Consider the following 144,179-nt stretch of genomic DNA (forward strand, 5'->3'; position numbering starts at 1 on the left):
ATCATGGAATGTTAAGATCTCTCCAAAGCAATAGTGTATTGGATCTTGAAGGATAGCATAGCATAAGTTCCTTTTAAACACTATTAGAAAGAATCTTTTGCTAGTTATTTTCTTATATTCATCCTTGCCCAAAAAAAACCATGGATTAGTTGCTCTCAAATTTCATTTTGGCATGTGAAACATATCATCTCCATGTTGAGTGCATGTGGATGTGCTAGAGCAAAAACACCAAAAATGAACAAAGAAATATCAAAGTTCAACATGAGAAAACCCAACAAAGAAAGTCAATGCTGTATATTGGATAGAACTTCAAGTTAACATGAAGTAATTTAACAAAGGTACTTCGACCATCCAAATAGCATGCCCTTACAACCAATGCTAACAAGAATGAAAACTTTAGAAAACATTATTCTTCTTTAAAAACTTGACCAATGGGAGTAGAAAAGCAGCGCACACCCCCCCCCCCCCCCGCCCCCCTTATACTTTTGCAAAAAAAAAAAAAACCTTAGCATGGTTTGTTTTATTGGATTGATGTTACAATCCATAGGGTATGAGGGTGCAAATTGCAATGATGTGGCTCAACATCCAGAAGATTCCAATTACTAGGATTGAGACTCAGGGACAGGAAGGGCAGAACATTCAAAATAGAGCACATTCGATCAACGTGTGGGATTGCGGGAAAGGTTCGATACATTGTCACTATGATGGCAAACTATTTTATATATATATATATATAGAGAGAGAGAGAGAGAGAGAGAGAGATGTGTACGTATGTATATGTACATGAGTGCGCGTGGCCTTATCTGGGCATTGCGAGTTGTAACACGTGTGAATGATCGATCGTGCAAGTGTGTGAATGAACGTGACTAGATCTAAGTCGAGAGCGACACCCGCGCGCAACGTGGCCTTCTAAATAATATTAAGGTCCCCAACTTCCAACTTCCAACGCCCAATTGTCCGAATGTCACCCCCCCGCGTATCAAATCATTGTATCCGTCTCCGTCTTACCATCACACTTGACTAGACTATACTACTATCTTGAATTACATGTATCCCATAAGATTCTCTACCCTTCTCTTCTCACCATTCATCCACCTTGCATTGCCTACTTTGAGATTGTCCATTATTCCTTCTTGATTATTATTTTTTCGTGCAAACATTAACATGTATTAAGGGAAAAATAGTCACAGCCATGACTTTTTTTTACTGGAACCAAAGGCACACTTGACTTGAATTGACCATTGTCCACTATTCCAACTTGTAAGGCACACTAGACTCCTATGGGGTTTCAAAGGCCTCCGAGGGAGGTCAGTGTAGCTCACTTAATGCCTTTCCAACCCACACAAGTCACTCTCACATACACAATTACTTTAATGAGCATGACATAAACTTCTCTTATTTCAGTGCTATGTATAAATTTTGAAGCAACTATACATGCATCAAGTTGCATTAAAGATTCTAATCTTGATGTATACATAAGTGGTAGGTATGAATCGTGTACAACCAAAACAAAATATGCAAACTTAGAACCAAGAGACCCTGAAGGGGACTTGAACCCAAGAATACCTAAAAGAGGTGTCTAGGAGCCTATTTATAAAGACAAATAATATTTATATATATAGCATATATTCTATCCGAAGATGCATGCTATCAAACTACATACATTTGTTTGTGACATTTGAAGTGTGTTAAGAAAATTTGCTCAAAACCAAGACTTGTCTACATCTCTTTAACACTCAATTATAATATGTTTAGAGCTATACAATATATTCATGTGTGAAAACACTACATTGTTATATCTAATCATCAAATCCGTGTATAGAAGATTTTGCTACGAATAAAATGCATAAAGTGCATGCATGTAAAAATAATACACATTAAAAAGATATTGTGCTTGTGTGGCTATTTGTCCACCAGTCGTTTCTCTTAATTATTCCGTCACCATCACTATCACCTCACATGTTGAATTCTTTATACTATGAAACCACTATTGCCCCTTAGATCATGGCTTCCAACTCCTTCAATACTAGTAGCAACAAAAGCACACTCCATTACCATATACATGCATTTCTCCTCTATTTCAAATGGTCCCATGTTTGGTAAATCTCATTGCCATATGTATCTATGATATGGTCTACCCTAAGTGTAAGCTATAACAACTAGTTTGAGGGCTGCTCCAACTTTCTAGCCCTACCACATTGCAATCAATGACATGTATCCCTCTATATGTAGCTCATAGTTTAGTCCACTCTTTGCATGTCATACCTTCAATAGCAAGATGGAAGATACTTGGGTAGCTTCTCTCTCATACACCACAACCAATGTTTGCAACATAGAAAGGCTTCAATATCATCATGATCTCACATACAACACACACACAAGGGGAAAGAGAAAGAGAGAGACATTACATCATTGGTGACAAAGAGAATGCATTTTAATGAGCATCTCATGGGCCTTATGTTTGCCTTATAGTATGGCATTTGTTAGTGTGCTTTAGTTCATGTTTATGGGTACCCAATTATCTTATTTATGGGGTCACCTATGTGGTTGAGGAATATAATATACATATAAGCCTCATCTCCCCTCTTATTTGTTAAGATCAATGCTTGGAGAGTTGGGGGAGGAGAGTCAAAATTCTATGGAGCTTCCACTATGGCATTGCTCTTATGTTGTTGTCTCTTTGCTCATGCTAGATATGTTCATGGAGATCTTGTGTTCTCATCTTTCTTACCATGTTCAACTTGATTCCATTTTGCACTTTTATGCATTTTCACAAAGATCTTAGCTAGTTCAATCCATATCAATATTCAAAAAATGATAGCATGTTGAGGTTGAAGGTAGAGAAACTTTGTGTACTAAAATCACAAGTCCCCTTACGATATCTTAGAACTCACTTTGAAGATCTAAGTTGCCATAGAAGTAGACATTAGATGCCTCTTGAAGACGATATTTAATGAGAAGACCTTGTATGGAGCACATTTATGAAAGAATAGAAACACAATATATTTTCATCAATCTCTAGATATTTGTAAACCAAGACAAGCATGAGTAGTCTCCTAGAGCCACCATTTCAAAAGCAAAAGCTAGACGACTTATAACTTCTTGAACAAACCCAATATTGTACCTGATGTGTCATCAATGCATAAAGCTACAATGAAAAATCCATGTGTTAACTATAAATATTGTGATCAACTTCACCTCAATGAAATTCATTTCTTTGGAGAAATCCATCAATTTTGAGATATCAAGCTTAAGATACATGTTTTAGTCTATAAAGAGAGTAATGTAAGCAGTAAACAATGGGCTCTTTATTAGGTATAAAGAAATACATGTTAATGTCCATAAAGAGAACAATACAAGTGATAAACAATACATAACAACTCCTTTTGATTGCTACATATAGATGTCTTCTTGAATATATCTATTTAGAAAAAATATTTTGGCATACATTTGATGGACTTTTAGATTTAAGAAGAAGAATCCTAATAGTTGTTCAATGAACAATTGGAAAATATATATATTGATAATCAACACACAGAATGTATGAATATTCTTTTGCAACAACTTGTGCTGTGAACTCATTAAGTGTTTTATTAACTTTGATTTTGGTTTTGTAAGACCATTTATATTGAAGAGTTGTACATCTTGGGGGAAATGCTTCTCGTATCCCATGTGCCTCATATTGCAACATAAATGATATAATATTCAAAAATTATTGGATGTGGTTTGTCAACATTACATGATCAAGAAATTGTAGGTGAAGTAATCCATGAATTATCATTGGGTGTAACAATTTTTGTAGCCACCTTATTAGCTTTGATTTTGGCTTTGTAAGACCATTTATATTGAAGAGTTGTACATCTTGGGGGCAATGCTTCTTGTTTCATGTGTGCCTCATACTGCAATATAAATAATATAATATTAAAAAATTATTGGATGTGGTTTGTCAACATTATGTGATCAATAAATTGTAGGTGAAGTAATCAATGAATTTTCATTGGGTGTAACAATTTTTGTAGCCACCCTTCATCTGCTTTGAGAATTCCTTTAGAGTTAGGAACCAACTCTTTTTTATCTAGAAAAATACATTGATTTTCTTCTACAATGTATGTTATATGTTTGATATCATGAAAAAATTTAACCATAGAAGGATTGTCATAATTTGAGGAATATGATTGTTTAGAATCATGAAAAAAGGGAATATAAAATAAAAGAATTATTTGAGAATATATTGAATTGGCCGTATTCTGTAGCATTAGGAAAAAAATGAACTCACAAATGGGCCTTTTAGCCCCCCCTCTCTCCTCCTTAAAACAAGGAAAAGAGGAGAGAAGAATAGTAAAATAATCCTCCTCTCTCTCCACTTTTGCAATCTCGTTTTGCCTTTTTTATATTATCTACAAAGATATACTCAGATTCCTTCTCTCTCCTCATTGGAGAAGTCTTTTTCAACCAAATTTTATATTAAAAAATGAGTTAGTTACGGGAGTGTGGTGCTTCGTTTTCAATGCAAAATGATTAGATACGAGGTAATTGATTTTTTAATCGAGAACAAGGAAAATGAAATTTCGAAAGTTCCTTTTAAGATATTTTGGGGATTTTTTATATCCTAGCTTTTGGTCAAAAAACAAACCAACTGGTCAAATTTCGTGTTTTTTGGAGATGTTTTTGGAGGTAAAATAGAAATATCTAAAATACGAAAAGTCTTGGACATCCCTACCCTCTGAGCTATTTCCCCCCATATCTATACTCTCTCATGGCTCTATTGTGACCTCTTCTCTGTGTTTATGCAACCTTCATTAACAGGGCAAATTACTTACACCCTCCTTTCCCTTGGCACCTTTGTGTGCCTCTCTGTGCATCTCCACTCTACCTCTTGTGACAACCAAGTAGGCTCCCCGTTTCTATTTATAGTAAAATGAATACAGGAAAGAAGGAGTTGCATATTGAGATAGAGATTGAATATGCCCCATTATCCAAAAGAACCGAGCGTACCAGTGTCAACCCTCATGTTTTGCAGAGTTACAGGCAAATGGGATTGAAACATGTGGATTTATGGGTTGATGGGAAAATCTACCCAATTGACCCCTTAAACAATAGACCTCCAACTTTCTCAGGAATCACAAATTTGCTGAAGTATGTGTGCGAGGGTGAAAATGGATTACTTGGTTATACTAGGCGGCTCAATGATCAGGCATTCAAAGTATTTACAACTTGTCAGGCAGCCATAAAAAATTGCCATGATGTGATCCTGCACATCAACTTCATACACAACTGTTCATAGTGGTACAACTGAATGACAATGTAATTCAACAAAACAATCAAATTATTTCAATGCAGGATACTATCCATGACATTGATATCTCATATGAGGAGGCAAAGGCACAATTGGAAGACTTGAGAAAGATCAACAGCAAGCTAACACAAGAGCGCAAACGAAAGAAGAAGCCAATCAATGAGTTAATTGTGAATAGTAGCCAGTGGAAGCAACATATCAAAGCATGTAAGGTAGCTCAGAAAGAGAACCTAGGTGAGGGTGAGGTTGGATCGTGTATTAGTAGATTGCTGAAGGCAAGTACACTGGAAAACGCTTTGAGCAATCGTAAGTTTAATACTGTGAAGGAAAAGGTGATTGAGTGCACATTAAAAGATGTGTCAAATGAGTTCTCAGCTGTGGATGCACAATCTATTTGTGACAAGGCCGGCATTAGCACAACGACTTACTCAAAGATATTCAAAGGTGTGAAGGTTGGGTTTGGTCGTGTGCTGAAGAGAAATAGAATCATGCCTCTTCCTCAATCTTCAAAGTTAATGGAGGCCCGATGGCAACTTAATACAAAGGTTTTGGAGTTGATAGGAGATCCCATGCATGTTCAATGTGTGGAAACACTAAAGGTTGGGACCAAAAATGCATATGAGGTGAAGTTCACCGAACTCAATAATTAGTACTTAGATTTGAACAAGGTGCAGTCGACAATGGTAATGTACTACAATATGTCTGTTGAGGAATGTAATGGTAAATTGCAGTTTGTTATAAAATTAGATGAAAGTGAGGTCGTCAAAGGAGTAAAGCTTGAAAGAGTTAGTGTAACTTTGATGAATAGAGCTTTACAATTCGACAAGAACAACCTAAGGAACTTTAGTGTTCAATCTGAGCGCCATGTATGGTGGCTCGTTGCATTTGAAGTTCCTAAGGAAACATTTGAGGTGTTGCAGTTATTCTTTATGCACACAAGCATTCCAAGCATCATCGATCGTCAGGAACATGGTGAGATGCTCTCAGTGGAATCTCCAATTGTGCAAATACAAAGAATCCATTCCTATATTGCTTGACAGAGAGGGTGGAAGGAAAGGACAGAAATAAGAATTGGCGAAACGTAACAAGTGCTGCACCGACGCACAATAGAGAAGATCCCACTTGGAAGCCCATCTTCAACATTCCCTTGGATCGTATTCACATTTGTTCATTGCATGCTTTTTTCAGAATCATGGAGAAACTTATATATGAATACATTTGCTTTGCTTATAGAATGCAACCAGAAAAAGAAGCCATTGCAACGTGTAGGAATGTGGAGCGAGTGCTATCAGAAATTGGGCTACACAAGCATCAAGTGACGATTGAAAAAGATGAGAAGAGATCAGAAAAATCTGGTAACTTGCCAAAAAAGCCTTGCTTTGGAGGAGCAAAGGCTAGGAAGTTTCTCTCAGTACCCATCAATGAGGAAGGGAATGCCATGGTTCATAGGCTGTAGGACTACGATGGGTGGAAAATTTTACATTTTGCAGTTCCTGATCGAAGTAATGGAGGAAAAACAAGATTGGCCAAAGCTAAGGTTTGGATAAGTCTTAACAAATTGGCTCCCTTACTTGGCAAGATGGTGTTTAACAATGAAGATAAGCAAGAATTTATCAATGATGTGCATAGCTTCTATGAAAACATGTTGGAAGCATGGGGCAAAAGCTTTATCACACATTACATGGTGTGTACTAAGTTAATATTTTAAAATTTTATGAATTGTATAAACTATTGAGCATAGTTTTACTCATGTGTGATATGTGTCTTTGTAGCATATCCTTGAGGCACATGGGCCATACTTTGCAGAAAAGGAAAGCATTGGAGTTTGGTCCACACAAGGGATGGAAAATTCACATTGGATAGCGCGTGGTGCATATCAAAGAAAAATTGATCATGGTGGAGGGGTGAATGGTAGCAATCCAATGATCCAATTGCTATCTTGGTGGTATACGATTATAGTAGCGGATGAAGCTAAACTCTCGCAAAAGAGAGCAAATGAAAGTGCTGATGAATTGGCTATAGACATGATGGAATCATGTCATGTCACTAAAAGAGTGTGTCATGAAGCCTCAATGCCAAAAAAACCATGCCAAGTGGCTAGAAACAAGGCTTCGACAAGGCAGCAAATGGGTTTGAAAAGAGCTAAGATAGTAAGATGAATAATGTGAGTCAGTGTGAATGCAATTCCTAGTTTAAGAGAGAAAGAGAGAGTGTGCATCTATGTGAATGAGTCTCACAGTTTAGGGTTATATAAAAGAGGGTTTCACTTTCTATCTTATTCATTGAGTTCTTACATCTCTTGTGCAGGAAAGATGGCTAGGTCTAAGGCAGTTGCAAATAAGCTTCTGCTCAGAGCCCCATATCGTGTTCAGCCCCTTGGAGCATCTACTAGCTCAGATGCACCCCCTTCTCAACTTAATCCACCTTTCTCAAGTCGCCATCACAAAGCAGGAGGTGGTTTTTGGTACAAGGTTAGGATAGACCTGATCCCTTCCCAAAAGAATGTCTTCATGCTCTACAGTGTGCTGCAGAGGCCTTTTTAGTTGACTCGATGACTGATGCTCAAAGTTGTGCAATACATGTGAAGCGCAACACTGTAACTCCCAAGGACTTCCAACTTGTAAGAAATCTTCAAGCAGTGAAGGATGCATTCGTTCCAATGGAATGAACACAGTTTGCAATGTTATCTAATTTGGCATAGTGTTATCCTTGTGCATTGGACATATGACTATGTCCTGGTACAAAACTATTGTATGCGCCCTTAAAATATAAATTAAAATTTTACACTTGTCCTTCGCTTTCAACTTTGACTGTGCATTTTCAATTCTTACTTACAGTTTTTGTTAGCACTGTCAATTTCAATAGGAATAACATGCAAAAATTTGCCATTTCTTGTTGTAGACTTTACTCCTAATGCCTCTGTATAGTTTATGTGGTGCGAAGTTTCTAAGGGCCAGTAGTCGCGATGTTGATTTCTCAATTATCAATCCATCCATAATTTTGGTGTGGGATAATTTTTAAAATACTAAACTGTATCGGAATGTGACGAAACTTCACACGTGCACTCGTTGGGTAGCCAAGAGCCCAAATTATTTTTCTTTTGAAAAAAAAGTACCTGCAAACCCGTGGGGGAGGGGGGGGAGGGGCGAATTTTGGAGGGGGGGCATCACGTCATGGTGTGTGTGTTGAGGGAAGGGGGATGTCATGTTATGTTGGGGAGGGGGAGGGGGGTGCATCGCGCCGTGTCGTGTCATTGGGGGGATGTCATGTTATGTTAGGGAGGGGGAGGGGGGCGCGTCACGTCGTGTCATGTCATGGGGGGAGGGGGGATGCCATGTTATGTTGGAAAAATGGGAAAGGGAGCGTGTCGTGTCGTGATGTGTTTGGGAGGGGGCATATCCTATCGTGATGTGTTTGGGAGAGGGGTCATTTTACGTTGGGGAAAGGGGGAGGGGACACGTCGTGTCATGCTACATTGGGGGGTCATGTTATGTCACGCGTGTCGTGTCGTCTTGGAGGGGGGTGTCGTGTTATGTTGGGAAAAGAGGGAAGGGGGGGGCGTTGTATCGTTTCGTGCTGTGTTTGGGGGGGGTCATGTTATGTTGGGAAAAGATGGAGGGGGCACGTCCCATTGTGTCATGCCGTGCTCTGTTTGGAAGGGGGGTCATGTTATGTCATGGCACCCAACCTCCTCCCACCATGACATGGCACCAATCAACCCCCCCAAAAAAAACCCACTTCACCCAAGTCTCCCCCCCTCCCCTCCCCAAAAAAAACCCTACTCCAACCAAGTCCTCCCCCTCTCCCCCACGTCATGGCAACCCCTTGAAAAAACCTCACTCCATCCATCCCACCCCACCTCACCTCAAAAAACCCCGCTCAACCCACCTCACCCCCCCACGATATGGCACACCCTCATCTCCCCCCCCCCACCTCTCAAAAAACCCCCAACCCCACCTCACCTCACCTCAAAAGACCCTGCTCAACCCACCCCATCTCACCTCCCCCCCCTTCCCCCATCTCACCTCACCCCACCCCACCCCACCTCGCCTCACCCCCCATGACATGGCGCACCTTCCCCCCCTAAGAAAACCCCGCTCCACCCAACCCCCCGCTCCCCCCCCATGACATAGCACAACCCCACCCCACCTCACCCCCCCATGACACGGCGCACCCTCCCCCCCTCCCCCCCCCCCCCCCCCCCCCCAAAAAAAAAAACCCCTCCACTCCACTCCACTCCACCCTACCCTCCCCCCCCCCTTCCCCACCTCACCTCACCTCACCTCACACCACCCCACCCCACCTCACCTCACCCCCCCACAACATGGCACACCTTCCCCCCTAAGAAAACCCCGCTCCACCCAACCCCCCCCCCCCCACGACATGGCACAACTACACCCTTCCCCCAAAAAAAACCTTGCTCCATCCATTCCACCCCACCTCACCTCAAAATCCCTCGCTCAACCCACCTCACCCCCCCACCACACATCACACCCTCATCCCCCTCCCTTCCCCGCCTCTCAAAGAACCCCCCACCCCACCCCCCCATGACATGGCGTACCTTCCTCCCCTAAGAAAACCCTGCCGCATCCTAACCCCCCGCCCCCCCACGACACGGAAAAATCCCCTCCCCCCCCCCCCCCACAACATGGCACAATCCCACCGCATCTCACCCCGCGATGGCATGGCACACCCTCATCCCCCCCGCCTCTCAAAAAACCCCCCACCCCATCCTATCTCACCTCACCTCAAAAACCCTGCTCAACCTACCCTACCTCACCCCCCCAAAAAACTTCACTCCACCCTAAACCCCCCCCCCCCCCCCCCCACCTCACCTCACCTCACCTCACCTCACCTCACACCACCCCACCCCACCCCACCCCACCTCACCTCACCCCCCTACAACATGGTGCACCTTCCCCCTAAGAAAACCCCGCTCCACCCAACCCCCCGCCTCCCCCCCCCAAAAAAAACCCCCACTCTACCCAAGTCCGTCCTCCCAAAAAAAAGACCCACTCCACCCAAGTCCATTCCCCCCACCCCCCCCAAAAAAAAGCCACTCCACCCAAGGCCCCCTTCCCCCCCCCCCCCCCCCCCCCCCCCTTGCCTCTCAAGAAACCCCCCTACCTCACCCCACCTCACCTCAAAAAACCCCGCTCAACCCACCCCGCCTAACCCCCCCAAAAAACCCCACTCCACCCTAACCCCCCCCTCCCCACCTCACACCACCCCACTCCACCTCACCTCACCCCCCCACGACATGGCGCACCTTCCCCCCCAAGAAAACCCTGCTCCACCCAACCCCCCCTTTTCTTTGCTTCCTCCATTTTCACATCCCCAACCTCTGTCTCTTCTCCGTCTTGCCCTCTTTGCATGGCATGGACCAAGCAAGCATGTCGTCGTTTTGGCCCCGAGAAGACATCACGCTAAGGCCCGCCACCTAGAGCACAAGGTGGAGGCTCCTCAAGTGCAGCAACAGGTGCTCCCCATAGAGCACAAGGACCACCACAGAAGAAGAGAAGATGGAAAAACCATGCACTGTCGCTGTTCGAGAGATAAGGAGAATCCAACGCGGATACGAGCTTCTCATCCCAAAAAGTTCTTTTCATAAAGTTGTTCGAGAAGTCATGCAAGACTTGGAGCTGAAAGGGATGGGAAGATTTTGGGCACGAGTGCGGGATGGCCCATCAGCAGAAAGGTGGACTGCTGCAGCCATGGAGGCCCTACAAACCGCTACAGAGGGATTTCTCATCAACTTGTTCGATGATACACAGCTTGCAGTCATCCATGCAAAGCGTGTTACAATCACAAACAAAGATATGAACTTTATGATTCGGCTTCGACACGGCAAGGGGACCCTGCCATAGTTTACTAGATTAATGATGCAAGGTTTGTAATGGGTGTTACAGCGTCATAACATCTTGGAAGCCCAAAAAATTTTATACTCTGCCACATTGGAATATTTATTTATATATACATAATATCTCACGCGATGTCTAATGAATTCAAATAATTGAGTTAAGTTGTTTTGTTTTGTTTCTTGAAACGCATGACTCTTAATTTTTGTTTAACGTACGAACGCATCAAAAGTAGTAATACACGTTGAATTATGTTAATATATGCGGATACGTCATTCACGCACCACACATTATTGTCACACTTACACAATCGTAAGTGCAGTACTGCGCGTTGAATTATGTTAGCATATGTGAATGCGTCATTCACATACCACGCATTATCGTCACACTTATACGAACCACACATTTATTTAATAAATATTTATTTGTAGGGACAAAGTAAAGTATCTTATATTCATCAAGAAAAATACATGTGATGGTTGTTAGTGATGGTAGATACAAAAAGTTGATAGCCAATAAGAACTCTCAAATGTTCCTTGGCTTTTTCTTTGGTGGAGAGGAGGGGCCAGCTTCCGTTGAAAATATGAGTTCATTCTTTGCTTCAAAAATGATGCGCTCCCCCTTCAACTCTTTCTCCAGGAGAAGCGGATCCAACACTTTAGCGAGGTTGCCTAATGTCGCAAGCACACACATAGCTCCACCCCACGTTTGATCAAAAAATTAAAGAAGCTTTGACTGCTTGATTAGCACCACCTTCTCTAAGCTAGATGTCACAAGTATCGCTCGAAAAGGTCCAAACTTGGTCAAAGCTCAAATTTTCATAATTATTTATTACCCTCCTGGTGAGCACTTCTTATGGAAAACCACCAAATTTGTAACAAGGTTACCGATATACTCCTTAAGAGTTGAATCCTTGCATCGGTCCGCATGTCGAGCTCCTCCTTGCCTTGATGCAAAGTCATCTATATACAATATGTCCTTAATGACAAAGTCAAATCAAACAATATATTTAGCGACTAACCTAGAGTTATCAAAAAGTGATGAAACTTGATGGTAGGGTGTGTCGGGTCCCCCCGAGTCCACCGGTGAAATCTTTGCCAAAAATGATACCTGTAGGTGCCCTATCCGAAGTCTGGCGTCTGGGGCCACTTTTTGGAAATGATGTTGCAACTGCCCTATTCGAAGTTTGGCGTTTGGGGTCACTTTTTGGCCTAGAAAGTGGCCCCAGATACCAGACTTCGGACAAGGTAGTTGCAGGCATCATTTTTGGCAAAGATTTCACCGGTGGACTCTGGGGGACCCGACGCACCTTATCATTAAGTTTCATTGCATAAAAATATATGGTAGTTAGAAATCTCACCCTCTTCAGATCATCTTGTATCTTCATTTCCTCGTGTGTCAGGGAGGCACCTCTTTGGGCAGAGGGATCTACAAACTCCTTGGTAGGAAGTTGGGGCCTTGGTCCGAACAAATCATGCTGTAGTGCTTCAAATTCAGCATCGGGCACAAGGTAATCTTCTTCAACCAAAGTTATATGCTCCTATGCTGCTATGATCGCACTCACGGTATCTAAGCTTGTGCCATCATATCTTCCAATCTCTGCCATTGTTGGATGCATATTCGTGTAATCATAATCAATCAGGTCTTCCATTGAATCCCTAACTAGGATAGAAAACAACTCTTCTTCCTTCATTTCCAAGTATTGCAGTACATCTGATAGAAGTAAGTATTGTACACCATCTATTTCAATGAGTGTCAAGGAGGCAAGGTTGGGTTTGTTGACTTGTGGCTGTTCTGAAGAAGATGACACCATGAGAGCCAACGCTTGCTCTGTCACCACTCGATGTTCCTCTTCAACATTTATGAGCTCTTCAATCGGTTCTTCTCTCGTGTATGTGATAGAAACAACTTGTGGAGTTGTATCTTCATCGCTCTCCTCCTCTAGGGGTGTATCCAATGTAAGGAGGTAAATTTCCAATGCGCAATCACACTCCACGAGATCCAAAGGTGATGTACCTAGTGCACTTCCCATGGGAACAGTGCATACTCTATGCGAAGGATCCACATGGGCCAGACACCTACTCACCACTTTTTGGTGATTCTTTCTTGCTTGAAATACCATGAGTTGTTCTAGAGGCACCCAAGTCATGTCGGATCCCTCGATGGAGTATGTGCACGTAGCAATGGTGCTCACAAAGTCTTCCAAAACCTCAAGGGGGGGATCCAGCGATGAGAGCACGCTTTCAAGGTTGAAGTTCTAAGAGAAAACCTGGAATATCTCGTCACCCTGGTTGGCAAAGATAGTCTCGTGGATCCACTCATCAAAGTGTGCGCAAGCATCCATCATAGCAGGTTGGAGGGATGTTGTGGATATAAAGAGATGAAGAGAGAAAGTGTGAAATGAAACAATGAAACAAGAACTAAACTAGGTCTACCTTAAAAACCTTAAGTTTTAAACCATTAAGAGTTATTCGCATACGATATTTAGTTATGGCTTTACTTACATCTTTGTAAAGTTTACATGCATATGTAAATGTGTTGATGTGGAAAGTGTGTAATAAGTGTATGATTTTGCATAAATATCATAATTTTTAAATATTGCAAGTCTGTAAGCGACAATATTCTATTGGCCAAAAAAATCCAAAAATTTACAAGTGTTGGATATTACAACTTGTGGTGTTGGGATTTTTAGGAAGACTCTACAATTTCTAAAATATGTGGAGCCAGACACTTTCCGCTAATAACAGTATCCTCAGCTCGACTTCGAATTTTCCTACCATCTAGTTTAAAATAGAAGCTAGGAGGTGGATTCTGCATTAACATTGTAATTTATTGGCGCATTATACTCAAGGGCCAATCATCCTCCATTTGCAACACTTGGGGCTTGCGGCCCTCACAAATGACAATAACATCCACAGCTGCACTTTCATGCATGTCTTGATCAAGGCACAACCATTTACCTTTGAGCATCCTCCATCTACGATACTTGAACACTAGGCATAAAGTTTGTCGTGCGACAAACTACCTGTAATTGGAAAGGAAAGTTAGCCGATTCATCCCAAAGTAAGATAATAGTCAACTAAGAGAGAAAAATTTTACCTGAAAGCCATGTCCCTTGTTGTGACTCGACACTCCACTGTGTTAGGACTGTGAGTTATTTTTTATATCCAAGTTTTGCCTAGAATCCTTGTTACATAGTCCTTGATGTATTTTTTATGACATACGTGCTTTTGGTACATCTCAAACCCTTACATTCCTTGAACATGTGTGCAAAAATTGCAATCGGTATGAACCAACTTAGATGTACATACTTTGAGCCGGTGCTTGGCTTCATAGAATTCAATATGTTTGTGGAAATTTTTGGCTACACATGTGCAAAATGTCGCTACTACACAATGGCCATTCTATGCTATTGAGATTTGATATGTGCATATACTCAAGGGTTCCATATTCTCAACTCCCCTTGGGTAATATGTACTTGGAGTCATAGAAAAAACAAGGTCCTCTGCAAGTTGCTTAGCTGTACGCCCCTCAAAGAGCAATCTACCAATTTCGAGGTGGTAACACTTAAAAGAACCAGTGAAACTCTCAACATTTTTCCACTCATAGCAATCCAAAGGGTATACTTCTGTAAATACAAGACAAGTTGCTACATAGGTATCATGAAAGTTCTCATTCTCAATGAGTTGCAAATACTTACTGTTTGCAATGTTTCCTTGAAAGGGCATAGTGGGCGCAATGTGTATTTGTTTTTGCATGAATAGATGTTGTACAAACGCCTCTGTTACAAGGTGAGAATCGACTTTCCTTTGTCTGAGAGCTAAAATTTTACCATTCCAGTGTTTTGATACATCTGCAATTGCAGATGCTTTCACCCTGAAAGCTCCCTTCATACTTGAACGCATATGTACCCAAGACGAGCAATGATACGTATCAGTGATCCAATTCCCTTCTTCATCTTATATGTTACGTACTTCTATCGAGAGAATGCTTGTTCTTCTCTCAGGCATTATAGCCTACGCATTAGATGTAAAGAAGTATGTATTAACCCCTAAATAATAAGCCTTTTAAGTCTGTCCAGTAATCACCAATATGTCATACAATTCAACATGGCATTAAGAGATGTTTACACTTTTGTAAACAGACATAAACATCGATATCGAAATGCATGTGGATATATACATCAACACAAAGTATAGATTTAATTTCAAGACGTCACTTTAATCATACCATTTACATGAAATATAATGAAAAGAATAGCACAAGAATACTCAGAGAATTTCGCCAAAATAAATTTTATTATAATGAAGAGGAGTCTGATTTGACTCAATACATTGTATGAAATGTGGATATTATAGAGTAGTTGTTACAAGGATAGCAGCCACATGGCATGCAAATCTTAATAGGCACATTGGATTGACACCTGAGATATTCTAAGACTCAACACATTGTGTGTTATATGGATGATATGATACAAGAGTTTCATGGATCATTGCCAATTGGCATGGAGATCCAAATGGACACATAGGACCAATAAAGCAAAGGATTTTTGAACCATCGACTTCGAGCAGATCCATATCATCCAACACAAAGGAATCACTCACCACATCAAAATAGTTGATGGAGAATTATATGCTTCACCTAAACCTTGTACAATACCTACATGTACAAAAAAACACCTGCATGAATCTCTTTTAACAAAAATACTTGCATGAATCCCTTTTAGCAAAAAATATCTAGATAACTGCATGAATAGAAGCAATACAAAACAGGGACAATTTACCTATAAGCTGATTTGCTGAAGATAAGATTGAATCATTGCTAATCAAAACCCATTGCAAATGATGGACATAAGAAAACATCAATCCCATCAAATATAAAAGTCACTAATTAAATGATTAAATTTTGGCTCCACAAAATATGGTAGATTTACCTGTAAATTGAACTACAGAATCTCTACTCTACCTTGTGTTAAGTGTTGCAACAACAATTGATCCTTAAGTTAGAACTAGTATCAAACCCTATTGTAAAGATAGTAGAATAGGGATAATGCAGAGAGGAAGAAAGAGAGAGTTTGTGTGAGTACGCGGGAGAGAGAAAGAAATGAGCACCTATCCAATCTTGCCCAAATTGATCTCTGCAAAAGACAATTTTGCAAGAATTAGTATTTACATGAAGGTATACTGAAAAAATAGTAGAAAAGAGAAAACATACACAGAGAAAGAGAGAGGGAGAGAGAGATAAGCACTTATGCAATGTCACCCAAAATTATCTCTGCAACAAAACAACAACAAGGGTTAGAACTAACATTGTGTTGTATTGAAAAGATATCAGTAAAAAAAAAAACCAAACAAAGAGAGAGATTAACACCTTTGACTCTTGCTCCAAATAAACTCTGCAAGAAAACAATAATTAGAACCAACATCAAATTTTATTGAAAACACAACATAAAAGAGAAACAACACATAGAGAGAGGGGGAAAGAAAGGAGAGAGAGACAAGCACCTCTGTCTCCTGCCCCAAACAACCTCTGCAATAAAACAACAACAACAATAAGAAACGACATCAAACCCTATTGGGAAAAAATAGCAAACAAGAGAAAATGCAAAGAGAGATGGGCACCTATGTTTTGCCCAAAATTTGGAGCTGCATGGAAAAGAAAGTGCAGAGGTAAGCAGAACGCTCAAAACCCTAATTACTCTCAGCAAGGAGCTTCAATGGAGACAAAAATTCATGAGTATAGAGAAGAGAGGGAAAGTGGTATGTTGCTCAATTTTTGGGTCAAACTAATTTCGTGAGAGGGAAAAAACCCGAAATTGAAAATTCTCCAAAAAAAGGGGAAAATACAAGATGAGAGAAGCCCAACTTTTGTGTATTATTCATTCTCCCTTTTTTTAAATCCCCCACTACCCCTTTTTTAAATAAAAAATCCAAGATTTGGAGAGAGAAGATTCACCCTCCATGGATGTCAACATCTAGCCTTCCTATTGGACAATCCAAAAGGCCCACATCTTAAACTATATTATTTTTAAGGGCCCATTTGTGAGTTCACTTTTTTCCTAATGATATTGTAATTTAGTTCATAATGCTAGTGTGCCATGCATTCATGACATCAAGTCTATTGATGGATACTTTTGAAAACTAATCAATGCAATTTTGGGTGGCAGTCGATGGATAAGTTTGGATTGTGTGGGCCATAGTTGAATCCATGCAGTTATGATTGGCTTTGATCTCTAACAATAAGCACACATGTGTGTGCCCCTCCCTCCCCCCCCCCCCCCCCCCCCCCTCCCCTACACCCACCCACCCACATGTGCATGCATGCACACACAAAGTCCCACTCTCCAGCACATAGTAGTTATTAAGCACTCACCTTTTACACTCACAATTTAATTCACCATCAAAGCTTGTAGGAGCCCATGGGTGGATAGAGCCTCTGCCCATCAATTCTATTATTTAACATAGTTAAAAATATTATGTTATCTCTTATTATGTTTTGTTGTTCCATGTTTTTATTCATGGAATCAAAGCACTGAAGACACTATGAGCAATAGCATTAGTACAAGAAAAACAAGTTTTTGTAGCATAAAAGACTAGGAACAGTGAGTGATAATGATAGTGAAGGAAGTAGCTATGTGTTTGTATTGTTACAAACCTTGTGTGTTCATCCACCTCCCTTTACTAAAGAAAAAATTGATGGGACCAACTATACATTATGTTTGTCGAGATCAATGCCATCCCTAGAGCCAAATGAGCTCCTAAATACAATTTTGGGGACATGCTAAGTTGATTTCAACACCGAATCCTAGAGATCTTAACAACCTAATCCCATATAAGGCAACTCTTCTTAAGCATGGGAATGAAGGAGTGCAAGTGCACTCTACATGGTTCTTACCAATGCACTCACTTTTGTTCTTGTATTTAGCACATGTCCAAAGCTAGCAAGGCTTGCGACATACAAAGAAGTTAGTATGAGATGTGGAGCCAAACTAGGATTCAAAACCTAGAGAATCTACTTATAGTAAAAAAAATCTTTCTAAAAGAGAAGCAACAAACATCCTCATTATCTAGATCAAGAATCTACGTGATTATCTAGCAATGAAAGCAAAGACCATCCAAGAGTTGGCTAGAGATATATTATAGTTTTTCTCCCCAAGTATGTTGGCCTAGTCATAACATTGGATAGTGAAAGAGGTAGAATCCCTCCTTCACTTTCGAGAACTTATGTGCCATGTGGATGGAGAATGAGATCTAGCTAAAGCAACATGATGGAAGCAATGGTGGAGATGTTGCACTCCTAGAAAACACCAAAGCTCAAGGTGAAAAGAAGACTAATGGGAAGAAGATGTTCGAAGGAAAGTTTCGATATTATGAAAATAGTGGTCATTCATGAAAAAATGCAAAAAGAAAGAGAGGGATGAAAACGATGGCAACACAAGGGGACTTAGGCCAATAGTGCAATTCACAATGTAGGTTTATCCTATACACATCAATACTCTATTGTGTGCAAAGTGCTTAGAAAATAATATATTTGTGAGAAGATTTGCATGGTTATTATCCTTATGGATCTTGACAAGCTCAATGCACTTGTCCTCAAGAACCTCCCTAATGAAATGATACTTCACCTCAATGTGGTTATTGTTTACATGAAAGGCATGGTTCCATGATAGTTGAATGACACTCTGACTATCATTGTGCAATGTAAGCACCTCCTCTCTGCAATGTCCAAATCTCCTGGTAGAAAAGTAAGCCATATAGCTTCCTTACAAGCCTTAATGGTTGTAACATACTCTATCTCAATGGTGAATAAAGCCATACATGGTTGCAACAATCAAGAGATCCAAGAGATTGCACCACTTGTGAAAGTGGACAAAACCTATAGTAGACCTCCTAGAGTCTATATTCCCTACAAAATTAGCATCTACATTTTCAAGAATAGATGCATCCTTCCTTCAAAAGCATATGCACATACACTTAGTACCATTCAAGTATCACATGATGCTCTTTACTACTACCTCCCGATACCTCTTGCTAGGATTTGACATATACTTGCTAACAACTCCCACTACATGGGCAATATTTGGATGTATAGCAACCATGGCATACATCAAGCTACCAATTGTGGATGTATAAGGAACCTTGGCCATTTTGGCCTCTACTCCTTTGACTTGGGGTTGTCCTCTTCGCTAAGTTTCAAATATGGAGGCAATGGAATAGAGATAGCCTTTCCCCTCTCCATATTAAAATGCACAAATACATTGCCAATGTATTCCTTCTAATAGAGTATCTTTTTATCTTGATCTTGCATGATGCACATACCAACATTTCCCAAGTCCATGTTAGAGGCTTCATGCTTTTTCTAAAGCATCCACATCCATGATTGGCTTCCTAGAAATCAACATGTCATCCACATAAAGAATCAAGTTCATAAGGCCTCCATCCCAAGTCGTCCAGTGCATAGGTAGTAATCAATCTCACTTCTAGTATACTCTTGAGACTGCATAAAGGCATCAAATTTATGATATCATTTCCTTGGAGCATGTTTCAAACCATATAAGCTCTTATATAGCTTACATACCAACTTCTCTTTGCCTTCCTAAAAGCATGGAAGATAAAGATGAAGTATTGAAGCAATCAAAATGTTTAGAGGAAACCAAGTTATAGATATCATAGATAAACTTACATTAGCACAACTCAAAGCATGACCATCTGAAATTGTTGAGATGAAGGCAACTTGAAAGGAGGAAAATTTGACAGTTTATCGAGGTGGCAAAGTCATCACATAGAAGTAAAAATGCTCGAGCACTTATTAGGGTAAAGGCCAACGGCTTATAGCCAGTGGGTAGATATCCCTTATATGTATGTATATGCACTGTACAGTCATATATAAGTGAATTTAACAAAGAATAAGAGTGCCACTCACCCATATAACTCTCTTGTGTTCTTCTCTCTCTCAACCGTCCTACACTCCAAAGCTTCTACCTTGCGTCCCATCATTACTTCCCTCTCAATTGGTATCAGAGCGACATCCCATATTCTCATACTTGAAGTGAGAAGCATGAGGAGTGAAGCTTTGTCACAAAGGTTGAGGTTTTGAGCTTCTTCTCAAATATTAATGCTTACTATCTGCTCATTGCTGGAGATGTTATTCTTATCATCAAGATCTAGATTAGAGTCAAATAGGTGCTTGAGCCCTTGAGGCTCATTTTGGGGTTGCAATAGCCCAATTTGGGAATGACTTCATAGCCATTTTTGGCTAGGTTTCAAGCAAAACAACTTGGTTTGGATATTACATAGTTTTGATGCATGCAAGCACATGGACTAAAACATAGATACAAATTGTTGTTCATAAGCAAGGGATTTAACCAAGAGGTCTACTTGGATTTAGTATAGGGCTTGCTTAAGCTCAAGCTCTACTTATTTTTAAGTAGGGGTTTGCTTATGTATGCAATAGAGAAACAGAAATAGAGAGACTTGATGACTTATGAGGTCACGATATCCATGAATATTGCTGATCCCAATGCACAAGGAGGCTATTTATGTTGAAAATGGCCTATGTCGATGCATTTTTATCAATCAACATGCTCATATCATTTTTCCATGTTTTTTCATTATTTGAAAACTACATGGCATCCATCTTATCACATAAAACTTTTTGTAAGGTTTAAACATTAATCAAAATTAATTAGTTTACATTAAAGGCTTCCAAATTGCTCCTAACTTTAGATTGCACATAAATTCTGATGAATTTGTCATCTTGGAGAATTTTCCATGTTGATTTAATCACTTTACAAAGATTATGCAAAGTGAAATTGATTTATAAATGCAGTTTGCATGTACTTAATCTCCAATGATTGTTTTATGCTCAAAAAAGTCAAATTACTTAGGAGAGCTTACACAAAATTCATACATCTTTGGAAGTGTTAAAATATCATTTTTATGCTTGTTTGATATTTGGATAGCTATTGCTTAGCTTTATGAGATACTCCTTTTACAACCCTCTCTATTTTAAGCTTTTTTGTGTGTAGATATACGTTTTTCATTGCAAATTCTTCATTGAGTTCAAAGAATGTATTGTTCAATATTAAAAAGCTTGATGATACAAGAGTTTCACATTCGAAAGAGCAAACATACAATGCATTAGTCTAAAAGAAACAAGTAAAGCTAATCAAATGTAGTGAAATTAAGCCTATGGAAATGAATGCAGATGTAGCTTTCCTTTTTGTTCCACCAAGCTTATCAACACTTTCACAAGCGAGTCGTTCAAAACCACATTCTCTACTTCCAAGTTGCGTACTCAATTATGCAAATACTCGTCCCATGGGTTTAACTCTCAATTTCGCTTGGATGATGATGCCAAGACCATTGAGTACTTCTCTAGATACATCTCATAATTAGAGGAAGAGCAAAAGGTCTAACCCTCACCCCTATATGTTACCCTTGCACCATAGGGGAAGGTGCTAAGGGAGGCTTAAAACTATTCACCTTGTCCTTGCAAACAAGACCCTTTCAAGAGCTAACATGATCAGATAAATGGATGAACCAAAAAGAACATGATTGAGAATCTCATGTTTTCATGGTACAAGGGATGCCTTAAAGAACCTCTACAACCAAAACACCCTCGTGGTAATAGGATCATACGTAATCAAATGCATGGGAAAAGAGACAAAGCAAGACAAGCTTCGATGCCTTTAATGAGGGCATAAATACGTACAGCATCAAGCCATCTTCTTGCCAACGAATTTAAAACATTATCAACTACATAGATAATGATGAAGTGGAGGATGGAGAGGCAACACTATGGTTTCAATGCATTTAGTGAAGGCACAAATACTAGTAAAGAGAATACCACCCCTCACGCACAACACCAAGGCTTTGAGAATAGAATCCCATCAACAATGGAAATTGGAGACAAGCATTCTCAACAACAATCCTATTAGTAGACTTTTAAGTGTCAAACAACCCAAATTTACAAGCTTCACAAAGTGAAGTTCATGGACCTTCATCTAGCAATTTCTGGTGATGGCTGAACTAGGTGCCAATAAGACTAAACATTATCAACCACATAGATGAGGAAGGAAGAAGGGCAGAATAGCAAGGCAAGGTTTCAATGCAGCACAAAAGTTAGTAAAGAAAATACCACCCCTCATGCCAACACCAAGGCTTTGAGAATAGAATCCCAAAATCAATGGAAATTGGAGAGAAGCATTTTCAACTGCAATCCTATTAGTATCAAACAATCCATATTCACAAGCTTCACAAAACAAAGTGCAAGCAACCCTCTTCTAGCATCTTCTAGTGATGGCTGCACTAGGTTTGCCATAGGGTCAGGAACTGCATTTATATTGCTTAGCTCTATTTAACAATATTGTACAAGGCTTAAGGAGACAGAAATGGGTAAATAGAAAGGCCACATGATTCATCCACTTTCCTTGAAAATAAAGAATTAGAAAAATAAGATCATCATGTCACTAAAGAATGATCATGTGGACATGCCGGCAAGTTCTAAAACTACTTCTGTCATAGGGGGTCTCAATTCAGGCTGGGGATTCGTACATCTTTCAGCCAAAACGATCATCTGCAAGTGCAGCAAAGCGAAAGCATCAGTAACCCATAAGACAGCTACCAACTTTTCCCACAACATTTGCACCACAGAATCACTCATTCACTGGAGTAACAACATCCAACCTTCCACGCCATCTCCGAAGAATAATTGTTTCCCAGAGCTGGATCCACAAGAGCATGGAGCTGCTCTCTTGCATTAGGCTCCTCCAGAAAATTCCGAAACTGCAATGATGCAAACAAACTGTCAGATGAATTGTGTGCACATGCGCGTGTGTGTGTGTGTGTGTGTGTGTGTGTGTGTGTGTGTGTGTGTGTGTGTGTGTGTCAGAGCACTCTATCAAATGTCTTTAGGCAAGATGATTATTGTAACTATATTATCATAACAGAACTAGAAACAAACACTCCATTGATCGAAACAGCTTGTTGCATACCAGGGATGCAAGGTCACGTTTTCCTTCTGGAGAATCTATCAGAGCCTCCTTGGCAGAAACTATTTGGAACAGGACAACTCCAAATGCATAGACATCCATCTTTACTGAAACTTGTCCATGTCCATATCTGTGATGTCCGAACAATTACAAATATTCAAAAGCGCCAATACTGCTGAAAACTCTATTATGGCAAAGAAGAAGAGCCAGCTACTTACTCTGGCGGCATGTACCCATACGTGCCCATTTGTCTCGATGTTGTATTTTCCCCTGTACTATCTGGGTCTATAAACTTTGTCAAACCGAAATCCCCAACCTGACATCCAACATAAATCAGATGGCTGAAGTAATCAGAACATAAAGCTTCAGTGGCATACCTTAGCATGATAGTTCGTGTCAATGAGAATGTTGCTTGGCTTTATGTCTCGATGAATATAGGTTGGCTTGGTATGTTCATGCATATATTCAATCCCTTTTGCTGCGTCGAGTGCTATTTGAACTCGTTTTTCCCACGAAAGCACTTGAGTTCCTGAAAATTCAAACAACCTTTTTAACCGTTTAGGCCCTGCACAACCCCACAGACTTCATATTTTACTCTAATCCCAAAACTTACATGCCATGTATGCACCAGCACACACATGTTCACACTTTTCTTTTGTGGGAATCTATGCATTGAATATTAATGGGCGAAATGGCTAAAAGATTGAGTATAGCCCTAAAGAACTGATAACATGAGTGAAGCCTATCCAACCCTAAAATGACATCACAGCCGGTGAGAGCTTGCTGTAATGAATTTTGAAGGAAGATATAGCCATTAGTGATAGTAGCGTCAAAGTTGCCATATTGAGGAGGCTCCCAGGGATTCAAACAGTTCAAAACCCACCCCATATTGTGGAGGCTCCCAAGGATTCAAACAGTTCAAAACCCACCCCAGAAAAGAATGGCATCCAGCACACCCACCTACCTCTTTCTCTCCCTTCTTCACTCTCCTTTTCCTCTTTGCCTTTTTTTGCTTTTTAAGTATACCAAAAAGAAAGAAATTCACATAAAGCCCTCCAGCCAACAAGAAAAGCCCATCTAAAACCCATGTGAACAGAAAGGAGAACCCAGAGGCTGGGGCATGTGTTGTGATACTTGTAGGACACCCCGATGTACAAATCATGTATGGAGAGGGGATCTCACTGACAGATTGGACTGATTCAATTGGCAAGTAATTTCGACATACAAAGGTCCACTATAGATACTTATGTTACATTGGGATCATGCACTATTGCTTGAAACAGCAAGACACAGCCAAACCAAAGGCAGCAAGAGCACTCGGATACCAAACCTTGGTTTTGACCAACTATGGAGGAGAGAGAAACAAGAGAATGAGAGTAGATAATGAGTAGACAGTGTGAGCTGAACGCAATAGATTGTACTTGCTGAACTGAAACTAACTGAAACAGTAGGCACTACGCATAGAATTGGTAAATTCTAAAAATAGTGACTAGGCAAGATGTTTTGACACGAGTGTGTCCACTAGTCCACAACATAATGGGGACTGAATATCAAACTCGCCTCCCAGCCATAGAGCCAGATGGGCTCACCCCCAAGCTTGGGAGCTAGCCACACTCCAAGTCACGACCACATCCTGAGGATTGGCATCCCACACCTGTCAGAGTGCAGCAATGCGGAAGCGTAGGACAAAGAGTGAGGGAGAGTGAACATAGAGAGGAGAGAGAGAGTAAAGGAGACAATGTAACGCAGAAAATCTGCAGTGTAGTATGCTGTATAGGAGTGCAGAAATATACACGGGTGCAAAGAAAATGTGTGTGTCTCCGCCTTGAGAACCTCGATCTCCATCAGCCCGTGCACCATCAGCCTCAGCAGACCAACTCTATCAAATGTCAAATCAGAATATCTGAAATTGTGCCACAAACTGACTATAAATAGCCAGGGAAAAATAGTGCCCAACACCAGATCGGCTGCAGTAAATGCAGCTGACTGCATAAAATAATGACAAAAACTGTCCAACTGCATGCTACCACGTGTCTCCATCTCAAAAGTCACCAAAGGCTCCGGAATGTATCGCTACTGAGAGATAAAAATCCCACTCTGAGACTGATAAATCTCGTAACCCAAGAAGAAATGAAGCAGCCCCAAATCCGTCATCTCGAATGGGTGATGTAAAGCTGTCTTGGTCTCTTGCACCTGCTGTGCATGATCCCCCGTTAGAATCAAATCATTAACATACAACACAAACAACACATGACCAGCCTCGAAAGTGTGCACATAAAGCTGCGGATCGGCCTTGGAGCACCGATATTCCAACTTCAACTGAAGAAACGAGTTGATCTTCTCGTTCCATGCATGCGGAGCCTCCTTGAGGCCATACAAGGCCGCCTTCAACCTGTAAACTTTCCCATCTGAGGATCCAAAGCCAGAAGGCTGCTCAACATAGATCTCCTCCTGCAAGTCACCATTAAGAAAGGCCGACTTCACATCCAACTGATAGACCAGCCATCGCCTATGGTCAACCAGGGCAAGAACAATGCGGATAGTCGCCATACGAGCAGTGGGGGCAAAAGTATCAAGGAAGTCAATGCCTGGGCACTGAGCAAAACCTTTAGCAACAAGGCGAGCCTTGTGCTTGTCCAAAGAACCATCGCTAAGGTACTTGGTCTTGAAGACCCACTTGACACCAATCACCTTCTTGTGAGAGGGACAAAGCACAAGAGAGCAAGTGCCATTCCGCTCAATACCCTCCAGCTCGGCTTTCATAGCCTTCCGCCAATGGTCAGACTGCAAAGCTTCCTTCACTAAAGTGGACTCTCGATCTTGCATAACACGGGTCATCAAATAATAGTTAGAGCAAACAAGCTCCGTAAAATGTGTCTAGGTCCTCCGTGACCTCCGCGGTCCATCCTACGATTCCCACTCCTCTCAGGGACCCCCTCGATCCATGAATCTCGGAGTGTGTCACGGGCCCAACGCGGAGGAGGCCGAACCTCTCCCCATCGCTCTCCATCTACTGAAGACTCGAGAGCATCCATTGACAACAACTCCACTGGGGTGGCTAGTGGAAGAGAAGAATCTCCATCAAGGGGCTCTGGCTCCAAAGGAATTGTCTCGAGAGCCCAACTCTCCCCTAGATCTCCAAGGACGGGGGCCGCCTCACCCCCCTCTGTGGCCGGAACTTCCACGAACCGCACATCTCGGCTCGTATAGACATCCCGCTTGACAGGATCAAACAGACAATAACCTTGGGATTGGGAGCTATAGCCAACAATAACCTGTCGTCGGGAAGCTGCCTCAAACTTGTCACGTTGCGTCTTCGGGATGTACACATAGGCGTCACACCCAAAGATCCGGAAATAAGAGAGATCAGGCTTAGACCCAAAGTAAGAATCAAAAGGTGTCATCCTGTCAACGGCCGAAGTGGGAGATCGATTGAGAATGTGAACTGCAGTAGCCATGGCCTCAATTCATAGAAACTAAGGTGTCTGTCTCGGTGCTCCATCATGGTGCGCACCATCTCAATTACACTTCCGTTCTTCCACTCCAAAATACCAATCTCTTGAGGAGTGTTGGTGTTAGAAAACTCCTGGTGAATGCCCCTATCTGCACAAAAATGAGTAAAGTCATTAGACATAAATTCACTGCCCTTGTCTGAACGCAAGATCTTCAGTCGCCAGCCAGATTGGTTCTCCTCAAAGAGAAGCCAATCCTTGAAGTGAGAGAAAGCCTCCGACTTCAATGTCAAAAAATAGGCCCAAGTCATCCTGCTGTAGTCATCTATCAACATGAAGTACAAGCTCCTCTTCAGAGACTCGGTCCTCATCGGGCCACAAAGATCCATAGATACAAGCTCCATAGGTAATGTAGACTACCTTGAAGCTTTGTTGGAAATCGCATCCCGATGCAGTTTCCTACGAATGCAAGAGACATGGCTGATGGCTCACCACTATGTCTAACAAACCTTGGACAAACGATCCTCGCAACGCCTCCTCAAGGTACTCATAGTTCAGGAGGCCAAATCGAGCATGCAATAGCTCGGACTGTGTCTAAGAGGTCAGAAGAAGAGAGGTAAGAGCTGTAGAAGACTTCAATTTGTAGATGCCATTCTCCTCAAACCCAAAAGAGAGAACCTTTGTCAATCCACAATCAAGGACTCGAACAACAGCACTGTCAAACTCCACCAAGAGACCAAGAGAACAAACCTTATGGACCAAAAGCAAATGATACTCCAAGCTTGGCACATGCAACACCTCGGAAGTGTGGGTACCACTACGTCCATCTGGAATCAGCTGCATCTCACCCCGCACAGCAATAGACACAGAAGAGCTATCTCCAATGAGAATCTTCCCACGCAAGGGTTGCAAATGGACAACATCAACAGGAGAAGGAGTCATGTGCCGTGAGGCACCACTGTCCACGATCCACTCTCGAGCCTGGGGAGTTATCATCGCAGCATCAAAAGTCTTCGGTGTAGAGTCCTCAATGACTACTAAGTGTAGAAAAGCAGCTAAGGAGGGTGCAACCACCGCTCCAAAATCCTTCGTATCCTTCTTGATGTCCTTGTCTTTGTCGAGGCAATCCTTCCAATGACCGGTCTTACCACAAATATGGCAAGTTGATTCCTTCTCCTTGTCCTTCTTGGATTTATTGTCCTCCTTCTTTTGTTCATTCCTCTTCTTTTGAGAGGCTTGACTAACCAATGCCTCTAATTTGGAAGCATTCTGGCCCTTCAATTGTTCCTCTTGGTCCAAGACCATAGGAACCAACTCTTCCCATCGAAGAGTCAACTTCTGCCCTGATGCAATAAGAGCGGAATAAAATGTACCGAATCGTGGCGGCAACTGGGACAATAAAGCGAACGCCATGTCTTCCGACAAAATAGGCTTCCCCGCATTTTGAACCTGCATCTGAAGCTGCCGAAGCTTGTTGATGTGTTCTCGAAGCGAAGAAGACTTGTTCACAGACAAGGTTCGCATCTACACCTCCAAAGAAACCCTCTTCATCAAGGTCATCCAATTATACATCTGATCGAGCTCCAACCATATCTCTAGAGCCACCGTCAAGTGCTCAATATGAGCTATCATGGCTGTAGTGCAAGACAGAAAAAGAAAATAGCGAATCTTGGCATTCAATTTGTCCCAATGAGACTAGGCCTTGGTCAACTTGTCCCAATGAGACTAGGCCTTGGTCAACTCCGCATGAGCATTGGAAGAGAGTTTAGACTCATCTCTTACCGAGGGCCTGTTATTCTCCTCCATCACAAGCTCCGCCAAATCATAAGACTCCAAAATGGCCAACATCATCACCCGCCAGATACGGTAATTGTCACCATCAAGCTTCTGATCTGATGGAAGAGCCGGTAGGATAGGCACCTTCCTGTCCATGATCGCCTGGAACTCCAAATCAGTCTCTGTAGACATGTTCACCTGCAATGCCTGCACAAACGCAAAGTCAGCCCCCTCTAACTATGTAAATGCAAACTGTTAGGGCTGTTTCCTCCGCTTCCCAAACCTTCTTTAGCCGCCGGAGGCGATGAAAAGGTATAATCTGCAATGGAAGGTCTAAAACACAGCCTTCCTCCCCTTCGAACAGCAATAACCTGCAGCAAATTCACCAACTAGACTCCTTTCCCGCACGCCCACACTCACTTCAGCCTTGTTCCGATGCACACCCTCCCGCTCACCCTCAAATGCTGAAAACGTAGCCTTGTATCGCGCTGAAATCTCCTCTTCAAGTAGGTTCTTCAATCAGTCCATCCAATTTCACCGCTCTGATACCATGTCAAAATGCAGTGATGCAGAAGCGTAGGACAAAGACTGAGAGAGAGTGAACAGAGAGAGAAGAGAGGGAGAGAAAAGGAGACAATGTAACGCAAAAAATCTGCAGAGTAGTATGTTGTATAAGAGTGCAAAAATATACACGGGTGCAGAGAGAATATCTACGTGTGTCTCGACCTTGAGAACCTCGATCTCCGTCAGCCCGCGCACTGTCAATCTCAGCAGACCAACTCTGTCAGATGTCAGATCAGAAAATCTGAAAGTGTGCCACAAACGGACTATAAATAGCCGAGAAAAAATAGTGCCCAGCACCAGGTTGACTGCAGTAAATGCAGCCGATTGCATAAAATAATGATAAAAGCTGTCCGACTGCACGCTGCCCATGGTACCTGCGCAGACTCCTGACATGGCTTGCTGACATGGCTCCTACGCTGTCCATGCTGCTGACGTGGCACTTTGCAGTCCAGGAAATGACTCTCTAACAACACCACCAACCTACACCATCCCGTTGTATGGATGCATCAGCCAACAAGCCAAGAGTCCAAGAGTAGTAATTACACAATGAATGTGCATGATAGGGCCTTAAGTCCAATAAATAGGACTTAATGCATTCGTACAAAGTGCCCTTAGTGGATTCGTACTAAGCCACATCATGACCATTGTGACCTACGTTACTAGCACCCATCCGGATGTCTAAAGACGTAACACTTTTCCCCTTATAAATGTTTTTTATCCTCAACAATATCCTCAAGAAAAAAGTGAGGAGAACGAGTATTCAATGAAAGTATAAACTCCCAAGTAGCCTCAAAAGCGGTTTTTCCACTTCACCTAGTACTCAGGATAAACGGTCCAACGGGATTTTTTAGTCCTAAGATCAAGAACCAATTCTAGTTGGAGTGAAACATATCAAGAGGTATCCTCCAATCGCAAGACTTCCAATTGGAACAATCAATACACCTTGTCCCATCATTCTTTTAAACAACTAACGAGGAACATAGGGTAAACTCAGATTCCCAAAAATAAATCCAACTTACAAGATATGCTATGTATCTTCTTGGTAACCTGGAAAGGCCTACAATACCTCAAAGATAATTTATAGCAATTGCCAATAGTCATTGAATTAGAGCATCGCCCTACAATTAGACACAAGATCTAATGACGTTCACAAAACTAAATTTGCTCACAAAACCGTGATGGTTCATGCCTAGTAGGTATGCCTTCATCTCGTTTAGGGTGATATGGGACACTGCTAGCAAGAGAGGCCTGCATAAGGGAAGTGTTGCAAGGGATGGGTACAATGACAAGGTACGTTTCTTATTCGGTACTCGTACTCGAGTTTTTAGTGTTGTGGTGATGCTTGTGCACAAGAATTTCAGTAGTTCTCATGATTGGAGTCCGAGAAGCTGGCACTCGAAGGCTATAGCAAACTATCATTGGCAATTAAGTTCTTGTAGCTCGAATAAACATCAATATTTTGATTGACAATAATTTTTGTCAATTTAATATTTAATGTTAGTGCCATCAATAATTTTAATGTAGATGTAGCATTAAATGTTATTATGACTTTAACATTTAATATTTGCATAATGTTAGTATTGATTTTAATATTAACATTGGGTTTAATATTAGGACAAACTTGACTGTCAATGTTATTTTGATGCCGGAGAGAGAGAGAGAGAGAGAGAGAGACTCGAAATCAAAAAGAGAGAGAGAGAGAGGAGAGAGAGAAAGAGCTCGACGATGGCGCGTGTGAAGATCGACGATGGCGTCCTGTCCCTGTGCCGTCAGAGGACGCCCTAAATCGCCTGCGCCGTCATTTTCTGCCCGCGACCGTCATCCTGCACGCAGGCGCCTACTTGTGGAGGCTCAGAATTCGCCATCGACGTCCGTGCCTGCCAGGTCTGCGTCATCCCTCTTTTCTTTGCTTCCGTCGCGTCGTCTACCATGGCCCTCGGGTCGCGACCTGGTCTCCCTCTGTGGTGCGACTCTGCCCTACTGCGCGGAGTCCTGCCTGGCGTCTCCCCTCGGACGCTGCACAGTCGCCTGGATCTGCACCCTCAGCTACTCGCCTGCGTTCACACGCCCTGTTGGTTAGGGGTTAACCTGCTCGCGTCCGGCCAGTTCAGCACAGGAGCCCCGTTGCAGTCCTGTTGCTGCAGCCGGGCGGTCTCCTGATTTTGCAAGCCTGCAGGACCTGCAGAGCGAGCGAGAGAGAGAGAGACGCCCAATTCCGGACCTGCCCCTTCACCTTTGTCGTCGTCCTGTCTCAGCGCAGGTAACAGCTCAAGTGTGACAGAGCAGGGTAAACAAATTTCTTCGTTGCCTTAGCGCGAATCAGTATTTCGTGACAGAAGAGAGAAGCATGGCTGGCCTGGATATGGCTTTTATCAACCAAATGGTGGCAGCCCTTGGTCCGGATTCTGATACAGAGAAACCGGAGGATATGGTTCCTTTCACAGAGGAGACGCCTCCTGCTCCTGACTTTCAGCCTGCGGGCAAACGCTCCAATTATACGCCCGAAGAGACAATGGGTCCTCATGAACGTTCGTATGCTCAGGTCGCCTCTGACTCTGTGGATTCTCAGGACATTGACTGGGAGCATTTGCTAGAACTTGCCAACACTCTGCTTGGCGAGTATGTCTAGCATAATCATGAAGCTTTTTCGGACTCTGGAACTGAAGATGTTCTGGAAGCCACGGTGGACCTGAAAACTGTCTTGCATTCGTTTTCGGTGTTTTATGACCGGGCGGTTATTCTCTTCTTTACTGGCAGGATTCCAATGCTTTCCCATATTCCCCAGTGGCTGCACCATGTACTACAGGCGGAGTGTGTGGAGGAGATTTTTGTTGGGCCCCGAGGCTTCTATGAGGTGCTGTTGAAATCTGAAAAGCATCGGGCTGATCTTCTATCTAAGTTGCCCTTGTTCTTTGATCGCCGTTTGGTCCATGTTGTGCCATGGCGCCCGATGGCAGACTTTCAACACCTGCTTCAACGTGAGTGCTCGGTGTGGGTTGAAGTGGAAAATTGCCCGGCTGTCTATTGGCCTTTGTTGAAGGATGCCATGGCCGCTGTGGGAACTGTGCTGGTCCCCCCGAGCCTAAGGGCCATGAATCACAACTGTTTATGTATGTTATGGGACACTGCTAGGAAAAGGCTTGCTTGGCTTCGTATTAATTGCTCTAGCATGCATCCTTTGCACTTTCGCTTGAAATGGGGCAACTTTGCAGGACACTGCTTTTCGTGTGGAAAATTGGGGCATTTTATGGCCGAATGCCCAAAGAAGCAACCGTCTTCAGATGCTGAGCATGTTGTGTTGCCTATGGACGACATGGTGCTTGATGCTCCATCACAGGATGCTACTCAGCCACCTAAAGTTCTGGATAAAGGTAAACAACCGGTTTCGGGTTTAGATTCCCATGGCACTGACTGGGTAGAGGCACGTCCCAACAAAGGTAAAAAGGTTGATGCTGGCCTGGCGGCTATTGGGCCTAATGTTTCCCAAGATTCCATGCGCACGCATATGCACAGGAAAGAAATGTTGTCTTCCGAGCACGCTACGCGTACTATGGTTTCTTCTGCTCCCCGTAATCACTCTACTAGGACAGTCTATACCGACGGTCCAAAGGGCCCACCTGCTAAGTTGGCTTTTGATTCTCAAGGAAATGTGATTACACCATGGGATCGTCGTTATCCCCGTTCCATCCCCAAGACAATGGATATTCCGTCTACCTCTAAAGCTGGTCATCAAAACTCTTTTGCTGTGTTAGCTGATTTTTTGGATGAGGATGTCCTTGATATTCTAGCAAAAAAGGTTAAATCGAGGCAAATGGGGCTTCGTTCCTGATCTTCTCTTTGACTACACATGAAGCTAGCCACGTGGAATGTGCGAGGCATTTGTTCTCGCCATAAACAACACGCCATAGCACAAGAGTCACAGTGAAGCTGCAAAAGTTGTGGATTGCCATGGGTTTCGCTTGTTTTATGCAGGGACACACGCCGGGCATTATTCTGGTATGCTTATGATTGTACATGAGAAATATCAGCCGGTTCTTATTAAAAATGATGTACATGGCTGCTTTGTGGTGGTTGAAGTTTTATTTGAAGGAGAGATCTTATGGTTGCTGGGTCTATATGCTCCGAATGACCCTTTATCCCGCCGGGATCTTTGGAATACCTTGAAGACCTCCTTGTCACTTGGCAGACGAGGTTTTTTGATGGGAGATTTTAATATGTGTATTGATTCTTCGCAGTCCACTTCAAGGCATTCGGCGATGGACGCTCCGGAAAGTCGGATATGGCATGAGTTTGCTCTTGCTATACTTAAGCAAGACCTATGGTCCTGGCTACACCCTTCTGCTACAGGGTTTACTTTCCACTTGGTGTAGTATGCAACTACATGGTCGCGGTTGGACCGTATGTACATTATGCAGGATGATGATTTTCTTCCTGAGATGCTGGAAATGACAGTCTTGCAGCAATATGCTTTGTCAGACCATTTCCCTCTCCAGCTTGAGATGCTTGCACAACCCATTGCACCTTTTATGAAATCGCTGGATAGACTCCCTTTACGTTTCAACTCCTCTTATTTGAAGCATTCACTCTTTCGAGGGTATATGCAACAAGTGATTGAGAGATTCTTATTGGACTTCACCTTGGAGGGCATTGCTTCCTTTGATCGATTGCTCTCTAATGTGCAACGGATTACTTGGCAGTATGGGATCCACCATGCCTCTCTTTATCGGCGACGTCGACACGCAGCGGAGGACTTACTGGCTTTGGTTTGCTCGCTGCTGGTGGACACTCCAAATGATGAATTTCTGCTGTCACTAGCAATGCGTTTGGCTCACCTTATTAAAGAGTTTCAGTTGAAATCTTATCAGAAGGCCAAATTGCAAAATCTGACTAAGAATTTGCAAGATAGTGCTTGTCAAACTCATAAGTTCTTTCGCGCTCTGCATGCCTCTCCTGCTCGAGAAAATATGACTAGACTCCAGAATTCAAAAGGTCAAATGGTCACTGACCCTCAGACCATTGTTAATATGTGCAAGAATTATTTTCTAGATCTTCTTGGTTCTTCTCAGGCACCTTCTGATCAGGTTGTGCATGCACGTTCGGTCTTCTATGATCTGGTCCGGCATCACGTTCCACTTGATATGCAAACTACTTTGAAGACAGATATCTGTGAGGAGGAGGTTATGGATGTTTTGTTGCACCTGCCTAAGGATAAAAGTCCCGGTTGAGATGGTCTCACCAATGAATTCTTTGAGAGTTCGGCTACCCAACTGGTGCCATTGACGGCTATGGCTCAACAGGTTTGGGAAACAGGGTTCATGCCTTCCTCATGGAAAGAAGGGCTTATTAAATTGCTTCCAAAGGTTCCCTCGCCGTCACTGTTGCAACATTGGAGACCAATCTCTTTGATGGGTTCGATGTATAAAATCTTTTCCAAAGTACTGGCGAATCGGCTCCACAAGCATCTTTCGGCCATTGTGCATCCTCTTCAATATGGTTTCATTAAGGGCTGCAACATTCTGCATAATATCTTAAACGTGCAAATGGCTATTGACTATGCGACGCACTCTAGTCAGGAAGTGGTATTGGTCCAATTGGATCTGTAAAAGGCTTTTGACTATTTAGACTGGTCTTTCATTACAGAACTTATGTCTACCATGGGCTTTGGCACTCGGATGTCCCGCTTGATCTACACCATTAGTGCTGCGGCTTCTTCGCGAGTTATGCTAAATGGTGGTGTTACAGAGCCCTTTGTCCTTGCACGCTCTGTGAGATAGGGTTGTCCTCTGAGTCCCCTCTTCTTTGCCCTGGCGACTCATCCAGTTCTTTCGATGTTATCCTCCATGGCAGCTTCTGCTCAATTGGCCGGATTATCTCTTCCTTTTGCTCAGCACTTCATTAGTCAATCTTTGGCTGATGACAGCTTTATGATTTTACGTGCGGACAAGGACAATATTCGCAAAGCATTAGATGTTTGGACGCTCTTTGGCCAGGCTTCTGGCCTTCGTATCAATACTTCCAAGACTTTCACTTTTTAAGCGTTAATCAACTCTTAACCATTGTCGCGTTTGGCAATAAATATATCGAGTTATTTTACTAATCTCGAGTGGACATAAAGTCATTTACTCATTTCGTCCAATAACCTCCTGCAACTATTTCCATCATGATTCTATGAATTATAATCTCCATTAATCTAACTACAAATCATAGGTAGCAATTAACCGTTTATGCGTATATTAATACGCTCTCTAGATGAAATTGTCATTTCGTGTAAGTGTAAATATGAAAGCTAATATTTTATGTACTTAATTTTTATATGGATGTTGTGCATATACTTTAACAATTAGTTTTTGTACCATTTAATGCAAAAGCTAACATTTTATGGCTGTTGGTAGTGGCGATTCCGACAACCTCGAGCACTCCCATATCTCTAGCAATACCCATTCTTTGACCGGCGGTTGCGGTGAATCTCATGGTCTTTCCGCCTCATTGCTTTGGAGCCATCATTCACGAGCGATTATCGAGAGATAGAGAAGGAGAATGAATTCGGGATGGGAGAGCGTGAGAGAAGATTGTCAAGACAAAGAACGAGACAGGGGGATGTTGAGTTAATTATTTTCCTCCCTAACCCTCTCTCTAATTCCCTCCCTCACAGTCTCTCAGGATCTTCTTCCCTCTCCCTCTCTTTCTAACTCTCTCCCTCTTACAGTCTCTCAAGGGGGAGGGGTATCCTTCTACCTCTCTTTTTTTTTCGTAGTTCCTTCTACCTCTCTCTCTCTCTCTCTCTCTCTCTCTCTCTCTCTCTCTCTCTCATAATGGATGTTATATTTATAAAGTACTAAACGACAAAAGAGTTACAAAAGTCATGGCAAAGACGCAGAGGAAATTGCCATATGCCAGGGAAGTAAGTCCTCCCGAGGGAGTAAGTCAGAATGCCGAATGAGATCTATCCCGTTTTCATGGTTTTAGTTTGTCCAAGCACTTTAAGATAGACCAATTCCCCTTCTTTAAAGGAGATGTCTCTTCGGTAAGGATCTGCATAAGCTCTAGCTCGGTCTTGAGCTTTCTTAATATTTCTTGAGCAAATTTTAACATACTATTCATATCCTCCAAAAAATCCTTTGTTGCCTGAACCTTTTCCTTATGCAGTCCTACTACATTAGGAGCTTTGGGCTGAAACCCATACATTAGCATAAATGCGTCAAGAGTGGTGCAGCAATGGAAGCATAAACAACATGCTGAAATAAATTGCTGAAACACAAGACAAGAGAAAGAATAAACACAAATACAAATGAGAACTCAGATGTATGCCCGGGAATCGGAATCCATATCGAACACGAGACAATAGCATACAACAATGAGTCACTGGCTATGTGGGCACCCTAACACCGGCTCCTCTCTCCTCAGAAGAATCCACAAATGATGGCTAAAGTACACAAGAGGAGGAGGAGCCCTAGCAATATATAGGCATAAAATGGGGGGGAGCATTAAATGCAGTCGGCCAGCATTTATACTGATCGGCCAGCATTAAATGCTCCCTGGCCCTAAAAAGAGCACCAGAAAATGCCAAAAAAAATACTATAAAAAGGTCACAGCCTCTGCAGCACAGACTCACCCTGAGCTGACTAATCTGCTAACACCCTCTCTCAGATCAAGGGGGAGCCGATACAATACAATGGTACAATGATAGGGAATCATAAACTATACAACATAGAACCACCAGAAGAACCATGGATATCCAAGAAGTGAGTGGCTAGCCCACCACCAAGATGCTTCGATATCAATCATAACAGCACCACCTGAAAATAGAGAAGAATCAGAGCAGCTCTCTATGTTATGTCACCTATATCACTCAGGACATACAAGACCAATCTACCAAACATGTCTCTGAACATGTGACCATGGAATCCCAGCCTTCGGCCAAAACCGCCAAAATGTCCCCTCATGTGGGCTCCAGAAGAAAGCCTCCCGCTCTCTGTCAAGTAACCAGCCCATCATGAACCTGGATGGCAATCCTAGCTCCAAGATTTGTATCTGTCAGACTTCGATCGATGCGTCAGGGAAGTCTCTCTCTTGATCCTGTGCATCTGTATAGACATATAGATGAGACACGGCTGCCCCATCTCACTACCCTCACACTACCTCTCTGGCACTGGAGAGTCGTGAGGGATGTTCGTATCACCACCACTAGAAAGTGGCTGAGAAAGGGGCCACTAAGCCCTTCCCGCAATCCGAGGAAGAGGATCCCTTCCGCGCCTTGGACCTTGCCTTGGCTGGAGGATCGAAATCGGAATCTGAGGCAAATCATGACTCGTCGAAGGAGTCTGCATTCCGCTTCGTCTTCTGCTCCTTTTTCTTCCTGGAAGCCGCTAACTCTTTGCAATCCTTCCGTAAATGACCTTTCTTGCCACAGTGGACCTTCAACTTCTTCATCTTTGAACCCCTCTCTGAAGCTGCAAAAGCCTCACCTGAACCTCCATAATGTGACGGAAGCCTCCCTTGTAGCCGTAAAGTAGCCTCATGCTTAAGTAGCATGGAGGACATGTGAAGAAAACTGACAGGAGTCGTAGATTTCTGCGCCCGTAAAGCATTCGCCACTCCATCAAACTCTCGAGGAAGCTTATAGAGTACCGTACCAACAAGATGTGCCTCTGATAGGGCAGACTGCATAGTACGAAGCTGGTCTTGGAGTTAGGTAACACGAAGTAGGAAGCATTGAATCGTATCTTTGGATTCAAACTTCAGTTGTTGGAGTTGTCCATAGAGAGTAACGGCCCGCATGGTGGAAGAAGCCTCGTACATCAACTGTAACTTTGACCATACATCTGAAGTTGTCGTACAGGAGGTGACCGCCAGTAGGACTTCTTTGGAAATACACCGAAGTAACGCCGAATAAGAACGGGCATCATCCGAATCCCATGTAAACACTACCTCCTCATGGTTGTCTTCATCAAAATCAGATGGAACTGGAAAAGGTTGTCGAGGACGTGCCACAGCTCCATTAACCACATACCATAACCGCTTCTGAATAAACCATGCCTTCATCACCGCACTCCACGTGTAATAATCAGGTCCATGGAGCTTGTCATCAGTGGATGTGCGTGGAGGAGCCATCTGGAGAGGATTCAGAAAAGAAGTAGAGAAAAGAAGGGATTGGGAGAGGAAACACAGCCAAACCACGAGCATAGACTACAAAAAGTAAGAGTTCACATGCAATATAACCCAAAATCTGATCAAAATAAGCCAAAATCTGCTACACAAAGTCAAAAAATCAGTCAAAAAACTGTCAAAAACAGCAAAGACGGCCTGATGATGTTAGCGCCCAGCCAGGAGGAGATGCAGAAATACCAAAACGCAGGCTGAAATGAAGGCACAGGCTGTACGGATGCTGACTGCAGCAAAAAACGCAGGCAAAACTGGTCGCCTAATTGGAGCAGCAGCTGCCTGATCAGCAAGAGGAAAAACAGTCCTGAAATCAGCAATAAAACACAGCAGAAACACAAAACCTAAAAACCGATACCATGTCAGAAGTGGTGCAACAATGGAAGCATAAATAACATGCTGAAATAAACTGCTGAAACACAAGACAAGAGAAAGAATAAACACAAATACAGATGAGAACTCAGATGTTTGCCCGGGAAACAGAATCCATATCGAACACGAGACAGCAGCATACAACAGTGAGTCACTGGCTATGTGGGCACCCTGGCACCGGCTCCTCTCTCCTCAGAAGAATCCACAAATGATGGTTGAAGTACACAAGAGGAGGAGGAGCCCTAGCAATATATAGGCATAAAACGGGGGGAGCATTAAATGCAGTTGGCCAGCATTTAATGCTGGTCGGCCAACATTAAATGCTCCCTAGCCCTAAAAAGGGCACCAAAAAATGCCAAAAAAAATACTATAAAAAGGCCACAGCCTCTGCAGCACAAACTCACCCTAAGCTGACTAATCTGCTAACAAAATGGACTATATCCAGTGGAAGAGTGTTCAGCACTATTATATGCAAACTCTGCTATCGGTAAATACTCTTCTCAATTAGTTCGCCTTTTACTTACATATGCTCTCAACATATCTTCAAGGATTTGGTTAACCCTTTCAGTTTGCCCATCAATTTGCGGGTGCTCCGCCGAGCTCATGCTAAGTTTAGTATCCAACTTCCTAAATACAGCACGCCAAAATTGACTATCAAATATTCTATCCCGATCAAAAACTATATTGAAAGTCCATACAATCGGTATATGTTTTCTATGAACAATCTAGCCAATTCTGGTGTTTTAACATCAGTTGAAGTTGTCAACCTATCCACAATCACCCACACAGAGTCGTGCCTCCTCTGTGTCCTGGGTAACCCGACAATAAAGTCCATGGAGATACTCTCCCATTTTCCTGAAGGAATCTCTAATGGGTGGACGTGGCACTTATTACATTTGACCACATAGTCAATGACGTCCTTATTCATTCCAAGCCAATAGAACTGCCTTTTAATAAGACTATAAGTCTTATTAACTCCTGGACGTCCCGCACTAGGGGTATCATGACACTCAAAGAGTATCCGGCGCCTTATTTCTTCATCTTTCAGAACACATACCCTACCCTTGTAGAGTAAATAACCATTCTCAATGGTAAAATTTTTCCACTTGAATCCCATTTGAGCAACCCCTGATGCTCCATTTCCTTGTTAAACATCCTCGGATGTTTCTTCCTCAATGGAGGCCCTTCCATTTGGATCCCTATTATCAATTGCCTCCCATATATTGGAATATGTCGGATCAACCTGGCATTTTCCTTTTAAGGATTCAAGCAAATCGGAAGAGAATTGAGTAAAACTCAATTCATTTATGAGGGGCATTCTCATAATCGAACTCTTGGAGGAGTTCGGCCCATCTGGCTTTACGCCCTTGTAGATCCGATTGGTCATTAAGCCACTTAATGCTGTCATGATCTGACAAGATCAAAAGTTTGGCACTGTACAAATAGTGCCTCCATTTCTTCATTGCATGTACTATTGCATACAGCTCCCTCTCATAAACAGAATAATTCCGTTTTACACGGTCTAATTTCTTGCTTTCAAAAGCAACTGGTCGACCCTCTTGTAATAAGATCGTGCCTACTACCCTATCACTGACATCAGCTTCAACCACGAATGGTTTATTGGGATCCACAATTATTAGTACTAGAGCTGTAGAAATAGCTACCTTAAGTTTTTCAAAACTTTCATTTTGGTTTGTTCCTCGAAAAAAAAGCTCTTCCCTTTCCCTTTAAGTTGGTCCGTCATTGGACAGCTATCTTAGCATAATCTTGAATGAATCTACGATAAAATCCACATAAACCTAGGAAGATCTACAGCTCTTCCAAGTTTCTTGGAGATGGCCATTCAATAATTGCCCTTACTTTTTCTGGATCCATCTTGATTCCCTCTTTCGAGATAATATGCCCCAAATATTTAACCTCTTGTGCGAAGAATTCACATTTAGTTTTCTTCGCATAAAGGGAATGGATTCTTAACAATTGGAATACAAACTATAAGTGTTCCAAATGTTCTTCTCTTGATTTACTAAAGATCAAGATATCATCCAAGAAGACTACTACAAAGCGTCCTAGATAGGGCCATAACACACTATTCATCAGCTTCATAAATATAGCTGGTGCATTTGTGAGGCCAAAAGGCATCACCAAAAAGTCATAATGCCCATATCTAGTACGAAATGCCGCCTTGGGAACATCCTGGGTCTTAATTCTTACTTAGTGATAGCCTAATCTTAAGTCAATCTTGGTAAAGAATTTTGCCCCTTGTAATTGATCAAAAAGATCTTCCATTCTGGGCATAGGAAATTTATTCTTCACCGTTATCTTATTAAGTGCTCTATAATCAACACAAAGTCGCATAAAGCCATATTTTTTCTTCACCAATAAAATGGCGAAGCCCAAGGTGAATTGCTAGGTTGTATAAACCCCTTATCAAGGTAATCCTTGATTTGTCTTTCGACTTCTTGGTATTGTGTTTCACTTAGCTTGTAAGGTGGTTTAAAGACAGAGCGTGTATCCCTATCTATGTCAATTGGGTGATTTACATCACCCCTATCTGATGGAAGGCCACTAGGTAAGTCAGATCGAAACATGTCTTTAAATTCATCTAACAAACCACTTAATTCATTATTTGCATTCAACTCACAAGCATAAAAAATTGTTGCTTTATATTACAAGAAGTAAAAGTGTCCTGTACAAGGAGGGACCATAACATATATACCTCACAAGTTTCCTTATTCATCAACTTCTATATTTCAAGGAAACACATCAAAGGATTATCAGATACTTCATGTTCACCTTGAATCACAAAAGTCTTACCATCCGTTTCAAATTCCAGTGTATTATGATGATAACTACACTTTATGGATGGTTCCAATCCCCATAGCCACTCCCTCCTTAAAGCGATATCCTGGCCTTGCATCATACGAACAATGTATTGATACTCGCTCTTTTTGTTAGGGAAGTTTCAACTTTTTGACAAGTGCATAACTTATGAAATTGTGGGTGGCAGAGTCATCAATCATGACTCTAACCCTCTTCCCACCTATCGATCCATGCACTCTAAGTAAATCATGTGGCCTGAAGGTAGGCTGCCACATGGAAGTTGACATACAACACCTGTGTTGTACATCCTTGTGCAAGACCTCTAAAGATTTATACCTTTCATGCCCCTTTAATTCCAAGGTCTACACTACATGAATTTGTTTCTCTTTTCCCTTGCCCTTCCTTATCCTTTCCTTTATCTTCCCTCTTCTTTCTTTGAGGGCGATTCCAAGCAGCATGGTTAGGGGATAGGCAACTGAAACACAGCCTTTCTTTTTTGGCCTTATCAAAGTCATCTTGACTTAGGTTCGGCATTGCTTTCTTCTGCACTTGTCACAGAATTGTTCATGTGCTGCACCATAAACAAATGCTCATTTCTGTCATCACCCTGTCTACTAGAAGATGCATAATTCCCTTGTTGCAATTTCCCATTCATGATGTCATTCTGCTTTTTATAGTAGTCTTTAGCCATATGACCCATTTTACCACAGTAGTAGCATTCAACATTACTGTTTGCATTTTGGCCTCTTTGCCATCCACCACGACCTCTTTGGCTCCCCCTGCCTCTAGAGTTACCACGTCCTCCTCCATAGGACTGGTTTTCTTGAGTTTGCTGCATATTCTGATTTCTACCACGGCCTCCAGATCGGCCTCCTCTACCTCTGCCTCTACCTCTTCCAGCATTTGAGTAGAAGACAGCTTCTTTTGAAGTTCCTCCTGAAGAAGATGCACCACCATTTCTCTGCTCCTCAGAAATTAGAAGAGCAATCAACTCCTCAAAGTCAGAAAATCTTTCACGGACGGAAATGGATGTTCGGAACTATGCATAATCCTTTCCTAGACCATTCAAGGTCACAAAGACTAAATCATCATCTTCCACTAGCGACCCAATGGAAGCACGACACGGCACACCCTTCCACCCCACCGCACCCCCCCACGACGCGGCGCATCCCCCGCGCACCCCACCTCGAAAAACCCCGCTCTTACCCTTAAGGAATGGCATTTTCCTTTTGGATTTACCCACAAATTTTAAGGCCTCAAATTCCTTAGTCTTGGGGTCTATGTTGCTGGGACTAGTTGAGTGCACCTAGACGTGTATTGTCTTCATTGATTACTGCAAATTTAATTGCCTCTTCAAGCGTCTTAGGTCAACTCCTTTTCACTTCCTTTTTACAAGCCTTATCCAGTCCCCTTATAAATCCTCTTGTCTTTTGAAATTCATCTATTCCTTCCAATTTGAGGATTATCTCATGATACTCCTCCAGATATGTCAGCAAAGGTTTTCCCTTTTGTCTGACAAAATCCCAATCTTCCCAATTTATTTCCATTTCATTCTCAGGAAGGAATTCTTTCAAAAAGACCAATTCAAATTGAGCCTAAGTTTCAGGTATTTTATTTGCCTTCTTTAAAGTTCTCCACCATTTATATGCCTTTGGCCCCAAGGTTAAATTGGCCTCCAACGCTTGGAGATGTGGTGGAGCATTTTTTAATTTGTGCAAATTCTCCCATTTTTGGAGGAAGTTAAAGATAGTGTCTTTGTTTCTATCTTTTTCCTCTCCATGAAACTGAGGGAATTTCATGTCTTTTAACACCGAGCTATCCCTCAGCTTTTGGTGGGGTTCCCTTGGGTCTCGCATAGTCACATCTACATCTTTCGATGAAGATGAAATACCTAAGGCCTCTGCTTTACCTTTATCCCTTTCGGCCCTTTCTAATAATAAGGCTAATTGGGATTTTATTTCAGTGAGTGCTTGAGTTAGCAACTCCATTTGAACCCCCTGTGCTTACACACGAGCAGTTAAATCATCAAATTGCTCTCATGTAGCAAAAAATTCTTCCCACTGTTCTTGCATTTCAATTTCATGGGGATCCACCATAGGGTGGTCCCCGGAACTAGAGCGTTCCGTTGCCCCCTTTGTCTCTCTCCCCTCCATCTATACACTAGAATTGGAAAGAAAATGTAAGAAATTTGCGGACAAAGATGGGGCACTTCCCTATATTCCGTCCACCTGATGCCTTGGCAAAGGTGAAGATGGGTACACTAAATTTCAGTTTTAAGCCTCCAAGAGAAATCGCCCTGCTGAAAATTGCCTGAGGGAGTGTGGATTTGCTGAAAGCTGAGGTGTCCAAGGCTGTAGGAAGCTTCCAAGAGCAAGCCGGTTAAAAAATTCTTCTGCCTGGACGCATAACTGTGCTTTAGTCAACTGCTCCCAACCGAGTGGGTGTTAGGCTCCCACAATGTGGGGTCTCAACCGCCACAGTGAGAATATCCCCCTTTTTTTGCGTTGGGAGGACAACCCTTTCGAGTCTGTATATCTGCGATAAGCCTCATCTCACAAAGACCAGACTCAGGGACTTTCGCTCAGGCGAGCTCATGAAAATACTAATGGCCCGAAGCATCCCATCCTTCCTTACGCTCTGATACCAGTGTTGGGGCCCCCTAAGTTACAGTAGCCCAGTTGTAATCAAGCATGAGAGCCTTTCGTTCACCTCCCAACCTTGCTCAGGAAGACGCACGAAAAAGCATGCGTATATATGTATGTATGTATATATATATATATATACATATATATGTATATATATGTATATAGATATATGTATACATATATATGTATATATATGTATATATGTATATATGTATACATATATACATATATACATATATATATATATATATATGTATATACATGTATATACATATATATATATATGTATATACATGTACATACATGTATGTATGTACATGTACATACATGTATGTATATACATGTACATACATACATGTATGTACATGTACATACATACATGTATGTACATGTATATACATACATGTATATACATATATATATATATATATATATCTCTCTAAAAACCTAAAGTGGTACACTTGTCATTGTACTGAAAAACGTGATCACTCTCTACCCTGCTCTTTTGCACTCTCTGTCTCTCACTGTGCATACGACAATCTGCTTCGATCTTCGTGCTTAATCGGTCCCTATAAACTAGTATCAAAGCGTAAGGTGCTACAGAGATCGTCAGGCTAAGGCACAAGACCAAAGTGGTGACGAGACGGCTCAAAGGCGAGCTCTCAGGGCAGCAGACTGACTGTCGGACGTAGGTCCAACGTGGTCCAATAGGCAACAATAGATCCATCGTGGACCAGTGGGCGTAACGGACGTGGACCAATGGGTGTGAAGTCTGCAAGGAGCACGGACGATGCGCTAGCGTATCGGGCAGCAGTCGACGACCAGTCCACGTAGATCTAACGCATAACGGAGCAGCAATCGAGCAGGCGTGGCAACATGGCGCTGCAACAGACAAGGCACGGACAAGCACGGCTCACGGGCTCACGGACGGCGACCAACGGGCGTTTTTAGTGGAGCGCGCGACGGTGACGCGACCAGCGGGCAAGTACGCGACGGGGAGGACGAGAGTTAGGTCTGACGGGTCAACTCCGAAACCTTTTTTTTTTTTAATCCTTTTCTCAAACTCCATGCTCTATCTAACCAGGGTTCATGCATGCAAGCACAAACCATCAAATTTGTGCAATTTTGGCCCAAAAAGTTGGGGCTTTGCCAGACTGAGCATTATTCGTGAAAATTTGAGGCATCTGCGTCGGAATTGCAGACATTGTGCGCATTTGAATTGGGAATTTCGCCAAAATTGTTGAAATTCTGCTCATCTGAGTGAAATTTCTCAACCTTTGGCCCAAAAATTTGGGGCTTTTCCCAGATTTGGAAAATTTCATGCAGAACAAGCAAATTTGTCTCAAAAATTGCAAGAATTTGTGACATTTTGTCCCCGACATTCGGGGCTTTTCATGTACATGCACAAATTGGCTGAAATTAACCCAATTTCTCGACATTGAGGCACATTGGACCCCGTGCAATTTGGGGCTTTTGCAATTTGGGTAAAATTTGTGCAGCATTTGGTCATTTTATGTACATGCAGGTTGAATTCCGCGCAATATGGACATCAACACTTCGCAAAATTTGGGGGTTTTGCTGAAATTGCTTTATTTTGGCAAAATTGGACAATTTTATGCATGACAGAGGAAATGCAGATGTATGTTTGACATTTTTGAGCACAAAATTTTGGAGCTTTTAACCGTTCGTGTCAAATTTTATTCCCGTGGGTTCATGTACAACAGAAATTGCAGCTGAAATTTTGGGATTTCTCATGTAAAGTGATGCACATGCCCTTGGAACAGCTGTAATCAGTTGGATAATGCTGTAGCGCTTGGTTTGGCGCTTCTGAAAATTTAATTACAGATCTGAAATCTGTATTTCTGCGTGGATATTTATTGCTGATTGGTACTTGTTTGTACCTTGGTCACTCCGATGACAGTTTGGGCCTGAATTTACTGGTTTTTTGGTCACATTTGGGCCGAAAATCATGGCTGGCAGCAATGACAGCAGTAATCTGATGCACATAAAGAAGCTTGAAGGCGAACACAATTTTGCAATTTGGCAAAAGCAGTGCTACAATATCCTGTTACAAAAGAAGCAGGCAAAGCCGATCAAAACCAAAGGGGCAAAGCCCGTGGACATGGATCGGGATGATTGGGATGAGTTGAATGAGCTTGCACGCTCAACCATAGAGCTCTCGATTTCTAATGCTTTGCTTTTTAACATTGAAGGTTTGGATTCTGCATATGCTATATGGACTAGACTGGAAGAACTGTATGCACACAAGAGTGCTGCAAGCAAAGTGTATTGGCTGAAAAAGCTTATGGATTAGCGTATGAAAGAAGGTACAGCAATGTCTACTCACTTGAGTGAGTTTAACTCCATTTTCAACCAGCTGGTTGCCTTGAAGTTCATGATTGATGAGGAATTTAAGGCTACTTTCTTGCTTTGCACTCTACCAAAGAGTTGGGATACATTCAGGACTGCTATGAGCAATTCTAATGTAATCCTTTTGTATGCTGATGTAGAGAGTGCTCTACTTATGGAAGAAATGAATCGGCAGAACAATGCATCCAGTAAGTCTTCTAGTGCTTTGCATACTAGGGGCAGATCACAGCAAAAGGGCAAATATGATGGCAAGGGACGCAGTAAATCACGTGGCAAAGATATTGAATGCCATCATTGTGGAAAGAAGGGTCACTTTAAACGTGACTGCTACAAATGGAAGAAAGAGAAAGGAAAAGGCAAAAAGACAGATGATAGCAAGAAAGAGAAGAAGTACAGTCAGCCTAAGAAGAGCAGTGTAAAAATTGAAGAGGTGAATGTAGTCACTCATGATAGTGACAATGGGAGTGATGTACTCTTTGTCTCTTCACACTTTGGTGCACATGCTTTACTTGCAGATACAGATGATGACATACATACCTGGATTCTTGATTCAAGTGCTTCCTTTCATGTCACCCCTCATCGTGAGTGGTTCTCCGCCTATACAGGGGGTCGACATGGTGTTGTCCATCTTGGGGACAACTATGCATGTGAGATTGCAGGTATTGGCCGTGTGCAGTTACAATTTCAGCATAGCTCTATCTTTACACTTCAGCATGTATGGCATATACCTCAGCTCAAAAAGAGCTTGATTAGCACAGGGCAGCTAGATGATGATGGTTTTCATACCACCTTTAGTGATGGAAAATGGAAGATCTGTAAGGGATCTAGGGTTATTGCCTAACCTTGCAAGAGTGATACTTTGTATCCACTTCATATATCTAGTGTGCGTGACCATGTTGTTGCCGTGACCGAGCAGCCAAGCGTTTCTTTGTGGCATGGCCGGTTGGGACACATGAGTCAAACAGGAATGAAAGTGCTTTCTCGTTTGGGTTACTTGAGTTGTCTTCGTTATGCTGATTTTGAGCATTGTGATCATTGCATTTATGGCAAACATGCACAGACGTCTCACAAAAAGTCTCTTTCTTTGAAATCTTCTCTTCTAGAGTTAGTACATTCGGATGTATGTCAACTGCCACGATTATCTTTAGGGGAAAAGAAATATTTTGTCACCTTTGTCGATGATGCTACACGAAAGGTATGGGTTTACCCTATTCATAACAAGGATGAAGTGCTTGACAAATTTAAAAAATTCTTGGCATTGGCTGAAAATCAGACAGATAAGACACTTAAGTGTCTTCGCTCTGACAATGGTGTGGAATATGTGCCCAAGGCCTGTCAGGCATTTTGTGACAGCAAAGGGATAAAGAGGGAGCTCACTGCCCCTCATAATCCACCCCAAAATGGAGTTGCAGAGCGTATGAATTGGACCATACAGGATAAGGTCTGTACGATGCTATCTCATGCTGCATTACCCCATGGTTTTTGGGCAAAGGCTATTATGACAGCCGTTCACTTGATTAATCGATTATCAAACAGGTCTTTGGGAAGGGGGAGTTCCTCAAGAAGCGTGGTCGAGCAAGCCATCTTCATATGCTCATCTGAAAGTGTTTGGCTGCAAGGCTTTTGTGCACATTCATAAAGAAAAACATAGCAAACTTGAGCCAAAGTCCTGTAAATGCATTTTCCTAGGATATGGTGTCGAGGGTGAAATGGAATATAAATTGTGGAATCCTGAGAAAAGAAAAGTAGTACGCAGCAATGACGTTATCTTCCGAGAAGATCGCATGCACAAACAGCCTGAAAAGACTGATGAGGTCCATAGGGTTGTATTCTGGGAAGAAATACCTTTTGGACAGCAAAATGTGCCCGTTGTACAGCAACAAATACCTGCTGTAAATGAACCTATAATTGCACGAAATTATGCTGGAAATGATCAACGAGCTATTGCCCATGAAAATGAGCCATTACATGTGTAGGAACAGCCAAGACAGCAAGCTATTAATGCTGATTTGCAGGCTGAAATGCCAGGACAGCATGCTGAAAATTGAAATTTGCAAGAACAGCCAGCAAACAATGACCATTGGGTTAGGAGATCGTCTAGGGCTACTAGACAACCTGACAGATTTGTTCTTGGTGCAATTAATGTGGCTGATTATGTCATGTTGACAGACTGTGATGAACCATCTTGCTTCAAGGAAGTAATGTACAGACAGGACAACAAGAAATTGTATAAAGCCGTGCTGTCAAAGATGGAATCTCTTGAAAAAAATGGCACTTGGAACTTGGTGCAGATGCCTAAAGGGCAAAAAACCCTTCCATGCAAATGGGTTTACAAGATGAAGGTCATTTCTGGTTCCTCACCCAAGTACAAAGCAAGATTGGTTGCAAAGGGGTACAAGCAGGAGCATGGAATTGACTTTGATGAGATTTTCGCTCCTGTAGTCAAGATGACTACATTGAGAACCATTTTGGACTTGGTTGCAGTTGAAGATATGGAGCTCATACAGATGGATGTAAAGACGGCGTTTTTACATGGTGATCTGCATGAAGACATATATATGTAGCAGCATGAAGGGTTAGTTGAACAAGGGAAAGAAAAAATGGTATGTAAACTCAAAAGGAGTTTGTATGGGCTGAAACAAGCACCAAGAGAATGGTATCATAAGTTTGATACATTCATGCAGTTCCAAGGCTTTCATAGAAGTCAAGTGGATCATTGCTTGTACACCAAGAAGGCAACAGATGGCAGCCTGATTATATTGGTTTTGTATGTTGATGACATGCTGATTGCTGACAGGGATACTCATGCCTTGGATTCATTGAAGCAAAGTCTTCATGGCAGCTTTGACATGAAGGATCTGGGTGATGCAAATCACATTCTTGGCATGCGAATACTCAGAGATAGATCTAAAGGCTTAGTCTATCTATCTCAGCAGGAGTATATCTACAAAGTTTTGCAGCGTTTCAATATGGAGGGGGGAAAAACGATTGGGGTTCCATCGCCTCCATATGTGAAACTCAGTGCAAAGGACAGTCCTACATCTGATGATGAGAAGGCCTAAATGGCCAAGATACCATATGCATCAGCTGTTGGTAATTTGATGTATGCTATGGTTGCTACACATCCTGACATTGCCTTTGCAATGGGACTGGTTAGCAGATACATGGCAACCCTTGGCAAGAAGCATTGGGATGCAGTGAAAGGTATTATGAGATACCTCAAAGGCACAAAGAAATTGTGCATCTACTTTGGAAAGCAGAAGGCATTTGTTGTTGGCTTTACGGATGCAGACTAGGCTGCTCATGCGGACTGCAGGAAGTCCACTTCTGGGTATGTGTTTACATTCACAAGAGGAGCAGTCTCTTGGATCTCCAGGCTATAAAAGTGTGTTGCATTGTCTACTACAGAGGCAGAGTATGTGGCTGCCACTGAGGCATGCAAGGAGGCTTTATGGCTTTCACATCTGGTGGGAGAGCTTGGCATCTCACAGTTATCCATTCTCCATTGTGATAGTCAGAGTGCTATCATGCTAGCACGGAATCCTGTCTTTCATGCAAAGACAAAGCACATATAGGTAAAGTACCACTTCATTAGAGATGTACTTGATAGCAAGAGCATTCAGCTTGTCAAAGTGCATACAAATGATAACCCTGCAGACCTTCTCACGAAGGGTCTTCCAACAGAGCGGTTTGCTCATTGCCAACAGATGATGGCAGTTGGATAGATATATTTATTTCAGTTTTGTACATACCTAGACTTAGCTAATTCTTTTCTCCTCTTAAGGCACATTGCCTTTAGGTCGAAGGTTGTTGGGAATAAAGGGCCATCGTGCCTTTTATATGTACACGGGTGTGAACACACCCTTAGCACATTGTACTTATATATATATATATATATATATATATATATATATATATATATATATATATATATATATATATCTAAAAACCTAAACTGATACACTCGTCATGGTATATATATATATATATCTAAAAACCTAAACTGATACACTCGTCATGGTACCGAAAAATGTGCTCACTCTCTACTCTGCTCTTTTGCACTCTCTCTGTCTCTCATTGTGCATACGACAGTCTGCTTCGATCTTCGTGCTTAATCGGTCCCTACAGTTTCCCCATAAGTTACATCCATTAATGTAACATTTTATTTAATTTTTCTCTCTTTAATTTTCTAAATAAAAAGGAGGGGGGGTCGTAAGATTGTCGACGCTAATTTTTATAGTAAAGATGATGATGATGATTGGGGGGAGGAGGGGGCGGCCTTTTCGACGATCGTTAGTTCGACCGCCCCCCCCCCCCCCTCTGTTTCCTTTTCTAACGTTGAATTTTTTTACGTTAGTTAGTTTCTAACATTAGTTAGTTATTAGTTTTAGTTAGTAAGGTTAGTTATTTACTATCTTAACCTTACTAACTTACTTACTTAACTAACTTATTATCTTACTAACTTACTTACTTAACTAACTTTTATTAACTTACGAACTAACTAACCAATTAATTGCGTGGAAATATTACAGGTTGGCATCCCATACCACCAACTACACCATCTCAATGTATTAACATGTAGCCCAACGAGCCAAGAATCCAAGAGTGGTGATCACACAATGAATGCGCACAATAGGGCCTTAAGTCCAATAAATAGAACTCTGCTGCCCTAACCCCAAAGTACCCTTAGTGCATTCGCACTAGGTCACTTCATGACCACTATCACCTATGCTACTAGCGTCCATCCGAATGTCCAAGGACATAACAACAATCCTTGCATCTCTTGGCTTAGCAAGAAGCAAACTACAATGGCCACTTCGAGCTATGAAGTTGAATATAGGGTAAATTTTCACAGCTATATTGAGTTTGTTTTGCTTAAACACCTTTTGTCAAGCCAGTACATTGTACTTCCATCTACTACTTGTATCTACACGAAAAGCCAGTGTGCATTGATAGTTGCATAGAATCTAGTATTTCATGCATGAACAAAGCACATTGAGGTGCATTATCACTGTGTTAGAGAGAGACTCCATGCACAAAAGATTCATTCGATCCATGTACCTACACAAGGCAACATGGCAAACATATTCACCAAGGCTCTATCCAACCAAAAGTTTGAAGCCTTTTGCAAAGCTTAAGGCTTATTTCCATTCAAGGATTAATATGTGACATCCTTGTTTCATTCACATCATTCACTCCAAGAGGATTTGTTAGATACACCTTGTATTTTTCTCTAAGTCGTTCTGATGTTACACCTTGTGCTTTCCTTTGAGTCATTCTACTATGAACATCAACAAACATTTTTTACCCTCTTGCATGGGAGGGGGTTTTGCCTTGCATGAATACACTTCACTGTGCAAGTCTCTATGACCTTCGGGTTGTGCTTTCATTGTTGTGATTCATTACAATGAAGGTACTGTTGCATGCTTCTCTTTGTGTCTACTCTCACTCTCACTCTCTACTCCTCTTTATATCTATTGAGTTCGCATCTAATCCGATACCATAAGCCAAAACCCATACACCAACGTTACTGACCAGCTATTAAACCACCTCTATGGTAGAGTAGTGCACATTATACGAGCCCTTGCCAAGGAAAATGAAGCTTTAAATTGCAGTTTCTGAGTTCTCTAACTGCTTCTTTGTCCCAAAATTTTAATCAGCCTTTGTTGTGATGCACACCATGATGTGAACACAAAAATCAAGCTGCAAAATATTGGTGCTGCAAATAGACTGCTGATAACAAGGGTTGTCAGTAAGAACAGTGTAGGGCCCCAAAGAACATCAAGCCAGAAGAAGGAAGAAGGGAAGCTTAGCATGCCCAGCTTTGTAACTTTGTCAACATTTGATATAGACAGCTCAAATCTGCTGTTCCAACCAAATTCTAAACCATGGTTACAGAGCTGAATCTTCCCACTGCAAAAGGCCACCTATCTCTGTCAATTATTGCATCAAAATTGAACCATTGAGTTTAAAGCTGATTTCACAAATAGAGCAGAGCACAGTATGATGCTGAGAGAGACATAGATCTAAGATTTCTAACACTAGCCACAGCTCTGAAATTCCTTGAAACATTGGTCCTTCAAGAAATGAATTTTGAGTTCAGATAAGCAAGAGGAATGCAGATTTTTCTCATCCTACACACACATGCACACCCAAAATTCAAATGAGGTTTATTTTATATTTACCCTTGAAGGCTACCAACTAGTTGGAGTTACATTGATCAACCTTACACACACATGCACATGAGCACACGCACACACACAAACCAACCATTTCTGTCAGGATGTAGATGCCGGGTTAATGATCCATTATCAACAAACTCATACACCAAGAACAAATGACCTTCAGTGCAATATCCCACAAGCTGGACCTGCAAATTGAAAGAACTGATTAAAAACTAGTGAGCTAAACAATCTGCAAATCAGAGAGAATGGAACTTACTAAATTCGCATGATGCACACTTGAGAGTATTCTCATCTCGCTGATGAACCCTTTTGTCTCTGTTGAAGACATCTTCTTAATTGCTACCCTCTGCATAGAAGTATCGGCTCTTCGTAAAACAATGTCCCAAATTTAGTATAATCTAGTCTCTTTGTACAAAGATAATTTTCCTACCCCGAAATCACACTGTCTAGCCACTGCAACAGATGTACTAAGTCCTGAAGTCTAGACTCCAGTGGTACAGATGCTGGGCATTGTATAGCCTTAATGCACATGCTCTCTTCTCAGGACATTACACTACCAGCAAACTGCAATACAGCTGTTTGTAAGACTGCCAAAAATTCTGGCCTATTCTCATAGTCAGGTGGGATGGGCCTTGGGATGCATGAACATTGTTTCTGTAATGAAAGGGGCTCCCTCACAATTGTACCCCCACCCGTGCCAATCCCTTGAGGGAAGACCAACACTAGTTTCATTGATTAAGAGAGAAGCATCGAGCTATGGTCATAAATAGTCATCAAGACAAACTAAGCATGTGATTACTGATGATGATAGATGAGATTAGAATCGAGACATGAGATAGGTTGAGTACAGCAGGTTACAGGGATTATTTTTTTCTAGACCATAGATGCGTTGTACGAAGACACTTTGTACATAGATCTCGCAATGCAAGTGGAGGCAACATGAGCAGCTGCAAAGGCAACGCACTGGAAGGCAGTCTTGGTTTGCAGTTTGCATTGAGAAACCCTTCACTTGCAGTTTGCGTTTTTTGCATTTCTGTGTTTTGCGTTTAGGGTTTGCAGCCCCAAAAAGGGGCGCCATCCTAGACTAACTGTGCCTATTTATAGGCCACTCTCTTATTCATTCCTTACGGCTGATTCATTCAATCCGTCACCTCTTCTCTCCAACCTCTCCACTACCCTCACACCCCTTCAGGAGGACATTGCGGTTCGTGGTTCGTGACTGTCATCATCATCTTCCTTGTGCTACGGCACCCTTGTTCCCTTGTATCGCATTCACTTCATGATTCAGATCTTCATCATTCCATTCATCAGAGTTTCTTCTCTCTTCTCTTCTCTTCTCCATGTTTGCTGAGTTCACTCCATGTTCCTCCCCGCCAACCCTACTTTCTCGTTGGTACATCATCTTTTGACATAGTATCAAAGCTGGATCTGCAAAGATCCTCCACTCCAGTGAAGGCAAAGAACGGTGGTGGGTTCGGCATCCACTTCTCTTCTTCTTCCGCTGCATCAAAATCTCATTTTTGCAGATTTCAGGTATTTAAGCTTGCTGCCCACACCTCAAACGCGGAGGACATCACGGTCCAATCTGGCCATTGCTGTCTAGAACAGTTCGACGCCTGTTTCCAGCCTATCACACACTGTTTGGAGCTGATTTCAGCATATTGATTGCTGCTGCTGTTTTTTCCTACGTATCCATGGCTTCTTTACCAATAGATATCCAGACTACTGGGTGCTCCTACTGTGGCATCACCGAACATACCACCGATGCTTGCCGACTTCGACCTTTGCTCCCCACCCCCCCGGAGTATATGCGTCTTCCACCAGGCACTCCTTGTGCCACCTCTCCTTTCAGGGCCACAAAGATCGTTCTACATCAGCTATCAAAGTACTATGCTCAAAGCAATAAGACGCATCCGATGCGCACTAAGTCCTTTCGAGCACATGGAGGATCGATTGGCGCTATGACTTCCTGGAGATCGTCGCAATGCCAGCGGCAATCTTCTCCCACTTATTTTCAGGTACAGTGGCTTCCACGACCTACGGATCTGCAGTCCGCTCCGCTCCATCGAGAGACAGTGATTGTTTGATACCGACTGCTCGTCAGTCTGCTCCTTCGAGAGACAATGGCTGCTCGACTCCTTCCTCTTCTTCGGCTACCCAATCTGCTCCACTGAGAGATAGCCACTATTGCCCACCTCTTGCTCGTTCTAAGCTCCACCCTTCCCCACCCTCGAGTACTCGTGTTCGAGAGGCCACCTCTGGGAGTTCTTCGGCACCCCAAATACCTTCTTCAGCACGACCAGCAGCACTTCTTTCGTCATTGGACATTTCGGAGTCCGTGATCCATAAGTTTTTGGATTCCCTATCTACTTCAGAGGGGGATTCAAAAGGGAATGTCATTTCTTTGCCCTCAAAGGGGACATTTACTTTTTCTTCAACTTCAGCGGGAGTCCCTCCACCTCCCACCTTGGAGGGGGAACCTACTCCACATGAAGTTCTTCACCCATCCTCTACTTTCTTGGGGTGGTTGTCTTCGACCAGTCATCTCTTCTGCTGATACCCAAGATCTTCAGGTACCACCTAGATCAGGACCTCGGAGGTTCAGTCGCGACCTGGTGACGAGGCCTTCGTATTCCTTCCAGGATGGATGCACGAAGCTAGGGAATTCTCTCCTAAGGTTGAGTTTCGGGTTCTCCAATTCACTCTGTCTACTGTTCTTTACTGCAGATTTCCTTTCCGATGTAAATCTTGGATCTTAGGGGTCCTCTAAATCTTCTTTGTCACTTGGTCAACATGGACCCACCTCCCTGAAAGGTGAGAAGGATCGAAGCTTGCACGCGAGCTATGGCGGGAGAGCAAGAGCAAGAAAGAGAGAGACAAGAAATGGGAACTCCAACAGTCACAATGTGTGACCGGGCCTTCCTTTATTCAAACTGTCACTAAAAGAATAAATAATAAAGTGACGTGACGGGCGCCCGCCACCTGCAGTGTGCAGTGGCGGGTACTGTCAGTGTAGTAATACACGGGGCGGCACGGCGGAGGCGCCTTTACCCCCAACAACCTCCCACTTAAAGGCGAATCTGCCCTAGTGAGAGAGAAAAGAAAAAAGAAAAGACAGTACAAATGTACATAGGTACAAGGGATGAGGAAAGGTGACATCTCATCCAACGCCCATCAACCTCCTGAGGAAGGCAAAGCGCTCAGTAGTGAGGCTCTTCGTGAGTAGATCTGCAGGATTCTCGTCAGTGGAGATCTTGACAAGGTCAACAGACTTGTCCTCCACGACACCACGTATGAAGTGATACCTCACCTCAATGTGTTTCGTCTTCGCATGGAAGACCGGATTCTTAGCCAACTAAATGGCACTCATAGAATCTGAATGCAGTGTAGGTGTAGCATCAATCCCAAGGTCAGCAACTAGACAGCCTAACCATATGGCCTCCTTGCAAGCCTTAGTGGCTGCAACATACTCGACCTCAGTGGTAGACAAAGCCGTACACTTCTGAACCCTGGACATCCAAGAGACAGCCCCTCCAGCATAGGTGAATACATAGCCAGAAGTGGACTTCCTACTATCTGCATGTCCTGCATAATCGGAGTCAGTGTACCCCACGACCCCTGTATCCTGGCTGCCATAGCAAATACACATATCTGCTGTGCCCTTCAGGTACCTCATGATACCCTTCACGGCATCCCAATGTCTGCTGCCAGGTGTAGCCATATAGCGTGCCACAACACCAACTGCATGCGCAATATCTGGACGAGTGGCTATCATGGCATACATCAAACTGCCCACGGCTGAAGCATAAGGGATCTTGGCCATCTCGGCCCTCTGCTCATCTGTCTGCGGACAATCGGCCTGTGATATCTTCACATAAGAAGGTAATGGACAGCCAATAGGCTTTACGTCCTACATGCGGAAGCGCTCAAGGACTTTATGAATGTACTCCCGCTGTGAGAGATACAAAAGTCCCTGATGCCTATCGCGCTTAATGCGCATCCCAAGTATATGTGAGGCTTGTCCCAAATCCTTCATCTCAAAGCTCTTCTTCAGCTGAGATTTAAGAGCATCTAGCTCATCATGAGCTTTCCCTACTATCAGCATATCATCAACATAGAGTACCAAGATAAGCAAACTGCCTTCACGGGCTTTCTTCGTTTAAAGACACGGATCCATAGCACTCCTGCTGTAGCCCTGTGACTGCATAAAGGCATCAAACTTATGATACCATTCCCTAGGTGCCTGCTTCAAGCCATACAAGCTCTTCTTCAACTTGCACACTAGGTGCTCCCTGCCAGGTTCTGCAAAGCCCTTAGGCTGATCCATATAGATCTCATCATGCAAGTCCCCATGTAGAAAAGCCGTCTTGACATCCATCTGATATAGATCTAAGTCAAGCTGTGCAACCAAAGCCAAGACCAAGCGCAGGGTGGTCATCTTAACCACAGGAGAGAAGACCTCATCAAAGTCCACACCATGTTCCTGCTTAAAACCCTTTGCTACCAATCTAGCCTTGTATGCCGGCTTGGGGTGTCCAGGGGTACTTTTCAGCTTGTACACCCACTTGCATGGCAAAGCCTTCTTGCCCTTAGGCAAGGCAACCAAATCCCAAGTCTCATTCTTATGCAGGGAGTCTATCTCAGACTGCATAGCCCTCTCCCAGGAGTGACTGTCACCCCTGCGCATAGCCTCATCATAAGTGAAAGGCTCTCCTGCATCTGTAACCAAAACATAATGCATAGAGGGCTGAAATCTGTCAGGTGGACGTCTGTCTCTAGCAGACCGTCTCACCGCAGGCTCTGCTGCCTGTCTAACTGCCTGTCCAACACCCTGGCCCTGTGGAGGAACTGCTGCAGGCTGTACTACTGGCTGTGCTGGAGCTCTAGGCTCCTCCTGAAAGATCACTCTACAGATCTCAACCACCTTCTCAGGCTGCATGTGCATCTTGTCTTCATGGAAGACGACATCATGGCTGCGTACTATTTTCCGCGCCTGCGGATCCCATAGGCGATAGCCCATCTCTCCTGACTCACCATAGCCAAGGAATATGCATTTAATGCTCTTTGGATCCAATTTACTCCTCTTGTCCTTGGGCACATGGCAGAATGCCTCACATCCAAAGACACGGAGATGCGCATAAGAGGGTGGCTTACCAGCCCAAACTTCCTCTGCAACCTGAAAATCCAATCCACTGGAAGGCGATCGGTTTATGACATGCACTGCCGTACTAACTGCCTCAGCCCAAAAACTCTGGAGTAGGCCTGCATGGCTAAGCATAGAGCGCACACGCTCCTGAATAGTCCTGTTCATGCGCTCAGCCAAACCATTTTGGGGTGGGGTGTAAGGGGCGGTCAACTGACGCTTAATACCCCTGTCATCACAAAACTGCTCAAAAGCATACGAGACATATTCTCCCCCATTATCTGTCCTAAGGCATTTCAGCCTATACCCTGTCTGGTTCTCAACAAGAGCAAGCCATCTCTGAAAAACTGCCAAGACATCAGACTTCTGCTTTATGGGATAAGCCCACACTTTCCTAGAAAAATCATCAATGAAGGTAACGAAGTACTTCGCGCCACCCATAGACATGCAAGGCATAGGCCCACAAACATCGGAATGCACCAATGCCAAGGGCTCACTCATGCGTGGCCTACCCGATTTCTTATGCGTAGACCTATTCTGCTTACCATAAAGACAATGATCACACGAGTCAAAACATGCATAATCCAAAGGCGGAAGATACTGCAAACCAGATAACATTTTCATTCCCTTTAAAGACATATGCCCCAAACGGGCATGCCAAAGTGATACATGTGGGATAGAGCCCACTGCCAAAACATGGTCTACAGAAGACCCAGATACAACAAGAGGATAGAGGCTGCCAGCCTTGGCGCCTCTAGCAAGCACAAGTCTGCCTTTGGTGATCTTCCAGGCAGAATCCCCAAAACAGACATGAAACCTTGCATCATCCAACTGTCCTGCAGACATAAGACTGCGCGTAAGCGCAGGTACATGACGTACATCCCTGAGCAAAAAGGAACTGCCAGTGGAAAACTGCAACTGAATATCTCCACAGCCCACAATATCAAGAGACCTGTCATCTCCAAGTCTGACTGATCCAGATACAGTACGGTAAGAGTGAAACCACTCACGGTAAGGCGTCACATGGAAGGACGCACCTGAATCCAATAACCAGCACTGTGCATACATACTAGGTGTCTCAGTCAAGTGTGAAGCATCAGAAGAACTAGCTGCAAGTATGAACTCATCACTACCATCGGAATCCTTGGTCTGCATGACATTAATTTCTTCAATCTTGACGCTGGACTTCGCAGGTACTATGCTGCGATCAGAGGACTTCTCCTGCACTTTCTCTTTGCCCTTATCCTTGCGCTTCTCATTGCGCAACTCATGACACTGTGGTCTGATATGGCCCTTTTTCCCACAATGATGACAAGTGACATTTGCATTGCGCCCACGCGACTTACTACGCGACTTGCCACGAGATTTAGACCGACCCTTCTGCGAGTCACGGCCTCGGCCATTACCACGGTCATACCTGTCATTCCTGTCTCTAACTGTCAAAGCATGACTACCACGAGAGGCATCCAAGTTTTTGCGATTCACCTCTTCCTGAAGAAGAGCACTCTCAACATCTGCCAATTTTAGAGTAGCACTAGAGGCACAAAGAGCAGTACGGAAAACATCCCACGACTCATTCAGAGTCCCAAGCAAGAAAAGAGGAGTTACTTCCTCTCCAAAGGTGATATCCTGCGAAGTCAGGTTCTTCAGTATAGCATGGAACTGGCTCAAGTGAGCAGACATAGTCGCATTATCCTTCATGCGCAGATCCATAAGCTGCTTCAACCAGTACATCTGACTCGCCGGACTTTTCTTATCATAAAGATTCTTGACCTTATTCCATAGATCCCATGCACTCTGTGCTTCCTCAAATACATTATAATGTACCTGTTCAGTGAGAGACAATACAATCGTGGACTTGCATAGCTCATCAAGTTCAAGCCAGTCGTCAATGTCCATAGTTTCAGGCTGCTCCCCACTCAACCGAAGTGGCTTAATCTGAGATTTCTGCACCAAAACTTGCCATATTTGACTCTTCCAGTAAGAGTAGTTGGTACCATCCAACTTTGTAATGTTAAAGATGGCACTATCATGCGAAGATGACGCCATTATGCAGGCTGGAAATGCCCAAACAGTCCAAAACTGCTTGCTGTTTTACTGCAGAAACTGCCAAAACCTGACACAAATAGGTGTCTGCTCAAAGAGAAAGATCCAAATATGAGACTCAGCTCATAAGCATGCTGTGAACCAAGAGTACATCAATGCATATCCATAAAGATCGGAGTATGATCCCAAAGTCTCAATGCGTATGTAGCTGCTCAAGACATAAACTGCTCCAAATACATGTAAGTGCTCCAATAGCATGCAACTGTCAAAGGTCAAGCAAGCATGTAAAATGCTCCCACTGGCACAAAAGGCGTACAAAGCGAGCTCAGAAGCTCAAACAACCCAAGAGAAAGCACCAGTGATAAGTGACCCTGTCAATGCATCAAGCGCATCCAAGAGAGCATGATATACATGTTGCACCGGTCGTATTAACCATGAAGCAATACATAAGCCCAAATAAGCTCTCGGTCAACTCAATGACATCCAAATAGCAACCAAGATCAATGATCAAGTAAGCCGGGAATGCTCAAATACATCCAAATCCAAGCTCCAAATGTCGGTATGGCATACACGAACCAAATAGCATATGTCACGAACCAAAGCATGTAATGCAAAAGCCTAACTGTCAAGCAGAGACATGAGGCATAGGCAGTCCACGAGCATGCCAAGTCGGTCCAAATGCCAGTGAAGACGGAGCTAATGCGAAGCTCAAAAGCATCCCATAATCTCATACATATGCTCCAAGTCGTCCCCAAATGTCAGAGACATCATGCCAAAGCTCAAAGCATACATCCGATATCGGTAGGTAAGTGCCAAAGCATGTAAAGTACCTTCAGCCCACTGTTATTCCAGCATGTATTTACTGTTCTAAACAGTAGATTTCAGCCCCGAATTCAAGCCAAAATCATGGTCAAACCAAATGCATACATCCCCAATACATCCGGGTAGGAAGTAGACCGCATACGAGCATCAAATAAGGTAACCGGAGTAGAGTATAAGCATCAAATGCCAATGCCAAGTGTGGCTGCCCTATTTCCAGCACTGTATAACAGTAAATAACAGTCCCAAATCAGCCAATATTTCAAGCCAAAATCATGGCATAATCATATGCATACATTCCCAAGGCACTAGGCATCATGTAGACCGCATACGGGCATCAAATAGAACAACCGGAATGGAGTATAAGCAACAAATGCTAATGCCAATGGTGCTGCCCTGTTTTCAGCCTGTTATGACAGTTTATGACAGTCCCAAATCTGAAGAAATCAGCCCCGAATGATCAAGACCAATGCCCAAAGCTTGAATGACATCAAACATGAAGTCTATAGCCCTCTTGATCAAGGTAGAGAGCAAGAACCAATGGCCAAGTGTGGAGCTGAAGTAGATGAGTGCTCACAGCCTGGAAAAAAATGATGCAATCTGCCTTGTTGGTGCTGAACTTGCTGCTGCTCCACATGGGCTGAAAAGGGGGTAATGGGGGGCTCAAGAAGGGCCTATCAAAGGCCTATGACAAGCCTCTTTGAGCCTTGATAGGTGTAAGGCACAATATGAGGGGAATAAGCTTCAAGGGTTTGAAGCCATGGCTGCCCTTGCTGTTTGCAACCTGTAGACTGAAATAAAACCCTGAAAGAATGATCAAATACCTCAGTATCAATGCCTTGAAGGTGCCTCAATAGGCCGGGAAGGTGCTCGGGAAGCCGGGGAGTGACGGGAGCTCAGGGAGATCGGATATGGCTGCCGGGATGGAGATCCAATGCGTGAAGTGAGTCGATGCGAAGGTCGGAAAGCACCGAGTCGAGCTCGAGCAAGAGAATGCCAAGCTCTGATACCAGTTGAAAGGTGAGAAGGATCGAAGCTTGCACGCGAGCTATGGCGGGAGAGCAAGAGCAAGAAAGAGAGAGACAAGAAATGGGAACTCCAACAGTCACAATGTGTGACCGGGCCTTCCTTTATTCAAACTGTCACTAAAAGAATAAATAATAAAGTGACGTGACGGGCGCCCGCCACCTGCAGTGTGCAGTGGCGGGTACTGTCAGTGTAGTAATACACGGGGCGGCACGGCGGAGGCGCCTTTACTCCCAACACTCCCGAGATCGAGTACGGGCATATCCTTATGATTCTTGGCACCACACAAAGTCCGACATTCCTCCTATGCATTGCATGTTTTCTTTATCTTTGTACTAGGGCGCTTGGGCAAGTGAACAATTTCCCCACGAGGGACACAGTCCAGGTGGCACCTGCTGCATAGGAATTGCATCTCCACCTCCCTCTTCTCTTATTCCCCTTTTTGGCCTTGAGAGGGGGTGTTAAGAAACCCTTCACCCTTCACCTGCAGTTTGCGTTTTTGCGTTTCTGTGTTTTGCGTTTAGGGTTTGCAGCCCCAAAAAGGGGCACCATCCTAGACTGACTGTGCCTATTTATAGGCCACTCTCATTCATTCCTTACGGCTGATTCATTTAGTCCGTCACCTCCTCTCTCCAGCCTCTCCACTACCCTCACACCCCTTCAGGAGAACATTGCGGTTCGCGGTTCGTGGCTGTCATCATCATCTTCCTTGTGCTACGGCACCCTTGTTCCCTTGTATCACATTCACTTCATGATTCAGATCTTCATCGTTCCATTCATTAGAGTTTCTTCTCTCTTCTCTTCTCTTCTCCATGTTTGCCGAGTTCACTCCGTGTTCCTCCCCGTCAACCCTACTGTCTTGCTGGTACGTCGTGGCTGTCATCATCATCTTCCTTGTGCTACGGCACCCTTGTTCCCTTGTATCACATTCACTTCATGATTCAGATCTTCATCGTTCCATTCATTAGAGTTTCTTCTCTCTTCTCTTCTCTTCTCCATGTTTGCCGAGTTCACTCCGTGTTCCTCCCCGTCAACCCTACTGTCTTGCTGGTACGTCATCTTTTGACAGATCCTTCTACATCTATAAATAGACAGGCTGCCCACCATCCAATCCATCCTTGTCTTGCAAGTTTCAACCATCAACCCTCTTCCACTAGTTGTCCAATCCCAATGGTTGTTGCTACGTGGTCTACAACTATCACCCAGCCTCCCATCACTACTAGTGATCAGCTATCATCGTCTTCAAGTGGTTACATTGTTGTGTTTACTAGTTCCAGCCTAAGACTACTACGTTCTGGTTTCCAGCCTGCTGCCCTTCCATTTCAAGCATCAGCTTGATTTGCATTTGTACCTACAGCACAACATTTTTGTGTTTTCGGCACTTCTTTTCATCGACATCTACTGTGATTGGTGGCTACTGCACTCAAGATCTGTCTCTGAGTGGACAACACACATCGACACCTCCTCGGCCCACTCCCACAAGAGCTACCAACTATTGGACAGCTCTGCCCTTGAGCATTCTGTACATTCTCTCATTTATTTACAACATTGATACATTCACTTCAGAGTTCTCTTTCTTCTCTATTTTGCGTTTTGCATCTTGTGTTTTGCAATTTGCATTCACAGTTTGCATTTATTGTGTTACTGTCTAAGTTTTTGTGTTTCAATCATGTTTTCTCTATGCAAACCCTAGAATATCTTCACATGGTATCAGAGCATTTGCTCTTTTAAAGAGTAAAATGCGGCTATGGTGGAGAACTTGGTTTTGTGCAAGATACACAAACAACACATAATTGATTCACGATGGCTCAAACGACTCCATCTTCAAATACTCGTATGCTTTCTCTAGTTACTCCTTCAATGGAGGCCCCAAGGACACATTATGGTCTTGATTTAGAAGACAATGTTCCTACAAACCTTTCTAGTAGGGATCACTCACCGAGACCCAACTCTTCTTTGTCTCATACTCCTTCACAAGGTGCATCTCAGTTGGAGCACTCTACTGACAAGACCGATCGCCTCTCAGTTGAGGAAAGACTATCCACTTGGGACACAACCGAAAGTTCAAACTCTTCACCATCAAGCCTAGTGACAAGTTCGTACAATCCATTTTTGTGTGAGTCTAATTTTGTACTCTACTGCTCCTACTATGCAAGAACCAATTGAAAGTCACCATGGAGACCCAAATTCATACTGGTATGGTTTTCAAGAAAACTCTATGTTCAGAGATGTTTCATAAGGTAATCCTTAATGATCTATTTCATTTGAGTATGAGTTTTCATTTGAGTATGAGTTTGGTGCTTCCCATTCACCTTCACATTTCCCACCCTTCCCTCCCACATTCACTTCACATTTAGATTCCTCTTCTTTCAATCTAGATCCTTACTTTAGACCTACAATAGGTTATCAAGTCTTAGCACACATTGTCTTTGATGCACATCAAGGTTCTAAGCCATCATTAGATACTGAGAAGTATACCACTCTACAGCTTGGTACATCATTAGCGATAATGCCATCCTTTAACACCTTATATAGACCGCAAGTATGTTATTCTATGTCCTCTAGTCCTGTAGAGTGGGGAATCCCTCTCTTGCACACTATACCACCACCCTGGGTTGCTCAAACGCATGAATCCCCATCTTGTATTAATGAGTCACCTCCTTCTTTGAAAGAAACAAGGAGTGGAACCCTAAACACAGACCATGTTCCGATATCAATGGTCTATAAGGAGTTGAATTAAGATCTCTGATTGATTTGATCATTGCCTTCCCCTAGGGTAGTCTCTTAGGAGTCCTAGGTCATCCTTAGGGACCTTAAGCTACTTCCAAGTAGGCTTGGCCATACTTTTTCAAGTCTTCTGTTGCACATTTCCTTCTTTCATTCACTTCCATTGCATCTCACTCTCACAACATCTAAAGCATCTCAATATAAAGCGTCTAGTATGCGGATCTCCTTATTGATCTTTTCATGTTGGGTTTTGTACTTCAGTTAGGACTAGCATTGGAGATTCTCCCTAGGCTAAAGGTTTGTTTTTCGATGCTTGCCTTAGCGAGTATTGCCTCCATTAGCATGAAAACAAAGATAGCATCTTCTCTCTTAAGATCCAATCTCCTTTTTCCTTATCTTGGCATCCATCTTTGTTTCCTTTCAATTCATGTATTTTTTATCATTTAACATCATTTTCTACACTTCTAGTTGATCTTCTTTTTCTATTGAGGCATTCTTCACTCACCTAGGAGCCATTTGTCACAAGGATGTGAAATTTTTGAGATGCTTTAATCTTGCTAATAACATTTGATTAAGTTAATAATCAAATGTGCAAGGTTATAAAGGGCATGTGTTGCACATGGCAATAATTTCATGGTTGATAGCCAATGACCCCAAGGAGTCAATGGATGTTAAAGGCAAAAGTTGAGACAAGTTATACCAGTTGAGCTTTGGTTGTCAATTGGTGTCAATTTTGACCCTAGGCAAGTAACTTGGCCATTAAGTGTCAGTGGTGACACTAGGGACTAGGCATTAATTAATTAATTAATGCCACTCTAAGGATCAACATATGTTGGGGACCACTCCAAGTTGCAAATGGCCTAGCCAATTTATTTATGAACAAGCACATTTAATTTGAGAAGTGGTCAAAAGGGCTATAATTAATTCATTAATTAATTAGCTGAAAATTATTGAACCCTCGCATGGACCGACAACAACAATGGCTTTGACCATCCGCTTCCATCGATCCACTTTGAGAATATGGAAAGAGAGATTGCACTTAATTATGGTCCATGCAATCTCTATTTTTGCTTGCCTTTGCCTCTCCTTGAGAAAGGAGAGAGAATCGAAAACTTGCCCCATTGCTTGGGCAAGAGTGGCTTATCTCATAGGTGCACCACTTGAATGGCTTTTTTCTGGATGGGATAGAAGAGGCCCTTCCAACGGAGGAAACCGAGACGGTTGGAGAGAGATCATCTTCTACATCTGAGACCTCACAATCGGGAGAGACAACCTTCTCACTTGCCCTTGAAAGGCCTTTGCGTCGCTTCAATGGCAAGTATTTCCAACGACAATTTTCATAGACATCATCGTGAATCCCACGGCATGATGTGGCCTTCCTCCTAATTTGCAAAGGTCGATGAGAAGACGAGTGATGGATGAGATTTGGAGCTTTGGACAATACTTGCATTGCCACTTACAAGTGTTGGATTTCTCCTTCACTCGTTCGAAGTAGACACAATGCAAGCGAAAGGACTCATGGAGAGGGGGTGTCACTAATGATATATAGAGATGATTGAATAAAGGAGTGGAAAGGGTAGAGAGCTTGAAGGAGGAGAGAGCTTGAGAGAGTAGAAAGAATGGAGAGCTTGAAGGGAGGGGTGGAGAACTTGAAAGGATGAATGAGATGAAGGGAAAGGGGGGGGGGGGGGGGGGCGGGGGGAGAGAGAGAGAGAGAGAATTCTAATTCTAAGAATTAAATGGTGGCCCATGGGAGAGGATGGTTGCATTGTGCCATTGTGTGTATACGAGAGAGAGAGAAATGGATGAATCATGAGAGAAAGAGGAAAGGAGTAGAGAGTTTTTAAACTTATTTCTTTAATCTTTAAACTTTTTCCTTAAGTCTTTGCGTGAGAGAAAGAAAAGATGGAGAGAGATAATAAAGATAAGAAAGAAAGAAAAGAATAGAGACGAGAGAAAGAGGAGAGAAAGGAAGAAAAGAAAGAAAAGAAAGCGCAAGAAAAAAGGGGAAAAACAATCACTTTTTATCGTTTAGTGACCGTTTGGCATAAGAGAGGTAGAGCGCAATTGGGCGGGGATCAGATCGGACGAGACTGGACAAGTCAAACAAGTTGGCCCATCCATCGGATGTGAACAACCTTATCCCACACACACACACTTTCGAGTTTTTCCCCTCCAAGGTATTCTTTGAGTGTGGATCGTTTGGTATCGCAGTTTGCCTCAATGGCATTACCTAGTAGACCATCCGATCATTCTATAATGCCCTAGCCAACATTTGGACAAGGCTATCCTGTCCAAGTGCCTCAACCTACACCTATGGTATCATACGGACCTATGTCTGTTTCAGTACCTCCATAGCAATCAGCACTCATTGGACATCAACAACCTATTTCTACCTATCCATCTTTACCCCCTGGTTCTCCTTATCCATGACCACCACCACCATCTTATCCTCCATCCTATTCCATCTATCCATCTTCCCAAACACCTCATGGTTGTAGTTCCTCATCCACCAAGCATACATTTAATGGCAAGACTCGTTTCAAGGGGTCAAACTATACCACTTAGTCAAATTTGATAAGGTGTGTCTTAGACTCTCAAAACCTATGAAATTTAGTACAAGGGTTGAAACTCCAATCTGATCCTGCCCTTGTTCCATACGAGATCGTCCGCTCATGGAAGGCTTGTAACACCTCCACTTTTGTTGAGCTTATACAAGGCTTGCTGCCTGAGTTTCACTCTCAACTTTAGCATTTCAACTTAGCATCCAAGCGTTGGGCACACTTTACTAACCGCTATGCTGCTCAGGATAGAACCCACCGCATCAAATTGCATCATGAGCTCCAAATTTTCAAAATCAAAGACAAGGATTACTTGAAAGTCAAGTTGGTTGGTTATCGGCGTCTCCTCATCGAGTTCTCAACCATTTGGACTCTTAAGTCTTTTGATGATCAGGTTCCCTTGTTCCTAACAAGCTACCAAGAAAATTTTTTCATTTTTTGCAACAAGTAATTTCACAGTCTCAAATGCCCACATTTTATGAGTTTAAGTGTCAGCTATTGCGTCATGCATGGTTGTTCGATCAATTTCATAACACGTCCTTGATAGAGGGGACTCTTGTTGTATCTTCTTAGAGGGAGCAACAGGGCAAGGGCACACAACTCAAATCAAAATCAAAATCAAAATAAGACTAGTGAATCCCAAGGTACCAATCAATCTTCACTTAAATCTGGATGGTAGAATGTCCCTTAAAAAAATAGATATTGTCAACATTGTAAAAAGGTTGGCCATTATGATAACGAGTGTCGATCTAAGGCAAGAAGCACACTACCCAAATCCAAGAATTAGACCCCCGCATCCCAATCAGATAAGCCCCCAACACAGGAAGAAGGGTGGTGGCACCCCTTAGCAAGGACAATGGAAAGACCAGACCCACACTGCCACCGGTCCGTCATCACAATCGACGAACTACTCAACTCCAGAGGGTGGGTTTGATTGGTCTACAGAGGCCCACATGATGAGTACAAGCGGAAGCAAAGAGAGTACGCATGTTGATCGAGATGCAATAGGAGTTTAGTGAACATCAATATGTCTGATGAAATGATACCTAACATCAATATATTTGGTACGTGCATGAAACATGGCATTCTTAGCTAAGCATATAGCACTTTGGCTATCACATCCGAGTACAGGTGTTTTGGTGGGCAACCCAAAATCCTTAACCAAATGACCAAGCCAAACAACTTCTTTTGAAGCTGAAATAGCTGAAATATATTCAAATTTCAACCTCGATGGTAGAAAGTGCTACTATCTTTTACAATCTAGAGCACCAAGAAACTACCCCACTAGTCAAGGTAAAAATGTACCCACTGGTAGACTTGCAAGTATCCAAGTCACTTACCATGTTTGCATCACAATATCCCTACAGATCTAACGTACCCTTTCCACAGCAAATACATTTTCTTTGTGTGTCCTTGAGGTACCATAAGATGCATTTCACTGCTTTCCAATGTGCTTTGTTGGGATTTGACATAAACCTGCTCACGACTCCCACAACATGAGCAATGACAGGTCTAGTAGCAACCATAGCATACATAAGTGAACCACAAGCTGAAGCCTAAGGAACACCCTTCATAGAGTTGGCTGTATTATCATATTTTGGGTGATCTACGTTGCTAAGCTTAAGATATGGTGGTAAAGGAACACCAAGTGGCTTAGCATTGGCCATAGAAAAACCATCAAGTACTTTACTGATGTACTTTTCTTGTGAGAGAAACAAGAGCCGCTGCTCTCTATTTCTTGTCACACGCATGCCCAAAATGTGTTCAGCTGGACCCAAATCCTTCATGGAAAAGGCTCAATTCAACTGTTTTTTCAATGAATTAATTTGGCTTTTATGCTTACTAGCAATAAGCATATCATCCACATAAAGCACAAGTATAATAACACTTCCATCATCAGCCTTCTTGATATATAAGCAGTGATTTGCATTACTTCTTTTAAACCCATGTGAGAGCACGAAGACATCAAACTTTTTATACCATTGTCTAGGAGCCTGTTTCAAACCATACAAGCTTCTTTTAACCTTACACACCAAATGCTCCATTCCTTATATAACAAAACCTTTTGGTTGCTTCATGTAACAACTCTTCTTCCAAATCACCATGCAATAATGAAGTTCTAACATCCATTTGATCAAGTTCAAGATCCATAGATGCTACAATGGCAAACAATACCCAAAGAGTGGTCATTTTGACAAAAGGGGAAAAGACTTTTTGAATGTCAATCTCCTCATTTTGTATATAGCCCTTAGCCACAAGTTTGGCTTTGTACTTGGTTTTGCCATCCACACATTTGATTTTATAGATCCATTCGTTAGAAATAGCTTTCCTATCTTTGGGTAATGGAATCAAATCCCAAGCATCATTCTGATACAATGACTTCATTTCTTCTTGCATAGCTAGCTCCCACTTTTTCTTTAATTCACATGATAAAGCCTCTTTATGCGTAAGAGGCTCAACTTTGTCTGTAAGCGAAATGCAGTCCAAAGAGAAATCAAACCTTTGTATAGATCTTCTAACATGTGTAGACCTTCTTACCCAATGATCTATGTTATCAGGTAATGGATCCACATCCAAAGGAATGTCACTGACCTCATTATTGGCTGCTGAACTGCATGTTCAGATTGCTGTAATGCATTTTCAAGCTGCTGTAATTCATTTTCAGCATGCTGATTTTGTTGTCCAAGCTGATTTTCAGCATCCCTTTGCTACCCATTTTCATCTGGCTCAATGATGATATGCTGATTATCATAACTAGCATCAAATGGAACTGAATTTTCAGTGGCTAGTGGCTGATCGTGCTGAAATTTCACTCTCTTTTTGTCTAAGTCATTAGATGTGACACTGTTTAGCAACTTTGACTCATTAAATACCACATCCCGGCTACGTAGCACCTTTTTCATGCTTGGAACCCAAACTCTATAGCCCATTTCACCTTCATCTCCATGACCCATAAAGATGCCTCTATGAGATTTCATGTCAAGTTTGGTCCTACTATCAACAAGTACATGTACATAGCATTCACAGCCAAAAACCCTTAAGTAGTCATATAAAGCAGGTTTGCCAGACCAAACCTCTTCAAGAATGCAGATCGGTTGCAAATATGCATTGTTGGGTGTAAAGTCCCTTCGTCTCCGTGTAAATAGTCTTACGGGTGTGAACATACCCTTATTGTACCCTAACATATAAATACATTCTTTTATTCTTTGTGTACCATCACGATCTAGTACACCTATCTCTGCGTTCACTCTAACTCTCAACTCTGCAACTTGCATCTCGCTCTCGCACTCTATTGCACACTCATTGAGAGCACATAGTGCACGCTTCTCCAGATCAAAGGCAGCTCGAGAACAGCTCGGGGCAGAAGGTCAATCAAACACCAGTCAAGGTGACTAGCAGCTACTAAGCGTGTGACCGTCGGCAGACGAGTAGCGAGCAGTTGAGCAGCTGCCAACAGCAAGCGCACATGATAGTCAAGCGAGCAACCAGTTGTGCAGGTCGACATTGAAACCAGGCGCCAACAACATCAGCTGACGGGATGAGTCCAACGAGGAAAACCAACGTGCAAGCGACAACTGCACGAAGTCATGGTGTGACATGCATGACGGGCCAACACACGAGCTTGACCTACGTGACGGGACGAAGGACGGGCGTGCCACAAAGGTCGTGACGGCGAGTCGACAACCCCCTCCATTTAAAACAAAAATCAAAAATATATTTATTCTCTTGCTCTAACGGGGATTCGCGCGCTGAAGCACAGATTTCAGATTTGTGCATATTTATGCCTAGAAATTTGGGGCTTTTCAGATTGAGTGCTATTCATACAAAATTGAGGAATCTACATCAAAAATTGTAGACATTGTGTGCGTTTGAATTGGAGATTTCACCAAATTTATTGAAATTTTGCTCATTTGAGTGAAATTTCTCAATATTGGACCCATAAAATTTGGGGCTTTTGCTGTATCGATGAAATTTTGTTCAACTGAGTCAAATTGGTTGGCATTCGTGCACACTTGGACCCGGAAATTTTGGGCTTTTGCAAAATTTTGTGAAATTTAGCTAAATTTGCCCATTTTATGCTCTCGAAAACATGTATTAATGCAATTGGAGCAGATTTGATAGTGAAATTTTGGGGCTTTTGCTGAAATCTGTGGATTTTGGCAATGTTGATGCGTGAAATGCACTTTGGTAATATTGCTAAAGCAATCTTGTTGCCATAAGCAGAGTGATTTGAGTTTTCTTTAATCTCTCGCTTGTGCGATTTTGGAGAAATTGCAGAGATTTCTTGGTATTTAGTGTATCAGAAGTTGATACGGGCACATATGTATGCAATACACATGTTGGACAGCTCCCATTGAGTTAATGTATTGCTGATTATTCATGTTGCAGCAGTCTTAGTGATCATTTGCAGATATGGAATCGTTGCAGTGTATTTTTTGGTGATATTGCTGAAGTGGGAGTTACTTGGCAAAGATGTATGCATCTAATGTATGCTGAAATTGCAGTCATACTGCTGAAAGTCATTCGTTCTACTGCTATACAAATACCTAGACTGATTCTTGCTATTATTTGCTGAAAATTTGGGCTGAAATCAGCTGAATATTCAGCTCATTTCTGTTGTCATATATTGCAGCATTGAATTTTTGGTATATTGCTAAAACATGGCTCTAAATGCTTCTAGCAACAGTGACACTAAATCCCTCTTTGAAATCAAGAGGTTTGATGGCACTGGCTTTGACTTGTGGAAGGATAGGATGCAAGGCATTTTGTTTCTCAAGGACTATGAAGATGCTCTCGTGGAGACTAACAGACTGAAGCATGAGGATTTGCCTTAGTTCAACCCCACTTTCTTGTGCTAGTGTGGTTTTTCCCGCTTTTTATACATAAAATGGTGTCAAAATACCCTATAAATCCATCCAACGATGCAATATTTAAATGGGGAAGGGTAGAGGAGTTGAAATATGTCTAAATGCCGTGTGAGATGATGGGAAAGTTGCTGATTTTTATGCATAGCATTTAGGGCGGATAATAATTAAGATTAAGAGCTTAGTAGCACGAGGATCACCTCGGTGCTAAGCCCATGCAACGAAGCACGAACGGAAGTTGGAAACCATTAAAAGAATGTTTTTGCACTTGTGCACAATACTGTTTGCTAAATGTTTGAGCACTAGGCATCTACCAAATGCATAGAGCGGGATATCAAATCGGTCAATGGTGTGTAACGACGAAATTCAGATTGCACACCTCCTGATATTTCCTAGCTTGCTAGTACCTAGTTAGCCATATCCCCATGCAGGCATGGTGCAACATATAAAAGCGATTCAATTTCCCCTCCATTGCAGCATCCATTCTTTTTTCTACCCCATTTCCAACCACCACATCTCCATTCAGTCGATAATCGTCCTTCAACGACCGTAGCATACAATTGTTTGAATCCACCATTGGTAGCCATTGCTAACAACTATGATAGATGTGGATTGGGCTAGACTTAATAAGAAGGCCATTGCATACATTAAGATGGCAGTTTCTGATGATGTACTTACAAACATCAAGCGTCTTGATACAGCTTCTTGGTTGTGTCACTTAGCAACAACCCCGCTTTGACTTTTGATGGTGTTAGAGCTTCAATCCTCAATGAAGCAATCAAAAGAAAGTCTAGTGGTGAAAGCAATGGCTCAGCTTACCATGTAAGAGGCAGGTCTGAAAAGAGGCATAATGCAGCCAGTAAAGGCAAAAGTAGAAGCAAAAGCAAGGGCAAACAGCAAGATGTCACATGCTATCAATGTGGGCGTGAAGGGCATAAAAAACCCGATTGTCGCTACTTCAAGAAAGAGCAAGAAAGAAAAAAACAACAGGTTAAGAAAAAGAAGGATGATGAGAAAGATGATGACAGCTCTTTTTCAAAAGAAGTTGCAAAGGCAAATGTTGCATCTAGTGTAATCATTGAAGAGCTTCCTAACACTGAAGAGATACTTGTTGTAGCCTCATGTAATGATGCAGATATTATGGCAGCAGCAGGTGATATGCACATCACCAAAAAGGAGGTAATTGATGCCTTACTTTCAACTCATGATGGGCTGCCACAATCATGGATAGTGGACAGCGGTGTCTCTTTTCATGTTATCCCCTCTTTGGAGTCATTTTTTGAATACAATGCAGGTTGCCTAGGCAAGGTTTACTTGGGTAATAACTATGCATGTGAGATAGAGGGTGTTGGCACTATTCACTTGGTCCTTGAAAATGGCCAAGAGCTGATTTTGCAGGATGTCAAATTTGTACCTGGCATAAAGAAAAGTCTACTATCAATTGGGCAGCTTGATGCTATAAGGGTATTTTACTACCTTTGGTGGTGGATCTTGGAAGGTCCATAAGGGATCTATGGTAATTGTTAAAGACAGCAAAAGGGAGACTTTATATTACCTGCATTGTAAAGCATTACCTGGCAAGTTCGTCGCTATGGCTGAAGTCCATTCATAGATGGAGCTTTGGCACAAAAGACTTGGTCATATGAGCCAGAAAGGCCTTCAGGTTCTCTCCTCTTTAGGGAGATTTGATGTAAAAGGCTCTCGTCTCGAATTTTGTAATGACTGCTTATATGGAAAACATGTGAAGTCTCCTTATTACTCTGGTGTCGTTAAGAGCATGGTATTAAGAGGGAGTTGACGGCCCCTTATAATCCTACATCAAACGGTGTGGCTGAAAGATTTAATCGCACACTTTGTGAGAGAGTTAGAATCACGCTGTCCACAACTAATCTCTCACAATAGTTTTGGGGAGAGGCTCTTAAAACTGCAGTTCAGGTATGCAATCACTCTCCCAATCATGCGTTGGAAAATGGCATTCCTGAAGAAGTTTGGTCTGGTAAACCTGCTTCATATGGCCATTTGCGTGTCTTTGGGTGTGACGCCTTTGTGCATGTACCTGTAGAACAGAGGACCAAATTAGACATGAAATCCATCAACGGCATCTTCATGGGATATGGAAATGAGGGAGAGATGGGTTATAAAGTTTGGCTTCCTCAAGGCAGGAAGAAAGTACGTAGCTGAGACATAGTATTTAATGAGGCAAAGTTGCTGAAAAATGCTACACATGGTGATCTTGACAAAAAGAAGGTCAAATTTCAGATGAACAGCCAGCCATTCAGCAGCCATTAGCTGAAAATTCTGTCCCTTTTGATGCTGAAAATGAGCAACAACCTATTGTGCTACAGCCAGAAGATCATGGACAGCAAATAGATGCACAAGACGAAATAGGACAACAAGAAGAACATGCTGAAAACATATTACAGTAGCAAGAAAATGCTAAAAATCAGTCACCTGGTGATGGTGTGCACATTCCTCACGATATAGGCCCACTGCCTAATAATACAGATCATTGGGTAAGAAGGTCTACACATGTCAGAAGGCAGCCACAAAGGTTCCAGCCATCTTTGGATTGCATTTTGTTGACTGATGAGGGTGAGCCTCTGACATTTAAAAAGCACAATCAAGTGAAAACAAGAGAAAGTGGGAGCTTGCTATGCAAGAAGAGATGAAGTCTCTATATGCAAATAACACATGGGAGCTTGTACCTTTGCCCAAGGATAAGAAAGCTATTCCTAATAAATGGTTCTACAAAGTGAAATGTATTGATGGGAAGCCCAAGTACAAGGCACGAGTGGTTGCTAAGGGCTATACACAAAAGGAAGGCATAGACTTCCAGGAGGTCTTTTCACCAGTGGTGAAGATGACTACGCTCCGTGTTTTGTTTGCTCTCACAACATCCTTGGATTTAGAGTTGGATAAGATGGATGTGAAGACTGCTTTTCTTCATGGTGACTTGGATGAAGAGTTGTACACGAAGAGCCAGAAGGATTTGTTATTCCAAGAAAAGAGCATTTGGTTTGTAAGCTGAAACGCAGCTTATATGGGCTGAAACAAGCCCCTAGACAATGGTACAAAAAAATTGATACCTTTATGCTTAGCCATGGATTTAAACACAGTCATGCAGATCACTGCTTATACACTAAAAAGGCTGATAATGGAAGCCTTATTGTACTGGTTTTATATGTGGATGACATGTGATTACAGGACAACATAAGAGTACTTTGAATGCTCTTAAAAGGCAACTGAGTTCAGCCTTCTCCATGAAAGATTTGGGGGCAGCTGAACACATTTTGGGCATGCGCATTAAAAGAGGCAGAGGGCAGCGTTTGTTGTTTCTCTCACAGGACAAGTACATCAGCAAAGTACTTGACAGGTTTAATATGGCTGATGCTACGCCTCTGGGTGTGCCTTTATCGCCACATACAAAGCTTAGCAAAGTTGATTGCCCTAAGGATGATGCAGCTGCTAGTGCCATGAAGGGTATACCTTATGCATCAGCTTGTGGATCTTTGATGTATGCCATGGTTGCAACTCGCCCTAACATTGCTCATGCAGTGGGAGTTGTTAGCAAATTCATATCTAACCCTGGCAAGCCACATTGGGAAGCAGTGAAATGTATCTTCAAATACTTCAAAGGTACACAAGAAAAGTGTATATGCTATGGAAAGGGTACACTAGAGTTGTAGGGATTTTGTGATTCAAACATGGCATGAGAAGTTGACCAACTTTCGCATGAGATGTACTTGATTGACGAGAGTTATATTCTCGTATGTAGTCTTGAGTTTCTCCCAAACTTTATCAAGGATCGAGACAAGTTCTTTCTTCAGGTTATGAGGAGAATGGTGTCTACAAGTTGCAGTCTTCTTATGCCTTGACTTCTCTTCTTCTTACCTCACAAATTTGGTCTGCGCTTTGGCATGCCGAGTTTGGCCACCTCAATTATGATTACCTTCGGAAGGCGTCAAAGGGACAACTTGTTCAAGGTTTGTTGGATATTGTGGTGAGCCAACAGCCTTGTGTATTCTATATACGTGGGAAGCAGACTCATGATGTTATTCCCAGCATGGCTTCGAGGCAATCTTTAGCACCCTTGGAGCTGGTTTTCTACCGAACTTTGTGGACTGATGAGGACAAAGTCCCTTTGAGGAAGGTTGTATTTCATGCTAATTGTGGATGATTCCAGCAAGATAACATGGGCTTATTACTTAAAGTTGAAGTGGGAGGCTTTCTCCAACTTTAAGGATTGGTTGCTCTTTGAGGATAACCAATCAAGCCAGAAGCTAAAGATCTTACGATCAGATAAGGGCAAAGAATTTGTTTCTAATGAGCTTGCTCATTTTTGTGCAGATCGTGGTATTCACCTCAAGTTCACAAATACAAGCACCCTTAGGAGAATGGCATCTTGGAGCAAAAGAATTAGTGTGATCGAGATGGCCCATACCATCGTGAAGCATCATCAGACACCTCAATGTCTATGGGTTGAGGCTATGGCTATTGCAATTCACATCCTTAATCGTTCCCCTACTTCCACTGTTGTTGGAATGACTCCATATGAGGCATACTGGATCTAAGCCACATGTTTCTTATTTCAAGGTTTTTGGGTGCGATGCCTATCTTCGCATCCCAAAGGCACACCATGACAAATTTAAAGTTGCTTCTCAATGACAGGTGTTTGTGGGCTATAGCTCATAGAGTCTAAAGGCTACCGATTGTATGATCCTATTAAGCGAGATGTCTACATGAGCTGTGAAGTTCGATTCACGGAAGTTCCAGCCTCAAAGGGGGGTAAGGAACACCCTGTTCTTGGAGATCCGAGTGATAGTTGGGTGCCAGTGACTCTTCCTCTGGAGCTTGTGCCTCTTGAGGACCTTTCTTCCGGATGAGAAGCTTAGTTCTCAGACACTAGATTCACCGATTGCTCCCCTGCCTTCAGTGGATCTTCCTGACACTTCAGCAAATGGAGAGCAACAAGGCGAGCTCCCGCCTTCTCCTCATTGGGCTCGTGACACTCTTCGTGATGCAGGGATTGAGGGGGTCCTTGAGAAGTGGCAACCACAAGATGCCCCACAGAGTTCTCAAAGGAACTTAGCACACCACACTAAGTTTATTTACACTAATTATTGTCTGATGACTCGTGTCATGTAGAATTGGGAGCCCACCTCAAATGGGTCTCAAGACCAAGTACCGCAATGATGGCACATTGGACAAGCACAAGGCCCGCCTTGTTGCTAAAGGTTTTACATACCGCCCAGGTATTGATTTCCATGATACTTTTGCCCCTACAGCTCAAATGGCCGCTATTTGCATAGTTCTTGCCTTGGCTAGCCATAAGAGATAGCCAATCTATTAGCTGGATGTGAAGTCTATCTTCCTGATTGGAATTTAAAGAAGAAGATCTATGTTAAGTAGCCTCTAGGCTTTGCTCTTCTAATGGTAAGGTGTACATGTTGTGGAAGGCTCACTATGGCCTTAAGAAAGCTCCATGTCCCTGGAATGAGAAGATTGGCTCGTTTCTCCAAGACAAATTAGGGTATCGGCATTCCAAACCTCTGCAAATCAATGACTCACTGATTGCATCACTTTCCCTTCTTACAAATCTCTTTCTTATCGATCAGAATCAAGACGAGTACGGTTAAGGATTAGAGTAAAATCTTGATCAATGGGGAAAGAAATGTAAAGAGCATTCAGTCATGCATGCATTTCAAGAGTGTGGAATGGGGATGGGAATTCAATTGGCACTCTCAAGCTTCAAGTGACTTTACCTTCTTTATGGATGGACTTTGAGACAAATGACACTTCCTCAGCAGAAAAAGGTCTATCAAGCAAAATGCACGTTTTCCGAAGGTACCTCCTCCATAGGCATGGCCATGTTCTAATCCTCAGTGTACGCAACACACTAGCATCATCTTGCACAAAGACAATGCACTCCTCTTGCTTTGCTTAAGGCCGTTGATTAGGAGCATTGCCATCGAATCTTAGCGTGCTGGCAACTGAACTTTTACAGCTTCCACATGATATTACTCTTGCCCTTTAATGGGAGCCTTAGCACTTTGCAAGAGGAGAGAAGTAAAGCAACATACATACATACATAACAACAGCTCAAAATTTTGAAGCATGGGGAAACTTCCACCTCTCCTAGCTTTCAAATAATTAGAAGCAACCTGCATACATGCTTGCCATCAAAGGCTCGGATCAACGGTCCCCTTCAATTGCCACACTCCACAACCTTTTTTTTTAAATACTGCAAGTAATTGAGTGTCCCTGGCAATGTGAAAGACTGGCCAATCGCCTTTCTGCCTCCACATGGCCGTGTCAGACTTGAATTGAGAGATTTGAATTGGGGCAGTAGAAGCGTATCTATACCTCAGTACTTTAAGGAATATGTTGTCAGTTCTGGTCATGGGCCTGTTCGAAGCCATTCCCCCTGGTTCAATGATTTCTTGTTTGTGATCTTCACATCTGCTGCAGCTGTAGCCTTCCTTTTGGCTATGGTGCTGGACAACACTCTTTAGAAAAAAGAGGCGAAGAAAAACCGAGGGAGGTTATATTGGAAGAACTACCGCACCATGGAAATCAGATCCAAGGAATGAGGAGTTATATTCTCTCTCTTACAACCTCAATAAGTAGTTTAGGGGGCCTGAGACGGCAACAAGAATCGCCTCCAACTAACTGCGTTCTGTAGCAATCACCTTTACCACCACAAAATGCAGCCAAACTGAAAATACGAGAAGTTAAGGGGCCTAAGACGGCAACAAGAGTCGCCTCCAGCTGACAGCGTTCGTCGGTAGCAATCACCTTTACCACCACAGAATGCAATCTCATCTATTAGCCATCTCGGAAAGACTGTAAGGAAATTGAAGCCACCAGGTACCAAATTTCGAGCTATTAAGGTAGCAAAGGTCCCTGAACCGGCAATATCAAATCAAGAGGCTGAAGTAGCTGAGGCACTTTTGTTCTTGCAAGAAGTGAGCCTTCAACAATGGGTGGTCGACTACACTCCTCTTCGAGCTCCTTCTCACTGGGTACCTATCGCCAGACCGCGCAACCTCGTCGGCAGGCACCAAGGAATTTGCAATGCAAAGCCATTTGATCCATGGCACAAGATGTTCCAACACAAGCAAAAGTCACAACGAACAGAGGGGTCTTCTTGGAAAAGGCACCCCTAAAATTACTCTATGCAGTAAAAAAAAATGAGCTACCATTCTTGCGGTCAAACCTCCAATGAGCTCCCCAAGAAAGGTTGCCATCTATGGTACTCCTTGACTGCTGGGGTTCTTCAATGTTGTACCTGTCCACAGTAGGGTTTCTTGAGATTGAAAAAGGAACTAAATCTAAAGGAAGGATCTAAAAACTAAGCTCTGATACCAACTGTAATGAAGGAGACCTAACTAATCTAACTAAGAGAGAAAAGGGAGAAAGACTACAGAAGAAGAGGGGGAGGAGAGAGAGAGACAGGGAGAAGAGAGAGAAAGAAGAAGAAGCCATGAAAGCTTGTGAAGGTGAAAAGAGAGATTCTTGATAATTCCGTGATACCTCAGAATACCCTCTTACACCTTATATACCGTCAGTGTGACTGGTATTTTCCCATGCCATGTTCCCGTGTCCCCTGCTCGTTACAGATGCTCTACAGTAGCAGTAGCATTGCCTCTCTTTGGCATATGAGAATGATAACAAGGTAGCTAGAAGGATGGCCTTAATGAGGGCTGAAGGAAAACACAGCTGATGGCAATGATAATGATGACAAGGGCAATGGAAGCTATCAATGATATTGATGATAAAAGGGATAGCAAAATGACCTGCCTATGATCTCCTTTTATAGAACTTTGCAAATCAATTTTCCTACCAAATTTCTCAAGCGTCGTCATTTTAACCAAATGTCTCAAATATCATTTTGGGGCTTTACAAGAGCTGAAGAAAAAAGCCAGTGTAATATGAGATTAGCTCAGGCTAATATATTAGGTAGCTCAACCAGCATACTCACAAGGGCAGCCAGATAGGCACCTACAAGGACAGTAACACAGGCAAAAGCCAGGTCACAGCAGCATTAGCTGCTTGCTCAGCAGGTGACTGGGCAGCGGAAAAGGCCAGATGGCATGTAGATGGCAGGCAGAAGACTGGCACTAGGAAGCCAACAAGGCATATAGATAGTAGGTATGCTATATTCTACCAAATGATTTCCACAAATTAAAATTTGGCTGTGGAATCACAAATCAAATCCAAATGAAGTACAGAAAAGTCATATCGTAAGACCACCATAAGGCTAGACTGCTAGTGAATCTCTTGATCCTAGAACCTAATTTACATCCAATGGGAGCTATGATGCATAAAAATGCCTTAAATCCCCAAGAATATGCAAGCTAGAAACAGTTAGCCCACATGTAGATGATGCATGATGTGAAGAGAGTTTTTATTAAGCATGTACAACCAACATCCAATAAGCACAACAATAGGAAACTTAGATCTTCACTAACCTGGCCCCGGAATTCACCAAAGAAAACAGTAGCAAAACCACCTCTTCCTATCTCCTTGGATATATTGAAATTGCTGGTCATTGCAGCTAGTTCAGAATACGAAAACTCAATCAAGCTACCACCAGGTGACATACCAAAATCGTGTGATGAACTCAGACTCAGACTGCTCTCTTTCACACCTACAATATATAATTGGTTGGAAGTGTGTAAGAATCATGCAGTTGCAAGTGAAGATTTGCACAATAACACAGAGGAAAAACCCATGTCCTGTTTCCAACAAAGGAACCATGAGGTTGTGAGATGACACAGTCCTACGCACCAAAAGAATCAGAGGTATGATGATCTGATACCAGCAATGTCTGATGTGGATCAGCCAGTTTTTTATGCTCTTCAGAAAATTTGGTCCTGAAAAGCCATATGCCAAATCCTACAGCAGCCAAAGCAGCTGCCACTCCACCAGCAATTGCTCCCCATAGGATTCCTCTGTTAATCCCTCCACTTCCTGCTGTTCAAATAGGAGGAAAAAGATTACTGAGTCTTGATGATCATAGCTAATCCTCCATGAGCTTCGAGTATAATTATGGGACAGTTGACACCATGACAAAAGCAAAAGCGGCCGAAGCATATGTGGGAAAAATCACTCTCTGACCATTTGTTGCTAATGCTGATTCCCTGAAGCACAAAAACATGAATGCATGTCATGAGCTTTGCCCCTGCTTCACGTTAAAATCACATTACCAATTTTCACTGTAAACTGATTTTAAGAATCACAGAAGAAAAAAAGTTAAGCTTGTGAGACTCACGGGGATACAAACGGCGGGAACTGTCCGCTGCTGTCTGAGCTAGATTGAGAGCAATGGAGACGTCAGGAATAGCAATGAAAATTAGAGCTATAATGGAAGCAGTAGCTGATGGACCGAATAGACTTACTTTGGACGGGTATAAAGATGATGGAGACAAAGGGCTGAAGCTGATCAAAGGATACGGTGGGGTTGTAACTGGTGAGCAGGCTCTGTGAGATGTTGAAGCGGGTGCTGAGTCGAGAAAGGCTATCATCTGGCTGCCAGACATAGGTTGCAAAGAGGCCATAGTCTGGGGATACATCAGGGTTGCCGCAGGAACAATTGACAGGGATGCTAAGAATGACGCCATTGGCAGCCGAAGCATTCGCAGAGCCGGCATTGGTGATCTGCGAAGGGCTAGCCGCAGCGATCCAGGCAGCCCGAGTGAGGTTGCCATAGTCTGAGGAGGCGATGGTGGAGAGGAGCTCGCTGGGAGACGACTGTACAGGGTATGTGAAGCTGTGGCCGAGGGCAGCCGGGTTAGGGCTGGTCGAGGAGCCACAATCGCAGGAGAAGGGCACACGCAGGGGCTGGCCAGGCAGCAGAGAGGTGGGGTCGCTGATGTTGTTAAGGATCTGGAGGGTCGAGTAGTCGCCGTTCATGCCGAAGCGGTTGGCGATGTCGACCAGGAGGTCACCACTTGCTGTGATGTAGATGGCGGTGGCGTTGCACCCGCTCTGGGGCACGCATTGGGCTACCGTCTGGTCGCTGCAGCAGCACGCCACCACCAACAGAAGCAGCAACTGCGTTGACCTCAAGGCTGAGAAAACCATCATCAGCCGCAGCCAGCTAGCAAACGAACAGCGCTCTCTCTCTCTCTCTCTCTCTCTCTCTCTCTCTCTCTCTCTCGGAGTGTGAAGGCCAAAAACACTCTCTTTCTTCCTCCCTGCAAAGCCTACCTATTTCTTTACAGGCACCATTTAAGTGGCACCTTGCTGCATGAGCATGCCGTACTCTTTTGCATTTGCATTTGTATTGCCTCAACTCGTTGGACTCTTGGACGGGATGAAGATTGGTAGGTAGGTCTTCCTTCTTTTTCTACTTCTGCTGCTGCTGCTGCTGCTTGCTTCTGCTTCTGCTTCTTCCTCTCCTCCTCCCACCCGGAGTTTCTCTCTTCTGCTTCCCCTCGTGCCTTCTACGTCGCTACGTAAAGAGAGACGTACCAGAGGGCTGCTCCCCTTAGTCATGCACCATGTGAACCTGTTCCCACCAGGTTGGGAACTCCCTCTATCAAACCCACTAGTTCCCATGTGTCGGAGTTTGTAAATAATCGGGTTCGCAACCAGAAACCTTTTGCAGCCATGGGCGCAGGGCTTGTCAAGTGAGGTTCCTGGACATGGGCGCAGGGCTTGTCAAGCGAGATTTTCTATTGGCCACCAACACACAGGCACAACTTTCCTGGCTTGTAAGGTTATATCTTACTTTTCCCAATCTCCCTCACATGTGCCGGCATGTCTCTATGGGCTCACAAGCCATTTCACTAAGGGAGACAAGCCCTATTCCCTTTTCCAAATAGGACCTGTGGGTCACCTCTGTCTCTTAGAAATGGGGCCATGGATAACTTCTTATTTACCAAGCAACGTTTAGAGCAACCAATAAGGCATCTCTATGTTCTTACATGAGAAGCCAAGTTTGATTTAAGGGAATAACGCGTGGATATGTGGCTTTACTCATATGTGGTGTTTGAGGGTGCCAAATAAACTTTCAAAAATGGCATGGCATTTAAAAAAACTTTTTGATCTTCAAAAAGTATGTGATTAATTGCGGTGTTAGATGCATCAAGATCAAACCATACTCTACCCTTGAGCTCAAAGAAAATATGTCCCTTGCCAAGACCTACTCAAACCAAGTGGTAATGAGTTGATGTGCTAAACCAAGGTCAAGAGGTCCATTCTTAAAGGCAGTAGTGAAAGCACCTTATACAAAAGAAAAAGAGACACTATAGCTACAGGGGAATGGTCACCAAGTTAGACTTTCGAATAGCACCACGTGTGGAGGTGGTAGTCAAAGGTGTGGTCACCCCTTGGTTGCAAGTCTTAATGTGAGCCTTGACGTTCAAGTAATACAAACTCCTTTCAAGTTTGAAAATATTATTTTCAACTTATCAAAATTGAAGTGACTTATTCAAGGGGTTTACCAAGTAAGAGTTCCAATAGGCTTTAAATTTGATCTCATCAAAGCATTTAAATGTCTCACTAAAGATCATGAAAACACTAAGCTTTGGCCATTCGGAATTAAAGTTTATGAGAAATGTAGGGGAAAACACTACATCATAACTATGGTCAAGTTTCTAATTCAATATATTAATTGAGATGCAATCATAAAACAAATGACTCTCAAATGAAAGACTAATTTACTTGAAGTAAACAGTGCATTATTGGACATTATGAAATATATAAATGTATTACATATGATGCAAACCATTTAAAGTTCAGAAGGAGATCTCTCTTCTCACTTCCAACAAAAAGGAGCTTTTTATTTTTAAATGCTTTCAAACAAGGTCAATATAGCTCTTTTGGTTCTATGTGCAAGAAGGTCGATGTGACTATTTGTAGATAACCTTGTTATATCCTTTATATCACTATTTCATATCATGGCTTTGAACTAGGGGTTGTCCTAGGTAGAAACACAGAGGGTCCTACTTATCATTAACCTTAATGAAGCCTAAAGAACCCATAATTGATCTTCACAATCGTAGGTGTTGTAAGATTTTGGAATAGGTTTTTTTTATATTCTTTCTTTACAAAATGATTTTTTATTTTCTCATTAAATTAAAAAAAGTCAATCCTACCACTAGGAGGTGAGCCAGAAATAAAGTTAGTTTTCTTTTGTTTTTTATTGGTTTTATAACTAAAATGGACAATTTCCAACTAGTTTTCATCAAGACTATAGAAATTTCATATCAAAATTCTAAAATTCTAATAATGAAAAGTATGCAAAGCCGGAAAGATAAAGAGTTAAGTGCACCATGAGAACAAGGCCTATTACAATGTATAATAATATTTTATTAGTATACAAATTAAAAGTGAGTTAAGGAGATGAACAAGAAGACAAAATAAAAGCAATGCTTGTAAGAGCATTAAATGATTGGCACGTGTATAAGCAATGATTGCAAATTGGTTAGTTGAATATTATGTGAGAGAGAAAAAGTGTGTGAGTGACTCATAGGCTTGGAGTGTAAACAAGAGCCTAAGATCGGTTATGGTCCTATCACATTAGAAGGGAGGGAAATAAAAAGTTAAGCTTGCAAGTGAACAAGAGCTAAGATCCTTTTAAAAGACGAAGATAGAACTCATCTACAATAGCATAAGTAAATGAATATTTTTTCTTTTCTCAGGGAAGTTTGAACTTAGATTACAAAAAGGAAGAGACTGTAACTTTTCAAAGAAGGAGAATTATCAAGCAACTTTGAATAAAAAGAAGAACTGAATGAGACAAAGTGAGACCATGTGAGAGCAATTATTACATGCATCCTCTTAATCGATGAAGACCTTGTAGAAGCAATGATTGCAAGCCTTCTATTTTATGGTAGTAATAAAAGGCAAAGCCAATGTTGAAACCATAGCATTAATAGCAATGGAGCCCCAAAAGAGAGGCCAGAGTTTCAACATTCTTAAGCTCGATTCAAAGTCAATCACATAATGCCACATGATTGTTGAAGGTTTTAATTATGGTTAATGCTAATTCTTCAATTCATCTAGAGGCATGTGGTGGATGTGTCTTGTCTTTTGGACAACGTCAAAAGAAAACAAGGGGATAGAATTGGTCCTATAGCATAGCTTTTGACAAGCAATTTAAAACCAAGTGGCCAACCACTAAACGTGCTTCACGCAATTGGTGTCATTATGAAGCTCACAGGGCTATGCCCCGCTTAGCATTTTTGTGAGCAAATGGATGGATAGTGTGCTTCATGCATAATGATGTGGAAAACCCAAACAATGGCAAGAGGCAAACAAGTATTATTTTAATGCTCACATTCATTCTTATTAAATATAGGTTTTTTGACAACAAAATAACATATTCCCATTTTTGTAAGATAGATATACAACAAAGTTAGCTTCACACATGCATTACATACTTTGATGACCACAAACATCCATACTACCTATTATTTCAACATCTTCCATTGTTGCCACCAAACCCAATGATGTAAACACGACACACATTCCAAAGTTTTCATATGCCAAAAAATCCAAAATATTTAGGCATGAAACAAATAAGAGGCTTTATGCGCACGCGCACACACACACACACACACACACTCTCTCTCTCTCTCTCTCTCTCTCTCTCTCTCTCTCTCTCTCTCTCTCTCTCTCTCTCTCTCTCTCTCTCTCTCTCTCTCTCTCTCTCTCTCTCTCTCTCTCTCTCTCTCTCTCTCTCTCTCTCTCTCTCTCTCTCTCTCTCTCTCTCTCTCTCTCTCTCTCTCTCAGCATCTTGGCTCCTAGATGAATGTGGCCACCGTTACTAATAAATAGCCAAAAGGGACACATCACATAGCATCTTCATCTTCAAGAGGTATCTCCCTGGACAGAGCAATGGTACTTAGTCAAGCAAGGCACCTATATTTGCCTAGGAAGAGACCCAAACACCGTTATCACAGACAAGTTAGAGCTATCATCGAGCATTATATGAGACAGATGTGGAGGCATCTTAACCACATAGAGTTACATCTCTACCTAAGAGAGATATTTCACTGAGGGAAAAAGCATTTCTACCATTTCTATGTTCTTCTTTTCTTCCCCATTTTAGTGTTATTCACAAGCATATTCTTACATAAGATACTTCCTAATTTCTAGTCTCATAGGTATATCTTTTACCTTTTAAGATGAGTGATGCATGTCATTATATGTAATGGTTTAGTCTCATATGCCACATTGGCCTTTTAAATACGTTAATATCCTCCTCCTCCTCCTCCTCCTCCTCCTCTTCTTCTTCTTCTTCGTCTTCTTCTTCTTCTTCTTCTTCTTCTTCTTCTTCTTCTCTCTCTCTCTCTCTCTCTCTCTCTCTCTCTCTCTCTCTCTCTCTCTCTCTCTCTCTCTCTCTCTCTCTCTCTCTCTCTCTCTCAAAATTTGGTTATGTGGAAGAAATGGTGAACATATATGTGAGAAATTGTAAGCATTGAGAGTTTCACCAAGGCACAGAATCATCTCCATAAACACTTCCATGTGTGTGTGTGTGTGGGGAGAGAGAGAAGGGGGTCATAAAACATAGAATGTAAAACATTATTAGCATTCTCTCTCTCTCTCTCTCTCTCTCTCTCTCTCTCTCTCTCTCTCTCTCTCTAAAATTCTAGTTATGTGGAAGAAATGGTGGACATATATGTGAGAAATTGTAAGCATTGAGAGTTTCACCAAGGCACAGAATCATCTCCATAAACACTTCCATGTGTGTGTGTGTGTGTGGGGAGAGAGAGAGGGGGGAATGTAAAACATTATTAGCATGTAGAAGCAACATCTCTCTCTCTCTCTCTCTCTCTCTCTCTCTCTCTCTCTCTCTCTCTCTCTCTCTCTCTCTCTCCTTTGAGAAGCATACCCTTGAACAATTGTACGTTTGCTCGACTATAAATATGCCACGTTATAGTTGGTCCCTTTCTTTAAGCAAGGATCAAGCTTAAACTTGTGGGACCTTGTGAAAATAAGAATAAGGAATTAGAAATGCCAATTTTATCTTAAGTCTTAGAAATTATAGGCTCTCTTTCTTAACAAATGGACAAGGGGTTGTTTTTCACTACTAATGAAGGGGTAGAAATAGTGGATCTCAAATAAAAAAAGAGAGGGAGAAGACATGGACTTTGAAAGATGCCCTAAGGGATGTATCTAAGGTTTGAACTCGTACACCCACATACACTTTTGAATGCACGAATTACTTGGGCTCTACAACCCCATTGGAAGATCTTAAGATTGTTGACATGCTTTCTCAACTGTACCCCAAACCCACAACATCTTTGTCTCATAAGGACTTTACATGCAAAATGAATGAAAAGGATAATAAATCTATAAGTAAGAGACAAATGATTATCTTAGCAAAGTCAATCCTCTCTCTCTCTCTCTCTCTCTCTCTCTCTCTCTCTCTCTCTCTCTCTCTCTCTCTCTCTCTCTCTCTCTCTCTCTCTCTCTCCTTTGGATAGCTGGACCTCATCAGTTGTATCACAGTTTGTCTCATAGGCCAGTTTTGGTCTTTAGAAGACGTTAATATAACTCTCTCTCTCTCTCTCTCTCTCTCTCTCTCTCTCTCTCTCTCTCTCTCTCTCTCTCTCTCTCTCTCTCTCTCTCTCTCTCTCTCTCTCTCTCTCTCTCTCTCTCTCTCACACACACACACACACACACACACACACAAGTACATCCCCATACAAATCCCTCAAAAACACTCATTTAAACTAAGAGTAACCCTCAACTCATGCTTGAAAAGTTTTATATGCTATGCAATATACAAGATCTATAAAACTTGCAATATTTTAATAGGGTTGATTATCATTTTCTTAAAACTTCAAACTTTAAGTTTTCTTTAAAGGATATACAAAGCCCACACGTACACAAACATGCAAATACAAATACACAAATGTTTGGTGAACCAACATGTATCACCTTTGCACATGGTAATGATGTTAACTCTCTGCATTGCATGTTTGTGCTCATGTATTCACTCACCAAAAAGACTTGAATTAAGAACTGAAGCATGATCCTACATCTTTAGGAAATGACAAACCTTTGGATGGGATAACTCCACTACAAACCATAAAGGTCTTGCTAATTAAATTATGCCAAAAATGTCAAACCAAACAAAATAAATTTACAAACTACACACTTTCTAGGCCACACTTGGAAAGTCATATTATCTTAATGTTCATAGATGACTCTCAAACCTCACCCTCATCTCTTACTAAATACAACCCCTTATGCCCAATCAACACCTTGCTCTTATTCATGCTCTTTCTTTCCCTCATCATGTCTAAACTTTGTTCCTATCTTGTGAAATTCCTCAATCTCAAGAGATCACACGCACCTTGTGTTTGTGTGTGTGTGTGTGTGTGTGTGTGTGTGTGTGTGTGTGTGTGTGTGTGTGTGTGTGTGTGTGTGTGTGTGTGTGTGTGTGTGTGTGTGTGTGTGTGTGTGTGTGTGTGTGTGTGTGTGTGTGTGTGTGTGTGTGTGTGTGTGTGTGTGAAATGTACTTTTAATCTCCTTCTCACTGCCTTGTTGAAATGCTTTTATGAATGAGCTATAATGTTTAAATAGCCATTCTACCTGACTTTTAGTCATATTTAAACACCACTAATTCTAAGTACGGGCATAGTCACCGACTCTAATCAGAAACCCAAGCATAATAATAATTCGACCACACCAATAAAACCATAAATTAATCATGACAATTGAGAGAAAAATGAACCTTAAAATTAAGTCAACACCAATACCTAAGGAAATCACAATACTAGGGTAAGACAAATGTGCATACACAAGATCAAGGGATGAACAAGGGAAGAATGACTAGTAAATACACAAGCTCGCGAGAAAGCTAAGCAAACTTGTAAGAACTAATAAGCACCTTGAAATCCCAAAACTTGAAACTTGAAAATGGACTATATCAAATAATTAGGCTGCTCAAGAGCAAACACACAAGTATATGCACGTGTAGTGGAGAAAGTGACTCTCAAGGGTAGTAGGACTTCAAGCCTAGAATGCGCCTTAAGGGAACTCAAGATCCAGAACACTCCATTACCTCTCCTAATTGATAGAGTTATACAACTCATAGAATAAGAGACATTTAGATGCAAAGTCTACATCACGAACAAGGAAAGGTCACTATGAAATATCTTTCAAGACTTGCACAACTCCCTAAATAAGTGTGCTTTGTAATGGATTTTGACCCAAGTTAATTAATATTAAGGGACTAGTCTTAATACAAGATTGCTAGGTTCTTTTAACAATCTCCTAACAAACCTTGTGTAAAGAAAGTTACTCAACAACTCAAGCACACTACATGCATGAATGCATGTGGCCAATACATTCTTATGGAAATAGGTGTCATGCCCTAAACCAAGGAGTAGTTGAACATCCCTTTGTAGCCAAGAAAAAGTATGTCTAGGTAGAGCAACCTCGTTGAAAAAGGGTGTGCATGTGGTTCACTAGACTAGAAGCCATTGATAAGTCGCAAATCTCAACTCTAAATGACCTCTTTATAATGCCTCTTAAAAGAGCCAAATATGTGGATGACCTCATCATACGACTAATGAACTTTTAGAGCAATAGGAGGAGGAGAATATGAGGGACTATGTTTCAAAGATTTGTAGCTAATACAATAGAATTTTGATAATTGAGAGGGTAAACACCAAGGTTGTCACAATGGATTTTGTCAAGGGCATTTGAGATGAAAGGATTTATGAAACCATGGCTAGCAACTCAATGTTGGAGAGATCCAATGCTAAGAGTGTATCGAATGAAGTAATCATGATTGATGACCTCCATAGGAAGAGGAGAAGTGATAAGAAGGGAATTATGATCAAAGAATCCCAAAAGAGTAGAAAAAGCATATAACTCAACACAACACACGACCTCTTGGTTGCTTTCAAGTAGTACGACCTTAAGCTCACTAGCTTCAACCCTAACTCAACTTAGACCTTACCAATAAAACATGCAATGTATGCATTGTGGTTGGGATCACCTACCATTAGAATACCCCAAACCCAATTGTGTGTGCATAAACTATGGATCCTTTGAGCATGAGGCTATGTACTGTAAAGCCCCAAGGAGGCTTCTCTATCTTGCTTTAGATGCTAACCCTAGATACCAATAGCAAAATTGAGGCCTATTCTACACCCATGCCTCAATAACCAGCATTTTAGGCACACCTAGACGTCCAAGACAAATTATTACAAACTCTCCTAGTGATGCTCTCCTACACTTCCTTGAGAAAACCATAGAGAAAGAGGAGAAGGTGAGAAGGATCGAAGCTTGCACGAGAGAGCAATGGCGGGAGAGTGTGGGAGCTTTCGCTCAACCGCCAAGACCCACGAACCGCTTATTGTTCAAGTGTTCCAAGCCGAGCCCTAATGGCTACCTCTCACATAGCCGACGCGCCATCCATATCTACGGGTGTAGTGAGCTTACCTCCATGCTGATTGAGTTACCTTCTCTCTTGCGCACTCCGGTAGCTCCACGATCCAAGTACAAGCTTCAAGCAAGCTCCATCCCCAAGCTCCACGCTCCAAGCTCCATTGCTGCGAGCAAGACAAGAGAAGAGAAGAGAAGAGAAGAAGAGAGGAGAAGATGAAGAGCTTCTCCTCCCCGGTCCCTCACCCTCACACTCTCACACTCCCTCTCTCAAGCACAAGCTCAAGCAAGCAAGAAGAAGAAGAAGAAGAAGAGGAGAGCTACTTTTGGCCACACACAAGAATGAGCTTTTCATTTACTTTTCAACTTTATATACAAAACCCTAAATCCCTTTTAGGCGGTCATCCCCTTTTTTACATGGCCGCTAGGTCCTTTTTCCCATTGTCCTTCTATCTTCCTAGCTTCCTTTCCACCGCCCGTCTACATTTACAAATTGCACGGGTGAGAGCCCGACACTCCTTGAATTAAACCATGATGCGCTTGCGCTCTTTTACAAAAGTTTTGACTTGCAATTTTCCTTGTGCGCCTTTCTCCCTTATTTAGGACTCTTCTTCTTGTGCATCTTTGTCTTCCATTTCTCTTTGCCTTGGCCTTTGTCTTTGTCTTCTACTTTAGCTTTTCCGGATTTTTCACCTTCGTTCGTTTGAGGGTTAACAGAGAGCAGGAGCGAGAGTGAGAGAGAGACTCACAAGGTGGGAACTCCAACAGTTCACAATGTGTGATTGGCCAATGTAGTAATACTTTTGTGTGCATGCGTGGGTACTGTCAATGTAGTAATACACGGGCGACTAGGTGACTAGGCGTCTTTACCCCCAAAAACCTCGTACTTAAAGGCGAATTAATCCCAGTGAGGAGTGAAAAAGAAAAAGAAAAGACAGTACAACATGCACACATGTACAACAAGATGAGGAAAGACATCATCTTATCCCATGCCCATCAATCTCGTGAGGAAGGGAAAGCACTCCATAGAGAGGCTTTTGGTGAGCAGATTTGTAAGATTCTGGTCAGTTGAGATCTTGACAAGGTCAACAAACTTGTCCTCAATGACCTCATGTATGAAGTGATACCTCATCTCAATGTGTTTCATCTTTGCATGGAAGATCAGATTCTTGGCTAATTGAATAGCACTTATAGAATTTGAATGCAATGTAGGGATAGCATCAATACCAAGGTCAAGAACCAAATGACCTAACCATATGGCCTCTTTGCAAGCCTCAATGGCTGCAACATACTCGACCTTAGTGGTCGAAAGAGCCGTACACTTTTGCATGCTGGACATCCAAGAGACAGCACCTCCAGCATAGGTGAACACATAGCCAAAAGTGGACTTCCTACTATTTGCATGTCCTACATAATTAGAGTTAGTGTACCCCACGACTCCTGTATCTTGGCTGCCACAGTATATACACATATCTGCAGTGCCCTTTAGGTACCTCATGATACCCTTCATGGCATCCTAATGTTTCTTGCAAGGTGTAGCCATATAGCATGCCACAACACCAACTACAAAGGCAATATATGAACGAGTGGCTATCATGGTATACATAAGACTGCCCACTGCGGATGCATAGGGAATCTTGGCCATCTCGGTCCTCTAATTACACTTGAGCTGGAGCTTGTGGGACAGTTACATGCATTTGCTCTCTTGAGAGCTTTATGTCTGCAATTAGCCTATAGTGGGCTGATTTGATATGCCTCTTGGGGCAGGCACCTATCTCTGTCATAGGTTTGTCTGTTTTGTATGCATCTTGGATGGTTATGCATGGACTCCTTGCTCTATCAGTTGTGCTTGTGCTTGGTCTCTTCTCTTACCCTGAGACCCATTACATGCATGACTTCTAGACCTATGCAATGTATCTTGCCTGCTGACAGGTTATTGGTTTGACACTTCTTGGTACCTTCTTGCCCCTTGACACTCACTGTTGGATGTATCTTGCCACCTGGCAATTGCAATGACATATGTATCAGTGATTACTTCACTTTGGGACAGTTTTACATACTTCTGTAATTTATTCTAGCTAGCTAAAATCTACAGATTTTGAGCACTTGTATGAGGGTAATGCTTACTGTTTGATGTTATCTTGGTTATATTTGGTGGACAGGTGGTTCTCTTGGTGATATCCACTCTTTCAGCTAGTTTTAGCATTGGTTTTAGTGCATTTTCTGCTAATTACAGCAACCTGCAATTTTGCATTTTTTGCTTTGATTTGGGACAGTATGGTTGGTCATTTGAAAGACGCATCTCTCTTTAACATTGCCAAGTTGGATGGTACCAACTATGGGTATTGGAAAGTAAGTTCGAAAATTCATCTCTGCCAATTGCAGGGATCTGATACCCAGATACTGGGACCAAATAGACCAGTTACGTGCATGTACCACAAATTGGATCCGAAGACTATATCCCATTCGGGGTGGATAGAAATTTTCTCCTGGATATGGCAGGTTTTGGTGCAAAAGTTGCAGATTAAACCCTTGTGTTTCAAGGGTGTTAAACTCGAGGATATGGATGATGATGTTTGGATGGAAGTTGATGAGCTATGCAAGTCTACCATTATCTTGTCACTCTCAGAAGAGGTCGATCATAATGTTGTTGAATATGAGAATCAAAGTGCATGGGACTTATGGGAGAAGATTCATGAGCTTTATGCGCAGCAAAGTCCTGCATCACAAATGTATTGGCCGAAGTAGTTAATGGACCTTCGCATGAAGGAGGGGACATCCCCATCATCTCATTTCAGTCAATTTTATGCTATCATGAAGAGACTGTTGTCACAGGGTATTGAGTTCAAACAAAACTTGCATCCATTGTTTCTGCTTGGCACATTGCTTGAATCATGGGATGTCTTCCATATTGCCATATGCACAAACAAGCTTGATGGGCTGAAAATCAAAGATGTTGAGAGCGCTTTATTGACTGAGGAAATCAATAGGAGAAACAATGATGCTTCCCACTCTTCACATGCATTGACTGTTAGAGGCGGTAGACATGGCATGCATGATAATGATCATAAGGGCAAGGACTCTCAGAAGTCCATGTCAAAGTCACGTGGCCGCAGTAAGTCCCGTGGACGGAAGTCTGATCTTACCTGTCATTATTGTGGGAAAGTAGGACATATTAGGCCGCAATGTCATAAGATGCGCGATGATAAGCATAAGGAAAAGGGAAAATAGAAAGTGCAAGTGTGAAGATAGAAGAGGTTAATGTCATGCAGGCTACTGTGTCATAAGTTGCACGATGATAAGTGCAAGGAAAAGGGAAAAGAGTATTGTACCTGCAAAGTCCAGTGTGAAGATAGAAGAGGTTAATGTCATGCAAGCCACTGATTCAGATGAGGATTACATACTTGCAGCTTCTTCATGCGATGCCTTACAGGCTTTTGAGACACATTCTATGTATGTGCAGTGTTGGCTTTTGGATTTAGGTGTGTCATTTCATGTGACACCCTGTAGAGATTGGTTTCACACCTATCGTACCATCTCTGGTTCTGTGCGTCTTGGTGATGATAGGTCTCTTGATATTATGGGCATTAGAGATGTTAGGCTGCAGTTTTCTTCTAGCAGTTCTTTTGTTTTGCATGATGTATGCCATGTACCTGCGTTGACTCGCAGCCTTATGTCAGCTGGACAACTTAATAATGCAGGGTATTTTGTGTCTTTTGGAGACTCTGCATAGAAGATTACTCATGGCAGGCTTGTACTTGCAAGAGGTGCCAAGTCTGGTAGCCTTTATCCCTTACTTGTATCTGGAGTTACCTTGAATCATGTTTTCTATGTGGGTTCTATCCCCCATGTATCCCTTTGACATGCTCGTTTAGGGCACATGTCCCTTAAAGGAATGAAAATGCTCCGTGCTTTGCAGTATCTTCCGCCTTTTGACTCTTCGCATTTTGATTCTTGTGATCATTGTTTGTATGGTAGGCAAACTAGAAATATACATAAAAAGTCTGGTAAGAAACGCATGGGTGAGCCCTTGGCTCTTGTGCACTCAGATGTATGTGGACCCATGCCCTGTCAATCACTAGGTGGGGCAAACTATTTTGTTATTTTCATAGATGATTACTCATGTAAGGTTTGAGCTTATCCCACGAAGAGAAAATTCGATGTCTTAGACACATTTCAGCATTGGATTGCATTAGCAGAGAACCAGTTTGGGAATAGACTAAAATGCCGAAGTTCAGATAATGGGGGTGAGTATGTATCATGTGCTTTTGAGCAATTTTGTGATGAGCGGGATATTAAGCATCAGTTGACCGCCCCTTACACCCCTCCCCAAAATGGTATGGTTGAACGCATGAATAGGACCATTCAAGAAAGGGTATGTAGCATGCTTAGCCAGGCTAGCTTACTGCAACATTTTTTGGCTGAGGCAGTTACTATTGCAATGCATCTCATTAACAAGTCACCTAGTAGTGGCATTGACTTTCAGGTTGCAAAGGAGGTATGGGCAGGCAAGCCCCCCTCTTATGATCATTTATGTGTCTTTCGATGTGAGACATTCTGCCATGTGCCCAAGGACAAATGCAATAAGCTGGATCCTAAAAGTGTCAAATGCATTTTCATTGGCTATGGAGATGCAGGAGAGATGGGTTATCGTCTATGGGATCGGCATGCGCAAAAAGTGATCCACCGCCACGATGTCATCTTTCATGAGGATGAAATGCATATGCAACTTGAGAAAGTGGTTGAGGTATGCAAAGTTATCTTTCAGGAGGAGCCACTTGCTCCCGTACTACTCGCTCCACGGCCAGCTAGACAATGTGCAGTATCACCTGATGCTCATGGCCTAGATGTTAGACATGCAAATGTTAGACAAGATGTTGGTTAGACAGCAGAGCCTCAGTTGAGGTGTTCTACTAGAGATAGACGACCTCCTGACCGTTTTGGACCCTCTATGGATTATGTACTAGTTACAGATGTAGGAGAGCCTCTCACATATGATGAGGCTATACACAGGGATAATTGTCACTCTTGGGAGAGGGCTATACAGTCTGAGCTTGACTCATTGCATAAGAATAAGACTTGGGATTTGGTTTCCTTGCCTCAGGGTAAGAAGGCTTTGGCATGCAAGTGGATATACAAGCTGAAAAGTACCCCTGGACACCCCAAGCTAGCATACAAGGCTCTATTGGTTGCTAAGGGCTTTAAGTAGGAGCATGGTGTTGACTTTGATGAAGTCTTTTCTCCTGTGGTCAAGATGACCAACCTACACTTAGTCTTGGCTTTGGTGTCAAGAATCGCGTGGTGGAGGGGGTTGCTCAAGATACTGCGCCGAACACACACAGAATGCACAAGGAGAAGCTCACTCAAGAGACAAGAAGAGAGATGGAGGCCAAAACGTTTTCTTGCTGATTTCTTCTTCTTCTACCACACTCTTTACAATGTACTCAAAGTATAGATAAGATACAACATAAAAGGAAAGTGGCCTACTAAGTCAAACAATGCATAACCGACTATACTAGTCGACTGGCGCTATAACTATGCCAGCTGTAAATAGGTGTAACAACCTGAATATAATAAGGAATGAGTCAGTGGCCATGTGAGAGTCATAATGACCACCGATGTGCTAAGTGTAGACGTGTGAACCCATCTAACCAGGCGGTCCATCATCAATGTCCGCATGTGTTGAGCTTGTCATCTCAACACTCCCCCTCAAGCTCAACTGCATCTCTGCAACTCCAAGTAAGCTTCGAAACTTTTGAAGCTTCTCTGTACCCAATGCCTTCGTGAAGATGTCAGCTATCTGATCCTGTGTGCTGACATACACCAAGTCAATCTCACCTGCTAGTACCTTCTCTCTTACAAAGTGATAGTGTACCTCAATATGTTTTGTCCTGGCATGGAACACAGGGTTCCTAGCCAACTGTATACTGCTCATGTTGTCACAATAAATGACAACTGAACCTTCCACCTGCACATCCAAATCAGCCAATAGCTTTTGCAGCCATACTACCTCATATGCTACAACAGCAGCACCTCTATACTCAGCCTCTGTACTCGACAAAGCAACTGTAGATTGCTTTTTGCTGCTCCATGCAACTACTGCACTACCAAGAGAGAACATGTATCCGCTGGTAGATCTTCTATCAGACATACTACCAGCCCAATCTGCATCTGTGTATCGAAACACCTGTACATCTGTACCTGCCTCATAGAAAAGTCCATAATCTAATATGGACTTCACATATCTCAATATGCGTCTGACTGCATCCAAATGTGGCTTTCTAGGTACTTGCATAAACTGACTCACAAGACCAACAACGTAGCTCAAGTCTGGCCTTGTAATGGTTATGTAGATCAAACTCCCCACTATCCTCCTGAACATAGTAGGGTCTTCTATCTCATCCCCAACATCAGCACTCAGCTTTACATTCTGCTCCAACGGGACTGAAAGTGGTTTGCATGCAGTCATACCATACTTGGACAACATATCCAAGCCATACTGTCTTTGGGACAGCCATATACCATCATCACATCTGATCACCTCAATGCCAAGGAAGTACCTTAGCTCACCTAAATCCTTCATCTCAAACCATCTTCAAACAGCCCTTGACTTCAGCAATTCCACTATCACTATCACCTGTAATAATCAAGTCATCCACATAGGTGACTATGATGACCAAACCTGCATCTCCCTTTCTCACATAAAGTGAGTGATCAGCATCAGAAACATAAAAGCCAATATTGACAAGATACTCTCTAATCTTGTCAGACCATGCTCTAGGTGCTTGCTTGAGTCCATAGAGTGCCTTCTTCAACCTGCACACATACGTGGGATGCTCTAAATCTTCATAACCTGCTGGCTGATCCATATACACTTCTTCCTGCAAATCACCATGCAAGAATGCATTCTTTACATCCATTTGCTGCAACCTCCAACCTTTGGCTGTTGCCAAAGCAATCACGCATCTGACAGTTGCCATCCTAGCAACTGGACTGAAGGTTTCATCATAATCTATGCCATATGTCTGGGCATAGCCTTTTGCAACCAGCCTAGATTTGTACCTGTTAATAGAACCATCTGCATTGTGCTTAATCTTATAAACCCACTTACATCCAATAGCTTTCTTTCCCTTCGGCAATGATACTAGATCCCAAGTCTTATTGGCCTCTAATGCAGCCATCTCCTCATCCATTGCTGCATCCCAATGAGCATGACCAACAGCCTCCTCAAAACATGTGGGCTCAACATCCTCAACTAGTTTCACCATATAAGCATAATGGTGAGCTGCATAACCTTCAAAACCAAATCTTTTAACAGGGTATCTCACCCTGCTAGACCTGTGTACCACTGGATCACTCAATGGAGTCTTTGCATTAACGCGTGCTCTCTGCACACCTGGAGTCCTCACTGAAGGAATGCCAAGCTCATCATCCAAGCTCTCTGAGCCACTGGAGTCTCCATCAAGAACTGCATCAATGCTTTCTGACACCTTATTCTTTCCTTTGTCTTTACCTGTAGTGTTACTAGATGCACCCGAAGATGTAGAGGTACTCCTTAGTCTCCCAGACCAAGGACTACCAGATGATGTCTCTGGTCCGCTAAGAGTTCGTGATTCTTGCTTTTCAGCCTGCACATGAGTGTCATGATCATCATCATCATCCGATGCATCACCACTAGATGCATACCAACTGCTCATTTCATCAAAGATGACATCCCTGCTCACTCTGAACTTACATGTGACAGGGTTGTAACAACGATACCCTTTCTGCTCTAAAGAGTATCCAATAAAGACACACTTTTCAGCCTTTGGATCCAGTTTCTTCTGCAACTCATCTGGCACATGAACATACGTAATGCAGCCAAATACTTTCAAGTGTGAAACATCAGGCTTCTTACTTGTAAAACATTATTCGGGGGTCATACCATGAACTGCAGCTGTGGGAGTTCTGTTCATAATATAAACAGCAGTATGAACAGCCTCAGACCAAAAATGCTTAGGCATATTCTTTTCAGCCATCAAGGCGCGTGCAACTTCTGTAATATGCCTGTTTTTCCTTTCTGCAACCCCATTTTGCTGTGGGGTATACCTGCATGTGAACTGTCTCTTTATCCCATGAGACCTCAGAAAATCACTGAACTCATTGGAGAGGTACTCTCCCCCTCCATCTGACCTCAAGCACTTTACTTTCAAGCTTGTTTCTCTTTCAACTACAGCCTTGAAAGTTCTAAAGTGCTCAAAAGCTTCACTCTTTTCCTTCATAAAATATACTCACAGCTTCCTAGAACAATCATCAATGAATGTGACAAAGTATGAACTGCCTCCAAGAGATACATTTTGTGTAGGCCCCCAAATGTCTGTATGCACAACATCAAGGATATTTCTGCTTACATCTCTGTCATGTGAAAAGGGTTGTCTTGCCTGCTTACCAAACTGACATGCTTCACATACCTTCTGAAATTCTGCAACTTTAAATGTAGGCAAACCTGTAACCAACCCTTTGGACTGCATTAATTTCAGCCTTTGTACATTTGCATGTCCAATGCGTTGTGCCAAATTTCAATGTCTGCAACAACACCTTTTCCTTTGGCATACATAGCAGCATTCATAGTAGGAATTCCAGCATCTAGAGTGAACATACGTCCAACTCTACTTCCCTTTGCTACCAACCTACACTTGTCATTGAAGTCTTCCACAAAGTAGCCCTTTGCATTAAATCTGACTTGCAGCCCTTGCTCTACCATTTGACCGACTGACACCAAGTTCTTTGTAATAGATGGCACATGTAATACATCTGAAAGACTCTTTGTCTTACCATCATGCAAGGACAAGGGAACTTTTTCAATGTGTGAAATTGGGTGGCATGAGTCATCACCCGTCTGCACATAACCTGCATTCTGCAAATCCTGCATCTCTCCAAACCATTCTGCATGGCTGGTCATATGATTGGATGCACCTGAATCAACATACCAAACATATTCATGTGTTCCCTTTCCTGTAACAGCATTTAGCATATGCTGCATAACGAACAAACGTTCATTTTTGTCTTCATTCTGTCGTGAAGACGATGCATAGTTTCCTTGCTGCAGCTTACCACTGCGGATATCATCTCTCTTAGCATAACATTGGGCTGTAATATGACCTGTTTTGCCACAGTAGTGGCACACAATACCAGAGTTATTAGAACCTCTGTTCTGCCATCCACCTCTTCCTCTAAAGCTCCCCCTGCCTCTAAAGTTACCACGACCTCCTGAAACCTGCATATCGCCAAATTGCTGATTCAATCTGTTTTGCTGGTTGTCACTACCACGTCCTGTACCACGGCCTCTTGAAGAGAACCTGCCACGTCCCCTTCCTGAACTGGAGTAGGAAGCTTGGACCTGTTCACCACTTCTTTCAGATGTCTCACTCTGCATGTTGATCTCTTCAGTGATCATAAGGGAGACCAATTCATCGAAATCTGGAAATGGCTTTCTAACATATACGGAAGTTACAAAAGACTTCCAAGCCTTTTCATTGTTAAGTCCACCCAAGGTAGACGACACCAAATCATCATCATCGGGCATTGCATCAATCGCTGCCAATGCATCTGCAATGCTTCTTACCTTCAGTGCATACTCATTGATAGACATATTCCCTTTCTTTAATGTATTCAACTCTTGCTTGAGTTGAATCTTTCGTGCCTTTGTATTTACAGAAAACATACTTTCAAGTATGGTCCAAGCTGCATATGAATTCTCTGCATTTCTAATGTGTCCCAGCATATTATTGTCAATTACTGCAGACAACCAATACATGACCTTTTTATCATTTGCATTCCATTCCTTCCGTGCCTTTGTCTCTTCTGCAGTTGGAGGATCACTCATCTCCGGTTCCTTTTCTTCACCTGAAACAAACTCGTAGAGGCCTTTTCCAATAAGGAAGTTCGTGACACGGAACTTCCACGAAGGGTAGTTGTTCTTGTCGAGCTTCTCAATGATAGGGCTTCCACTATTCTCTGCCATTATCACAAAATTAATACCAACAGCAAGTAAATCTTCTGCAACCCTAGACCTGTAGTGCACAACAATACACCAGACAGCCTTTTTAACTGTCTGCTCAACAATACATGCAATCTGCAACCTGTTTGCAGATAAACCTTGTGTTTACTCACTGGTAAACACCTTTGAACTTACAGATCTGAAATCTGTAACCTGCGCACCCACGTTCGGTCAATACAGTCAAAGTCACAGCGTACCTTGAAACTGCTGTCTGCAACCTTGCGACTCTAAAACAGGCCCTGAAACGGCCTCAGATGCCCAAAATAACTGCGGTATGCCCTAAAGGGCTTATCTGCAGAATACACAGCGCTCTTCGCGCACACCAAATCTCACTGCAATCTGAGATTTTTGCTCTGCCCTGCTTCCGGTGCCTCCACAGGCACTATCCAAGAGAAAGAGTTGAAGGATGGGAGAGCTTCTTACCCGTGGCTTGCTTGCTCGAACCTTGCTTCTTCTCCTTTGCTTCAACCTTCAAAATCAACCTCTCTCAATGGCGCGGCTCTGATACCATGTCAAGAACCGCGTGGTGGAGGGGGTTGCTCAAGATGCTGCGCCGAACACACACAGAATGCACAAGGAGAAGCTCACTCAAGAGACAAGAAGAGAGATGGAGGCCAAAACGTTTTCTTGCTGATTTCTTCTTCTTCTACCACACTCTTTACAATGTACTCAAAGTATAGATAAGATACAACATAAAAGGAAAGTGGCCTACTAAGTCAAACAATGCATAACCGACTACACTAGTCGACTGGCGCTATAACTATGCCAGCTGTAAATAGGTGTAACAACTTGAATATAATAAGTAATGAGTCAGTGGCCATGTGAGAGTCATAATGACCACCGACGTGCTAAGTGTAGACGTGTGAACCCATCTAATCAGGCGGTCCATCATCAATGTCCGCATGTGTTGAGCTTGTCATCTCAACATTTGGTTGCACAGCTTGACTTGGACTTATACCAGATGGATGTCAAGACAGCTTTTTTACATGGGGACTTGCATGATGAGATTTACATAAAGCAGCCTAAGGGCTTTGTAGACCCTGGCAAGAAACACCTAGTGTGCAAGCTAAAGAAGATTCTATATGGCTTGAAGCAAGCGCCTAGGGAATGGTACCATAAGTTTGATGCATTCATGTAATCACAGGACTATAGCCGCAGTGCTATGGATTTGTGCTTGTACACAAAGAAAGCCAGTGATGGTTCTTTACTGATTTTGGTACTCTATGTGGATGACATGCTTTTAGCAAGAACAGCTCATGAGGAGCTAGATGCTCTTAAGGCTCAGCTCAAGAAGAGCTTTAAGATGAAAGATCTGGGACATGCCTCTCATATACTTGGTATGCGCATTATGTGCGACAGATCTCACGGACTGATCTATCTATCTCACAGAGGGAGTACATTCAAAAAGTCCTTGAGTGCTTTCGTATGCAGGATGTTAAGCCTATTGGCTATCCATTACCTTCTCATGTGAAGGTTTCACAAGCCGATTGTCCATAGCTAGATGAGTAGAGGGCCGAGATGGCCAAAATTCCCTATGCATTAGCCGTGGGCAGTCTTATGTATGCCATGATAGCCACCCATCCAGATATTACTTTTGCAATTGGGGTTGTGGCATGCTATATGGCTACACCTGGCAATAAACATTGGGATGCCGTGAAAGGTACATGAGGTACCTGAAGGGCACAACAAATATGTGTATTTGCTATGGCAGCCATGATACAAGAGTCGTGGGGTACCTTGACTCTGATTATACAGGACATGCAGATAGTAGGAAGTCCACTTCTGGCTATGTGTTCACTTATGCTGGAGGGGCTATCTCTTGGATGTCCAGGGGTGTAGAAGTGTACGGCTCTTTCTACTATAGAGGCCGAGTAAATTTCAACCACAGAGGCTTGCAAAGAGGTTATCTGGTTAGGCCGTTTGATTGTAGACCTTGGTATGACAGATGCTATGCCTACACTACATTCGAATTCTATGAGTGCCATTTAATTGGCCAAGAATTCTGTCTTTCATGCAAAGATGAAACATATTGAGGTGAGGTATCACTTCATTTGTGAGGTCATTGAGGACAGGTTTGTTAGCCTTGTCAAGATTTCGACTGAGCAGAATCCTACAGACTTGCTCACGAAGAGCCTCACTACAGAGCACTTTGCCTTCCTCATGAGATTGATGAGCATTGGATGGATGACGTCTTTCTTTTCTTTTCTCTCTCACTGGGGCAGATTTGCCTTTAAGTGGGAGGTTGTTGGGGGTAAAGGCGCCTCCGCCTAGCTGCCGTGTATTACTACACTTTACTATATTAATAGTACCCGCCACTGCACACTGCAGGTGGCAGATGCTCGTCACAGTCACTTATTCTTTATTCTTTTAGTGATAGTTTGAATAAAGGAAGGCTCGACTCCTTTTGAGTTTTTCTCTCTCTCTTGATCTTGCTCTCCATCTGCCATAGCTCTCACCGCCAAGCTTCTTCCTCTTGGGTTCTACTTCCCTTTCACTTATCCAATGCCCATCAACTTCCTAAGAAAGGCAAAACGCTTTGCTGAGAGACTTTTAGTGAGCAGATCTATAGGATTTTGGTTAATTGACACCTTGATAAGCTTAATGGACTTATCCACAATGACCTCTCGAATAAAGAAGTAACACACCTTAATGTACTTTGCCTTTGCATGGAAGGCCAGATTCTTGGTCAACTGAACAATACTCATAGAATCTAAATGCAATGTAGGGATCACATTAGTAATATCAAGGTCTGTCACACCAGAGAGTCTCCTTGCAAGCCTCAGTAATTGCAAGTAATGTCAAGGTCAGTCACTAGACGGCCTAACCAGAGAGTCTCCTTGCAAGCCTCAGTAATTGCAACATACTCTGCCTTTGTAGTAAATAGGGCCGTGCATTTATGCACCCTAGACATCCAAGAAACAATACCTCTAGCAAAGGTGAAGACATAGTCAGAGATGGACTTCCTACTGTCTACATGTCTTGCATAATTAAAGTTTGTGTATCCTCAAAGTCCTATATCTTGGCCACCATAACAAATGCACATAGCTAATGTGCCCTTCAAGTACCTCATGATACCCTTGATAGCTTCCCAATGTTGTCAACCAGGTGTAGCCATATAGCATGCCATAGCTCCCACTGAAAATGCTATGTTAGAATGAGTGGCTATCATGGCATACATCAAATTGCCCACAACAGATGCATAAGGAACTTTGGCTATCTCAACCTTCTACTCATCACACTGCAAATAGTTGGCCTGAGTAACCTTCATATGAGAAGGTAAAGGATAGCCAATAAGCTTAACATCCTGTAGATGAAACCACTCAAGGACCTTTTGGATGTACTCCTTTTGTGACAAATAGAGGAGCCCCTTAGAGTGATCATACATAATCTTCTACGATGAATCACCAAAAGAAACTACATAATCTGCAGCATCCAAAATGCTAGTAGAGAGAAGACTCTTTGTGAGAGCTAGTACATGATGTACATCATGAAGAGTAACATGCAACCTAAACCAAACAATAGTTGGACATAACCAATACCAACCATCTCCAATGCCAGGTCATTACCAAAATGGATAGATCCGATGATACTATAATAAGAGTGAAACCACTCTCTGTAAGGGGTCACATGAAAAGAAGCCTTTGAATCTATTAGCCAACATTGAGTATACCTTGAAAAAGCATTAGTTAGCTGTGAAGTATCAGGAGAAGAAAGTGCAAGTATGAAATCATCATTAGAATCAATCTCTGCACAACCTTAATCTCTTCAATCTTAATGCCTGACTTGCTAAGGACAATACAATGATCATCATTGTTGTCTTGTAGTTCACCCTTGCCCCTTTTCTTGTGCTTGTATTTATATATTTTATGGCATTGGGATTGAATATGTCATGTTTTCCCATAGTAAAGACAAGTTAACGAGGATTGACAACCACAAGACTTACTACGAGAGTGTTCACATGACTTAGAGCAAGATTGTTGAGGGTCTCTCCCACAATGGGCATTATCGCCTTTTGCGTCGACATTATTTTTGTTAACCTGTTCAGTCAAGAGTGCATCCTCTACATCCTACAATTTTACCCCATCAGTAGGCATATTGTACAAGTAGCAATAGAAAATGTATCCCATGATTTAGGTAGTGTAATCAAGATGAATGAGGGGTGTAGAGTATCCTTGAAGTCAATCCCCTGTGAAGACAAATGATTGATAATGGAATAAAACTCATTTAAGTGAATTGACATAAAAGCGCCGAGCTTCATGCGAAGGTCCATGAGTTCCTTCAGCCCAATACATCTGAGAAGTGGGGCTCTATTGGTCATAGACATTGCAAATATTTTCCAATAAGTCCCATGTAGATTGCCCATTAGAGACAACATTATAGAATACATGCTTAGAGAGGGATAATATGATGGTGGACTTATATATCTTATCTAATTGAGCCCAATCCTTTGCATTAATAGGATGGGCTTGAGATCCTTATGTTTCAAAGGCTTAACCTGCATTTTTGCACTAAAACTTGCCAGATTGGGCCTTCCAATAGCTATAGTTGGTGCCATCCATCTTGTCGATATTTAAATATACCACTATCACTCGAGTCAATATAGCCATAATGAAGGCAAACAAGTGCAAAAACTATTAAAGTAGGCTGCTATAAATATTTCAAATGACCCTAAAGCCACTATAAGATCAAGCTAAAAACAAGGGATATTGACCAAGGAATGTATTGCCCACCAACTCAATGCAAAGAACTGTCAAATGAAGGTGATTGCTTGCATAAACAATGCAATGAACTACAATTACAACATGTTGAAGATGAAGTACATGAGTAAGAAAGCAATGCAAAAGAGGAGCAATCACTAATATAAGACAAACTGCAACTGCCAAGCAACTGCAAACAAAGCTCAAAACATAATGTGGAAGGCATCCATACATCCAAGATCCAAGTAGCACATATTTGAGAGCATCTAACCCAAGTAACTTGCAAAGCTCTTATGAGAGCATCAAATAGCCATAGATAACAATGAATGATAGCCAATATCAAGATTTAAAACTTCAATCTCCACTCAAAAGCAATTCAAAAGCATAACCAAGCATGCAAGTTCAATGGTATAACCTAGTGTAGCATCCAAAGTGCTCGGGAAGCATCAATAAGCAATGGGTATGAAGTTTCTTTGATAAAATAACATTCAGCCCTGCTTATTACAATAGTATAAAACCTTTGTAAAACTGAGTAAAAGAATGCTCAAATCAATCACATAGCATTCCAATACATTGTCATAGCATCCCTAGATTATTCAACATCAAATAGACATCGTGGGAGTCATAAGTGACCTCTAGACAATGAGTGAAGGGCTATCCACAACTGTAATACAACAAATAGTCATAAACTATGAGCTAATGGCTGAACCCAAGAGCCCCAACTGATGCCCAAACTCATACCAAAGGTTTCGGGTACAATACCAAGTGATTGCCTAAAGGACAAAGCAATGTTAGAGTTGGAGAGGAGGTAGGATGAAGCAGACAAATCGGGGAAGGGGGACAACAAATACGTGCAATTGACATTGAATTGCTGGCCACTCTTGCTGCCTCTATTGAGTGGAATGTGGCACTAGGGAAGCTCTAGTAGGCCCCAAGGAAGCCTCAGTTGATAAGAAGAAGTTAGGGAGAAGGTAGAGCTCAATGTATACCTTGGGGGGGTGAAGAATCCATGGCTGCCATTGAAATTGTGAACTGAAGCTTTTCTCCAAAGCTGAAGCCGAGTTGAGCTCGAGCTCTCGAGGAAGATGGCCTCATACCAATTTAAGGGAGTGAGCTTTGAAGTGGAATCATAAAGATAAAGAGAGAGAGAGAGAGAGAGAGAGAGAGAGAGAGAGAGAGAGAGAGAGAGAGAGAGAGAGAGAGAGAGAGAGAGAGAGAGACACACACAAGATGTGAGAACTCCTACTATCATAATGTGTGACCAGTTGTCCCTTTATTCAAATATCACCGAAATAATAAAGAATGAAGTGACAATGATGGGTGCCTGCCACTTGCAGTGTACAAGTGTGGAAGTATGCATGTACTATTAGTGTAACGAATATACTGGTGATTAGGCACATGCGCCTTTACCCCCAATAGTTTTGGCCCATCGACCCTCTGAGAAATGGAGAATTGACTTGATGGGATCCATTAGCCCTATGGTACAATATTCCTCAACATGACACATCATAGTCACTATGTTGACTACATGACTAAATGGGTTGAGGTATGAGCTTCATGAAAGAAAGTCATAAGAACAATATCAAGTTACTATGGGAGCAAGTGATATCCAAATTTGGGTGCCCAATATAAATTGTAAGTGATTGAGGAACACACTTCATAAATGAAGTGATAGAGTACCTACTCTCTACATTCATGATCATTTACTAGAAGTCAGTGCCTTATTACCTACCAATGAATGGCTAGGTAGAGTCAATAGATAAGGACTTAGTCAAATACTAATAAATATAGTATCATGATCAAGCTTAGACTAGGATTACAACCTAATGCAAATCTATGGGCATACAAGATAACATGTAAAGTCATCACACGCCAAACACCCTTCAGATTGACCTATGGTACTAATGTTCTTATATGCACACAATTTTCAATCCCCTACATACACATTGCAATGAATGCTAGGAAGAAAACAAGAGAGGGACTTAGTAAGTTGAAACCCTCGATACGAAGGGATCTACTACTTTAACAGTAGTTACATCAAGAACTATCATGTCCTAAGGTACCCTAAATATAAACATCCCTTAGGACCAACCAATGATATTGAAGACCAACACATACAACTAAATCCCTTATGGGAACACCATGAAATAGCTTTGTAATAGAATATCAGAGTAAGAGAAGTCAAGATAAGAAACTTGGATGATGATGGAGAAATGGTTGTACCACTAGTCTATCTTTGACACAAACATAATGCCACTAAGGAAGCCCTGGTAGTAGAGGCACTCATTGATGAAGGCTTTGATTTGAATACTTTTTGTACAAATTTTGGGACCAAGTGGGATAGCCTTCTTTAGTGCCTTCTAACAATAGATTAAATCCATATGGAGGTCCCCTTTATTAAATATTGGGCAAGTATAAACTTGTGGTAACCATACCAACTAAGAGCATACTGATAACTTTTTATGTTCTTCCCAAGTGAAAAGATGTGGGATGCAAATTCCCACTAAGATGACCATTCAAGTTTCAAACAAAGTGCCAAGTTGATTATGTCAATTAATACATTCACGTAACTCTCCCTCAGGAAAAAATAATCTTTGCCTTTAGTAAGGGAGAGTTGGCTAAGAAATGATTGAAACCTACCTGGCCACCCACATCTACAAAGCAACCAAAAGCTTTATTACAATAGCTCACAATGGCCTAGGGCAAGTAGCTCTTACATATAAGCAATTTGGGAGGCGAGTGCTTATGTAAAATTGATGTTATTCCTCAAAGCCACACCAAAATGCGAGTAGAAATCACAAGAAATCCTCCTAGGCCATAAAAGCAATATATGTACACTTACCGAAAACCACACACTATCACTTGGGCGCCAAAGGCTCTAGTAACTACTCTAGGCTACTACAAGGGCAATGACTACATAAGGATTCTGAAACAAGCTTCTAAATCTCACCTCAATCACAAATCAATGGCCCATAGAATGTGATTAAAAACCATGTGCAATCACAATAATTTAGCTCAATAGATCCCTTCTCAACAAAACTCAACTTGAGCAGGCCATCTAGGTATATAGGCCCAAGGACACTCAACCTATAACCACCTAGCCTCACATGTATCCAAACTCAAGAAAATTACACCTCATGCATCAACATCCAACAGAGCAATAGCTTTGAAGCTTATGGCTAAGACTATTGAAACCATGATGCCAATGTGTGATGAATTCCCAAGTGATTGCATGGCATTGATGGGCCCACTCCATTCCTCCACAAGTAGTCCTTAAGTATTTTCCAAGGACTTCTAGGAGGATTTATTGAAGTTAGAGAGTGCTATCACAAGAGACATGGTCTTTTTAAAAATCATTAAGGTGAAGTGAGGATTATTGTAGAGAACTCATGATTGCCCAATGTTCATTCTTCACTAATGAAAACCATGGCTATAATAAAACATTGACTTAAGGACTACAATCCTTCCACTAGATGTTATCGTTTCACTATTCTATTTTTAGATTTTGGTTAGGATTTTATCCTAAATCCACTTAATCATTGATTTTTCTCACAACTAGGCCTAAGTCACAAAAGTTAATGATCTTGCTAAAATAGCATAGGTTTGCCAAAAATACGACTCTAAATATCATTCCTCAAAGTTTGGTATGATCACTACCTTGACATTGCCTATAACAGTAGTTGATTAATGACCAACATGGAGCAATGACATGTTGTTAAGACCCTCTAGCATGATCCAATCCACTATAGTGGTATCTCACTTGTGCAATTCTCATCACTCATAATTTTCATACCTATCACAATTGGAGGAATACCCTTTATGAGATAAGGTTTTTCTTGAAGAAGAACATATTGCAAACTAACTTGAAGCCCCATCTCTATTAGCCAATATCATGACCTATCTTTGCAAGCTTCATTGCTAGCCTCTCTACTTGGACACACTTGTCAAAGCTCTAGTATAGCCAAATTTTTTTCAAATGGTGGCTTCCTAAGATGCCATGATGTAACCCACTTTTGAGTAGTTTACACACCTTGTACATATGTGATAAAACTTTTTTAAACACAAACAAAGATAGTTGGACACCCAATAATGCAATTCTACACCTAGGAAGTTGCCTATTACCATCAAGAGGGGGAAGAATCACTAATGAAACCAAAAGTTAACACCTAAAAATCAAAATGTAATAATTTAGGGAAGAATCACTAATGAAACCAAAAGTTAACACCTAAAAATCAAAATGTAATAATTTATATTGGCATCAAGTGTAATAGAACAAGCATCACATTAAATTTATCGATCAAATTTCATTTTTCTATATTCCATATAATTTATGACGAATTATTAAGTACCCTTCCACATACATTATTCTTTTATTTCGTATGATTCTCACAATAAACAAGTGTTATAAATATGTAGATTGAAGGATTTCTAGCTCCATCTATAAATATCATTGACCTTGAGTTATTCTCCCTAATAAATGGAACAATATAAGAAGTATGACTTGCAACCCACCATTTGAGGGCTTAGGTGACATAAATCTTGGCAATCAAAAATGTTGAGGAGATAATTAGTAGGAGTGACATGGCAAAAAAGCTAATAGAACAATGTGTCTACAACTCTATGTTAAAATATGTAGGAGACCCACTCATTTGACCACATGTTTGAACTTCATTCAAGACTATGAACCCAACTCAAAAACTAGTCTATTAGGCTATTAGATAGGGGGAACAAAAGGTCTCAACAATGACACTTATACCATGGCTAATAGTGGGCTAATAGAACTTGTCCTATGAATCCAAAAAAAAGAAGAAAATATGAGAAACTTGGACAGATACCTACAATTTCACAAAAATGGAAAGAGCATGATATCAATTAATATGGACTCCTATTTAGTGTGTAATATTCCCTTACCCACAGAGCATAGGAACCCAGATTTTAGGTCAATCCTGGTGGGTTCAACTGTGAACGTTCCATTGTGAGGTAGACTTGAGAAACCCTAGGCTATAAACCTTGTGACATTCCATGGGAGTGCTGGGCGGCGTCGCTTAGACTCGTCTCTTGATGGACTGCTAAAAACATGCTTGGACCGTTGATAGGCGAGCATCTTACAATTGGTATCAGAGCGAAACTTCGTAATGGTGCGTGATTGATTAATGTATGGTTCATAGACATATAGTAAATGGTAATAACCTAAGTGGTGTGACTTGATTGTCAAGCACCTTCTGCACCTACAAATGTTGACATGCAAGAGAAGAAATTCCTTTCTCAAGCAAATTAAGGCACCTGATCTTGATGGAGAAGGGATAGATGTCATAGCGGAGGCAGAGATATGGATTGAGTCAATGGACGACTATTTCTCTGCTTCAAGAATTGCCTCTATCAATCAGGGAATGATAGCCAAACTTTAGTTAGTTGGCTAGGCTCGGTTATGGTGGAAGCAATGGTGCAAGGATTAAAGTATTTCTGAAGCCACTGTTACTTGGGCTCAGCTGAAATATGATGTACATGGATGATACCTTCGACCAACCAACTAGACTTTGAGGATGAATGAATTCTTCAAGCTCAAGCAGCTGGAATTAACCTTGGAAGCCTACTACTCAAAGTTTGTAACCCTACTAAAATACGCACCACCTACGGATATTGAATGCAAGTATCCAAGTTTTGCCATGGCCTAAACACTCCTCTAAATTACCATCTTGAAGCAATGCGTCCAACAGACTTGCAAGATGCATTATTTTGAGCAAAGCCAATTGTAAGAACTTAATTCAGAAAATTGTGACAAAGATGATTCTGGAGATCAGGACAAGAGATGCCACACATGCGGAGAGATAGGGCACATTCGTAGGAGATGTCCCTACTGTCAATGCTATCACTGCAATGAGCTAGGGCACGTCCAAGTAGACTGCCCTGACTTAAGTCCAGAAGACATTGAGCTTCTAAGGAAACAAAGCTACACAAGTGCAGTCTATGGATGTAATACAACTTATATTGGAAATAAATCCTACTCTTGTACCTACGATTAATTGCAATAATATGAGTTGCACTTGAGTCACTACGAGTAGCACAGCGGATGCATGGTGGGTCCTAACCCACAAGCCTTAAGCCCCATTAACACTTGTCTTCCCCGGTTCTTCCGAGATGAGGACATCTCGAGTTTTCTAAGGGGGAGAGGATGTAATATTCCCCCACCCACGGGGCATAGGAACCCAGATTTCAGGTCGATCCTAGTGGGTTTCGACTATGAACGTTCCGTTGCAAGGCGGACTTGAGAAAGTCTAGGCAACAAATGCTGTGACGTTCCATGGGAGTGTCAGGTGGCATCGCTTAGACTCATCTCTCGATGGACCACTAAATACATGCTTGGACCGCCTCAATCATTGACTATTTTACATAGTCCATAGGCAGCCCAAAATAGGGTAGCCCTTTGTCATTGCATTTTATACTCATGCTACATAGTCATTTGATGCCCGATTATGCTCGGTTGGTGCCTATACAATGGGAAAGTATGCCTATGGTTTGTTGTCTATGGTTTTGAGCTTGGATTGAGCCACTATTTGCCCAGTTTTGGATGTTTATTTGCTACTAGAATATTCAGGACTGAAGCTCTTTTGCTTATGTTTGGATATGCCTATTGGATTTGGGCTATGTCTTGGATGTATACATTGATGTAGTGACTCTCGGGGATTAGTATAGAGCTTGGATTTGCTCTTGAATCATTGGTTGAGCTTGATCTTGCTTCGCATAGCATTTGGATATTCATCTCTGATGTACTTATAACATGTACTTTGCTTATGTCTGACTGGTCTTGACGTGCTTGGCCTATGCAGCTACTACATGCTCATTACATTGTTTGGAGTTGGATGCTATTGAACCTTGATTTGGCTTGACATTTGATTGCCTAGAGCTTACTTTGGCTATTCTCAGCTTGCCAGAGTTATAGTTTGGTTGTATTTGATGTCTATGGATGCTATGTATAGATGCTACACGGCCTATATGCTCATGAGGTCTTATTGATGCTTGATCTTGGATCTTTTGGCATTGGTGCTATCATATGCCCTTGTTGAGCTTATTTGCTTGATATTTATGGCTTTTGTGCTAGTGGGAGCATCTTGATACGCTTGATAGACATTGAGTAGGTGGTTTATGCTACTTGAACATTCGGATACTTGAGACTGGGATCTTCACTTGGATGTTGCATGGTTGATATGCCGTGGTCCTCACAGATGTACTTGGGCTTGTTTAGGCTTTGGACTTCCTAAGCATACACCTATTTGTGTTAGGTCTTCCCAGTGTTATGTATACTTTACCCTATTACACAGGGGGTGTGCTGCCTTACTAACGGATTCATTTGACATGCTTGGGTGTTTACTCGATGTCCATATGACTATCACATGTTGATTTATGCTTTGACAGTCAGTGGTTGACTTGATGCATTCATTTTACCTACAGTTTGCTCTCATTGTACCTGGATGTAATTTATTACAACAAGTAGTTATGCATGGACTAACGTGTAATTTTCATGCTAAATCATCCTGATTTTATGTATTTTTGATGGTACTTGGTGGGCAGCATCATTAGCTATCAGTTCATGGTCATTTTGCCTTGGTTTTGTGGTATTTTGGTTGTTTATAGCAAAAAACAACAAGCTGTTTTGAACTATCTGCACCATTTTGGACTACTGTACGGCATCTTCTTCCACTGAAGTGCTATCTTCTTGTCATTCTGTATATGTTGTGCTCTTTTCTTATGAAAACACTCAATAGCAATATGGCCAGTCTTACCACAATAATGACATTACATCTGACTTCTGTTATCGGTGTTGAATCCTCAACCTCTTCCTTTGGGTCCAGTAGCTCCTTTAGTGTACATGAGATTTTCCGTTGAGCTTGTCTCTTTTACATCTTTGCTTTTAAATTTGCTTTCTCCATCAAGCAGTGAGTGCTCAATATCTTTGAGTGAGAGACTAGGAACATTACTTAGAGTGGACACAAGGTTCTCATATGGATCCTTGTTTACACTTGCAAGTAGTATGGCTATTGCTTCATGTTCATCCATATTCTTCTTAAGAGTTGCAAGCTGGGTTTTTAGGCTCTTGAACTTGTTAATGTGTGTGGTCATAGAAGCACTATCTTTGATATCCAGTTTATAAAATTGCATGAGAGGTTTTGAGGTGGTCTTCTTCAATGAACCTATCTTCATCATCTTCCTTCTTGCTATTTGCATCATCTTCAAACACGTCCCACAAGTCCTTTCCCATCAGGTGATACATGGTCTTCTCCTTCCAGGCATGAAAAGCTTCATCATTGAATTTAGCTATTTGCTCAAGCTCTGCCATGTTGATAAGCTTCAATTAACTAGCAAAAGATTGTATTTTAATGTGTTAAGAGACACAAGAGAATCAATGTCAAATTGACACTAGTTGAGTATTAATGGATAGTAGTCGGTACTTGATCTGCTTTCTCTCATGAACTTTGTGGATGACTTCTGAGCTTCCTTGGACACTTCCAAAACTGTAATGAACTTCAAAGATTATTGCTCAGTGAAAAAAAAATGTTGTTAACTTCAGTGAGAAGAAACTGTGACTAAATGTCAAATTTTGAAGTTTTGGCTATGGCTTCCTGGATTAAGATTTAGACCCAGGCCTAGTTTTTCACTAATTTTAGGAGTTATAATGGATCATTTTCAATTTTTTTAAAATGGAAATGAAGCTCTCTTCATGCTCTACAAAAACCCTATGAACCTGGGCACAATTGCATGGCGTGCTGGTCATTAGATCACGTTGATTATTTGCTTATGACTTCTACACCTGTTTCACATTTTTTGACAATGCCTGGTCTTGCAAAGCATAGTGTTGGCTTCTAATGTGATGGGAGGAAGCACCTTCAGTCAAGAAACAACTCTTAAGAAGAGAGCAAGTGAAGTTATGCTCTGTAGGTGGAGATCAAGAAGCTCAATCAGAGGTAGGTATAGATATGGCTATGGCAGACGTAGAACAAAGCCTGAGAAAATTGATAATGCTGAGCTTGTGGGAGGGCAACACTGATGTTTCAAGTAATACATAGGAGCTCAGTAGCAGGGGAACACTTCTCCATAAGGAAGCTTGGTAAAATTTAGCCGGTAGGGAGAGATATGAGAGCTTCAAGTAGACAGGGTATTGTTGGCTATGACTGCCACAAGGTTAAGTGGAGAAGAAGGAGTGGGAGATGAGGTCCAGGACTTGTCCTGAGCTGGGGACTGAACTCAAGTTGAGCTAGGTGAGAGTAAAATGGAGCATAAATTGTTGTTAAACCAGCTCATATAGGACAGACATCTAGGAGCTTGGTAGTAGGTTGCTTTGTGCCCAAGTCCTTTAGAGTTTATGAAAACTCGGAACACTTAGATGTGAGATGATTGTACCCATAACATACACATTGAATGTTCTATTGATATGACCATGAATATTTCAAAGCATTAATGGTTTTAGCTACTTTAGTTTGGTATTGTTTGAGTGCATTAAGGAGGTCTTGCACCATGCTAAGTTTTGAACATCTTTTAGTAGATATATCATCACCTCCTAACCTACCCTTCTTATCTCGATTTCTCTCTCTATGGAAGTCATGGATGCACATGGCTTCATCTTCTAAGATTGCATTTAAGTTAGACTTATCTAGTATTGAGTTACTAGCAATGGCTTCATAAATACACTCATCTCAAATCCCTTTCACAAATACTTTCATGATGGCCTTAGCATTTTGCTTCTCTGCAAGGATGAAATTTCTTATACTTGCTCCAATCCTTAAAGATGTAATCTCACATACTCTCTCCCTCTTGCTTCTATAGATTCATAAGCCATAGGATGGGGTTGTCCCCATATCTAGCTTCTACGAATCGCATAATGAACAAGTCCTTGAGGGTAGAGAAATGAGATTTCTCATTAACATCTATCCCTTGAGCCATGTTCTTTCTTTATTTCTCAAGAAACGTTTGAAGGCCGGAGTCTTCTTTTTGATAGCACTGAGGTTCTGTGCCTCACACACCCACTCAAATTTCTCTATGCAGCTAGCCCTATTCTGTACTTCTCTATTTGCTTGGAAACCAATGAAATCTTTGCTTGGTTCTTGGAACTAGGAATGACACCAAGCCCTTTAAACAACAAAGAATGGGATATGTGCATTCCAATGTGGAGGGTGTATGAGTTGTCTAATAGTCTTCGATGTACAAATCAATGAGATCGAGTCACTTGAAGATCCTTATATCACCAATCTCTTGTTACATATCCTCCTCATGTTGAGCAGCTATGGTCAACAAGCCCATCAATTTATCCAACATGTCCTTACCTTTTCCAACCATAGTTTGATATTAATCCTCCATTCCTACCAATAACAATTCACTAAGATAATTTCTAATAGTAGCATAGAAGCTATCTAGTGGCATGCTCAAGTCCTTTAGCACATTTCTCAATAGTGATTCTTTCTCTATCATTGTGTACTCTAATGTAATGGTATCAGACTTATACAAGTGTGGCACTCAATTCTAGGTGAAGTCAAACTCTAATGTAGTAGTTAGACTTATACAAGTGCGACCCTCAATTCTATGTGAAATTGACTTATTTATCAATTAATTTATTATTCCTCTTAATTTTTGAGGTTTATCCATAGTAATTTTGGTTTTTTAATTATTGTACAATGGGTTTGTTTTATTATCAAACGGTTTCCCTTAGCACCCCAATTTCAAGAGTCTTTCCAAATTCAATTAGTACTTATAAGTTAAAACCCTAGTGATGCCCAGTGCTCAAGTAGGCTTTCTCTCTTTCAAAACAATGTGACTGTAATTAATGTGAATCAATGTGAATTTTGTGATGCTCAAATACGATTTTTTTTCAAAACAATTTACGATTATTTAGCAACAACCATGTAAGCAATTTCAATCCTTTAATTTGTTTTTCGATCTTTCACAAGGTAGTGATCACTCAACAATCAAACTAGTGTCACCCGCTTCTAAGGTATATCAAGTGCCTTCTTCATAATTGAGTACAAGAGTTGGTGGTGCAAGGCTAGACTACCGTGTGCTTAGTATTCAACTACATGTGTGATCCTTTCCTACATTACCTAATTTCTAAATATGATGTCCTAGGAGTTGATTTCAACTCACAAAGAATAAGGCTTTAGAAGCTACAATTTTATCGTAATCTTTGACTCTTGAGGTACATGATTTCAAAGTTCCCTTGGGTGGGATGAGAGCTTGTCTCATCTCCATGAAAGGAAAATTCATTGGGACATTGACCTTGAAGAGAATGGATTGATTACTCTACCCAACACTTGAGAGGACAAAGGGGCTTAGTGTGGATCCCTAATGTGTGATGGTGTTATGATGATGACATAGGGTTTCTAGCTTCCGAATGGAGTGCTTATAGCTACAAGTGTTTATTGTGTGTGTTCTAAAATAGTTGGTGATTGTGCATCTATTGTGTGTCAACCTAATGCTTTTGATGACCTACCTTAAGTAAGTATGATATGTGAGAGACCTAAGGTCACAAATGCAACTAGAGGTCCCCAAGGTTTCCGAGTTGGCAGTCCCTTATATATTACCTCGATGCAAGGTCTTGAGTTCAAGTTCCCTACTTCTTTTTTGCTTTTATTGCTAGCCTCAATCCTAGAGTTAGTGAAATTTTTTCTCTTATTCACTCTCACGAGTTTGAGTGGCTACTATATACCTTGTTAGTTCAGGTTGCAAGTTTAGTGAGGCTTGGGTCTAGGGCTTCCTTCCACACTTGATTCTTGGAGTTGTGCTTATTGACCTAAGTGAAAGCACTAATTTCTTAAGAGCTCGATGTACCTATGAAAAGTGCTAATGCATGGGAAATGTATATCGACCATGCATTACAAGCTTTCTTGCTTGGAATGTCTTAACCCCAATAATGGTGATGTATTTTGATGTGCAAGTTGTGGTTGTGTATTATGGAACCTAAGCCTTGCACTAAGTATCTAACGTTATGCAAAAACTTTGTGGGGTGGTTTCTACATTATGCAAGCTTGATGCCTAATGTGAATGTGTCATCAAAGTTGGTAAGTAAGGATGGTAGAACTAGTCAAGTGGTGGTGCACAAGAGCCTGAAAGGTTTGAGGCAATAAATATTAGAGGGTCAAGTACTTCCTACAATGGCTAACATAGGGTTTTCCAATGAGTGCAAGCACACTATCTTATGTCTTCTAGGATGCCACACCAAGAGATGTACTTATGACTGGTACAAGGGTTTGGGAACATGCCTTATGGTATTCTAATGGGCTACTAGTATTTGAGAGTGTGACTATCCCTACACTTGTGCTTATGTGTGTGTATGTGCTCCCACCCTAGCTTCTAAGTGCATGAAAATGTTCCTATGCCGAACATCTAAGTGAGGATACTGTTTTTATGTGCATACCCAAAGGATACTATTGCGTTTACAACTCATACTAGGTGATCAAGTGTGGTTCTATGCTACCTACCTAGTGTGGGTGTTATACCCTATGTGGCTACCTTGGTGACTAGGTGCTTGCACCTATGCGGTAAGTGTGTCATGCACTTAGTGTGTTGTGCCTAGGTATTGGTATGGTGGTGTGTGGTGTGTGCAACACCTATGTGTCTTTTTGTGGTGCTAATGTTGTTATTACTAGGCTGGTTGAGTGTACATGACTAGTCAGGGTAGGGTGTGTTAGGAATTGATTGTAATGTGTGGTGTTGTATTTATAGTTGAGTGTGAGCCTAAAGTGACTAAGCATGTGTTGTTGTGATGAAGCATGGTGCCCTACATTCTTAGAGGAAGGGTGTATATGGGCAAGTGCAAGTGTGGTGAGTAGTTAGTTGCATGTGTGAGTGTGTTGATCATGTTGTTTGTTAGTGATATGAAGCAAGATGTGTGCACCATGTGGTGGAATGTGGAAGAGTGAGTATATGTTTAGTACCTAATGTATGAGTGAGCATGTGAAAGTGCTTTATGATGTGACAATTGGGTCATGTTACACATGGGAGTGGTGTGTATACTAATGCTATGTGTAGTGGGTGATCAACATAGGGTTTGAGTAATGTGTGTGATGTAGTGGTTGTGGGTGTAATGTGTGGTGCAGTGTTGTGTATGTGACTCATGTAGTGCGACTAACTTTGTGTGTGTGCCATGAAGTGATTCTTTATTATGTGGGACTAATGTGAGTTGTGTGTGTGTGTATTGTGCAATGTGTATGATGTGTAAGTTAGAGTGTGGATGTAACTATAGTGATTAATATGTGAGTCACTAACTAACATGAGCGGTGTAACTAATATGTGAATGTATGATGTGAGTCACTAATGCAACATGTGGCCAAATGTATCATTGTAATTAATGATGAAATGTGCAACTAAAGATGCAATTGATGAGTTAGTGCCCAATATTTTTATTAACATGGTAGTATGGTGCTATTCATGGCAATGGATTGCCTTGTTTTTGAAATGTAATGATGAAACTATGTAATGCAAGGTACTATTAATGAGTATTATCCCATACAATAATATTATTGTGCCATGCCTTAATAAGTGTGATGACTACACCATAAAATCAACACTAATAGAACAAGCACATGCCCTCCGCATGTTAGGGAAAATGAAAAAACATACCCTAGCTCCTCTTGACAAAATAACACTTAATAAAGCTTCTTAACTTCATTATCTTCCAGTAGACAACCAATATGCAACAAGCAAGCTTAGCTATGGAGTCAAGAACATGCTCAAAAAATGCGATGCATTTTTCAGGCTAATTTCAACATGTTTCTTAGCAATCAAGCCACAAGACTCCTCCAAGTGATTGGTGCAGTCTCATTAGCAAGTTGATTCACTAAGAAATCATCAAGATTGGTGCTCTCTTTCTCTTCTTCCACTCTCTTGAGTCCTACAGTGCAATCTATGACATCCATGAAAGCTTGAGTCCAAGCTTTAGTTTCTTTCAAATTTCTTGAAGATTCTTTATCATTTTAACCCCTTTGGATTCATCCTTGTGAAGATCTCTTAAAGAAGTTGGAGATATTGAGCAAGATTGGTCAAGATTCAACCTGTAGAGCCTCCATAGAGTCAAGATTTGGGGGAAACAAGTTCAAGGCTTCAATCTCAAGCTACTAAGGCTTTAAGATCACTCTTAAGTGTTCAAGGAGCAAGAATTGAAGTTCATTTTACCAATATTGAGCAACCAAAAGCATATTCAAGCTGGAGCCTTCAAGTCTTCTCCAAGTAATGCAAGAGGTACTTTCAATTAATTCTTGATCTCTCTCACCTATCCATTTGATAAGATTCATCCACTTGATTGAGAGATTAAAGAATTGAAAAATTTCCATCAAATTTCAGCCCTTCATTGGTTATATCATCCCATTAAGGGATCGCATTGCTCTCTTGATTCAAACAATCAATTAGAAGCTTTTGCTTGGTCTTTTACATTGGATTTAATCCTTATTGCTTGAAGAATCAATTGATTGGTTGGATTTCATGCTCTAATCATAGACCTTCCTGATGTTGTTACTCATGAAAGAATGAATAAAATCCATTGTAAAGGATAAGAATGAATTGATGCCAGGAGGCATATTCCACGGTGGATTCCGTGCCACGGTGGATTCCGTGAGGTTTTACGGTGGATTCCATAAACTTAGATGACCGGGGCTCATACACAAAGAGGATTCTTTCTGCGAGAAGTTGATGGGGACGCCTGTCCTTTTCGGGCGTTTCATTAATTTAGTGTGTACATGGGTGATTCCATAGCGGGTGATTCCACAAAATACATGTTAAATTAATAAACGTTTATGAGTTTAGAGTGCGCACTCGTAATAAATTAAGGTTAGGATTTATTTCTAACCAGTTGATTTATTTATGTAGCTGAAGACTGCTAGGTATTCACTTTTGTCGGTTTAATTGTATTATTTTACTAACGATTGTGAATGCTTCAGTTGATGTGTAGAGATAGCAGCAGTGGCGGAGGAAAGCATTGGAGTCTAGCGAGTATTCGACCTTTGGATTATATTTTGATAGGCGCCACGCCTATATTTTGTTATGTCTATTGAGGCATTGATTATTGATTATTATTTTGTATGCGCCTATGCGCACGGATATATTATTTCTATTTGGGACATTGTGTTGGGCGTGCCAGATTCCATGGGCACCGTCCATTAGCTTTATTTCCTATTTTTGTAGAAAGCAAACTCAAAAGCTAAAAGCTTGTCATATTTTTGTAAATTGGGCTATTATTGAGCATGAAGATGGAAATATACATAAAAATACATGCTTTGTGAAGCGCTCACACAAGGCATGGGGGGAGATTGAACCCAATTGGTCTCTTGCTTCTTGTCGTTCATGCTTTTACATTGTTTTTTGTGCAAAAAGGTAGAGTTCATTGTTCTTGGGGACCTTCCGGGATTCACTACGTGAGCATACTGCAACCGATCTGCGCACCAGTGGTATCCCACCCCGGGGGTATGATGCCAGGAGGCATATTCTACGGTGGATTCCATGAGGTTTTACGGTGGATTCCATAAACTTAGATGACCGGGGCTCATACACAAAGAGGATTCTTTGTGCGAGAAGTTGATGGGGACGCCTGTCCTTTTCGGGCGTTTCATTAATTTAGTGTGTACATAGGTGATTCCATAGCGGGTGATTCCGCAAAATACATGTTAAATTAATAAACGTTTATGAGTTTAGAGTGCACACTCGTAATAAATTAAGGTTAGGATTTATTTCTAACCAGTTGATTTATTTATGTAGCTGAAGACTGCTAGGTATTCACTTTTGTCGGTTTAATTGTATTATTTTACTAATGATTGTGAATGCTTCAGTTGATGTGTAGAGATAGCAGCAGTGGCGGAGGAAAGCATTGGAGTCTAGCGAGTATTTGACCTTTGGATTATATTTTGATAGGCGCCACGCCTATATTTTGTTATGTCTATTGAGGCATTGATTATTGATTATTATTTTGTATGCGCCTATGCGCACAGATATGTTATTTCTATTTGGGACATTGTGTTGGGCGTGCCAGATTCCATGGGCACCATCCATTAGCTTTATTTCCTATTTTTGTAGAAAGCAAACTCAAAAGCTAAAAGCTTGTCATATTTTTGTAAATTGGGCTATTATTGAGCATGAAGATGGAAATATACATAAAAATACATGCTTTGTGAAGCGCTCACACAAGGCATGGGGGGAGATTGAACCCAATTGGTCTCTTGCTTCTTGTCGTTCATGCTTTTACATTGTTTTTTGTGCAAAAAGGTAGAGTTCATTGTTCTTGGGGACCTTCCGGGATTCACTACGTGAGCATACTGCGACCGATCTACGCACCATGAATAAAATCCTTGTGGTGGTGGTAGTAGTGGCGACAGTGGCAGCAACAGTGGTGGCAGTGGTGGTGGAGGTCAAAAAAATCAAGGGGTGGAATAAGTGGACTATGCGGAACAAGAAATGGAGGTTACCCAGAAAAGCTCACTCAAAAAGCTCGCTTCTCGCACACACTCCTTAATGCGCACTTTGAATTGTCACCACACACTTGACATACCTAGAGACTTCTCTTTTTCCATTGCCTTTAGAATGCATCCTAAGAGAAGTGGTGATTCAAAAATAGTGAAACCCGACTAAGCGATCAAACTCCATATGAAGAAATTCTACCACCTCACATTGCTAAATGTGAAGACTATTTGGGTCTACAATTACATTTGCAAAAATTTGCTTTTGAAAGAATCTAGACCTATCCCAATCATTGGTTGATATTAGCAAATATTTTAGATGATTTTCTTTCAAAGCATTAAATAAAATTTGATTCAGCAATTTGCTAACAGACCCTGTCTAGCCTTCAGTTATACTTTTGCATAGTCAATTCTATTTGTTCTTCCCTTTAAGAAAAACTTCAATAGTCTATAGGAGGAGCAACAAAATTTCATCAAAATTATCCACATTAAGAGAGCTTCTCTAAAAATTTCTATTAATTTCACAAGGTAATGAAGGACACAACATAAAGCAAAAGGCCTAGTCAAGCATTGAAAATGATTTTAGGAAGAGATACTTTTGTGATACTCAATGTTTTAATTTAGGCACTATCCACTCATAAGGTGCAATTGCAATTTATTCCACTTATTTGTTTGCAGATGAGAGAACATTATGCTTTTAAAAAAAATTTGTGAGAACTCTTGTGCAAGTTGTAATATCTCTTGAAGCTGCATTAGAAGACTTGCAATAGATGTGAGGGTTGCGAGAAACCTCTATTCTCTTTTACTTAAGACTAGGTCCAATTAAGCTTAGTTGTGAGCACACATTAAGAGAAGGACTAGTCAAGAGCTACAAAATAAGGTATGGTGCCCAACCTTAAGTAGGAAATCCTAAACTTCACACAAGCCCTAATTTGGGTGGGCCACCCTAACCCTAAACCTAGTATATAAAATGTGAAAAGGTGAATAGAGGGATCATTGTAGTTTGTGCATGCTTTGAGAGAGAGAGAGAGAGAGAGAGAGAGAGAGAGAGAGAGAGAGAGAGAGAGAGAGAGCATTATTAGAAACTCTTCACCATCCTCTTATTCTTATTCCTTTTCTAAAGCCGTATTTGGGCAATTTATACATATCTTGATAAACATAGAAAAACATGACACCAAGTCCCTTCTCTAGAATAAGTATGTTAACTCAAGGTCCTTAGAGTTTACATTTGGAATATTTGTGAATATGAACCTCTCATTCTTGTAAGGATCAAATGAAGCTCCATGCCACCTCGAGTAAGGGTAACATATTTGGAGGGGAGCTATGGAGCTCTACCCCGAGACCTACGGACCGCTTATTGATCAAGCGTTTCAAGCCGAGCGGCCATGGCTACGTCTCATAGCCGATGCGCAATGCCTACCTTACGGGTGTAGTGAACTTACCTTGATGCTCGATCGAGTTCCCTCCTCTCTCTTACACTCCGGTAGCTCCACGATCCTTGTGGCAAGCTCAAGCAAGCTCAAGCCCCCTCCATCAAGCTCCATCCTCCATAGCCACGCGAGACGAGATGAGAGAAGAAGAGAAGGGAAGATGAAGAGAGAAGATGGGGAGCTTCTTCTCCACGATCCCTCACTCGCACACACTCACTCCCTCACTCCCTCACACTCCCTCAATCCCTCACTCAAGCACAAGAAAGAAGGTAAAAGCAAGAGAAGAAGAAGAAGAAGCTTTAGCCACACCCAAGAATGAGCTTCTCATTCACTTTTGAACTTTATATACATGCCCTACTTTTTGGGCGGTCATCCCCACTTTTTACATGGCCGGCCATTAGCCTAGGCCCTCTTTTCCTATTTCTCACCGTTCGAACTTATCCCATTCCCAACTAATGCATACAAATTGCATAGGAGTGAGCCCGACACTCTTTTTACAAAGGTTCGGGAGCGCCTTCACATTTAATGGCACACTTTTACTCTTTTCTTTTCTCGAGGCGATATTGAAGCCTTCTGGAGAGGTTGTTATTCAAATTTTCAGGGCCTGACCTCCATCTAGGGCGCCTTTTACTTCCTTTGTCATGTGCCCCTTCGGTTATCAACTTCTTCCATTTTTTCGCACCTCTGCTCGATTTTTCGATCCTCTGTGCTGCGGTAAACATTACCCCCCTCCTAGCTGAGTGCCAGTCCCATGGCACTGGGGTGGGGAGCAGTAGGGAAGTTGGGGTTGCCGCTAAGTGGAATTGGTGGGTAGATGACCACTATCAAAAGGTGCTGTCGTGAATGAGAGATGATGGAGTGTTGGTTCCTGATGATTGGGAGAGATTCCGGCGTGCTTTGATCTTCATGAAGATGCTCGACATTTGTCACACAGTTGTAACTTCCTTTCTATAACAACTGTCAAAATTGGGGCTTTGAAGAATGTGTGGTTCCAAGATCTATGCCAATGGTGGGTCCATCACTGAGTTTTCCATCTGCTTGATTTGGTTGAGTCATGGTAGCCATCAGTAGAGCAGGCAGATGGTCGGCCACATCAAGCATGTTGGTCCATTTAACCGTCGGAGTATGCAAAAGCTCCTGAAGCCTTTTGCATGTCTACATCTTGTCGGAGTATGCAAAAGCTCTTAAAGCCTTTTGTATGTCTCCTGAGCACACACCGGGCCTCGTACATGTCTACATCTTGTTGGAGTTTCCTAGCTTTTTGCTCGTGGTTATAGGCAATTATGCTCTCTAGCGCCCTTCTAATCACCTTTCTTTCCTCTTCTAGGTTTGCTACCACTTCCTCTACTGGCCTGCCTTGAACTACCATCCTAGTCAACAAGTCATACTCATTGACTAACTCATGTACTAGGACTGGGAATTCCCCCAATTCCAATCGGTCCTCTCCTTGTCCACCTCGTGATCCTGACATTGCTCCCACTTCCAGCTCCACAAGGTCGTCAATCAACTTGAGTAGCTTCGACAGCCTCCGATCCTCTATGTTGTCGCCTTTTGGATCGTCGTGTCCTCTTAGGGTCCTACTGATGGGCCCTCAGGTAGCCTGCTATGTTTTGGGACCTTCTCTTAGTAGTGGGTTCCTTAATGTTATTATGTGTAGGGGAGCTATGGAGCTCTACCTCGAGACCTACGGACTGCTTATTGATCAAGCGTTTTAAGCCGAGCGGCCATGGCTACCTCTCACATAGCCGACGCGCAATGCCTACCTTGTGGGTGTAGTGAGCTTACCTTGATGCTCGATCGAGTTCCCTCCTCTCTCTCACACTCCGGTAGCTCCACGATCCTTGTGGCAAGCTCAAGCAATCTCAATCTCTCTCCATCAAGCTCCATCCTCCATAGTCGCGCGAGACGAGAGGAGAGAAGAAGAGAGAAGATGGGGAGCTTCTTCTCCACGATCCCTCACTCGCACACACTCACTCCCTCACTCCCTCATACTCCCTCAATCCCTCACTCAAGCACAAGAAAAAAGGTAAGAAGCAAGAGAAGAAGCTTTAGCCACACCCAAGAATGAGCTTCTCATTCACTTTTGAACTTTATATACATGCCCTACTTTTTGGGCGGTCATCCCCACTTCTTACATGGCCGGCCATTAGTCTAGGCCCTCTTTTCCTATTTCCCACCATTCTAACTTATCCTGTTCCCACTAATGCATACAATTGGCACGGGAGTGAGCCCGGCGCTTCTTTTACAAGGATTCGGGAGCGCCTTCATATTTAATGGCACGCTTTTACTCTTTTCTTTTCTCGAGGCGACACCATCGTTCAGATTTTCAGAGTTTGACTGCCATCCAGGATTCCTTTTCCTTTCTTTGTCTTGTGCCTTCTTGGTTGTCTCCTTCTTCCATTTCTCATGCACTTCTGCTCCATTTTTTGTTTTTTAGTGTTGCGGTAAACATCACCCCCTCCTAGCAGAGTGCCAGTCCCATGGCACTGGGGTGGGGAGCAGCAGGGTAGTTGGGATTGGTGCTGTGGGAAAGGCGGGTAGATGACCGCTTGTCAAAAAGGGGGCGTTGCGATGAGAGACGGTGGGGTGTTGGTTCCTGGTGATTTGGAGAGATTTTTGCTTGCTTTGATCTGCATGAAGATGTTGGCCTTGTTGACACAGTTGGAATTTGTCGTCGACAATGACTGCCAAAATTGGGCTCCATTATCAATTGAAGAACACATGTGGCCAATGGCGGCTTGACTGAGTTATGAACAGCCTGTAAGAGAAAGTTGTGCACTCCCTAAGGGGATATCTGTCTCACGGTGAGGTGTAAGTGCATGTGCAGTGGAACTGGGAGGTGGGTCTAACCTTGGGCAAGCCCTTGGTAATGTCTCACACTTGAGGACCCAGTTCGTGCGTTGTTGGAGGTGTAGTGCAGTGTAGATCTTAGGGTGACAGGTCTGAAAGTCCTACCTTGATGTGCCCTAAGCATGGAGTGAGGAGAGGGGATAGGGGTGATCCCTAGGTGCTATGAGCAAAGTGTGTACTTCTCTTCTTTTTTTTAAAAGAAAAAGAAGGCGTTTGGCTAATGCCGATCACTGTCAGTTGAAGCGCGGGGAGGTCACATGCATTGGGATAGAAAGGCATAGATTTGAAGATATTCTTTAATTGCAGCTCGGGCCTTCAGAGGGGTGGATGACAAAAAGGGGTGGTTACATCTTGTGAATCGGGTGTCGCTCATGTTTTCTAAGAGCTCCACGCAAAAGGAGGGAAGGATAGATGCCCTCATCATTAACCGAGTCATGGCTCTACTATCGATGCCTAGATTGATGTCAAAAAAGAGGGGGGGAAGGTGAGCTTCTTCAGCGATAGGCTTTTGGAGTAATAGGAATTTGAGCAACCTAAGGTAGTTGCAGGTGGTTAGGAAGGCAGGATCCGGGCAGTAGGAGAAATCCGCGAGGAAGCGGGTGATGGATGGAAGAATATCCTGCTGTCTAAAGACTAAGCATTCCTTGAGAGTTTGGGCATTTACATTATATATTTTAGGGAAGTCAAAATCCCCGTGAATGGCACAGTCATAGTCCACTCCATGCCGGCGAGGGTAGGGCATGTGAGAGGGGTCATTTCGCTCCTCGGGAAGTGAGCTGCAGAAGGCTGTCCAGGCGTCAAAATTGGTGTCCCAAATCCTCCGCCGCCACTTTCGTTGCGCCTCGTAGCCTTGGACGGATTTGAGAATCCGGTTCACCTTGTCCTGCCAATAGTCTGCAGGCTCCTGCCTCCACCGGGTCATAATTAGGCTCCTTTCTTCCACCCAACGGTTCGCTAGGTCATTGGCTAGCTCCTTGATTTTGGATAGGATACTGAGCAGTAGTGCCCGGTCCAGCGAGCGTGGGTAGGAGAAGGACATCTCAAAAGGCCTCGTTTGAAACTCCCAGTCACGCCAGATGACCAATTCCTACGGCCAATCAATGGGGTTGGGGTTTCTTTGTAGTGGTACTGGCTTGTCAGAGAATTGTCTTGGTAGTGACCAGGCTCTGCGTTGTGCATCCTCTGCCAACTCCTGTCTCCTTCTTATGGCTGCCACAATGCGCTCCGGCATGTGGCCGTCTTCAGTTTGGTCTGGTGGGAGGTCTGGTAGAGGGGGACTGGGCGCTTTGTGTAGTTCTGTGTCAGCCTCTTGGTCTGAATCCGGGCCTTCCTCGGTTTCTTGTTCGGCCATGGCTGGGATTGTTTGCGATCGTGGTGCGGGTGGCTTCTGCTCTTCGAATCCCATGCCCTTGAGCTCAACAGTGGAGAGGCCGGCACTGCGCATGTAGTTGAATTGTTGTTCATTGGTGAGTCCCGTGCTGGCGGGGAGCTCCCATTCCTGAATATCGTACCTTAGCGCCTGTATAGTCAATTCCAGTTTTCTTCTCACCCTTTCCATTGAACCATCACCCTGTGCTTGGGTGACGTGTAGCATGGTGCTAAGAAGGCTTGCCGTTGTGCATGGGTGCATGCATTGGCTCACACTCTGCCATCGCCAAGCGTTCCATTAATTGCCCGATTCTATCAAAGTTATTTGTTTCCCAAGCGTTGGCCCTTTTATCCATCTTTTGTCTTTCCTCTTCAATCGCACTCACCAGTGTGGTCATCATCTGTTGTTGCTCGCTCGTTAAAGTCCAGGGTTGATGCCACTCTTTGGACTTTCGAGCCAGCTGCGCTTCGGCGATTTCCTTTGCTTGAGTCGCGATACTGAATTTATGCTCTGCCTCATTAATTCATTCTGACCTCTCATGTGCCAACTGCTCATGGCTCTGGATTTCTGCAAGGTGCATTCTTCATTGCATGAAAGCCATGGCCATGAGGGCCTCAGTATCTTCATTGGCAACTTCTAACGCCCCTTGCAGCTGTTGTATCTCCTGTTGTTGTTCTTGCAGTTCCGTTGCGAGGGTTGTGGACCGGCCTTGTGCCAGGAATTCTATCTCTCTTTTTAGCCTATTTTGCTCCTCAAGCACATACTGAAGCTGTGCCATGGCGTCCCCCTGCCCCTCGCTTGGTTCGCCTTCTTGGGTTGCTAATAGGTTGTACCCCTCTAGTCTGGCCGTTCTTTGCTCTAGGTCGGTATACTGCTGCACCAGCAACTTTAAACTCCGTTGCTCGGCCACTAGGTTCTGTTCCTCATCCTCTAGCCTCTGTCGTAGGCAGTTCTCATTGTCCTGGGCCTCCTTCTTCATTGCCTCCTGGTCTTGTAACGCCTTGACCTCCGTTTGCCGGTTAGCCTCTTGCTTTGAAACTTCGAGCTTTAGGGCCGCCGAGGTTTCCCTTTCTTTCTCCAACTCCAATATGGCCACCTTCTTTTCCTCCTTTGCCACTTCCAGCTGAGCTAAGAGCTCGGCCACGTAGGCATCGTAGTCTGCTCTCAGTGACAGGGGGATGGGAGGTGTGGTGGTAGATGCTTTGAGTTTTTGCCGTTTAGGGTCTTTCCTGGATTCAGCATTAGCGGTGGCAAGTCTTTTCGTGCCGGGTTCCGAGACAATCTCTGCCACCTTACTGATGAGCATTTACATCATGCTCATCAGTTGGCCGTGTCCGGAGAAGGCGTAGGCTGTGGGGCATTTGGGGTGTCTCTGGGCATCGAGACGAAGGAAGGAGGCAGGGGATGGAGCGGTGACTTTCCCTTGCCTGCGGTCATCGGGGCTTCCCTCGCGCTGCCACTCGCTTCGGCTTCATAGTGAGGACCATAGGGGTGGATTTCTTCTGGTCTGTGAGCTTCTTCAACAGACCTGCGAGTGGCCTCAACCAACTCGACCAATTCTTTCATGTTCAGTTCGTAGGTTTCCTCTTCCGCCCTCCTCTGCCGTTCCTCTTCTGCCCTTTTTGATTCCTCTTTAACTGTTGCAAGTTCTTCCTCCTCCTCCTTCTCCAATTGTTCTTTCAACCCACATGACTCTTTTCGAGCCCTCTTCACCTCGGTTCGCTCCCTTTTGCTTACTTGCACGACATGAACAAGAGACCAATTGGGTGCAGTCTCTCCCCATGATTTGTGTAAGCGCTCCACAAAGTATGTATTTCATATATTATTCATCTTCAAGCTCAAATAATAGCCCAAATTACAAAATAGCACGCTTTAGCTTTTGAGTTTGCTTTTGTGCCAATAAAGAATTAAAGCTAATGGGCGCCCAAAAAGTCAGGCGGTACCCAAATACGATGTCCAATACAAGTATTTAAATCGTGCGCCCATGTGCATATAAAAATAATAAATAAATATCAAGCGCGACAAAATATAGGCGCCATGCCTAAGATACGCGCCCATAAAAATCGATGATAATTTGAATACACACTATCCTCCAATGCTTCCCAATGCCACCGCTGCTCGCTCTACACATCAATTGAAGCATTCACAATTGTTAGAAAAATAATACAATTAAACCGACAAAAGTGAATACCTAGCAGGCTTCAGCTACATAAATAAATTGGTTAGAAATCAATCCTAACCTTAATTTATCACGAGTGCGCACTCTAAAATCATAAACGTTTATTAATTTAAATATGTATTTTGCGGAATTACCCGCTATGGAATCACCCATGTACACATAAAATTAACAAAATGCTCGAAAAGGATAGGCGTCCCCATCGATTTCTCGCACAAAGAATCCACTTTGTGTATGAGCCCCGGTAATAAAATTTTACGGAATCCACCGCAAAACCTCACGGAATCCACCGTGGAATATGCCTCCTGGCATCATACCCCCGGGGTGGGATAGCAATTGTCCTCAATTGCTATTAGCTCAATGTGGAGCTAACAGAGTGGGGAAAGCATTTAAGTCTCTAGCATGCATCCATTGGGCCTCTTCAACAGGATGGTTTTTAAACTTGACCAAATATCTAGAATATCTATGGCCAGTTCTAGTGGTCATAAAGTCAATATCTATAATAGTTTCAGGCTCAAGGATTTCAATTTCCTCATCTAGCAAAGGAGGGTTTTCATAGACAGAGTGTACAGGTAATTGGCCTCTAAAGGGTCGTAATAAACTGAATGGAAGGTGTTGTGGATTTTTCAATGTTGTGGTAATTCTAGTTTAAATGCATTGTCATTGATTTTGTGTATGATCTTGAATGGTCCATAAAATCTAGGTGCTAATTTCACAACTGGGTGTTTATCTACACTTTGTAATCTTTGTTTTTCTATGCGTAACCAAACATAATCATCAACTTTAAAATTCATATCCTGTCTTTTCTTATTTGCTTGTTTTGTATATGATTGTTGGGCTTTGGCAATCATATCTTTAACTTCATAAAAGATAGTGGCATGCACATTAGCAATATCATCACGAGTTTGAATTTTGTTTGATAATGATGCAACAGGTGTAGACAGTCTATATCCAAAAATAACTTCAAATGGTGCTTTCTTTGTAGCTGTGTGTGGTGTATTATTATATGCAAATTGAAGTAAATGTAGATGTGTATCCCATGTGTGTGGTTTTGAAATGGTGTAAGCACGTAAAAGATCTAAAATAGGATTGTTAGTAGCTTCTGTACCGTTTGTTTCAGGATGAAATGTAAATGAAAAATCAATCTTTGTTCCTAAACAATGAAAAATCAATCTTTGTTTCTAAGTTAGCAAACAAAGTAATCCAAAAATTATTACAGAATCTAGAATCATGATCAGAAATAATAACTTTTGGTAAACCATGGTTAGTGAAAACAGTTTTCAAAAACATTTGAGCAGCTTGAGATGCAGTTAAAGTTTTCTTGCATGGAATAAAATATGCTTGTTTGCTAAACCTGTCTACAACAATCCAAATCATATCATGGTTAGCTTTAGTGTTAGGTAAACCAGTGATAAAATCCATTGAAATATGTTCCCATGGTCGTGATGGAATAGATAATGGCATTAGTAAACCATATTGTTTACCATGGTGTCTTTTAACTCGTTGATAAACTAAACATTCAGATACAAAGTTAGATACATCAGTGTCCATATGTGGCCAATAAAAATCTTCAGTCAATGTATGCAAAGTAGATATAATACCTCTATGACCTTGATATGGAGGACAATGAATTTCATTCAAAACAAATGATTGAAATGGAACAGTCATACATAATCTTTTTTCATAAAATATGAATCCATTATTGTAAGACAGTGAATCAATAGGAATCCAATTATTTGCAACTAGTTTATTCCAATCAGCTTGAAAAGTAAAATCCTGATGATAAGTATCTTTCATAGGGATAAGGGAATCAAATGATATCACAGAAATATTATGAATTGTCGGTCTTCTACTCAAAGCATCAGCTACAACATTCTCTTTTCCTGGTTGATATTGTATAAGAGGATGAAAACTTTGAATAAAAGCAGCCCATTTAATGTGTCGGTCAAATATTTGTGGTTGACTAAGGAGATGTCTAATGCTTTGTTGGTTAGTTTTGATCATAAATTCAGATCCCATTAAATAATGTTTCCATTGACATAAGGCTTGTACTACAGCTAGCAATTCTTTATCATATGTAGAATATTTAAGTTCAGATGGTTTGAGTTTACAGCTAGAGTAGGCTATGGGATGATTATCTTGCATAAGGACGCCTCCTATTCCAGATCCACTAGCGTCAGTAACTACTAAGAAGAATGGTCTATTGAAATCGGGTAGTTGTAATACAGGAGTATGAGTTAATGCATGTTTCAATAAATCAAAGGATTTTTATTGATTGTTAGACCAGTTATACACAATACCCTTCTTTAAAAGTTTAGTCAAAGGTAATGCAAGTAATGAGAAATTCCGCACAAACTTTCTGTAAAAACTAGCAAGACCTAGAAAAGAACGTAATTCATGTACATTTTTGGGTATGGGCTAATTTAAAATTGCTTCTATCTTTTTAGGGTCGACTTTAATACCTTCTGATGAAATAATCTGTTCTAGATATTCAATTTATGTTTGGAAGAATTCACTCTTTTCTGGATTAGCATATAATTGATTGTCTTTTAACAACTTGAAAACTAAAGACAAATGTTCATAATGCTCATTCTCATTTTTACTGAATACCAATATATCATCAAAGAATACTGTGACACAATGTTGATGTTTCAAAAATATGTGATTCATCATACGACTAAATGTGGCTGGTGCATTAGTTAAACCAAAAGGCATAACTAGAAATTCATAGTGTCCAAATTGTGTTCTAAATGCAGTTTTGAATATATCAGATTTATCCAATCTTACTTGATGATAACCAGATTTAAGATCTATCTTACTAAATATGGCAGATCTTTGTAGCTTATCCACAAGATCATCTACCCTAGGAATTGGATATCTATTCTTAATAGTAATTTTATTTAGGGCATGATAATCAATGCACATGCGATAAGTATTATTTTTCTTTTTCACTAATAAAACAGGTGCACCAAATGGAGAACTACTAGGTCGAATTAATCCTCTGTTAAGCAATTCTTCTATTTGATTTTGAATTTCTTTCTGTTCAATTTGGTTATGTCTATATGGTGCTTTACATGGTGGTTGTGTCCCAGGAATTAAATCTATTTTGTGATCTTCAAGACATGAAGGTGGTAGTCCAGGTGGTAAATCAGCAGCAAAATAATCTTGAAATTGGGCAAGAAAATGTGTATGCCTAGGATGCATCTGTTTTTCTTTAGCTTGAATTTCATTCACCCATATTAAATAAGATTTGCTACTTTTATGTAATGCACGTTTAGCATGAGTATGAGTAAGCAGTGGAAAATTATTGGAAGTGTGCATACCATGCAATGTGATTTGTTTTCCTTGAAAATAAATTTTAATTGAATGCGTAGAATAATCTATGTCATGATTGTATTGATGACGCCAAGGCATTCCTAAGATAATGTCACTAGACTGCAAAGGTACAACTAGGAAATTTATTCGTTCAGTAATTTACCAATTTTAATTTCTAAATTATGCACCTCTTGCGTTCCATTATATCTCGTGCCTAGGAATGCAGCTTTGATGCGATAATGTGTAGAAGCAGTTTGTAAATTCAATTCTTTGACTAACTTTGCAGAAATAAAGTCATGTGTGCTCCCATCATCATGTAAAATAGTCTTTTCTTTACCATGCACAAAACATTTCATTGTTAACAAAGAATGGGGAGTTGGCATACCTGGCAAAGTATCCGAAGTAGTACCAATGTCGTCATCATCTTTTGTAAAGTCCGGCATTTCCTCACGTTCTTCTTCTTCTGTTGTGCTAAGATAATTGATATGGACAGGTGACTTTTTCGATTGACAATTGGTTGCTAGATGTCCAGGTTGATGGCATTTGTAACAAACTATGGGTTTGGCTTTAGATACATTATTGGTAATGGCAGGAAGTTTAGGAATGTTGGGATTTGATTGTGAGGATGGCATAGGGTTTGGATTGGTGTTTGATGGCAAGGCAGGTGGTCGTGTCCAAGACTTACAGAATGAAGATGGAAGAAAACGACTTTGATTGAATCTTCGAAAATTTAAATTGAATTGTTTGGAACCAAAGTTACCATTAGTTGGAAATTGTTGTGGTCGCTTGTCTCTTCCGCGAATCTTATCTTCAGTGTCATGAGCCAAGGAAATTGCATCTTCAAGGGTTGTTGGCTTGAACATATTGACTTCTGCATAGTAATGTCCAAGTAGGCCAGACATAAACTTGCGTTTGTGAGTCACTTCAGGTACATCTTCGAGCATGCGTAGTTGGAGTAGAGCATTCCAAAAACGTTCAGTGTATCGGGAAATAGGTTTGCGATCTCTTTGTTGTAGAAGATCCCATTGCTTGATGGCTTTTTCATGGAACTGAGGAGGAATGAAATTCTGCAAAAATTTCTTTTGGAAAGTCTCCCAGGTAGTGGGGCAATCAGCGCTCTTGCGGACCACAGTCCACCATAAGGATGCTCGATCAACTAAATGGTTAGTGACACATTTAATTTTTTCTTTCTTAGCATATGTTTCTTCATGGAAGTAATCATCAAATTGACTGATAAAAGCAAGTACAGTCTTTCCATCGCGCGATCCATTGAAAGTACAAAATTTGAAGTTTCTTTTACTTATCTTTGTTTCTTTGCGGATGGATTGGGCTTTAAGTGCCACATCGATGGTACGTCGTATAAGATCTTCGGGTTGCGGTCCATCTTGGTCGGTGGTAGATCGTTGCAAATTGGCCAATTGAACTTGCAAAGCTTGTCAGGCTCTTCATTCTTCTTCGAGTTGCATCATAATCAAATCCAACTTTTGCTCCATCGTTGGTTCGGGTAAATCACCTTCAGCCATAAAATCATCCATGTTTTATTCAGCCATCCAGCAAAATCCAAAAGACCTCACACTCTCGAAATCTTATTAGCGGGATGAGCGTAGCTCAAAGGCGGGTATACAAGGCTTGTAAATTTTGTTTGGCTTTTGTAGTCTTTCTCCTTTACATTTGCGGTATTCGTTGTCACAACTGTCTTCCAAAAGAATAGTGTTGCGTAGAAACTACGTATGAACTTCTCTTCTTGCTGAAACTAGTTCAGCAAGTCTGCAAGTGTGAACAGGGTTTACTAGAGAGCAATAGACTGATTCTGTGTTTCTGCATGTGAACTGCCTCTTAAGTAGTTGTTAAGTAAGTCTTTAGTGACCTCTGTGACTTGCATGATTAAGAAGACTTGGAGGACTTGGAGGATTTAAAAGCTTTAAGCTTTATAATGCTTGCGTGATTTTCGTGTATCTGAGTATGTTGGCGGCCGTTTTGACGACGTCCAGGACATGCTGCTGCCACCGTTTGTTGAATTCGTTGAGTAAGATTTTTAAATAAGCTTACTATTAAGCTTAATAAGCTTTTAAAGCTTTTGAGGTATGAAGCTATGGAGTCTTATCTGTTTACTCACGACTTGATGAAGGAGATATCCACGTGGTCCTCTGCCTACAGAGGCTGGTCCTTCGCGATCAGAGGGTGCAGAAGGGGGTTCTTGACCGCGAGGAACACGCTGGTATCGACCGTTCGCGACGAAACTGATTGTAGAGCTCGATCGTTCTAGGAGCTCTGCCTTCGCGCAAGATGGTAAGCAATTGGAAGCTCTTGATCTCAGCTTCGCTCTGATACCACTGGTGCACAGATCGATCGCCGTATGCGCACGTAGTGAGCGTCAGAAGGTCCCCAAGAACAAAAGAACTCTACTTTTTGCACACAAATCAATGAAGAAAGCTTGCACGACATGAACAAGAGACCAATTGGGTGCAATCTCCCTCGATGCCTTGTGAGAGCGCTCCACAAAGCATGTATTTCATATATTATTCATCTTCAAGCTCAAATAATAGCCCAAATTACAAAATAGCACGCTTTAGCTTTTGAGTTTACTTTTGTGCCAATAAAGAATTAAAGCTAATGAGCGCCCAAAAAGTCAGGTGGTACCCAAATACAATGTTCAATACAAGTATTTAAATCGTGCGGCCATGCACATACAAAAATAATAAATAAATATCAAGCACTTTGATAAATAAGCGCGACAAAATATAGGCGCCATACCTAAGATACGCGCCCATAAAAAATCGATGATAATTTGAATACACGCTATCCTCCAATGCTTCCCAATGCCACCGCTGCTCGCTCTACACATCAACTGAAGCATTCACAATTGTTAGAAAAATAATACAATTAAACCGACAAAAGTGAATACCTAGCAGTCTTCAGCTACATAAATAAATTGGTTAGAAATCAATCCTAACCTTAATTTATCACGAGTGCGCACTGTAGACTCATAAACGTTTATTAATTTAAATATGTATTTTGCGAAATCACCCGCTATGGAATCACCAATGTATACATAAAATTAACAAAACGCCCGAAAAGGATAGGCGTCCCCATCGACTTCTTGCACAAAGAATCCACTTTGTGTATGAGCCCCAGTAATAAAATTTTACAAAATCCACCGCAAAACCTCACGGAATCCACCGTGGAATATGCCTCCTGGCATCACTGCTCTCCCTCCACGCCAACACCCTTGATGGCCTCGTCAATGATTGCTGTCAGTACACCTCCGTACCTGATCGTGGAGGCCTTGATTGGCAGGTTTTTTCCTCGTGGATTGTGCAGTGGAGGCTAGGGATTCTCCACCGGCTGGCATTGCGACTGGAGCTAGAAGGATGGCATAACTCTTTATAGTCTTCTGGATGAAACTGTTCCAGTCCACCTCCTCTGGGACTCCTGCCGCAATGCTCTCCAGTAGTGGTATGCTGATCCTGTTCATGAGGGCGTTGTGCCTGTGGCTGGAGAAGAGAGAATGGATCATTTCAGCCTGCATCCTTGTCGCCGGGTCTGGAATGTTAGCTAGACTAATTCCATCGACTGTGTGTACATCTTTCTTTTTGACTCCCAGAATGGTATATACGTCCCTTTTTAGGCGTCTTTCCTTTTTGGGCATGAGTTCCAGGGCTTTTTCGAGAGTGGTGGCGTCAAGGGGCACCTGTACTCGTCTTTCTTGATTACCTTCCCTCACCGTGATTGTGTTGCAGCTTTGTCCTTCATTGAAATTTCTCAAGAACTCTGCGCACATGCTATAGTGGATAGCCTGCCCGACTTTCTCTACATACTTTTGGAGGCTGCATTTGTTCACGAGCTCTCTTATGGCTGGCTCCTCCAAGATAGCCTCATCCAAGTTCATGGTATGCTTGAAAGTAAATTGGTTGAATCCCCGTGTTTCTATGCTGATTCCATATTTCCTCATCTCTGCTTCCGTAAATGGAAGTCTGCCCTGTCCTGCCATGGTATGTGCCTGTCATTACCCCAGCCAATGTTAGAGTTACGACTTGATTCATTCCTAGCATATCCAAAGAAAAAATATGTGCACCAGTTTACCGAGTAGATTTAAGAAGATGAAACTTTTTCAGAAATAATTAACAACCAACATCTTTTCCTCCTTGCTTTCTTTCCTATTTGAATTTAGTAGAGTGTTGTTAGCTTTCATCCTTTTGCTACCTCACTTGGTCAGTCCCTTAGCTGCACTGGCTCTCCCCCCTTCTTTTCCAAGTGGCACAGGGGAGGGAAGGCTCACATGGGCTGTGTGGGGTGAGCTACTTGGCCATAAGCCAGGTATAAAGGTTGGGGTTGTACTCAAACTGGGCATGGCGATCAAGCTCGCCTGGTTGCAGGGAAGCTTGAGTGATGTAGGTTAAGACGTCATGAAAGATGTCTCCCAAGTTGAGGCGACTAGCAATGTGCAACTCCTCCTCTGTGAGGAATTGGTCAATGTACGGATGGGCTAGTATCTGGTTATCTAAGTGCAGGTCGCGTGTAATGGCTAGGACTCTGAATGAGAGAGGTGCCATGTACATAGGATCGCGTTCAATTGTTTTGATTGCCCTCCTTTGCTCAGCATTAGTCATGATCCGGTGGCCTTTTTTCTCCCATTAGAGTCGTAAGGTGTACCACCGTTTTGCAGGAATGGAGAATCAGAGCTGGCAAGCTGCACAAGCTCCTCTAGTTCATGTTCCGGCGGAGATCGAGTGGGCTTGCGGTATGATGTGACTAGTTGTCTGAGAATAGCTTGTTCCTTCGAGATCTCTCCATTAGCTATTAGCTTGGCCGTAATTTTGGGAAACTTGATGGTCATGAACTTGTAGTCCTCCCACGTGCATGGCAGCGAACGAACATCGAAAGCGAGGGGTTCGTCGAGAAGTCCTAGGTCAAGTCTCTCGTAGCTCCTAGCGAATGTAGTGAAGGTGTCATCCAACTCCTTAATGCACGTCACTAAGTCATTCTCAGATGTCTTAGCGAGATCCTTGGCCATTGATAGGAAGGATCATCTTTCGTATGAAGGTTTCAGACCCGCTGGTGTGGCGATGGAGCAATTGGGCTGGACAGTAGTGACTCCCTTGCAGGGGTCGTTAATGGAATTGTGCACTTTGGATCATTTGGAAACGCTACGGCGAGCTCCCGTGCCCTGGGGGCGTGCTGCAATTCATCTGAGCTGGCATGGGGATGTGCACCTCCTCCGACCTAGACGGTGTTGGATCATTCGGTTTGGGACACTGAAGGTGTTGGGTGGTCTTAACCGTCCCCATTATTGCTTTGACATTCCGTGCGACTTGTGCTTTGCCTGTGTTGGTCTGTCCAGCTGGAGTGGGGCTGCTCAAAGCCTACTCTTTCAGGTGTTTGACCTTAGGCACCCATATCCAGGGGTTGCCCTCATAGTATCCCTGCGCTCACAGGAGATCTTTCGGCATCCATTGTGGCGCGGTGGTGCACCCATGTCGATGGCACCTGGGCTGCCTCTTAGGCCGCGGCTGATAAGTTTTATGTTTAGGAGCATGTTTCTGTGGTCTACCAGGGGGCGGTGCTCGCCGTTTTGGCACCCATATGCGCATGGGCTCCCTGGCCATGTGGACGGCTTGGGTGGGTTTGCTTCTGGCGGTTGGGATACGGGGTAAGGCATCCCTACCCTTTTCCTTAGGCTTGGTTGCGGGGGTCTCCATCGGTGGCTCTGCAGTTGTAGAAGGTGCAAGATGGTCCTTGCTAAAAGTAGTTACTATATGCATACTGCCCATGGTTAGGTGAATGCGGTCTAGGTTGTAGTCCACATTGCAGCATGTCTGCTTTTTGAAAGTGCGTCCTAGTAGTGATTTATCATTGGCCCCTTTAGTGTTTGATAACACATAAAAGATGATTGGGATACTCCCAGACTCGACGGAGATAACCGCTTGGCATTTCCCTAAGAGAGGGTAAGTGTTGCTCCCAAATGGGCTAAGTTTCGCATTCGTAGGCTGTAATTTGGGATGACCAATGCGTGTCCAATGGTCATGTTTCAAGATATTCCGGTCGGCCCCTTCGTCGATCAGAGCATCAAAAGAATACGTCTGCTCTACGCCGACTGTGATTCGAAGGTAGGCGGGTGCCACTGCTTCTTCCTCTGATCAGTTTGTTCGGTGATTGTGGCCATGCAAACAACGATGAGGGGTTCGCGCATCGGTGGTTCGTGCAGCGGATGGGAAGGGGGATAGTACTTTTTCATGCGACTGCCATTGAAGAAGCCCATTCCTTCCCCTTCGAGCATCTCCAACTCGACATTGCCCGTTCTGCTAATTGCACGCACCTGGAAAGGCCCCAGCGCTAGAAATTTCATTTTCTGTTTGTGCCATTTCACCGAGTAGAGTAACACGAGGTCCCCATGATCAAAGATGCGCTGGTTGATGTGCTTGTCATACCACAGCTTTCGTCATGCCTTTTCATAGATTAGAGCATGGGTGGCTAAAAGCCGAGTTTCTATGAGATGCTCCAGTTCCTCTAAGTGGTTAGTCCAAGCCTCTCTCCCCTCCCAATGCTCCTGCGCTGCTATTCTCAAGCTAGGGACAAAGAATTCTAGAGGTAGAATGGTCTCCGTCCCGTAGGTCAGCTTAAAGGGTGTTTGCCCGCTGACAGCCATCTTATAAGCCATTTGATAAGCCCACAAGGCAGCCATCAGCTTATTATCCCAGTCTCTTCATGATGTGGATACTACCTTAGTAAGCACGTTGACGAGAATTTTATTTGTGGACTCCGCTTGGCCATTTTCCTGTGGGTAGTAGGGGGAAGACCTTCTATGAATGATAAAAGGTTGAGAGCAGGTGGGATATTACTTCGTTAACGAAGTGTGCACCTTGATCACTCACTAGTTTGATTGGACATCCAAACCGTGAAAAGACATGTTCCCACAGGAACTTTGCAGTAGTCCTAGCGTCATTCCTTCTGGTGGTTCACGCCTCCACCCACTTCGTCAGGTAGTCCGTTGCCACAATGATGTAGCGCACCTAGGAGTATTGAGATGTTGTACTAATAGGTCCGATGAAGTTAATGCCCCATTTCTCGAAGGGCTATCGAGCTATTATGGTGGTTAACTCCATCTTATCTTTGCTCACAGGTATCTTAGTTCTCTGGCATTCGTCGCAGTGTTTGACGAACTTAGCGGCGTTGCGGAATAGGGTGGGCCACCAGAGTTGGGATTGTAATACCTTACGGGCAATCGTGTCCCCACTAAAATGCCCGCCAACTATCCCGCCGTGCGCCTCTCTCAATACATCGTGCATCTTGTGCTCGCACACACATCTATGTAACAGCCTGTCCTGTCCCAACCTATAGAGTTGGCCATCAATTAATTGGTATGGCTGAATTTTCAAGATGAGTCTCCTTAGCCTGCCTTTCTCAATAGGTCTCTCTGGCAGGCCGTTTTCTAACACTTGGACAACATCGTTTGCCCAATAGGGTGTCAAATCAGCTCTAAACAAGTCCCCTTCGCTAGACAGGCCAAAGAGGTGTGCGTCCGGTAAATCGTCAGGGATGCCTTGGCCGGGCAGCTTCCCCGGTGGGTATGCGGGACATGTGATCCGCCATGTAGTGTTGCTTCCCTTTACGCACAATCACTGAGAAATCGAACTCTAGCAGGAGAAGTAACCACCTTGCTATACGGCCTGTGGCGCATGGCTTGTTTACGAGATACATAAGGGCTTGATGGTCCACGTAAAAGACGAAGGGTGTGGCCAACAGGTAATGCCTAAATTTCTTCACGGTGAACACCATGGTTAGCCCTTCCCTTTTCGTAGTGGAGTAGTTCATTTATGTTTTGGTGAGCTGCCTGCTAGCAAAGTTCACGGGGTAATCAAGACTATGTTCACCAGGTTGGCAGAGAACGGCTCCGATGGCAAATTTGGAGGCATCTATGTGTACATGGAATGCTACACTCCAATCTGGGGCTCGTAAGATGGGTACAGTGGTGAGGGCCTTCTTTAACTGTTCATACGTGCATTGGCATTCCTCAGTCCACTTGAATACAATTAGTAGCTTGTACAATGGTCTAGCAATTAGCGTGTAGTTTAGTACAAAGCATCGGTAGTATCTTGTGTGGCCTAAGAAGCACTGGACGCCCTTGTAATTGGTGGGCGGTGGAAGGTCAGTAATGGCCCTGACTTTTGAAAAGTCACTGGCAATGCCATTCCGTGACACTACATGCCCTAGGATGCATCTGTGCTTCACCCAGAACTGGCACTTCAAGGGGTTCAGTGAGAGTTTGTATAGTCGGCACCGTTCGAAGACGACTCCCAGTCTCTCTAAGTGTTCGACCCAACTGGAGTGTACGCATAGGTCATCCACAAACACCTCCAGCTCACGTCACAGCATATCCTTGAAGATCGTGCACATTAATCATTGGAAGGTTACAAGAGCATTCATTAGCCCAAAGGGCATAACGATGTAGGCAAAGACACCCCACTCCGTGGTGAAGGCCATCTTGTGCTTGTCATCAGGATGGACTTGCACTTGATTGTAGCCTGAGAATCCATCCAGAAAGCTGTAAGCTTTTTTGCCTACTACTCTCTCCAGCATGTGCTCGGTATATGGCAAAGGGTAGTTGTCTCTCTTCGTAGCAGCATTCACCTTCTTGTAATTTATGCACACTCGAATCTTGCCGTTCTTTTTCATAACTATTACTATGGGCGATACCCAATCTGTGTGCTCGATCTCATATATAAATCTCACCTTCATAAGCTTATGGATCTCTTCCTTCACCGCATCAGTGTGTTTGGGATTCATAGGGTAAGGTCATTGCTTCGTTGGCACCACTTCTGGGACCATGGGAATGTTATGGGTCACAACCCTAGGATCGACTCCTCTCAGTTCCTCCAAGGACCAGGCAAACACATCGACATACTCCCGTAGGAGAGCAACCAGCCTAGCCTCCTCCTCCTTGGTTAGGTCGTCAGCAATGAACACGGGTCGTGGTTTCTTGCCCTCCTCTGCCAGGTCGACTTCCTTGACCCTGGCAGGTCCCTCAATTGGTTCCCTAGCTTGCCCTTGTCTCTTTGCTCCTAGCAGAACCACCTCTCTATCACCCTTCTTAAACTTTGTGAAGCATTTGGGTAGGTCCTATGGTTTCCTTTGCCTCTCTCCTTTTAAGTCTCTAGTTTGCTTCCTAGTCCCCTCCTTAATCTGCTTAAGCCTTAAGTGGACTGGCAAGTCCCCTTTAGTGCGTTTGACATTAGAGGGTTGGGATATTTCGGGGTCACTCTCTGTACTGACTTCAGACTCCGAGTTAAACTCGCATCCCTCGCTTGAGGAAGGGGTTTCACCTGGGGGTCATAGTTCATAGGTGATTCCGTCTTCAGTATTGGGACTACCAACAATTGTGCCACCCTTGCTTGCTCATAATCTATAGCTTCCACCTGCTCCAGCCAGGTCCTATCGCATTCCATCCGCACGACTCCTTTTCCATCACTTTCCTGTTTCGGCCTAGAGTCTGCCTCAATCTGCTCGATTGCTCTCCCTTCAGTGTCATAATCTATCGTGTTAAACCCTTCCTCGCTCTCGTCCATCTCAGAGTGACAATGCTCATACTCCTTATCACCGGAATCTTGCCCCTCCGACTGCTCGTCATCCCCTAGGTTCTCCTCTCCGATCTCTTCTTTGTTGGTGATTAAAGCCCAGTTGTATGATAGGTTGAGATCGTGCACTTTGGTCCATTCCCATTCAGGCCGACCCAAGAGATCGCTTAGGGGCTTTAGATTAGCCGCTTTGCTGCCTTTCAGTTTAGTAGTTAGGTACCCTATGATTCCCTGAAGCTCGAGCTTGTTCGTGGGGGTGTGGAATGAGACCGGTCTCCATAGTTCTCGCGAGCTTCTTGCCATTATGCAGAGCAGCACCGTGGGTTCCTCTGCTGGCATGCTTGGTGACTTAGCCACTTGCTTATACAACTCTTCCTCATCCGAGAATGGCAGGTCAATGGTTGCCAAGACATGCATCCAATCCCTCTCATCCTTAGGGCAGGGAATGTACTTGATCAGCGTCCCATAAGGCTTGCGCGCCTGGGCATCACCTTTTAGAATGGTTGAGATAGCATCGAGGTCGACTGGGGTAGTTTTCCATGTGTCCATCTCAACTCTCACCACCTCCGTCCTATTCCCCAAGAATATGAGGTTGTTTCCCCAGTCTTCGACCACTCGTGCATTCCTCATCCATGGCCGGCCTAGCAGTATGTCGTAGTCCACCCCCTTCATGACAATGAAATTTACAGAGAACTACACACCTGCGATCTTTACTAGCTAGTTTCTTAAGACCCCGAATGGTCTAACCTTCATTCCATTGGCCAATGTAACATTGAACCTAGCCGCTTCCACAGGTGGGTTTCCCCATGCCTGTAGGACTGCATGGCTCAAGACACTAACCCCTGCACCGGTGTCCACAATTCCTTTCCGTGTTGCGTCCCCTAAGGCTAGGACTTCATGCATCTCCGTGCCTTCCCAGAGAGCATTGATGTATAGTGACCTTGGAGCTGAGTGCAATGTTAGGCTTGGAATTTGCGTGATTGCGTCCTGCTCGTGCAAGTTAGTGGCAGCATGCTCCCCCTTTCCCTCCACCCAGTGCCTCAATTCTCGCCACAATGAAGGGTGCTACCGAAGCAGGTCTCCCAAATTAATGGTCACTTGGGTGGTTATTACGGTGGTGAGGAGATTGCTGGGTAATTGGCTTTCTCCTCGATCACCACTCTTCGGCCACTGTCATGGCTAGCTTGTTGATAAGCTTCTTCCTGGTCTTGCCTTTGTGGCATCTCTCGTGGTGTTAGCGCATTCCTCGATTGAGGTCGCAATGGCGAATCGGGTGTGCTTGCACTAGAAAGGTCCTCCATTGGATCCTCCAATATGGGTTCTACATCTTTGAGGTGTTCTTGGGCATCCTTGACTCACTCCTTTACCTTGGCGATAGCCTTGAGTTGCCGCCTGGGATGAGGGTATTCCCCGACCTTGGCACTACCTAGTGCCACCGTCTTGGGGGCGGAGGTCTCTACCTCGGTGTCTGTGACCCCTCTTCCTGACACTAAGGTTGTATCTTCCTCAGTCTTAAGAGTGATCCTTGCGTTTGCTCTCTTTCTCCTTCTCCTCTGGCTCTTCTTTCCTAGCGAGGCTGCGTCCAGGTTACTTGGCCCAGGCCGTGAGATGCCTCTTTGTCTTGTTTGTGCTCACGTCATGACATGCAGCGGGATGGGTGCATTCTCTCTACCAAAGGTCTCTACGCCAAATAGCCCCAAGGGCACAGAGGGCACATTGGCCAGACTGGCCGATGATTTTCGCCTAGGACAGTCAGGAAACAAGTGCGTGATCCCACATTCGGCGCACTTAAGGTCTGCCTTGTCCTGATTTGCCTGTTTCCTTTCTGGGCAACGTGATGATATATGGCCTGGATGACCGCAGGTCCAATATGAGATTGGATCTTGGCTTGGTCCTCCAAAGCCTCTGCCTCTTCCTCTACCTAGCGCCATCACCGGCACCGATCGATAGTCCATCAGGACCAGATTGCCCTCCTCATCATAGGAGATGTATGGGTTTATGTAGCTCTCTTCTTCACTAGGTTCCTCCACAAAATGAACAGGAGCATCACTTGGTGGTTGGGTTACGTAGGGTCCTGGTGGTCTGGGTATGCCTATTGGGTTCATCTCTAGCCTAGGATGGCTGGTCTCATGTCGTTTGGTGCTGGGAGGGCCAGCTGGGCTCCCCTGCCAAGGAAGTTAGATGGCCTGTTGCGTAGGTACGGGGGGTTGTATTGCTGAGCGTATGGAAACCTGCTGGGCAATCTGCAGTGTAGCGCGTCATGTCCGAATC

General features: G+C 42.5%; 1 protein-coding gene across 1 annotated transcript; it reads right to left on the reverse strand.

Annotated features, from left to right (window-relative positions):
* Nucleotides 1-22,478: 22,478 nt before the first annotated feature.
* LOC148031290 (chitin elicitor receptor kinase 1-like) lies at nucleotides 22,479-82,239 on the reverse strand. The gene is made up of 14 exons (XM_087685561.1): nucleotides 82,153-82,239; nucleotides 81,889-82,027; nucleotides 81,078-81,749; nucleotides 80,951-80,984; nucleotides 80,797-80,819; nucleotides 80,467-80,652; nucleotides 80,148-80,326; nucleotides 52,746-52,835; nucleotides 52,575-52,674; nucleotides 23,524-23,675; nucleotides 23,365-23,462; nucleotides 23,150-23,276; nucleotides 22,842-22,940; nucleotides 22,479-22,731 (listed from the first exon to the last, which is right to left on the reverse strand). The coding sequence occupies exons 1-14, from the start codon at nucleotides 82,237-82,239 to the stop codon at nucleotides 22,636-22,638; spliced, it is 2,082 nt and encodes a 693-aa protein (XP_087541687.1). The 3' UTR covers nucleotides 22,479-22,635.
* Nucleotides 82,240-144,179: the final 61,940 nt, after the last annotated feature.

The sequence above is a fragment of the Lygodium microphyllum genome, chromosome 9 (assembly GCF_053477565.2).
Source record: "Lygodium microphyllum isolate KBCC chromosome 9, Lygodium_microphyllum_v1.1.10, whole genome shotgun sequence".
In the NCBI taxonomy this organism is placed as follows: Eukaryota; Viridiplantae; Streptophyta; class Polypodiopsida; order Schizaeales; family Lygodiaceae; genus Lygodium; species Lygodium microphyllum.

Excerpts from the sequence above, each read along its gene's own strand:
- LOC148031290 (XM_087685561.1), bottom strand. The coding sequence starts at position 82,239 with ATGGGAACTAGTGGGTTTGATAGAGGGAGTTCCCAACCTGGTGGGAAC. Across the intron at positions 52,836-80,147 it reads TTGGTGAATTCCGGGGCCAG|AGGGTAGCAATTAAGAAGAT; the intron begins GTTAGTGAAGAT and ends ACTTCTATGCAG. Across the intron at positions 23,463-23,523 it reads ACACGAACTATCATGCTAAG|GTTGGGGATTTCGGTTTGAC; the intron begins GTATGCCACTGA and ends GTTGGATGTCAG.